Source organism: Leopardus geoffroyi, chromosome C1 (genome assembly GCF_018350155.1).
Source record: "Leopardus geoffroyi isolate Oge1 chromosome C1, O.geoffroyi_Oge1_pat1.0, whole genome shotgun sequence".
Lineage (NCBI taxonomy): Eukaryota > Metazoa > Chordata > Mammalia > Carnivora > Felidae > Leopardus > Leopardus geoffroyi.
Genome location: NC_059328.1, coordinates 101806612 through 101950000, shown reverse-complemented (window position 1 = coordinate 101950000; position 143389 = coordinate 101806612). Strand labels below are relative to the sequence as shown.

Sequence of the window (143389 nt, the reverse complement as noted above, 5' to 3'; positions counted from 1 at the left end):
TTTCAGAAACCTTGATGCTGATCCTAAAACACTAAATAACACTCCCGAGTTCTCACATGTATCAGGCACGGTGCCAAGTGTCTTACCACAGTGCTTTCCCAGGTGTGGTTCCCTGACCCGCAGCCTGGGCACCACCTGGGAACTTGTCAAGAATGCAGATTCTCTGCGGGCGCCTGGGTGGCTCAGTTGGTTTGGCGTCTTGACTTCAGCTCAGGTCATGATCTCACAGTTCGTGGGTTTGAGCCCCGCATCGGGCTCTGTGCTGACAGCTCGGAGCCTGGAGCCTGCTTCGGATTCTGTGTCTCCCTCTCCCTCTGCCCCTCCCCTACTCAGGCTATATGTCTCTTCCTCTCAAAAATGAATAAATATTAGAAATTAAAATTAAAAAAAAGAATACAGATTCTCTAGCTCTACCCAGACCTACTGAGTCAGAAATGTGGGGAATGAACCCAGCAATCTGTGTTTTAACAACCTTCCAGGTGATCCTGATGAATAATAAACTTGGAGAACCACTGCTTGATACGTATTCTCTCATTTAATTCTCTATCCCAATACAGTGATACTATTGTCAATTTCATATTACCAAGGATGAAACTGAGGCATGAGAGTGCTCTGTAGGTGCTCACCAGCCTCAGTGGCTATCGGCTAGTGGACTGGACAGTGCAGATAGAGAATATTCCATCATCACCAGAATATCTACTGGACAAGGCTGTGTGAAGCATTCAGCTTACTGAATTTGCTTGTAGCAGGTCAAACACATATAGGTCAGGACTCTCCCCGGAGAGTTCTTCAACTAGAGAATTCATGAAGATGTTAAAAGGATGAGGGGCGCCTGGGTGGCGCAGTCGGTTAAGCATCCGACTTCAGCCAGGTCACGATCTCGCAGTCCGTGAGTTCGAGCCCCGCGTCGGGCTCTGGGCTGATGGCTCAGAGCCTGGAGCCTGTTTCCGATTCTGTGTCTCCCTCTCTCTCTGCCCCTCCCCCGTTCATGCTCTGTCTCTCTCTGTCCCAAAAATAAATAAACGTTGAAAAAAAAAATTAAAAAAAAAAAAAAAAAAAAGGATGAGTTAAGAATGACAGACCACTGAGTTCCCCAAACAATACTTCAGTAATAAGAGCTAACATGTATTACATGCACTTGCTCTATGCTGGGCACTTTGTGTGTTTAGACGCAATATCTCATTTAATATTTCTATCAGGCTATATGATAGGAATTATTAGTGCTGCTTTTTCAAGTAAGTAAACAGAGTCAGCAACTTGCATAAAGTCCCACACGTATTAGTCTCTAGTATCTCCTAGTTAGGAGCTCGCTGATACCCCTTAACTAGTATGCCCAAGGGAGGGGTCCACCCCTCCCTGACTAGTCTAGAGTCTTCTCTCAAGCACTTGTGATCCTCTCCTGTGTGTCCCTTGACCTTAGCCCTCATTTCTCCCTCCTTGCCTCCTTCCTTCCTATGCTTCTTGCTTCAGTGCTCCTACAATTCTTCCCCAAAAGTTCTTCGTGTGTGCACCCAGCAGGGTCTAGTTTGCTTTTTCCTGCAGCTTTATTTTCCTCCAGTTCTCACCGTCACGTGCTGTGTGCCCGTGTTCCTAGCTTAATGGCGGTGACTGTGCCACGTGGCGGCTCTTGGTCTCTTTCACATGACAACTCTGTTCTCATTGCCTCTGTGTTCTCCCTGTGTGATCAACATGCTCTTTTCACTCTGTCAACCAGAGGGGTCTTTTGGAATGTCTTCGGCTGGCAAGAGTCCATTCTTCCTGGAAGTTGAGCTGAAAACAGATTGCCTATCACTACCATGTCACTTTTCCAAGTACCCCCATAGGCAGAACAACCTGGAGGCTCTACTGTTAATCATTTAAAGTTCTCATCTGTCAACTTCCAATAATTCTGCTCTACTGGCGAGGCAGGGGTTGCCTTCTTTGTCCAGGAAGGAAACTGGTTTAGAGCTTCGGTGACTTATCCTCAGATATGTAATTCAGCATTGTGACAAACGTTTACGTAGGGCCTCCTTTGTGAAAGGCACAGGGGAAATACAATATGCCAGTAGGTTAGAGGAGGACCCACAGAGATGCTAGCTGGAAAATAGTGAGCATAGGAATGAAAGATTGACCAAGATGTTTGGGGAAGGAATAAAATAGATAGATGATAGGAGAAAGGGCTTTCCACTCAGAAACTAGGACACGGAAACATGAAAGCATTTAGGGAAAAGCAAATCCATACAGTAAGTGGCAAAATGAGAATGGAAATACGAGGTTAAACTATACAAGAATGTCAACATTGGATTGTTATTTTTTACCAAAACACCAGTAGTTCATTGTGGACCAACCTCATCTATCCAATGAACAAGCATTTTGTCAAGCACCTGTTTCACAGGTACCATCAAAGCACCAAGAATTAGAAATGACACACAGTCTCAAGAGATGTCTCTCAGAGATGAACATGGAAAGCCAGTGAGAGGTAGAACCAAAGGCTTCTGGGTCTTGTACCTCTCCTGGACACACGCCATTAACTATGACATTTAATTATTTGAAAAATGGCTCATTCAGTGGCTCTGAAATAAACAGAATATTTAGTATTTGATATAACCATGTTGGTTCTGTAGGATGCAGACTCTTTTTTTTTTTAATTACCCCCCCACCCCATCCCTACCCACATACACACATGGTAAACCAGGCTGACGGTCATCATTTTCTGAAAGTGTTTCTGAAAAGCCCATGGTGTGGCTTTAAATGACTCTATTTAGAATAACTTGATCTGGGGTGCCTGGGTGGCTTGGTCAGTTAAGCGTCCAACTTCGGCTCGGGTCATGATCTCACGATCCATGAGTTCGAGCCCCGCGTCGGGCTCTGTGCTGACAGCTCAGAGCCTGGAGCCTGTTTCAGATTCTGTGTCTCCCTCTCTCTCTGCCCCTCCTCTGTTCATGCCCTATCTCTCTCTGTCTCAAAAATAAATAAAAACGTTAAAAAAAATAAAAATAAAAAAAAATTTTAAATAACTTGATCTGATTTTACATAGTCACTGTCTTATCATATCCACCTTAACCCCGTTTTCAAATAAAATTTTTAGACATGGGCTTCCTGGGAAGACAGCTGTGACTCTCCTTTTATCTGTGAATTCAGGGTGAAGAAATATGTGTGCCTGGCATTTACCACCAGATCACCCCCCACTAGCCTGTCCACAGAGAAGCCTATCAAGAGCAACTGTCAGTTCAAATAGATTATCTAGAGAGTTCCCTTAGCTTGCAGCAGCCTCCCCACCACCACCACCAAAAAAAAAAGAGGAAATCCTATAATAATTAAAACACACACACACACACACACACACACACACATACACACACACACAAGTATTATGTGGGTAGTCCAGACATGACCACAGGACCAGACCTGGGGAGAGGTGTTCCCACTAAGAACCAGACAGCCAGTGAGCAAGATGGGTGTTATTCTTCAGCCATATTCTAGAAGAAAGTTCTTATACTAAAAGGAGAGGTGAGTCCTTGTGGGAATGCAAAGCCACAAAATTGGGTTTTATGATGGATTCCCCTCCTGGGAATTAACAAATTGCGGTATTTCTGAAGTTGCTGATTCCTGCATTGTCCTCCCTGGATCAGCCACTATTACTACTTCCAAGCCATCCTCACACCTTCTACAGCTTTGTATTCTTCTTTTGAGGAAAGCACATCCTGATGCCCCTTTGACATGCTGGCACTTTACTATGTCAAGGTAGACAGAAGAGTTTTTGCCTTTTGATCCATCTAAGTTCCAAAGTAACAACCTCTCTATTCAGCTTATGCTTCCCCACCCCCAGAAAACAATAGGTCCAGATACACAAAGAGTGCTTACTGTACTTATGGTTCAGATTTTCATCATTTTACGTGTGGATTTGCCATAAAATTGTTGTGTGGCAACTCCTCACTATGCCCGCGTATCTAGTCTCTCCTTCCTTTTTAGTAATGGAATCCTCTCCCTTAGTTTTAGGAGAGAACATACTGCCAAGTAGGAACTACATTTCCCAGCCTACCCTTCAGCGAGGTATGGATCTGTGCGTTTGTTCTAGCCAATGGGATACGAGCAAAAGTGATATGTGCAATTTCTAAGACACAGATTTTTTAAAGGAAGTTGCTTCCCCTTACCACCACCCCCCACTTCTGGAAGAGCCTGTTGGACCAATGGCTGGAAGACACAAGAGAAAGATAGGGGGAATGAACCCCTGAGCCTGGGTCCCTGGACTCAATAAGCAGTGCTGCCTTTCTGCCCTGGATTGCACCACCTATCGCTGGACTGTTACGTGAGAAATAAACATTCATCATATTTAAGCCACTTTATCTTGAGATCTCTTTGTACCTTAGCTATTATCCCAACTAATTACACTCATCTCACTAGACTCTTTGTCTAATGTCTTCCTTCCAGTTGGGTTACTTCAATTCAACCAACATTTTGTGGGAGCCTTACCATGTGGCGAGACAGTGTTTTTCAAAGTAGGGTTCCCAGACCAGCGGCATCATCCTCACCTGGGAATTGTTACATATGCTAATCCACAAACCTCTACCTCAGCCTTCCTGAATGAGAAGCTCTGGGGGTGGAGCTCAGCAGTGGGTTTTTTTTTTTTTTTAAGTTTATTTTGAGAGAGAGAGAGCACGTGCTCATGTGGGAGAGGGACAGAGAAAGAGGGAGACAGAATCCCAAGCATGTGGGCCTCAAACTCAGGAAGAGTGAGATCATGACCTGAGCTGAGATCAAGAGTCGGAGGTTTAACCAAATGAGCCACCCAGGCGCCCCTCAGCAATCAGTTTTAACAAGCCCTTCAGGCGCTCTGGATACATGTTCATGTTTAAGAGCCACTGTGCTGGGGGATAAAAAAGGGATAAAAACCGGCCTCTGTCAAGGAATTTACATTAGAGAGTAGAAGGTGCAAATGGATAATCAGTCAGAAAAAACATTATCGCCTTGACTGTTGGCTTATTTTCCTGTCTCCTCCTCCTTTTCATCAGATTAACTCAAAATATTTAGCTTAGGTTGTTTTTGTTTACATATGCAATTGTTTATAAACAGCCTAAAAATTTAGGTCATATGAGTGTATGCAAATCCTAAAGGGGGAGATAACTGCAGTTACATTTATCATAGGGTAAACAGAGATTTGATCATCAATATTAGAATTGGTGAGGCTCTCCTGAAGCCAAGAAAGACAAGAGGAGGGAGTTCTTTTACACTGTGGGTAGTGAAATTACAGTACTTGGTTCCCTCTGAAGGATTATATGGCCTAGAAATAAAAACAGGCAAGCATGGGTTAAATTCATGGGTGAGAAAGTCCGAAAATGGCATTGAGCACAAGTTAGGAAGGTTCAAATTATTCTCAAAGTCTCTGACGTCGGTATCCTAAAAGGAAAGTACCATCTTTGCTCTACTTTTCATCATAATCTTCAGTGTTCAGAATTCTAGGCTAGACCGGACTAGGCCCAGGTGGCATTGGTGATGGGCTGGAAAGGAGAATACCCAGGAATAAAGACTCCTGTGTTTAGTGTGTTTGTATAAAACCTGTACACACTTCAGATTTAACGGGTGATAAAGGTAGAGGAAATAAAGGAGACAATGGATGCAATTCATAAAAGAATTTGTTATCATTCCAGAGTAAGGTCAGTTTGCCATTACTCGTATTAACAAGAGAAGAGACAATCCAGATCATCGAAATCTGTAGATAATCCAAAAACGACATGAAATATTATTATTACTAGACACAGCAAACTGATCTTATGTCTTTGGCATAGGAGCTACACACTTTAGATAGTGCTAACATGTAAAATAAGTGTTGTACGTCCCCAAACTGCCAAACTTAGTCATGCTAGACTCTTTGAGATAAGGAAGAGGCAGCAGTTAGCATTGCCGGAAGCTCTGTGAGTCTTTAGAAGAAAGGGTTTGATTTCCCCACCAACTGTTAGGAACAAACAGAAGTTATTCTAGCCCTGGCTTACACGTTTTCAAAATCTTCCAGTGTCTTTAAACTACCATCCAGTTTGGTAAGAGACAATCACTCTACTTCCTTCTTTCCCTCCTTTTCCCCTTAAGGATATTTCTTCTTCTTCCCCCAAAATACTGTCAGTCAGACGTTCTGTTCCAAATAACATGGAGGCAAAAGCATTCAACAGTCTGTAGGTGAGCGAGCTCTTAATTGCATTTTTATTGAGAGCAAACTGAACTGTGTGGGCAGACCAGAAAGGGACCCCTCTGTGAGGCTCCAGCAGCCCCACCATTGCACCCTCGCGAGGATTCACGTTACAAGAATTACATCGTTGTGATCTGCTTCTGTTGGCTGACCAGGCCAAACAGACTCCTGGGTGTTGCAGGCAGGTTCACTCCTGTCAATCCTCAGGAACCTTCCAGAAGAGAGCTCATGTGGCCTCCAGAAGTCACTGTCTTTCTTCTTGTAGCTTTTGAATCTTTTACTAATTTAACATGTGGAGATATATTTGGCAAACTATAACAATATTTCATCTTCATAAGCTTGTATAAAGCATAAGAAATCTTATCCCCATTGTACAGTGAAGTTTTCCCTGTGTACTTTGGCACTGACTAACCTTATCGCACTGGACATTTGCACCATAAATTTCTATTCATTTATCGTATGTGTCCTTGTTTGTAAGTGCCTCTGAGGGCACTGCAAAGTCATATGGCTTCACAAGACAGAGAACTATGTAAATTCATTAAATAACTTAACAAATGTTTATTCAGCACTTATTATGTGCCAGGCGCTGCTCTAGGCACCAGGGATACAGTGGTGAACAAATAGAAATCAATGTCTTCGAATTGACGTTGTCATGGGGAGAGACAGACAACAAACCAACAAGGAAAGCGAATTAAGTCATAAGGTGATGAATGATGTGGAAATATACAGAAAATGGGGGTGGAGTGTGTTATGGACTGACATGTGGCTCCCCCTGCCACTCCCTAAAATTCCTATGTTGAAGCCCTAACCTCCAGCACCTGGGAATGTGACTTACTGGGAGATAGGGCCTTTAAAAGGGTAATTAAGTTTAAAATGAGGCTGCTAGAGTACAATCTGGCTGGCGTCTTTATAAGAAGAGATTAGGACACACAGAAGGACATCAGAGGTGCTCTTGCACAGAGAAAGGACCGTGTGAGGACACAGAGAGAAGGTGGCCACCTGCAGGCCAAGGAGAGAGGCCTCAGAAGAAACCAAACAGGCTGACACCTCGATCTAGAACTTGCAGCCTTTGCACGTTTTCTGTTGTTCAACAGTTGGTGGTATCTTGTTATGGCAGCCCTACTAAACTCATACAGTGTGCTTGTTTTACTTTATTTTTTTTTTATGGGAGCGAGAGACACCGAGCATGAGCGGGGAAGGGGCAGAGAGAGGGACACACAGAATCCGAAGCAGGCTCCAGGCTCTGAGCTGTCAGCACAGAGCCCGACGTGGGGCTCGAACTCATGGACCGCAAGATCATGACCTGAGCTGAAGTCGGACACTTAACCGACTGAGCCACCCAGGCGTCCCCAGTGTACTTGTTTTAAATAGGGTTATCAAGGATGGTTTCACTGAGGTTGATTTTTAAGCAGAAAACCGACTGAGAGGAGGAAGGCAGTGATGTCACCTCTGGGGTAAGACCCACCAGGACAGAGAATGTCAAACACAAAAGCAGGAGCGTGCTCGACGTGTTTAGAGTAGGAAGAACATTGCGGGTAGAGTCGGGTGAATGAGAAGGACAGCGGTAGTTGAGGATGGAACTGGAGTTCAGCCAGGGCCTTACGGGCCATTGTAAGATTTGGGCTTTTCCTTTAGGGCACTGGAATTGGAAAGCCATCGTAGGCTTAAGTTATAAAAGTTTCACGCTGGCTATTGTGTTGGGAAATAGACTACAGGGGTCAGAGACGGACAAGGATGAGACGGATGAGTTAGGGGGGCATTTTAATCATCCATATCAGAGGGGAGACTTGGAATAGGAGAATAGTGATGGAGGTGGTAGGACGCCATCCAATTTGGGATACATGTGTGAAAGCAGGGCTAACGGGGTTTGCCGACAGATTGGTTGTGATATTTGAGAAGAAAAAGGAAGTCAAGGATGCCTTCATGCTTTTGACCTGAGAAGTTAGCAGCATGGCGTAGCTGTTTACTGAAAGGGGAAAGGCTGCAGGAAAAGCAAATTTGGAAAGATCAGGAGTTTGGTTTTGACATGTGGACATATTTAGCAGGCAGTTGGATATTTAAAATTAGAGGTCAGGCAGAGGGCCGGGCTAGAGATATTAATTTGGGAGTCATCAAGATGGGGACAGCATTTCAAGCCAGGAGTATCGAAGGAATTTCTGCATGTGTGAGTGGGGACAGAGAAAAGAGGAGGTCCAAGGACAGATCCTGTTTCGATGTGGAGGGAAATGAGAAAATATGAACCAAGGAGACCGAGAAAGAAAAGCCAACATGACAGAAGAAAAACCAGACGAGAGTGTTGCCATGAGAGTGGAAGACAAGCAGAAAGGCTGTTCTCCAAAAAACGGACTGATCTACGTCGAGTCAAATGAGGGCTGGAAAGGACCACTGGATTTGGCATTGGGGTGGGGGGGACTGGTGACCTTGATCAGACCAGTGTGGGGGGAGGGAGGGGTCAAAAGTTGAATATTTTAAGGGGAAATGGGAAGAGGGAGATGGGAGGGAGTGACCTGGACAGCACTCACAGAAGTAATGCTGTAAAGGGAAGCGGAGAAATGGAACAGGAGGAGGGCGATATGGAATCAGGGAGGATTTTGTTATTTTTTAAGTGGGGAAAAACAATTGCACGTTTGTACGCCGATGAGAATGATCCAGCGGAGAATGGAAATTTGGTGACGCAGGACTCAGAGGACAATTGCTGAAGGAACATCCTTGAGGGAGCGAGTGAGAAGGGATGGGATCCAGAGCACATGTGCACAGGCTGGAGCTACACGGTGGGGGGGAGGGGGGGCACGGAAGAGGAGGAAGAATAGATGGAAACGGGTACGGATGGATTTTTGCAAGTGCTAGTAAAGCAAGTAGAAAGTCTCTTTGTTGCCTCAGTTTTCTTAGTGAGATAGGGATCAAGGTCCACAGCAGAGAATTAGGACAAGGAAGGCCATGTTGGAGGTTTGAGGAGTAGGGGCAGTCATAGGGAAAAGGAAAGAGAATGTGCCAGGCAGGTGTAATGGAACTGGCAGGCAGCATTTATGGGCTCACTCGAGGCTCGTGAATTTATGAGAGCAGTCAATGCAGTTGATTATTTTGCTCCAGCCATATTGCACTGTGTGGGGGTAGGCAGAGTGTAGGGAAAGTTGCATTTCACCTTGAGCTGGGCTCTGCTCAGCAAGGTAACCGCAACAAAGGTCGAAGTGGCAAAGGATCTAAGTGTGTATAACAATGGCCATAGCATCCAAACCGGGCAAGGGGGAAAGTGAGGATGTGAGGGGTGTGGAAACAGTGAAAAGATAGCAAGATCAGTTGATGAAAGGTCCCAGTGGTGTCCCAAGAATGGAAGGAGTGAGCTGAAAAGACAGGAGGTGATGGTCTAAGCTTGATTTCAAGCTTTTGGGCCTGTAATTCTTGGTATTGGTAAAACGTGAGGGATGGCCTAAGGAATGGTTGTATATATGGGGTGGAAAAGATGACCTCTGGAGAAGAGAAAGTCAAAGAAGCTAGGGTATTATAAAGAGTATTTACTTCAATGTGCAACCACTGAGACTGTGCCCAGAGAGGTACTGGAGAGGGGGCCAGGAATGAAATCTCCAAGAAATGGAAGGGAGTGGCCTTGGGAGTCTGTAGCCTGATGGCCCCAGTTCCCATCGAGGGGTTTTAGGGAGGAATGAGGGATAATGATCTAGAAGTGGCAATGAGGAACAAAAGGGACACTTCCTCCACCTATAGCTGCCAGTGTTGCATCTCAGCTGGAGCATGAGACCCACCCCCACCCCCCCACATTTCCAGCACCTTCTGGCAGCAGGCCTGGGCTGGGTAGAGACCACGGGTAGTGAGCAAGGTAGTTTGTCCTTGGTCTGCACTTCGGAAGATGACAAGGTCGGGAGGGCATTGAGAGACAGGTGGTTGGCCATTGGGTTGTTATTTCTTAACCTATAGATGATCCATCATCGTTTGAGCCCTCAACAGACTTGTAATTTCGGTGTGGCCCTGCTGGTCTGATTCTTAATCTAAAGCGTTTGGTTTTTGTTGTTGTTGTTTTGTCTTGTTTATTTTGTTTAGAGGGGTTGGGAAAGTGAGGGGCCTGACAGCTAAATTAAGTCTGAGTCCTCTGAGACCATTTCAGAATATCTCAGACACTTCCGAATAGGGAGCCTTCCTTGGAACAAATTCTCTCTCAAATAAAGGGACCCAGAATATCTGGGATTCTCCAGGCAGGCACCCTTTCTAGGAATCTGCTCTGATTTCCCGGGGCTGCCTCGTGCTGGAGCTCTGAAGCCCCTGGATGGGGGTAGGACTGATGACGGATGCTGCAGGCCTCTGCTTGCTGTGTGTTACATCCCAGGGACACCCTTAAAGTGACATCTTTTCTCTAGGCAAAGATGTTGCTTTGCACCTGACAGTCCTAATTTTTAGAATTGGTTCCTTAGTTTGGGCAGCTTTGATTTCCAGAAGGGTACCCATATTAGCCAGCTAAGAGGAAAAGGGTACTGGAATACGTGGTGATGCGGTCTTTTATTGGCTCATAAGCTATTCCTAAAGACATTTCCAAAAAAGGCATTCCAAAAATGTTTTGAGCAATCATTTGTATAAGAGAGAATCCCAGAATTTCTTCTTTGAAGGACAATCTAATTTGAATACATTCTGGTATTTAAATATATATATCCGCCCCATTGCTCTCCAGTCAGCTTTCTACCCTTTAATCCTTTAAAGAAAATTTAACTGATCAAAGGGAAGTCCTGCCTTAGTGACAGTTGCCATTCACCATTGTAACAGGCAGGATGTGTGGCTGAGGTAGAAAATACTTCTGATTTGGTGGAGTTGGGACCAAACTCCACACTGTTCACTTTTTTTTTTTAAGTTTATTTATTTTGAGAGAGAGAGAGCACAAGCAGAGGAGGGGCAGAAAGAGAGGGAGACAGAGAATCCCTCTGTGTGTTCCCTCCCAGGGACACCATTAAAGTGACATATTTTCTCTAGGCAAAAATGTTGCTTTGCACCTGACAGTCCTAATCCACACTCAGCGCAGAACCTGATGTGGGGCTCGATCCCCCAAACCGTGAGATCACAACCTGAGCCGAAATCAAGAGTGGAACGCTCAACTGACTGAGCCGCCCAGGCGCCCCCAACACTGTTGCTCGCTTTCTAATTTAGCCAACATCCAATTCAAATACTTGAGACTTCTGAACACGTTAACGGAGAAACACAGTGAGGAATCAAAGGAGGAGGTACTCATTATTGAGAAGGCCAGCATTTTAAATGTCTGTGTATTGTGCTTTACATCTAGGTACAGGGCGTTAATGAGAGGGCTCCTTAAGAAAGCAGAAAGTCTTTCTATTTGGAAAGTCACAAGGAATGACAAACAACTTGACCTTGAGTGCCTATGTTTGCCATGGGGAAATTTTAAATGACAAAATACAAAAAGAGGTGGAAAACAGAAAGCTCCTTGAAAGTGGGTTTTATGTCTCTTTTCATTACATAGTCTGACACAGGCACAGAAGCCTATGTGATACTTTGACTTCCTTGGGAAAATCCAATTGATTGGCACAGCTTTTCCAAAAATATAGTTTCCCTTGAGGACATATTAAGGGTGGCTCTTTCCCAGTTCTCTTTTGCCAAACAGCACACATTTATAGTAGAGGCTATCAAGGATGTACTTGGAATAAGGCCAAATCAACTAATGCCCAAGTGGATGGAACTTTTGGGATGATCTCATTAGGACCCACACAACCCCACTGAGTTAACGCGTCTTCACAGTTTACAATGACACAGCTAAGGAAAGCTGTGGGTGGGGGGAGTGGGGGAGCTCATATGGAAGAGTCATCTTCAGCTTAACTCATCCCCTTCTCTGTGTTTCATAGCCTCCTGGGGGAAGATAAGGGGGGAGAGGATATTGGTTCTGGACAGAATCTGGGCGGGAGGAGATCTGACCCAATTGAAGGAGAAATCTGAACAGAAACTTCCCTACCCCTGGACCACTATATATGGTCCCTCAGGATACCTGGCACTGCCCAAAGGAATGTCTAAATGTTAAATTTCTCTTAACATTTCCTAACTTAAATTCAGTCTTCTCCTTCCCCTTACTCTAAGATAATAGATCAATATACCCAGCAGGATGTACTGAAAGTGTGAGTGTGTGTGTGTGTGTGTGTGTGTGTGTGTGTGTGTGTGTGTGTACATAAAGAAAGTATTAACTTTGAGCCTCATCTCAGTATGCTACCATCTGTCAGGAACCCCCTCCCCAAAAAGTAAACCCATTAACCAAGGTCAGTCCCTCACAATCCAGCAAAACTTGTTTTGCTTTGGATCACACACTCAGTCAAGAAATGTATCTTGGAGGAGTGTTCAACTGAATGGAGTTAAATATCTGATCCCCTTTGTGCAGCTTTGTTTTATATTTTTCAATTTGTCCATTCACGCAACAAATATTTCTTGAATGTTCTGAGCAAGGCACTATGCTGGGCACAGAGAAAGCCATGGTACACATGGTAACGTATCAAGGATATTAATACTGATCAATAAAGCCCCCTAAAAATGATTCCTTGTGAAGCATTCCAAACAAATGGTTTTTAAACTTTGGTTATTATCTTCCCTTTCCCCTCCCGATGTGCCTTTTTAATCCTACTATGAAAGTACTGAAAGTATTTTGGTGGAGTGAAATATGAAAAAAAAAAAAAAAAAAACAAGTTTGTGGTGTAAAAGGATAAATGAAATTGGCACTCTCTTCTCCTCTTAGAAACATGAGGACTCTGCCTGCTCCGGGGGTTCCTGTTCTTTTGGGAGCCCTCAGCTGGTCTTTAGCGGCAATGATGACATAAAGGAAAATTACATTCTGATGCAGAATTCAGCCCCTTCATCTTTCTCCTTTCTCTACAGCATGAAGCTAGGGGCCCATAGAGGATCTAATATCAAAAGGAAGAGGGTAATACCACTACATGGAGAAAAAAAAATAATTACCAAATTTCCTGAATAGTAAACAGCTTTAAAAAAAGAAGAAGTTGAACCCTTTGATAGCTTGGCCCTTGGTCGGCCTGTGAATGCCTTAAGGATTATATCATCAGACTGACTCCAGCAGCCCGTGCTATTGTTTCAGAAGGAGGAAACAAGGAAGAAGGGGAGGGAGAAAAGGGGATGGGTGGGAGCAGGTCCGTCCTTAGGGAGGGGAGAGTTTGATTTTGAAGGTGCAGTTATCAATGTTAGTGGTTGTGAGGCCAGAAAGACAAATTGAACAATTTCCCAGCGTCTGTGGAAAGGAAGTTTCTCAGGGCCCTTTCTCCTTTTCTTGGGGGATTAACGTAAACGTTTGGATTCAATAACTTTTCTACCGCAGATGACATTAGCTCAAAAGAGAGATAAAGCGACCTCAAGTTGCCCAAGAAAAAAAAAAAAAAAAAAAAAAGTCATTGCTGTAAACTATCACCTGGGGGCAGTCTTGTGACTGTTAAGTTTCCTTGGCCCCATTCTAGTAGGGATTTCACTACTTTTTTCCTCCAAGTGCTCAGTTTCTTTATCTGAGATTGAAGAGTGAGAAAAAAGGGGAAAGGGGAAGGAGGCTCGGTAACTAAGCCTCACACCCTCCCGAGTCAGGCGGGAGGCGACACTCCGAGAACGTGCAGGAGGTTGAGAACAGTCACAAAGATCTTCCTTTGGGTCTTTGAAATGGAAAGCCTCAGAAGCCGAGGAGGCGGCGGGGTGGGGGCCGCAGACGGCGGGTCCTGGGATACTAACGACCCCCGCGCGGATCGCAAGGGCGAGTGGCCCGGGATTCCCGAGATTCCGGGAATTTACGGAGACTCCCCCCAACCCCGACCCCTGCACACACGCGTCCCCGCCTCCCTGCCCCACCGCGCCAGGCCTTCCCCGCGGGGCTCGAGACGCCCTGGCTCCGGCCCATGACCGCACGGGGACTATTTAGCCAAGGGGTGGGGGGCGTGGACCGTGCGGGGCGCTCACTGACCAACGTGGTCACTCCAGCTGCGGCAGCCAGGCCTGCCCCTCTCTGGCTGCGGCCACGGCGTACAGGCAGGCCCTAGCTTACCAGCCAGCGCGCTCCTTGGCCCGCGCCGGGGGAGCCTCCCGGCCCGAACCTGGGCATCCACAGCCGACCCCCAGGGGGCAGAGCTGGCCCAAGGCCGCCCGCCTCCGCCCACGGCCGGCCGGGGACGCGCGTCGCAGCGAGGCGGGCCCCGGGCTCACAGGCCGCGCCCTTGACAGGACGCGAGGCTGTCTGAACCCCGCGTGCCGTTTCCGACGGGCTTCGTGTCGTAGCATTAAGAGCACCGAAGACCTGGGCTAGGGGCTCCAGTCGGTGTAAGGGAAGCCGAGCGCAGCCTCCCCCCGGGCCGCGGGCCCCAGCGCGGAGCCTAGGGGGTTCCGTCCCCTCCGCGTGCGTGTGCTGGGGCGGCCCGGGAAGCGGCTGAGCGCCAGGGGAGGCGGGCGTGCGAGCCGTGAGAGTGTAAAGCAAAACCTGAGAGCCCCGAGCCCGAAACAAAGCCAGATCCTCGCTCCACAAACCAGCGGCGGGGAGCCCGGGTTTACGAGGGAGGACTTCCTCAAGACTTTACCTCCCTCCACAGGCCCACCGTGCACGCAGAACAAGGGGGCACCCGCAAAAGTTGGGAAGAGGGGAAGCCTGATGGAGGACTTGGCCTCGGCTGCACCGGGAGCCTGCTCCGGAGGCCTCCTCGGGCCCAGGACCACACGCCGTTCGGCGCGGCGCGAGGTGGGCGATCCGAGCGCCGGGGCAGCGCCCGCAGGCTCCACGGAACTTGCGGCGCGGACCCATTTCTCCGGAGTTGTGCCCCGAGGGACAGGCCCTTAGTGGAAAGGAGGGAGAGCCCGTCGCTTTTCAAAATCTTTAAAAAAAACAGTTAAAACTCAAGACGTCTTCCCTCCCTCCCCCTGCTCCCGAAGACAGGGAAGAGGAGTATCTGGATTAGGGTGGACGAGGGGCCTCAGTCCTGCATCTCGAGCCCCACAAATAAGGCGAGGGCGCCTTTTTGCCCCCTCGCGGGCTGCCGTAGCCGCCCTCGCGGCCCGCCCACGTGGGGAATCTGCGCGGCGCGTGGCGCCGGGACGAGCTCCCGCGCTGAAACTTCTCGAGGGGGGCACGGGGCGCCGGAGGGCTCCTGCCGAAGCCTCCTCGGGGTCCCGGAGAGCGTGCAATCCGCAGAAGCCTCAGTCCGAGAGGCGCGCTGCGACGTGGGGCTGGCTTCCTAGAGGGCCCCGGCCAGGGGCTCGGCCCCGCCGCTCCCCGCCCCACCAACCTTTCCTTTCTTCCCCTCTTGCGGCCCCACCCGAGTTCCGCGCGGCCCTTCCCGCCTGGGACAAAGGCAGGCGTAGCAGCCTGGGCTCCCGTCGGAACACCACGGACGTGTCCGAATCGCACAAGGAGCTCCTGCGCTTCGCTGGGTGGGGACCGAGCCTCACCTAGAAGCCTCTACTCTCCTCCGCGACGAGTGGCAAGCGAGGGGCTGCGAAGGGTGCGTTGAGCACCGCCCGCTTCCTGCGCTAGAGCGGCGGCCGGCCGGACTCCCTTTGCCCGCCTAACTGCAGCGCCGGCGGGCGGCCCGGGTAGTCAGGCAGCCTCGCTGCCTCTCCCACCGGCCCGCACCACTTTGGGCCCTGCTGCTGAACCCGGGCCGGGAGGGAAGCTCGCGGCCACGCCGGCTGGTAGCCGCCTGGCTTTGCAATTTAGCGATCCAGCCCGGAAGGGGTGTGAGCGTGTCTCACCTGTACAGGTGCAGTGAAAATCATTGCGCGCGTTTAAGTCCGAGGCTACATTTCCAAAAACTAGTGACAGAAACAAGAGCGATGTTCAGGAAAGGAAAAGCCGTTTGCTTCATTTGTTTAAGGTGAAAGTGAAAATGTTTGCAGCTTGACAGAGCTGGAGGATTTTCTCTGCCGTGTGGTTCACTAGATAGAGCTAAGGCGGATGGGCAGTTAAGGAGGTCGCGTGCAGTTTACCCTTCCTCGGAATCCGTACGAGGAAGGGCTCTCGTTCGCAGTGCCCTCTCATCACTGCCTTCGCGTTGAAAGAATTGTACCCGCCTCGGCCGTTGGAGTCGGGTGTGCTGGAGCGCAGCCACATCTGGACGAGTTTGGGTGACGTTCAACCCCCACCCCTGCCTTTGCCCCCCAATCCCTCCAGCGGCATTATTTTCCGTGGCATCTAGTGGCCGGCTTTTCTGTCTTTTGGGGCATTTTACCTTCCTCCCTACTCCTTTGTCACACTCGACCCTAGTTGACCAAACACAAAGGAGGGGTCGCTTCCAGACGGAATCCCCATATTTGTACCTCTTTGCTTGGATGGTAGGATTCGAAGTCACTACCCAGGAATATGCTTGTACGTGGGAATGCCTACGCCAAGCCTGCTAAGCCTTGTTCCCCGCATGCCTCAGAGAGTCGGAGCATTCAATATCGGGTAGTATAGACCGGATTTTAACCGACTATGCCATGAAACCACAGGCCACTGGCTCACTTGCTGCTTCCCGTCCAGGATAGGTCACACACTGATAAAGCAGATAAGTTAGCAAGGACACATGAAAATGACTGCTAAAAAAACTAAGTGATATTTTGAGCCTACTTGCAGAATTTCTGAATTTGGGAAGTAGGGAAAACTAAATACACTCTCCTCCCATTCTGCTTTTGTTGTAGGTGTGATTGCACTATGTGCAAATGACTTGGTATAGTAATGTAATAATGTGTGTTTTTGTGTGTACATATGTCTGTGTGTGTGAGGGTGATATTGAAGTGTGTACCTATGGAGATTGCCCTAAATCAGTCTCTCCTCTCTAGCGTATGAACTGAAAAGAAATTCTTTGGTTGCAGGGTTTATGATTCACAGCCTCCTTAGACTGCTCCTGGAAGGGGAATAGGCTTTAGGAATGGCAAGCGTTATTTAAAAGGGATTTAGCACATTCTGCTTCTCAGCATTTCCCCCAAAGTTAGTAGGACTGGAAGTTGGAGCTCAAGGCTGCCCCTCCCCCACTTCCACAAGGGCACAGGAGGAAAAGTGTGAACTCCTAGGGCGCCAGCAGACTCGTTACCACCTCTGGCAATGACCCAAAGTGTGTGTGTATCTTGAAGTCTGAGCCCCCATCACTCTGATTGTTCAGAGCTGAAAGTTCACAAACCTGCCATGAAGCCAAATCACAGTTTGCTGGATGAATTTGTACACACACACACACACACACACACACATTTTTACCAAGGAGAACTTAGTAAAATGTCCTGCACGTGGTAGACATGCAGTGATTATTTGTTGAGTGAATGAAGGAACTCATTTGTATATTTATTGTTTCCAAGGCAATTTTTAACTAAATAGGCTTGTATATGCATATGTAATATATATGTAACAAAGAATCGTGTGCCCCGAACATAGGGGGATTTTTGTATCTGTCCCTTCTTGCTTTCCAGTTTTCGCAAGCAAACCCCTCCCCCAAGTCCCTGCCTGAGGCACAGGTCTCTGCAACTAGTTGGTAAACTTATCCGTCTCCCACCAAAGCCTGTCAGTCAGCCAGTAAAAGCAAATGCGTTGCTTTGGTCACGTCCTTACTTCCCTCACAGATCACACTCATGTTTCTATAAAGGTTTTTCGGCTAATTTCATGCTGCACACCCCCACATTCCTTTATACTCTCTATAGGTGGTATAGTGCTTGGGTTTCACAGGCCTGCAAACAGGCAGGTCGCCTCTGTTAACAGACCCAGCCTCAGTCAGCATTTTCAGAGAGTGGCCCAAGTTCCCAGGAAAGCTTGGATCTTAATATGGGAAAGGATTGCCAGTTCCCCGGAAGGAGAGAAGCCACTGTTCCCCGTCTGGCTGAGACTCGCCTCACGCTCTAGGTTTGTACTACAAAAACATGTATTTAATCGCAATTCTGTGTGACTTCAGAAATTACAAGCCTGGTGCCTCAGAGAAAAGAGTCCAGTGCCAGGACCTTTTGAGCCCAGTGGGTCTCACTCTCGCTCTCCAGTGGACCCCAATTCATCATCCCTCTGAGGGAGCTGGAGGACCCTCTTCTGTGCCCCGGCCAGCCTGCTGCCACCTGGAGGATGAGGGTACCCTCTTCCTCCTGTTTCCCCCACACCCTTTTTGAGAGGTAGCAAGCTGGAAGAAGTAGCCCACCAGTGACCTGATCACCGTAGGACGCGAACCCAGCTAATTTCTGCCCTCTCTGAACAGACTCTGCCTGAGCCTAAAAGACCCAGGACAACAAGGACAAAGACTCTCTCCTTTCCCCTCTGCTCTCCCCTTCCTCATCCCCTACCCCTTCCCTCACTGTCCCCCCTTCCTCCAGCCTGTGGAGGTCCTGGAGGGGAGCTGTCTCTAAAGGCTTTGCCTCCAGGGCTGCTGCCTGCTTCATCAGGAAGGAGAGTGAGGTCGGGGACAAGAAAGGAGTATTTTTTAAAAAATTTGTTAACATTTATTTATTTTTGAGAGACAGAAAGAGACAGAGCATGAGCAGGGGAGGGAGAAGGGAGAGGGGGAATACGGAATCGGAAGCAGGCTCCAGGCTCTGAGCTGTTTGCTAGCACAGAGCCCGATGTGGGCCTCAAACTCACGAACTGTGAGACAATGACCAGAGCTGAAGTTGGACGCCCAACCAACTGAGCCACCCAGACGCCCCCAAAAAGGAGTATTTTTTTTTTTTTTTGAGAGAGAGAGAGAGAGAGAGAGAGAGAGATTGGAATGGGCAGAGAGAGAAGGAGAGACAGAACCCCAAGTAGGTTCTGCACTGATAGTGCAGGGCTCAAACCCACAAACTAGGAGATAGGACTTAAGCTGAACTCAGGGGTCAGAAGCTTAACCGACAGCCACCCAGGCACCCCAAGAAAGGAGTATTTAAAACTCCACTAAAGCCAAACTGAAATGGCAGCTCATTGGGGACAACCTGGAATGTTTCAGCCCCCACCTCTGCCCCACAGGAAGGATAATACCTCCTCTTTTAATGAGATGAACAGTGATCAGGACTCAGTGGGGTCGGGAGAAAGGGACCCGCAAACTCATGGTGGAGGGGAGTCTAACTTGTTTCTCGCCTGCACTGCTAGAAAAATGTCTAACTGTGCTTGCCTCTGAAGTTGCTCCATGGTGAGCAGTCTCCAGGAACAGGCCTGACCCAGAGCATGGCTCTCCCAAGTGAGGCCCTGAATTTGGGTCAGGACACTTGTGATCCTCTGTTTCCTCACCTGTCTGCCCCGCCCACATCAGAGGCTAAGGCCCAGAGGGGCCTTGCGATCGATCTGCTAGCGCTTTACCGTTTGTAAAGAATGAAAGTGGTGACAACCCAAAGGCCAGTCTAGCTCAAGGATCTGGGCAGCCTGCCGCCTGCTGCCTTCTTGAAGTTCTCCCAGGGCTGCTTTCTGAACCGCCTTTAAAATAAAAAAATAAAAAATAAATAAATGAAACGAAATCAAACCCAAGGCAACAGTGTTGAATCAGCTGTTCATTCTACCTGACCCGCCCCCGATGTGATCTACAGCCACGATCGCTAATGGTCACCTAGGGACAAATTAAAGAATTGAAAATGCTGAGCTTGAGAAGCCGAATTCCTTACACTATCTGGAGTCGTTAATCACCCAGCAGAAACCAGCCCAGCAAGCAGGAAAAGTGGCTAGAGGGACAGAGAGACAGTGCAGGTCTGTGCGCTGGTGTTCGAGGGGCTCAGGTGGAGAGATTTCAATGCAGTTGTGCTCAGGTGTCCGATGTGCTCCGAATGAGCGCCACGGGTGACGGTCCCCAGAAACCGTTAAGCTCTTTTGGGCTTCTCTAATAGCCTTAATTTTGCAAATAAATGTGGACTTGATAATCAAGAGATTTGTGCAAGGTTAGTTCGCGACTTGATGGCCCAGTGAGTCGGGTCCACTCCCGCACGTATCTATTTCCCAAGAAAAGGCAGCTGTTTGTTTGTTTGTTTTACCAATGTGGTGAGAAGAACAGGAGATTCGCGTTCAGTGTCCCTGGGCCTCTCCGGAATCCACCTCTGAGGGCAAGGCGGGGTTAAGGGTAGTGCAAGTAGCAAGAAGGCGCGTGCCTGGGAAAGTGGCACCCTGGAGCCTTGCAGGGACAGGAAAGCAAGTATCTGCGGGGTGGAGGAGTCTCACTTCTGTGCGGACAAGGAAGGGGAAGCTTCCCCACCCACCACTATCCAGGGTGGGCATCGCTACAAAATTCAATATCCAGGAAGCCTGGCGCTTCGGGTCGGTAGTCTGGCACCAGGTCTTCCAAGCAACTAGCGCTCTCCCAGGAGGCGGCCGCTGCCTGACCAGCCCCTCGCCCGTCCGGGAACCAAGAGTCCAGGCCTGGACACCCCCTTCTCCCGGGGCCTCGACGCGGGTCGCGCAGCTCCCAGAGCGCGGCGCGGGCGAGCGCGGGCGCTGCGCTCTTCCCTCCTCCCGGCGCCCTGGAGGTGCAGGGCTTCCGGTCACCGTCTCCGGCAGGCAGGCTCTGGGGTCTGGGCGCCTCCGCGGCCTGCCCAGGCCCGCTCTTCCACTCGGGTCCCCCAGTTAGCCGCGCTTCTCAGTAGCTCCAAAGCTATACAGACAATTTGTTTAGTGAAGCTCCTCAGACAATGGAAAGTTACGAGGTTTCCTGGATGTTGTGTTCGGGAGGCGGGGCCGGGGCCCGCTGAAGGCGGTTTCCCCAGCCCCGTTCCCCCCCTCTCTGCCCCCCTCAGCCACCGGGCAGCAGAAAGAGGCGGCCAGCCTTCTCCTGCCCTTCAGCTGGAGGACCTACGGCTGTCGCGCCCGCCACCTCTGCACCTGCCAGGCTGAGGTGAGATGCCCGGCGCGCGCGGTGAGGGCGGTGCGCACAGGCCCGCGCTCAGCTGCCGGAGCTACCGGGGCGACAACCTCTAGTGATGGGAGGGAGAAGGGAGTGCGAGGCGGTGGGGGGGGGGGGGGGTAGGGAGGGAATCACCCCTCAGGGAGTGGGAAGAATAAGAATTTTTAGGTGACCTGGGTAAAAGGTCCCATGTCATTTTGCTTCTCGAAAACTCAGGACCAGTGAACGAAGTTTTAGGGACCGTGGTTTTCTTATCTAGGATTGAGAATAACATCACGCTGTCCCCACGCCCCAGGGGAGTGACAGCTCTCTGATCGGAGGTGCAGTCCCGAGGGCGGCTGGGGAGAGGCGGAACCCAGGGCCGGAGAAAGCAGACGCTCTCCCATCCTGCTGTGGCAGGAAAAGCTGACATTTAAAACCTCAGAAATGGCCACGCAGGGGCAACGGCGGTCAAGTACAGTCGAGGTGCTATTGCGCGCTTGGTCTTTCCAGGAAAGGAGAGACCGCCGCGGCGTGGGGGCAGCCGAGTCTTCCGGCTTCCCGCGGGCCGGCCCCGAAGGGCGCAGGGAGCCCAGTGGGGACGTGGCGGTCCTGCTACGCGCCTTTGCTCGGGAGGTGGGTTCAGCAGACGCGCGAGAAAAAGCCCTCACCTCTGCCTCCCGGCTCCACGAGAACCTGGCGGCGAACGCCCAGAGGCGGCCGGCCCCTCCCTGGGATTCAACCCAACCTGGATTCAGCCTCTTCGGCCGCAAAAACTCCCAAGCCCCGCAGCCTCGCCGTGCACCTCTCGCGGCTTCCAGCGCTGGGGCCCCGCACACTTCCGAGCTTCTGGCGTGGCAGCCCCTGGCTTCCTTTAAGGAAGGCGCCAGGGGGCCCAAGGGACCTCCGGCCTAATCCACCAGGACCGCATAGTCTCCCAGTGGACCTTAGAAACAAGCCCACAATCAAGATCCTCGCTACCTTCTGCCTGGAAAGCCCGGGACTGACCCGAGTCCCCGAATAATCCGAATCCTAACCTAGTTGTCCCCAGTTTTTCCCGCAGAGCAGAAGAGACCTGCCAGCCTGAGCGCAGAGGGGGCTGACAAGGAGCCTCTCTCTGGCGGCTACTTGGTAGGAACTTGGCGTTTTGCTGGCGTCTCCGCGTTTTATCCGCGTATTTGGTTGACCCTACGGTCGGTGATTAGCCACCCAGGCCCTCCCGCTCACCACGCCCCGTGCGGCCCAGGAGTCAATGTTTTGGCAGGAGCCTCGGGGGGGCTCTGAACGTCTTGCGAGCGAGCGGAGTTGGCGAAGGCAAGGTTTCTCCACGCGCCCAGAACGAGCGCCGTTACGCGCTTCCCCGCTGCGCACCCCGCGAAGTTGGAGGAGGAAGAAAATTTTAAATACATTGGCCAAAATTCATTCTTGAGAACACTTTGAAGTTGGGTAACTCGGACTGCGCTACTCTGCCCAGCTCCCTCCCCCAACTCCCTGCGCAGCCAGATGCACCAGAAAGCGGCACTTTGATCTTGCAAAGCAGTAATTCACATTTCTTTTAAAAAAAAATTTTTTTTTTTTTTTCTGTAAAAAAGATGATGGGACCGGGGTGAACATAATACAATTCCACGGGCGCGCGGTTGAGGAGCGGTTTTCTGGGCCGGGCCAGGGCTGGGCCCGGGATGCCGGCACATCTGTTCGCCCGGGTTTGCCGCATTCCAGGCTTTTTTCTTCCTCTCCCTCGGTGGACCGGTCCGCGTGATTCACCCCAGGCAGGAAGCTGGGCTTTATTTGTCTTTGACCTGGAGATGCTAGGAGAGGTGTGGAGAGGTTGGCCGGGGCGGGGGTGGGGAATTGCCGTCGGAAAAGCTCTGAGGCTTTCCTTGATTTGAATTGGAAGAGAGGGGAGGAGCTCAGAGAGTAAAAGCGCCTCCTGCCTTCCAGCGAAGAACTCGGTACCCTCTACCCTCTTCCTTGCCAGGAAAGAGGTGAGGGCAGCTGCAGACTCTGTGGGTGCAGGGCCAACATCAACCCGTACCGTCGGTCTTTCCCGCCACAGGGATTTACTGAAATAAAACCGACGTGCAACTTTGTCTGGCACTTTGCCTAATAACCTCAAATTGGATTAAATTCTCGAGAATACTAAAGTCGGTACAGCGCCAAACACGGCGGGCTTCCCACCGGCTCCTCCCACCCGCACACCCGGCAGACAGGTCCTCCCTTTTCTGCCCAGGTCGACCAGGCAAACTCCCACCGCTCCTGGGCCCGCTTGGAGACTCTGGTTCCCTGGGGTCCTCAGCCTGCCAGACCTTTCTCCCCATAACTGGATTCTCTTTCTGTTCTCCAAGTGGAATCTCTTCTCTTGCCTCCCTCTGAGACCTGGGGACTGCCTATCGCACACGTCAGAGCTTGAGGAAGCAGTGCAGGAGGCCACCCATCTTCAGTCTGCAGGCTGGTCCCACTAGGCCCAGGGGTCTCTGTGGGAGTCTGGTTTGTGCTAAGGACCCTAAGTTAGGCAGTTGTCCTGGGCGGGGGGGTGGGGCTCTGTTCTGCAAGAGTTACTTACTTGGAAAACCCATTCCAGGCCCCCTGGCTAATCCTGTCCTGCGTCACCCTAAATCCCACTTTGGGAAGGTGGATCAGAGTGGGGGGACCCTGATTTCATGCCCATGCCAGGGTTAGGGTTTCAGGAGATGAGGTAGTCCTGTCCTCTTTCCTTTGATTTTTCTTTTTCTTTTTCTTGTTTTCCTCTTCTTTCCTTTTGTTATTTTCCATTTCTTTTCTTTCTCTCTTTCTCTCTTCCTTCAGTTTAGTTTCCTCCTTCTAGCCTTCCTTCCCCTCTCATGTTTCTCTGGCTCTTGTTTTCTGTAGACTCCCAGTCCTAAAAGTTCTAGTCAAGTTTCTCAGGCTGTAAGGAGGCCACTGTCAACCTGCCCACCCGCACTGGTAGACCCCGACAGAGCCTGTGGGCCGCATGGGGAGCTGGGAATAAAACAGAAGCCGGCCATCTGAGAGTGGTCAAGGGCCTCCCAAGGTCCTGAGGCAAAGGCCCAGGAGAGGGACTGGCTCCCACCGCACATTCCTTTCCTCTCCTTGCTCTAACACCCCCACCCCCACCCCCACTCACTCACCTCTCTCTCCAGCCCACAGGACACGTGTGAGCTCTGCTTCCAGTTACAATGTAAAAATTCAACATAGATGGAAAGGAGACAAGTGGGAGTCCCCAGTAGGTAGAAGAGTGGGCTCAGTCAGCTGGTTGAGTGGAAAAGTACATCTGTGGTGCTGAGGGAAACTCCCCGGCAAGAGGGACAGGGGCGGACGTAACCAGTGAGGGTGCAAGGCAGGCTGGAGAGCAGCACGGAGCCTGTAATCTGGGGGAACATCCACACCAAGGACCCGGGCACACAACACCACGTTGCCTTGACAGGAGTTTTCATTTGGTGTTTGCTCAAAGCAAGTCTGCTAGGGAGACTGGATTTGCCATCAGTGGGAGAGAAAAAAATAGCCCAAGAAAAGAGGCTGCCAACATTCCACCAAGAAACCAACGTTGGGAAAAGGGGAAAAGGAGAGGGATGTTCAGCCAGAGTTTCACCCTCTTCCTTCTTTCTGGATCCCACAGGAAGTGGCTGGCTGGGGCCAGTGCCCCAGGGCCATCCTTGGGACTGTTCTCCAAAACGCTGCTTCCTTCGCACCCTCCGCCCCAACTCCCCAGGACTGGGTGTGGGAGGAAGGAGTCAGACCTGCAACCTGGGTGAAGGGAGGAGGCTGCAGTCCCTGGGCACAGAAACACGATCAGACTCAGTGACTCTGAGTCCCACAGAGTCTGAAGGTTTCCGGGGACTTTGACACATCACTGCCAAGGTGCATCCTTTGAGAGGTGCGGACTTCGATGATGAATCTGTCTCCTGCCCAAGCCCGCTGGTCGGTGGCTTCGCAGGGAGCCCTTCTTGGGCACCAGGGCCCTCTATTTTATTTCCCTCTCCCACCAGATTAAACCAAAAAGCTGTTTCTCCCAAGCCGAGCTTTTGCTTCCAAACTCCAAAGTTCTCTCTTATGCTGGGCTCCAAGGCCCTAGGAGTTTTCCCTCTCTGAACCCTTTTATGCAACAAATCTGATATCTGGGACTTCAGCTCTTTTGAGGAATAAACTGCTGATACCAGCCAATGCTGGGGCCACAAGACCTGTTCCTTATTTGCATTTCAAACAGACCTGAGCTGTAGAAATGGGGACTAAAATATACTATGGACCTCAGAGTTGAACCCTGTGAATAAGTGTTTTGATGGGGGGGGGGGGTGGGAGGTGGGAGGAAAACTCACTTTGAATACCTTTGAGGGTCCACCATAGGAAACAGCCTGTCCCTGGTGGCCTTCCAGTTGCAGAAATGGCTTCCCTGCCAGATCAACACACACTGTTCTCGGGAAACTTCCAGTCTGAGGGCAGAGGTGGTCGGCAAGGCACTGGCTGCCATCCACCACTGGGTGGACAAAGTCCACTGGGGAAGGACAGGTGTTGGAACTGAGCCAGGGTGGGGGGTGGGGGGCTCTGCTGCCTCCTAATTGCGCAGTTACCATCCCCCGCCCCCAAAGTGTTTTATGGGAGATGTGCGCCTGGGGGAGGGGCAGGCGGTGTGCAGGCAGGAAGCCTTCAAGGAATAGGTGGTTTGAGGGGGTTGGACCAATAAAGGATCCGAGCTTTAAAAGCCTATGGTGCTAAAGCGAAGCCGCCCTGGCCGACTGGGCCGCGCCAGGAGGGAAGGTCGGGGGCTGGCAAGTCGGAGGGAGACATCCGCTTGAGGCCGGTCCTGCGGCAAAGCCATGGGCGCCCACCGGAGCTTGGCAGCTTGATCTTAGTTGACTGAGCCCCGCCAGAGACGGCAGCCCCCGATTCCCATCCCGCGTGGCTGGTGGTGTTTTATCTTCTCTGTTCAGCACCCGTTGCGTTTCACCCCCGGGAAAGACCAGATGGAGCTCCTTTTATCTCCTTGCTCACAGGGTTGCTGCGTTCAGGCTGGGAAGGCCTTCTGTGTGCATTTCAGATGGGGTGGGCTTTTTTCTACCTCTGTAAGCCAACTCTATCGGTGCCGTCTTCCCCACCCCTGCCCCCTTAGCCCGGGTCACTTCACAGCAGAGACAAACTGGGTGTGTGAATTGCACCCAGAGAGGCTGTGGGTATAGGGATTAAGCATTCTGGCTCTAGAGCTATAATACCTGCACTGAAAGCTGTGAGACCCAGGCCAAGTTATTTAACCCCTTTGTGCCTCAGTTTTTTCCCCTGTAAAATGGCCTGGTAACACTGGTTCTTGGTTCACAGAACTTGAAGTGGGTGGAATGGGTTAGTTTATGTAACACACTTAGCACAGGGCCTGCCACAAAGTAAAAACGGCTCAGTTAATATTAGTCCTTCGTAAGTGGTGCAGAATAGAAAGAGAGGAGATACAAAATGAGACCTGATGGCGTGAGAGGAAGACTGTGGAAATACATGCTTCTTATCTTTTCTCTCTGATTTTCCTGGAAGCAGGGGCCTCTGGATGGCAATGCCTCTGCTGTTTTTCGAGTTGGGTCAGAGGTTCTCATTTCCTGCGAAAGCAATCTGGAGAACAGCAACACTGGGGGCAGGTGTCAGTGGTGCCATGGCCCACCCTGGTGCCACTGCTCTCTGCTGCTGCCCCGCCAAATCCCCAAACCTCTTGGGCCTTTGGTGCTGCAGACACAACTGAGCTCTAGGAGACTATGGACGCACCCGTTTGTTCTGCCCCGGCAGCGCCTTCATTTGCCTGGATCTGTGGGCTGTCCTGTGAGGTGTTTGGAAAGTATGTAAAGTTAAGCAAATATTTTTCCTGATTAGGGGTAGATAGCTTTCCTTGCCCCTGGCTTTTTGGGGTACTTGGCTGTGAGCCCTAGTGCAATGCCTCCTGCTGCTGTTTGAATGCCTCCAGCTTGGGACCGCCTCCCCCATCCCCAGCGGTAGGCCCTGTAACGGGCAGTGTTGGCCTCTCCACAGACACCCATCGTGTGTCTTTGCTCTGAAAGACCACTGGAATAGACAACTATATATATAGTAGAACATATAGTAGAGCATATAGTATATATATATATATAGAGAGAGAGAGAGAGAGAGAGAGAGAGAGAGAGAGAACTATATATATGCATGTATTTGTAATTAGTCTTATATGCTATGGTATATGTTTTATATATAATCATAACATATAATATAATAATACATATGTGTGTATATATGTGTATACATATATACACATACATACACATATCTTTTCAAGGCTCCTTTGCTGGGACAATGGGGCTCCCCGTGTTGGTAATCTCTCTATGCCAGCTCGTTTCCAAGTCACCAGGGATGTGATGCACATCACTCATGAGTTCTGGATATTTTTCCACCCCTTTTGATTTGGTTTCACTCAAGAAGGGTGGAAGGAGGCGGCTTATGAATTAGGGACCAACACGAATAAAAAGCCTCCCGTGACCTAGCCCACACGCCTCTCCCCAGCTCCTGCTTCCCCAGCCGGAGGGCAGAAGCAAGCGTAGGTCTGGCCCTACCTCTGCAGGATTTAATTCCCCAACCACTCCTTGGAGCTGTGCGGTCAGAGAGCTGTTTTTCCACTCTTTGTGTAATGGACAATTCGTTCCTCACTCCTGAAGAGGGAGAGATTGATCCGTAAGGAGGCTGTAAAAATCTACTTGTCAGCTTAGCCGGTGCCGGCTCAGGCCCAGCCGGCTTGCTTAGTTCTACCAAGGACGTTTTGCTCCTGGGTGGCCAATTTTTATTAGTGACAAGTGAAATCCAAACACACTTCTGGCAAAAAAAAAAAAAAAAAAAAAAAAAAAAAAGCCTTTAGCTGGTGGTTGTCGTGGGCGGGCCCCATTTCGGTGCCCTCCTCGCTCAGTCCCCAACCCCGAGCCCAGGAACCCCTGGTATCCTCTTTAGGTTTCAGGGCTCTGGCCCACTGTGTTCCACTGTAGGGCCTGGGGCTTCTCCCCCCTTCACCCCATAAGCTTTAGATAATCCTTCCTCTCAGTGGAAAAACCAAAGTGAAGTCTTAACCTTGCTCAGCCATGCACCTGCAAAAACCAGCAGGAAGAGAGAGATGGGGTCACATTTAGGGGCAAACCTGGAAGAGCAGGGAGACCATGGATCAGAAAGAACTCAAAAGAATCTTCTGCCTGGGAAGTGTCTGGCTCCTGGGGTTTGGCGTTCTGGTCGAGGCAAGCTGGCTGAAGGGTCAAAGGGGCTGCATGCAATTAAAAACAAAACTTGACAAAACACTGCTTTCCCTGCTAGGTGCCATTTCTTACTGACCCATCTTTCAGTCCCTGTTGGGTCTCCAGGGCTTTGGGGACCCCCTGGTCTCTCCCGGGCACTGGGTAGCTTTCCCAAGGGTTGAGGCCTCGAGGCTGGGTGCTCATCATTTTCCCCTTCTTTTGTCCCCTAAGTGATCTTCACCACAGATGAAGCTCCACGCAGATGAAGGAGGAGGTTGTGGGGACAGCCACGTGGGTTAAGCTTCTGGAGGCCGGGGAGAGCTCAAGGGAGCTGTGGAGTTGGGAAGGAGAGGCAGAATCCCGGTAGATTTCTGCAGACTTCGGAGCTAGCTGAGTGTGTGGCCCAAATGCTTCCCCATATGGCTGTGCGTGATGCTGCGTTTCTACGTGCGTGTTGGATTCTAGAAAGGCATGTGCGTACATGCATGCAGCGGCACTCCGTGACAGATATAACCATGGCTCAGTACAGTCATGATGGTGCAAACTAGATGCACGAACCTTGTGCTTACAAACTTCCTATACAAGTACATAGCAGTTACTGATGTACCCCCGGTTTATTTGGGGGTGCGCGCCGGTGTCCTCAAAATCTGCTAACCTTGGGTTGGTTGCCTCAGGTAGCCAAGCCGCCCTGAGCTCAGGAAGGTGCTGGGATGTTGCCTTGCAGCCCAGGCCGAGCAGGGCGAAGGCAAGGGGCAGGAGGGCCTTCCGGGAAGCCCCCTAGCCTCACGCCCCGAGCTTGCCTTTCTTAGCGCCTAGGTACCCGGAGGCTGGCTCCTCCCTCACCCTCCGTGGGCTCAGCGCAGGCTCGAGGTTTCGCTTCCTGCGAAGGCTGGCAGGGCAGGAGCCGGCTGCCCCCACGGCGGGGGCAAGCTCAAGGCGAAGGTCCGGCGGCCGGGTTGCGCGACTCGCCCGGGGAAAAGAGGCGCTGGGCCTGGGGGAACAGGATTTCCTCGCCTCCTGGGCGCGGCCGCTCCGGGCAAGGCCACACAAGGCCCCCTTTGTGGAGGGGCCCAGCTCCTGCGCAGACCGAAGGCGGCGAACAATAGCGCAATGTTGCCGCTCGCCGGGCCAGGCTCTCCCGGTTACACCACGGCCGCCGAAGGCGAGGAAACCGGGTGGCGCTTTTTTATAGTCACGAGTATAAAATCGGGGCTTTCTCCCCTTTCGCTCGCCCCCTACCCCAACGCCGATAGAAAGCAGATAAATTTATGAAGGGCGAGCTAAGAGAATAATTACAGGGTGAAGGCCGTTAAATTTTATTTCCAGTCCCAAAGGCAAAACCTGCGATTTTATTGCAAACATCTGGAAGGACCAAGAGGTGGGCACGCTGCTGGTTTAAAATAAAAACAAAAGATTTTATTTCGCGAAAACAAAAAAACATCATTAAAGACCCTTTCGCCCCCACGGACATTTATTTTAAAAAGTGTGAGTGGGTTGTTGAACAGTCAACGACGCACGCCGGTCCCGAAGCTCCTGGCAACCTGAACCAACTCAGAGACTCGAGATGCGGTCTACCGGAGCGGGCCTGCCAGCGGGCAGGCGTTTCCAGAAATCGACCCCCTCCCACGCCCTCCCCGAGGGCTCCAGGCCAGTTTTGCCACCCTGTAACTGGGCGCCAATTTGGAAGAAGAAGTGAAAAGTGGGTACGTTGGCCTCATATTCCCCGAAGAGGCGGTCACAGCAACCATAAGACCTCAGGTCTGTTCCGCCTCCCATCGATTATCTTGCCTGCTTTGCCTAATTGTAAAGTATTTAGGACTCCTTCACTCTGCCCACAGGGAAACTGAGGCACAGGTCATTCATCAGCTTGCCTGAGGTCACAGTTTAGAGCTGAAGGGGACTTTCAGCTAGGCTTCACCTGCCTTGGAGTCCAGAGGGTCACCTCCCACCCCATAGTCGCCTCATAATGTTTTATATCTAGTGCCTAGACAGGCTCAATTCATTGTAATTGCCTCCCCCCAACAGAGTGTCCTGCCCACGTGTTTAAGGGCACACTAACATGTCCTGCTGGCAACCATTTTTAACATTGTTTTCAATTACTCAAGACTGCAACATCACACAGATCACCTTGTATTGAGGCATTAGCAGGGGTGGGACTTAGGGTGGTATTTAGTGGGGAGAAACTGGAGGAAGACTGATTCGTGGGGGGGGGGGGGGAGGGTGCAGGAGCTGTGTTTCCAGGACTCCTGTCTTTACACTGCAGAACTCTGGTGTTCCTTTGAAAAATCAAAATATCCGGACATGGTCGATTATAGGTGAGCAGTCATCACGCTGCCTTTTCCTTCTTGGCTTTCCTCCTGTCAAGGCTAGGACCAGGTACCCATTACCCATCTGTCCCTACCGGTAGTCAGTGAGCTTCTCTTCCCCATTCCCCCTCGATCCCCTCTGACTCCTCCAGTGCGGAATAACCTTCTCTGCCTCTTGGGGACCCTGCAGGGGAGGGGGGGGGGCGAGCTCCAGCTTGTTCCTTTGCCATCAGCTTCAGGCCTGAAATCTACCCGTAGACTCCACCCAAGACCCAAGGTTGTTGGCTGGGAAATCTGGGGACTGCCTCAGGAGTTAGCCTCAGACGCTGGGTGCCCCACTTCTATTCCTAAAGGTTGAAGAAGAGAGAAACTGGGTAATGAGATTTTGAAAACACTGATATAATGAGTGGAGGAAAATGCACACTCCCAGATTTTTGCATTCAATCTCCCCAAACCTCTTTTTCTTCTTCTCCCCAATCACATAAATTTATACACTTCAGTCACAGACATTAAACCATTCTGCTTAAGATTGTCCCAGGCCTTCTTCCCCATCAGTACGGGGTCGTGAACCAAGGACTGCATGCCCCTGGGGGTGGGGTGGGGGGCGTGGAGGAAACCACAAAGCACCTTAGATTGACCCCTACTGTCACAAAAAGGAAATATTCCTGCCCCTCCCTTTTACCTAGAGGAAAATTCCTGTTTTCCTGACAGATCCAAAACAACCTGGCTTCATTACCATCTGATTTATTTTAATGGCCTAACCCACAATTCTAGGATATATGAATATATAATAGAGGTGTGGCCACCTACATGTGGGGGGTCCTCTAAGAACTCTATGCGGAGCGAAGGCTTTGGGGTGAGGTGCAGATGCATGCCATTGAAGCCATTGCTCTCTTCTCCATGCATGTCTCTCCCATGTGTGTGTATGGGCACCTACGTTGTGCAGGCTTTCTGGGCCTGCACGTCAGTACGTGAGTAAACCAAAAGTTCTTTTTTTGAGAAACTTTCACAGCCTCGGGGAGAGTGTATGGCCTAGGGTGCAGCTACTTCTCAATCCAAACTAGGTCTGTGAGAGAAGGTCAAGGCAAGAGGCTGCCAGAGGGATGGAGAAGAGGAAAACGCTGGGAAGGAATAGAGTTTGGCCCCGTCGACCCCACAGGGCCTGGTCCCATCAGACCCCAGCCAGGGGCAGTCACACCAGAATCGGGAGCCTTAAGAGAGGTCTGAGCTGCCAGGAGAAGGTAACTGCGTGCTTGGGGCCTGCCCTTGTCTCCAGCTCTGTTGCTGAGGCCCGGTAGTGGTGATTGTGTTGTCACCGGAGGCCAAGCGTGGCTGAATCGCACACATCCCATGGCTTTTCCATTTTTCTTCCTGGATTTGCTGCGCCACTAGCTTCCTCTAGTCTGGCTGGAGCCCAGTTTGAGGGGGCTCCAAAAGTGTTCTTTTCTGTTTTCCTCTGAAGAGGCCCAAGGTACATTAATGACACTGCCGATGCCTCCAGCACCGGAGCGCTTCTAAGTGTAATATCAAGGACTAGATTCACCCTTCGGTCAGGAGGGGGAATGTGGCATTTCAGAGGCCCACAGGCCCTCCCTTCTCGCCCCAAGGTGGAAAGACAGATGGGCGCTTGTTCTTGGGGGGCCAGTGGCACGCAATGGGCCCCCCTGCCCTAGGCTTGCTGACTGTACTCAGGGCCTGGCTGTCCTCGAGACCTATCTGCTGAGCCTCTCTCTTCCGTCTGTCGCTCGAACCCGAGAGCTGGCTCTTTCCTGCCTCTTCGCCCTGGGACAGAAGCGTCTCCACCAGGGCATTGGGACGGGAAGATCGGGCTGTGGCTAGGCCATCGCCCGCGAAATCCGAGACCTTTTTTTTCTGCTTGGCAGGATCAACTTCTCGGCCCTCTGAAACGGCTGTGCGTTGGGATCCGCTTGGGGTCTCCGGCGGCCCGCGACCAGCAGCGTAACCCAGGAGGGCGGGTGTGGGAAATGAGAATGGCCTCAGTGCTGGATTGTAAGTTCCGTAGAAATCCCTGACGACCGCACTATCCTGAAAGATTTTTTTTTTTTTTTAAAGGGTGGAGGGAGGATCAGCTGGCGGGGAGAGCCTGGTTCCCGAGATGATCAGATTTGAAGGGTATTCTGAAAAAGCTCCTCCGCTGTCAAAGTTACTGGCTGCCCTCGCCCAGCCCCTCTCCGTGGGTTCTCCAGAACAAGCGCCCCGAGCCGGCGAAGCTCAGATCAGCATCCACGCCGAAGCGAAGGCGAGCATTTGCTGCGTGCGGGCCCAGTCGGGATAAGTCTTCGCAGCGCGCGGTAAGCCGGGCGCCCCATGGCTGGCCTTTTGCTTTGAGCGAGCATACGTCTTCTTCTCCGCCAGGTAGCACTGGAAGGAGGAAGCGATCTCTAGATTTCCAATTTCAAGACCCTGGATAGTAACGGGGCGTCTTTGTTTGTTTCTTTCGTTTTGCCTTAGCCAGAGTTGATTGGAAATCGTACGACAGGAAAATAACCTGTGTGGCGAAATCCGGGCAGAACCAGGAAAGCTAATAGCATCTGGGAGCAGGAGCGAGATTATCAGAGGCGTTTTCTGGTGTTTTTGGACAGGTTGAGAGCCCCCGAAATCCAGATTGGTAATTTAAATGACTCTGAGTTTGCAGCATCTATGAGACCTATCAGATTTGGAAGGAAAAAATAGGGATTTGGGACTTGTAGGAGTTTGGACCGGCACAGATCAGACCTCGACTTCCAGCTCTCCTCCCTCCCCCACGAAGAACCCGTGGGGGACCGGGAAGCCAGGGGTTAAAGTGGGCCCTGGAGCATCCCCGGGACTACCGGCGCGGAGCCTTGGCCCGAGCCTCAGTCTCTCCCCTCCTCTCATTGGCCCGCGCTCTCAGGGTTTCTCCTGTTCCCTCCTCGCCATTGGTCGGGGGCTGGCTTTTTTTCCCCTCAGTCTTTCTCTTCCTCCCCCTCCCTCTCCCTCGCCCCTCGGACAGGAGCGCACCGCCTGCCCCCAGCTCCTCGGGAAGGGAGGAATTTAGAAAAAAAGTTTCCCAGAAGTTTGGATCAGAGGGAGGACGGGAAGACCAAGAGAGGAAGAGGGAGAGGGAGGAGAGAGAGGGAGAGGGAGGAGAGAGAGAGAGAGAGAGAGAGAATAAAAAAAAGATGAAGTCCAGTCTGCACAGCCTGTGAGCGCCTGCCCGGGTAGGGTGGGAAGCAGGACTCGGGCGCTCATGCTGCGAGCGGGCGGCGCTCCGGGCGCTCGTTCCTAGCGGCTGGGGCAGCTAGGGGCGCCGGTCCGACCCGCGGCGGCGGAGGGCGGGGGAGGACGCAGGGGGAGGGTGCCGGGGACCCGCAGGGCCGCCGCCTCAGTCTCGGCCGCCGCGCCGCCGCCTCTCCCGGGCCCGGCCCGGCGGGCGCTCGGAGCGTGAGGGCGCGGGCTGCTCCCTCAGTAGCGGGGGCGAGCGGAGGCCGGGGTGCGGGCGGCTAAGATGAGTGAAAGGAGAAGATCTGCAGTCGCCCTGAGCTCGCGAGCACATGCCTTCTCCGTTGAAGCCTTGATCGGCTCAAATAAAAAGCGGAAACTGCGAGACTGGGAGGAGAAGGGGTTGGACCTGTCCATGGAGGCGCTGAGCCCCGCGGGCCCACTCGGAGACGCGGAGGACGCGGCCGCGCACGGCCTGGAGCCTCACCCGGGTGAGTGCGCAGGACCGGACCGAGGGAGGCGGGCGGAGAGCGGACGCCGGGCGGCCGGCGAGCGGGCGGGAGGAGCGGTGTGGAGAGAGGCCCTGCTCGCTGACGCCCTGCCTTGCTCCAACGCGGGTTTCCTTTTCTTCGCGCAAACGCCTTGAGCCTTCCCCAAATTCGCCGCAAGCAATTTGAGGCAACTGAGCCTTGCATTTTCGTCGCCAACCTCAAGCAAGGAGGCCTAACTCGCATCCCTTTCTCTTCTGGGAGCGGAGCGCAGTGTTCTGGTGTGCGCGGCTGAGCGGCCGCAGGCCCTTGGGGTTAAGGAGGGGCTCAGGTCGAAGGCGACGGCGGGAGCGGAGAGGGGCTGGGACTGTCTTTTGAGAGCCCCAGAGGACTGGCGCGGAGCTGTCGGGCTCCATACCCAGTCTCGGGAAATGCCCGGTTTGCCCCATTTAGCTTTCGACCTCGGTCCTCGCCCTTCCCCCACCAACTTTCCTGGGACTCAAGTTGTTGTGTTTCCCCTACCCCGGCGACAACGGAGCATAATTATATTTCTACTTCGTTGGCGTTTATGGAAAGAGAATGTATGTTAGACCTCTCACCCTGCGCCCTGGGCCACTCTTCAGGGCCCACACCTCTGTGTATTGCGGGGGGAGCGGTGCGATTAATTTCTGTGCCCATTATATGTACACAACACGTAAAACTCAGAGCGGATGTCGGTGTCTGTATTTTAGCAGAAACCTGGGCGGGTGGTTGAGGGGGGAGACAACTTAAAGTTCTGTATTAAGTGCCAAGATTTCAACTGTGCAAAACAGCCCCGGGGAACAGCTGTTGTCGGAGGAATCTTGCGCGCGCGCGAGCGCGCGCACACACACGCACACACACACACACACACACACACACACACACACACACCCGCTCGCAGCTTGGGTTTAGCGGTTTCAGAAACTTTCCAGCCAGGACTTATGTAGCCATTCTGGAGGTGCTCCTGCTGACCAGCTAGGGCTGGGGAGTAAACCTGGGTCAGCGCGCCGGAAAGCGGAAAGCCAGGGTGGGGGCGGCGGCCCGCAAAGGGGTGGGGGTGGTCACGGGTCGAAGAGCTCTGGGACGGAGCTTGGGGCCCAGGGGCTTGGGGGCTGGAAAGCTGGCCGACCCAAGGAGGGACAGCTGTCGCTTACATTTTCTCTTTCGGCAGTGACAGTTCAATTTCCATGCTCCTGAGGCTAATAATAACGCGATTAGCGTGTGACTTGCAGAGACAGGGTTTTATGAATTCTCCGTGTTCTTGTGGCCCGTTACGGTATTTGAGTTTAGTGCTGGGGAATTATTTTTATTAGTCGATGAAAAGAAAATTAAAAGGGAGATTTATTTCGTCCGCTCAAGTCTTTCCCTGTATTTGGATGCGGGAGCTTGCCCACGCGGACCCCTGTGTGGGCAATCCAGAAAAGAACGCGTGGCTAATGTGTGTTTCCCATCTCTGGCCAGACCCTACTTCCTCACCGCATTTATATGTTGTCAAAATCTCACTCGGGCCTTCGCACAGTTTAGTGGAAGTTCTTTCAGGCTTCATGACAATTCACGATTTGGGAGGTTAGTTTGTTTTACTTTCCCGACGGTGGGAAGGCAGAAGTTACTTAACTGCGTGTGGCAGACGCCTTGTTCACGGGACTTTTCTTTAAGGAGGGGGGCCAGGTCGGCCGGAGCTGATCTTGGGTCGCACGTTCAAAAGGACCAACACGTGGGGTCATAATCAGAGGCTCAACTCGCAGTTTTCTCTTATCGCCGTTCTTTTCAGCCATAGTGAGGAGAGAAAAGTTTGGAGCAAGGTGAGACCAGTCCGGAGACATAAACGCGAGGGCCTGTTGTCCAGAATGCGGTTCCCTCGCTCCCACAGTATGGGGGCCAGAGGGTGAGGACCTAATCTAGAACTTTGTGGCACACAGAGCTCAGTTGACCGTTTTCCTTTCCTGTATCATTCTTTTTTAAAAGAAAAAAAAATGTGCTTTTGTATTAGAGAAAACGAAATATGTTTGTGGGGCTACGGTCTGGGAGGAAGGAAGAAGCTGAAAGCGGAGAGCACTCCCGGGCCTTATGCGGGGCCGGCTACCAACCGGGCCTCGCTGCGAGGTGCGCCGAGGGGATCTCCAAGTTGGAGCCCCTTTAGTGGCCAAAGCTTTCTGACGAACGGGACGTACGAAGAGAAAAAAGATCTTTCAGAAAAACTGCGCGGTATCGTGGAGCCTAGGCAGCCCCCGGAGTGGAGGAGGCGGAGCTGCAGGCTCTGGGCCCGGATGGTGGTGGAAGGCAAGGCCAGGGCTTGGGGTCCCCTGTAGGCCTTTCTTTCTTTTTCCTCTAATAGAGCGCCCTAACGAACACATACAGACTGGGCCACCGTTAAGGTGTGTGTATGGTGGTGGAGGTGGGAGGGGGCACAGGCGACTCCGTTTGTGCCCAGGGCCGTGTCTATGCCGATCTTAGCCTCCAATTGTTTAAACTCTCTTCCCGGATTAGGACAGAGAGCAGGCTGGACCGCTGCGTGGCTCAACTGCGCTAGGCCGGTGATAAGTCAGGAACCGGGATAAAAACGACAACAACAAAACCAAAATTGCCACGGAGCTTGGGGAAGGATTAAACAAACAGGCAAACATACACAGGACACCCGCCTAGAGCAACTCTATTTATCATTTTCCCCCTCCCCCTCCCCCCGCCCCCCTGACTGGGACCTCCGTTTCCAGCCTTCTCTGTCCGTGCCTTTAAATGCGAGGATCCTCAGACAACCCAAGGGTCAGATTTTAATGTTTAACTTTTATTCAAAGACGTGGCCTTTTGCTTTTTCACAGCCCGTTTTTCTTTTCGCGTCCGGACAGAGCTGGCTTTAGTTGGCGCCGAGCGCCCCGCAGCCTGGGGCGCCAACCTGCAGCAGCGGGGGACCAGCCCGGCCTGCGCGCCGTGGGCGCTCACACATCAGAGGACACACAGTATGTATTTCAAACGTTTCCACCGAGTCTGCTGGTCCTGAAAGACCCTGAGGCCCTAAGGGCCTTGGAGAAGGGCCTGTGAGATGCCCTCATTATTGCCAGAACTCCGCGTCTTTGGAGAAGCCGCCAGGACGCAGCCGCCGCGGGCTCGGGAGGGTCTCCCAGGAGCCTGACTCTCCGGCCTGCTTGCCTCCGCCTCTCACCGAGCAGCAACAGGGAAAACTTTTGAGCCAGGATCGCCCGGAACAGCTGCTCCGGCTGCGGCCTTAGAAGTATATTTCAGGCACGCGGCGGCGCCATCTGCGCTCGGACCCCAGCCCCGGCTCCACCCGGCTTCCCCAGCTCGAGTTTGGGCCTTTTCCCGCCCAAATCCACAGCCGAGTGCTGCCGAGGTCCGGTCTCCCGCGGAGCGAAATAATTCAAACCTTCTGCGAAAGGATTTCCCCCTTCAGGGCCTGCGGCCCTATGCCTTGCAGCCGTGGCGCTCCAGAGGCCTAAGAAGGTGGCGGCGTACGCGGGTGGGCACACAGAGCAGGCACACTCAAGAACGTGCGTGCAGAGCCGCACTCCGCGCGCACGTGCACATGCATCAGGCTCGCGGGGTCCCTGCACCCATCTACGCAATCCCTAGAGGACTGAGACGGGAACAGCCCGGGCGGTACCCCAGGGCCCTTTCTTCTTCCGAATTACCGAGATCAGCTGTTCACGCGAATTAAGCTGCCAGTTTATGGCTTGTTTGCTCAGAGTAAAACTCCCAAGATTTTAATCCTGACATCACCCCTCCACCCACCCCCAATCCCCAATAGGGAAACACAGGGTCAAAACGGAGGAAGTGACTCTTCACTGACGTTTAAGTAATGGAGAAAACGCGATGCGTTTGAAGCCAGTGGGGAGAGTATGCTTGTGCTGGGCAAGAACCAGACAGGGCGCACGCCGGGGCTTGGACCGCAGGGCAAGGGTGTGGGGTGCGCCAGGCCGGACGCCAAAGCGTATGCCTGAGGTAGAGTCCGGGGCGAGGAACACTGGTTCCTCAGCGGTGCGTTCGCCCCATCGCCGGTGCAGGCCTCAAAGATGCCAGGCCTGGGCCCGGAGGATGAGCCAAGCGTGGTGCCTGCTGGACATGCGCAACGCTCTCTCCTGCCAAGTCAAAACGGCCTTCCGCGGTGGCCGCGCCTTTGGTGAGTGACCTTGCGTGAACGGGAGTGAGGGGGTAGGCGAGATCTGAATTCGTCCCAGGCTGGTGAGGACGGGTGTGTTCGAGGAGGGCCGCCGACGCCCTTTGGTCGAGCTGGTTAGGTCGCGGGGCTGGGAGAGCGCGCTGCACGGGCTCGCGGGAGGTGGGCAGGGTTCTGGAGCGTTCTGTGTAAAACACCAGCCCTGGTGCAGTGGCACAACAGAAGCCCCCCCCCCTCACCCCCACCCCCAGGAAGAAGGAAACAGTTCTAACCCCCAGCATTCCGTGGATGGAACAAACTGCTGGAGGGCAGTGGGGAGGACGAGGAGTGGGGGGAAACACCCTAATGCCCAGCGTTTGGAATGTGATGGAAGGGGGGCAGACGGAGTGTGCTGTGCTTTGCACCCCCCCGCCAGGTCGACCGGTGTCCCCCGAGCGCTTCACCGGTCCTTGTGATGAGGGTAACAGGCAAGTGCGGGGGGAACGGTCTCTCGAGGACGGGCGGTGCGGGACCCCTAGCCCGGCCCCGCCGCCCACCTCTGCCCCTCGGAGACTGGTACGCCGCAAGCAGCGTAACGCCGGGAGCAGGCTTTTCTGGACGTGACAGATCAGCTCACAGCCTAGGGGCGCAGCGCTTCTGAATTCGAGTCTTCCTTCCACGCCCCACCCAACGCTGTTTCTTATCGAACATTTTTCTTTGGTTTCAGAGCTGGACACTTTTAGGTTTCCTGATTTTATAGGTTAAACTCCCGGAAAGGAAAGTTCGCGGGGTGACGTTCATGCAGGGGGAAGGGGGAATTAAATTTCTAATAATGGAATTCGTATTGCAATTATATTGACACATAGCCGCTATGGTTTTTCTGGCCCCCCACTATCACTTCAAATGGTCTCACGACCATCTTTTAAATATTAAAGAAAAATTAGTTTAAAATCTAATTAATACGCCCAGCACGTGAGGAGCGATTGAAGAATGGTGTGAAATGCCTAACCTAGGGGCCCAAACTAAAGTGATCGGTTTGTGTTCCCCCATTTATTTGTATAATTTCCTTTGTGTGTGCAGACGTGAGTTTAATGGGAACAAGTCCCTCATCGTTAATCCTTCACGTTGGACCACAAGGAGAGAGAGACAAATATGTTTTGGTTCAGAAGACCTGAGACGTTTTGTTCATCCAAGCCTCTCCAAGGGCAACGCTAGTATTAAAGAGTGAAATATTCTAGGTCTGTCACAATCGTTCTCTCTATTGCCAAAAAAATGTAATATTAATAAGACGAGAGAACTTTTTTGAGATCCCGATTATGGACTCTGTTAGAAGTTTATTTCCCACACCCAGGAGTAAAATCATTGCTTCTTAAATCTGTAAGTTCCTTCTCTAGGTGACTGTAGAGTTAAAAACAAAAACAAGACTGAACTGAGCAGATTCCACAGGGATAAAGAGCAGAGAGCAGATTGGCATTCCACTTTCCTTTCTGGAAATGCAGAAATCCATCTAATGATTGTTCCGGGGGTGGGTAGCTGGTTATTGCTTTTTTACTCCCCAAAGACAAAGACAAAGTAGTTCAGCAGGAGAGAATATTTAAGTGGTTTTCTAGTTTTGACCTTATGGGATATTTTTCCACAGGGGGGGGAAAAAAAAAACTAGGGAACTGGTGGAATGTGAAATCTTCCCCCCTTCTTTCTCTCATCCATGTGGTTTATTTTTGCCTTGCCTTTTCTGGTTTCTAGTGAGCTTTGAATTTTATACGTGTATGACTGAGATACTCAGGGGTCTGCGCTGGGAACGGCAATTAGCAAATTTATAAATTAGGGTCTGTTTACACGTCTTTGGGCAAGGATAATCATTACTTAATTTAAGTGAGGCCCTTGCTCTAAGTGTCAGGATGGAAAATGAGACTCAGTAGGGAGGACAGGAGGTGAAATGGGAAGAGGTGGGGAATTAAGCAACTGGTGACGACAAATCAACATTTATGCAGTGCCATTAATGGCCTCACTTTGAGGCAGGACATTTTGCTGACTACAAACTGATGATGAGCTTTTGATACCAGAAATGAAAATAGACCTTGCAATTGATACTCTATTCTATACTCTTTTTACCAGCCAATGTTTAGCTATGCCCTTCATACAGAAGTGTATAAAATGTATTAAAGAGTATATAAACAACTGTATGTGATTATACACAAGTTTATGTGTGAACTTGACAGCTCGGAATGGCACATAGATAACATCTCAGGAAATATTAGAAAAACATTAGAGAAAATAAACTGCTCTTGTTTTTTTGTGGAGCCAGTTAAAAAATCGGGAATACCTAAAATTTAGGGAGGCCAGAAATTTTGTCATCTGTACGTATCACTCACTTGCCAGTTCAAGAGAATCCCAGACTGGAAGCTCCTGGGCACTGGCATTTTCACTTAACTGCCAGATTAAGTGAACATTTTGACCAAAGTCTAAGAGAAAACAGCAGAAAATGAGGCTGTACAGATGCAATTTTTGAAAGATCGGGAAGAGTGGAAGTTTTTTTCTAACTCACTTTGGCATTTAATTTTGTGAAGAATGCTACCTTCATTTCAGACGGGCAGAATGCTGACTTCTGTTGAATAATTTCATGTTCTTCCATGCAGAGAGCTAACGGAATCACCAAGGGAAATCTGGTTAATAGAAATAACGAGAGAAACTGATTTGGGGGAAATCACTTAAGAACATAGGAGATACGTGCAAAAATCTCTCTATGTGTCTGTCCTCTTGTATTTTCTTCAGAATAGTTGCCGAGGCTAAATGAGCCGGTTCCAAATTGCCACACAGCCCCTAAGTCTGAACTGCACCCGTAATATCCTAATATAGCCTTCTTTTAAAAACCGGAATATTGCAGATGAGAGCAGAGTTCCCTTGAAAGGTATCATTAGGGGTCATTACCTAGCCGGTGCCTTGGTGTTGCAGCGCGTGGTTCTCAACAGGGTGACCCGAAATTCTTGCTTCCAACACCCACCCGCTGCCTTCTCGGCTGTCCCACAGCCCCGAAGATATGGTCGAAGCCCCGGTAAACCCCCGTAGTCCCCCCCGCACCCCTCCCCCCACATCCTGTTCCCCTCCCCCCACTTCCTATACGTATGCTGAAACGCCCATATTTTCCCTCTCTCTCTCTCTCTCTCTCTCTCTCTCTCTCTCGAAAAAAAAAAAAAAAAAATTCAGATGAAGTTCCAGCGAGGACTGACTGGGGATGGCCAGCTCTTCCCGCGAAACCATCCCGGGGAAATTGGGGCGACTCGGGGGACCTTCCCGACTCAGAGAGCGGGGCCGCGGCGGCGCCCTGGGGCGGGAGCGGCGGCCGGGTCAAGAGCGTCCGGGCCGGGCCTCGGTGCGCGCGCCCCGGCTCGGGCCCCGGCGCTCGGGGCTCCGTCCCCGCGGGCGGGTGCGCGCTGCCGCTGGCAGTCCCGAGGGGTGTCCCTACCCTTCTTAGCTCCCGCTACATCCTGGAGAAATGCGGGTCTCTGGGGCAATCGGGAAGGCCCCCTTCTCCCCGCAAAAAATCAAGGGGGAAAAACTCTAAACAAAAACCCCAAACGGAACCCAAGAATCTTCCACCTCGCGCCCCGAGGGGAGTTTGAGCCTTGGCTTTCATCAGGCTCAGCAAATTTCCAAGGAATCAAACTGACTTCAAACATCAGCAATTAGAAACCAAGAATCCTTCGGCCCGAAGAACTTTTAATCCCTAACCATTTCCAAATGGGTAATAATAGGGTCAGTAAATATCATAGCTAGTCTGTTAAAAAGGAAAGGCATTCTGTCGGTTCGAGGAGCGCAGGGTCCCCGGGTGCCTCAGAGGGTCATGAGGGTAGAGATGCCCCCTGCTCTCTGGAGAGCGGGCGTTGCCCAGCCGAGACAAAATGACAGCAAACAATTGTCCTTTACGCTATTCTTGGAGATTAAAAACAGTGAGGTAATTATTTTTCTAAAACAAAACAAAACAAAACAAAACAAAACAAGAAACAACAAAAAACAACAATAACGACAAACCCCCGCCCATCTCTCCAAAGTGGATTGAGAAATGCCTATTAGTCACTGGGGGACTATGTTCGCAGGGAATAGCTTCCCTGCTACAGCTCCGTGTGAGCTGAGAGGGAAGTCTTCCCTTGAGGGGCCAAAGTGTCAATCACACCAGGTCCCAAGGCCCAGAATTGTAACCTAGGGGCTAGGGGACTTGGGTGGTTCCGGCATTGTGTTCTTACTCCTGAAAAGTACAGAATTGGTTTTTACCATAGGGTGGGGCAAGCATTTGTGCCAATAAGTGATTGTGAGCATAGCAATACTTTCTTTCTCTGGATTTGACAAAGCTTCCTCCATTTAGAAGCCTTACACACACACACACACACACACACACACACACACACACACACACATTTATTTATTTATTTATTTATTTATTTGCAGGAAAGCTGAGGGAGGGTTTATATACCTATGCACTATTTAGAATTAAAAGGATTTATGAGAAAATTAATCGTATGAGCAAGTTTGCAGAAAAATACTGACTTGCAAAACTTTTCAGAAACCTTAATTGCTTATGTGGCTATCCATGAGTCTTCACTATACTACAAAGCTTTCAACACAGGCTCTCATAATCTAGATTATATCCATGCATTATGGTAGGAAGAGGGCTCGACTAGCTTACGTTAGACCTAGAGTCTAGTGCTAGCTTTATCATTATTTTTTTGGAACCAGGAATATTTGTTCTAAAGGCAGACATACAGATGTGGCAAAAAGCGTTTCAAAGTTGTTTGATAGCCACTGATGAGGACTCAGTTCCTGGTTTGTGAAATGAGGCTCAAAGGCCCCTAAGGCCCCTTTAGCTAGAAGATTCTGTGATCCTGTTAACTTTTTAAAAAAAAAAATACTAACATTTTCTCCGAATGTACGTTGGCTATCACTGGACTCATCCCTTTGTTGGAACATGGGGAGTATTACTGCAATTGTAGAAAGTAATAGTAATAGCAACACAAGGACCCCCGTCCCAACCAGAAAAGGATTTTTACAGCTAGAATTGAGAGCTTCCATAAGGCTCTTGAAAAGTTTTTAGATTAATATCACATGTTCAGAAGTTCTGGATCTAGTCCTTTCTGTTTGATGTAACCTATTGTTGCTTGTGTGACTGCACAGGACCCTCCTGCTGGGAGAGTTCTATGGCATTAGTGTATTTAAAGGAAATATAAGTTATTTATGCTTTGGACATTTTTTTTGTGCCATTCCCAGAAATAGCTGGAAAAACTCTGGATTTGAAAAATGCAGACTGAGAAGAGCAACTTCACTAGTAAATTGAGTTAGCGGGACCTCCACTCCCCCCAAGGAAATCAGTTGCCCCTCATTACTCTCTGAGCCTGATGGAAAGCACTAGTAACTATTTTCCATGTCTAGCCTGCTAAGCCGAGGTCTTGATCTGGCAGAGATGTGAGAATGCTAAAAGGATGACTTAGTAACGGGCAAAACGCTTGTCAACAAGATGGATCAGAAGACAGCTTAGCGTTGGAGACCTCTATTCATAGCTGCTGAACTTGAGGGCAGGGTCAGACAAAAAACTGGGCCCAGCACACACCTAGGAGGGTTTCTTGTATTTCTCTCTGTGGGACTGTCTCTCCCCCTAGACTTATATGGCTGGGCTAGTGACAGCTCCCCACTTAAAAAAATTTTTTTAATGTTTATTTATTTTTGAGACACAGAGCGTGAGCAGGGGAGAGGCAGAGAGAGGGAGACACAGAATCTGAAACAGCCTCCAGGCTCTGAGCTATCAGCACAGAGCCAGACGTGGGGCTCGAACCCTCGAACTATGAGATCATGACCTGAGCCAAAGTTGGACGCCCAACCAACGGAGCCACCCAGGCGCCCCAACAGCTCCCCACTTTTATTTGCTGTCCCCATTCTCTGCAGCCCCAGCCCTTAGGTAGACTGGAGTCATCAAGGAGCTTATGGATTTACTGGTCATCCTGTCTCACTGCCACCCTGTAATATACTGCCGAAGGGCAGGAACCTTGTTTTCTTTGCTTTTGTATGTCTAGAGCCTAGCACAAGTGGCTGGCACAGAGCAACACTTAATATATATATATAATGATAATGAATAGCATTATTTGTTGAACACTATGTACCGTCTGGCTTCCTATGTTATTTGTTATATATTATATATGAAGTAATAAAATATAATGTATACCTATATATAATACATATAATAATCCATACAGTATGGCTGTATGTTATTATATGATATATGTATTCCAAATCGCAGTATGTAACAGTCATATATTCCAGATAAATACAACTATATATATGGAATGTGTGTGTGTGTGTGTGTGTGTGTGTGTGTGTGTGTGTGTGTGTGTTATTCCATACAGATTTTGAGCTCTCGTTTCTGAGCCCTGATTCCGACACTTGCTAGTTGTATGACCTTGGACAAGTTTCTTAATCTCTCCCAACCCCAGTTTCTGCACCTATGAAGTTGTAATGATAAACATATTCATCAAAAGGTGGTTGTGAGGATTAAATTAGTGCACATAGAGGAACAAAGGGTTTAGCAGTGTCTATATTCCTGTCAAGTGAATTGATAGTAATTACCTCAGTGACCAGCTTGGATAATAAATTGTTGCAAATTGTGAATCTAGCAGGCACCACCTCTCTCCCCCAGTCTTTGGCTTTAAATGGGATGTTTGGGACTTGGAGGGGATCAGCACTTGGTGCATAGCGTATGGTTAGAAACAGTGGAGAATCTGAGTACGAATGGCTGGCTAATGAAGTCAAATAGAACTTTGAGGGCTGTTGCTGTTTAGGGTTCCGCTGGGGCAGAAAGCCAGCATCCGAGTGAATATTTGAGGGAGGGAGAAAGGGCCTCAAGGGTGAGGACCAGCTGTCTGGCATGCGGTAGGAAGAGAGGGTAGGTGGAAGGGGGGGGGGCTGGGGAACCTCAGCTTTACCAGCTCCCCAGGAATTGGGCTCTGGCAGAGGACAGAGGGGCCTTTCTGGATGTGGGGAAGTGAAAAAACACAAGCATGTTTCTCTGGTTAGTTTCTGATATTTCTACCTGGAGCCCAGAAATCCCCAAATGGTCAGGTTTTATCAGATGGGAAATAAGGAAGATTCATTTTCATAAGGCTTTTGTTTGTAAAGCCTGTGTTCCTCAAGGTTTTTTTGGGTTAAATGAGCTAGTTATATCAATTAATTGAGACTGCAGTAAAGGATTTGTAGGTGTTGCTTGGTTGAGTTACAAACCAAAAGAGTAAAGGGACTAAACTTAAGGAAAATCTGTAATAACTAAGCTGACTGTCAGGAAGAGGAGACTGAGGAGTCTTTTTTTAGAAAAACAGCAGAAGCCCCAGCCGTTGTGTTAGAACTTACATCTGGCGGCACGGTTTCGCAGTTTTCTTCCTTCCAGAAAACAGAAGCCTGGGTTTGATCGTTTACTTTTTTTTTTTTTTTAAACTAGTTACACCCCAGACTTTGTTTATATTGATTCCTGGTAGCAGAGGGGGAAAGTGCATTCCCAGGGGAAGAGGAACAGAGGGAAGATCCCTCCCAAGGCCTCCTTCAAGGAGCCCAGTCCCCTTCGGGCACTGCCTGGCCATACATAGGAGGAGGGAGTTGCTCTGTCCCGCCTGGAATTCAGGTCTCAGTCTTCCAAACGGATCTGCGCACCACATTTCATCTCCAAGACAGCTGTTTCTGTACTTCCCCAATCTTACAAACATCCTCTTATCTCAGAGTGCCCCCAGTGCTAACCAAGAAGCACTTTTATGGATCAAGGGCACACTTTGTACCAGGCACTGTGCTTATGGTTTTATTCGCATTTTCTCATTGCATTCACCCAATGGTCCTCAGAGGGCGGTACATATTTCCCCATTTTATAGATGCAGAAATTGAGGCCCAACGAGATTAAATAACTTGCAGTGCCCTTAGCCACCAGACAACATTGACTTCTCCTGTAGATGACTCTTCAGTGCTCTGGGGAGATGGAAATTTATGCTTGCTGCCTGTGCTCCCCCTCCCCCCAAACAGAAATTATTAAATCATAAATGAGAAAGAGCTCATTTACAGTTTCTGGGTCTCTGTCTAAAGCTGCCTTCTCCATACAGGCTGGAGGAAGCTTCTGTGTCACAGTGATACGGGGCAGAGTTTCTGAACCATGGTCTTTGGAATACGGCATGTGCTGCTACCCCAACCTGACTTGCTTTTCTTTGACTTTCATGCCCAGAAATCTCAGGGTCTGAAATGTGGCTACATATTGAACTTGATCTAGACCCTCCTCAACCTAAATCCCCTCATGCAGTGAAATTCGGGGGAAACTTTAACTGCCCTGTTTTACCCATATCCTTCTCCATTCACAATGGGTTGGATGGAATCTTATTGGTAATTGATTCAAAATGGAACAGCTTAGACACATATCAGTTGCAGTGACGAGCAATTTGTGCATTTCTAAGTACTGTTGATTTTTTCAAACTCAGCAATCACAGCTGAAATCCCTTTGCCATGGATTGAATTTACAAAGGAAGAGATTCTGATTTCCACAGTGGCTTCTTTTTAATGCCCAAGGATTTGGTAACTGCCTTGAGGACCCACAGCAAGTACGCCTGCTCTCAGAGCCACAGCTTTAACTTTAACCTCTGAGTGACTGCTCTGATTCATTTATTTTGTAACAGCTCTATTTAGAGCAGCCTCGTTTGGCATGGGATCGGTTATTTGTAGAGATCTCTCAGCCCTGGACACACTTCTACCCCGTGCTCCTTCACTCTTCTAGCATGCTCTACGTGGACGCACCCCCAGCAGTGAGCTTAACAATGGGCCTCAGGATTTCTGGTCCACCTGTTCCCTGTCTTTCCATCACTTTCCCTCCCACTCCAAGTAACCTTCCTCTCTTGGAAGTCTGATGTCTCTAACAGGGATTTGGAGAAAAAAACCACTCCCCCTCATTTCAGGGTGCAGACTGTAGCATTCATGTGGTTCTTGGCTGTGTAACTATAAGGTCTATCAGATTCCTGCTTGTTGTGCCCAGTGACAGAAAAGTGGCTCTTAGACAGTAAAATGAGAGGGATGTAAAGTCTGTCTCTGTTTTAAAGCTTTGCTTTTTCCTACTGCCAGCCCCACTCTGTGCAGGCAGAAATTGATGGGTTTCAATATGCTCTCGCATCAACAGAAGCATATGAATCTCCGGGCCCATTTCCTTTACCAAGGAACCCATGTGGAGCCAGACTCTTGAAATACAGAGTGTGGCAGAAGGTGAGGTGAGGGCTGCAGTCTTGGATGGTTTGCTGGGCCTCACTCAAGAGGCCTGTCCAATTAGAAAGGTAGATTCTGCAAGGCAGGAAACCAGCCAGCCTTGGCCACCTCCTTTTTCCTCTAGCATTCAGAGCACTGGTTGCATGGCCAGCACTCATCCTGGGAATGTTAGATTCCATCTGGTGCAACTGTGCATTACCCAGATTAGACTGTGACATCACAGAGATTTAAGGCATCTTTGTGATATTCTGACTGGGTGGTAGGTACTGCAGGAGACGCTTCCTGTGGACACAGGATGATGTGAGTGCTGTAGGAATGAGCAAATACTGAACAAATCCCTGGCGAGTGTGTGCGTGCGTGTGTGTGTGTGTGTGTGTGTGCGTGCATGTGTGTGTACGTGTGTGTGTGTGTGTGTGTGTGTGTCGGGGAGGGCTGACAGGGGTGCTGAGGGGGTGTTATGGAGAGCTGGGAGTAACGGTTCCCCCAGCCTGCGTGGGTGAATTGGTTCCGGATGTTAACATTTTTTCCTTGGGGCTTGACTACATTCTTCTTTTTCTTTGCCTGTCTGTTTTCCTGCCCAAACTGTTGGGCCTCCACAGCTGTGTGGCTCATTGCTGGTGAGTGTTGGGAATGACAGATCTGGCTTTATTGCAAGGGCAATTTGGGGGCATGCATATAGGTAAACTTTTGAGAGGTTTTCATCCAGCATCTTTCATAAATTTTGAGGGTTTGCTTTTTTGGCCATCATCTTGTCGGCTGAGTACCAACCTGTAGTGCATTGGGGAATGAGTATGAAATGCTTTGGAAAGCAGAGGGTCCTTCATATCCTAGAAGCAGAAGAAACTCCATCCAAATAGATGGAAGCCAAGGAATCAGCAGAACATAGTGAAGAGCATGGGGTGTGGGTCAGGGCACATAGTTCTGGTTTTGGGCAAGTGCCTTAACTCTGCCTCAGTTGAATACATGTAAGCAGAGGGTAATATCGCCTGCTGCAGGGCTGGTGTGAGAATTCAGTGGGATAGCAAATGCAAAGCACTTGGCACAGTGCCAGGCTCATGGACCGTGCTCAGCATTAGCCTCTGCCTCCCTTGCTCATAATTAGACTTCTAGTCAATTGCAAAAGCTCAGAAGCTCTTCGGGGTTCTTATGAGGAACGTTTTGGTGAGGGTCAGACACAGGACCACCCCAAACTACCCTTCTTAGCTTGTTTCCACTGCTGCCCCATTCATAGCACCTCCCTTCCCATAAGATGTTGTTTTTATTTATTTATTTTTGAGACAGGGAGAGACAGAGCATGAATGGGGGAGGGTCAGAGACAGAGGGAGACACAGAATCTGAAACAGGCTCCAGGCTCTGAGCGGTCAGCACAGAGCCCGACGCGGGGCTCGAACTCACGGACCGCGAGATCATGACCTGAGCCGAAGTCGGACGCCTAACCGACTGAGCCACCCAGGCGCCCCAAGCTGTTGTTTTTAAATGGATGCATATTTGACACATACATCGTGTAAGTTTAAAGTGTATAGTGTGTTGGTTCGATATGTTTATATATTTGCAATACGATTGCCACCTTTTGTGGTGAGAAAATTTCAGATCTAGTCTCTTAGCAACTTTAAAGTATGTAATACAGTGCTGTCACCTCTAATCACAGTGCTTTGCCTTCGATCTCTAGAGTGTGTTTATCTTCTCGCTGCGAGTCTTGTACTCTTTGACTAACATTACTCTGATTCCCCCACCCGTAGCCCCTGGTAACCACCGTTCTAGTCAGCTTTTTAAGATTCCACGTAGAAGTGAGATCATACAGGATTTGTCTTCCTCTGACTTACTTCACTCAGTATAATGCCCTCAAAGTCCATTCATACTGTGGCAAATGTCTGCCTCTCTCTCTCCTCTCTCTCTCTCTCTCTCTCTCTCTCTCTCTCTCTCTATCATGTATCTATGTGTCGTGTTTATCCATTGATGGACACTTAGGTTGTTTCCATATCTTAGCTATTGTGAAGAATGCTTCAGTGGACATGTGAGTGCTGACATCTTTTTTGAGCTCCTGTTTTCATTTCCTTTGCTCACAGGCTTCTTATCATCCTTCATGCACTTTCTCCTCCTGCTTCTGTTTGGAACACTTTTTTCCTTCTCTTCTCCTAAAATTCCTCCTGAAGAAAGTTTATCCTGCTTTCGAGACCCATTGTAAGCACCTAATAGGACAGAAACATTTTAAGATGTACAAGGGCGATTTGGTACAAATGTGAATTGGCATGATTACAGATTCAAACATGTGATGAGCTCCATAGGAAACTACATGTGTCCGTGCGGAGCTCACATACATTTTGGGCATTATGGTAATGGAAGAAAGTTCTTGAATGCCACCAGCTTTACCTTCACTTGGAGTCTGTTTTAGAGCTCCTCTTTCAGGGGACTCATTGTGGTTTCTTCTCAAAATGGTGCTATGCACTTCTGTCATTTTATAGTCACAAAGGAGTCTCAGTTAGGTGATCTTCAGCTGAGCAGCCAAGGTGGTAAAAATACAGGGGACCCCCATTGGCTCCATTGGCTGCCATCATCAGCGAGCTCCCCTGGAGAGGAAGTCTTCACCGAGGATCTGATTAGACCATTTCTGAGCAAGGCTTCTGTCCTACTTTTGACTTCGTATTACCAACAGGCCAGTAATTTGACTTTAGTCTTTCTTTCCTTGGCAGGATATATGCCTGCTACCTTCTTATTGTCCTATTAGATTGGCCTGTACCTTTAGACTCTTGAGTAACCAATGACCACAGTCAAGGAGACCGTGCCTGAATGTCTCTTTGTTCTGTGGTTATCTTTGCTCATATGTACACACATACACACACACACACTGACGCACTGCTTGTGATTGCTCTTCTCTGCATTTTAAAACTGGGCACCGAAGAAGGGGTAAAGTAGAAGTCTCTAAAAATTAATGCTTGGTGCCTTTCTTATGACACTGAACACATTCTGCCTTGACTGATAACGTTTTGGAGGACCTATTTGTTTGATAAGTGCACTGCAGTGGAAACCCCAGGGGAAGCACTGTGGCTTACTCATCTCTGAATCCCTGTTAGCTCTCCATGAACGCTTGTAAAATGGAACTGGTACTTGTCAAACTTTAGTGATGGGTTTTGTAACCACTGTAGCCACTTTGCAGATGATTTGGCTTCAAGATGGTCCTGGACACCCAGCATGACGTGTCTGCCAGTTGCCCGTAGGTGTGATCCTGGACGTGTCAACTGATGTCTCTATACTCTGGAGTCTCTCTATCTCTAAGGGACTTTAGTAAGGAGACTGTGTCTAACTGTACTATTAACAAGGCATTTTTGTAGCTAATTGCTGAATGCTTTCTGCACGGAGCCTATTTTGGAAGCTCTCTCCTGATGAAGCATTAGCATTCAGAAGCACGGTTAGTCTGTGGGAGTAACTTTGCCCCATCTCACCCGATTTGTTTCAGGCCTTATGTCCATGGCAGCCTCTGTTTTCTGCCCAGCATGGGAGAAAAAGAAATAGAATAAAAGGCAGTCTGAAAATCCCCCGTGCTACACAGAAGTGCAAAAATATATCCAAATGAAAGACAGATTGCATGAGTTTGCCCGAGAAAGCAGCATAGAGTTAGACCGAACTAGAGCAGAATGATAGTCTTCTGGCGGTTGTTTTCCATGAGCAGTAGGGATATGTGAGTGTACCGACAGGAGGTCCCAGCTCAGGGCTCGGCCCCATGATGCGGGAGAAGGCAGAGTGTCAGGAGGAGAAAGGAGACCATCCTCTGAAACATAAGGTAAGTTTTGAGCGGGGTGGGGGCCCGAGGAATGTAAGGCAGGTCTGTGAAAATGTATTTCACATTTCAGAACCAGCACGTTCATAAAGATGAGTCAGGAACGGAGACGTACAAAGTGCCAAGTACTTTTTGGTGCCTGTCAAATTACATATAAAATCCTTAGTATTGTCTTGGGTCTGACTCAGATCATCAAGGGGAAAAACAGCCTCACTTTGCTATCTCCCCTCATCCTACATGCCTTCACCATTACATGCCTTACAGCTGGGAGTAGCTGGAACTTGCTTTAGAGGAAAAGGCTTCCCAAACTTGTCTTTGTTTGGGCTCTCAGCCACCATGCCCATAGTGGCGACCGATCGTTGGGACCAATCCACTGTCGTTACGGATTTTTCAGGGCTTGTGGCTTCTGAGCCATTGTTACATTGTGAACGCAGCCAAGTGGAGACGAGCTTACATGGCGGTCAATAGACCTGGAGCTCCAAGTTATGGGAAAGAAAGCTTTTCTGCACTTTATATGTAAACAAGTAGGATGATTCTGAGTCTCTTTCTCTGGTTGAATATCCTTGATCCTGAATCCTGAGGATGCTTCTTCAAGATGAGTCTAGTGGCCTCTGAATGTTCACTGCCAGCGGATTTTAGCAATTGTCCAGTGTCCCAGTGTCTTTTGGGAGTCCACCATTCCAACATAGGTGCTTATTCTAGATCCTCTTAGAAAGAGAATGTGCTTCAGAAACTCAGACTTGGGTATGGGGCACATGGCAACTAACCACGATCTAGTTACAGGTCACGAAGGGCCCTATTTGCACACCTCTGAAGGACAACAGGGCTCTTCCAATGCTGTAGTGCAGCCTACGGAGTATATATTGTCCACAGGAGGTTTAAAAGTTCATTGTTTGTTCACTGACATCCTAATTCTTAATCATATGACAGGCTTCCCTTAAGGTCTCTCATGGTCTTGAAGGTCAGGAGCAAATAACCGCAGATAGTAACCCCAGGAGGCCACTGCCCTCTGGCCCTTGTACTAATCACATAGATGGGGCTCCTTCTTTTCTGTTTCACAAAGATGTGATATGAAGGACCGTGAGCTATCGATGAGGGGAGGGGCCTTTCCTTTGTGCTGCACTAGGTACAGGGAGTAAGTATATTCGTCCAGGGTGCTAAGGAACTTGGCATAGATACTCTGGGGAAAGACATGCTGTGACCATTGTGTCAGTTTCCTTTCATGGCTTGCAAACCTCTTTAACCCAGTTCTTGTTAATAGTCCCTGGTAGGTGGTGCAGTGATTATGATGCCTGGGCTATTCTGTCTTAGGAAAACCCCCAGATTGACTTTCTAATGTCACCCATGTTTACACTTAAAAAAAAAACAAAAACCACAAAACCTTGAGGCACCTGGTACTCAAGATTGAGTTTGAGGTCTTGTATCTTTACCTGGAAGGTGCTCTGGACAGAGAAGCTCCCCAAGTGTGGTCCAGGGGCTGGGTTCATTGCAAACTGGAATTCAACAGCCACGTCACATGCTTCTCTTTAGATGGGAGTGGTGGCACCAGCATCCTCTTTCAGAAGCCCAAGCCAGAGCCACCAGCCCCTCAAACTATGTGTGTTAAGAGCTTCTGGGTCCTTCCTTCCTCATGAGGTGGCATCAACAAAGCAGCCCGATTACCTACAGGTGCGAGATATTATCAGCGCCAACTCTTCTGCTGTCTGAGTAAACCCTGTAAATAAACTTGCACTTAACTTTAACCAGTGGGACTTAACAGTTAGGGGCTGCTGTATCTTACCCTTTGAAGTATGTGAATTTTCACCACATGGGCACATAGAAGTTTGGGATGATAGACCTACTTTTCAACATACAAAGTTGTTTGCTGTTTTTAAGTATTCTAGAGTGAAATAATATGCGGGACGAAAAAAGAACTCATTTATAAAATGAGTACAGATTTCTATCACTTCAGTAATGCCAGATCTTCACATATCAAATATGTCAAAAAGTAAGTCCTATCTTCCTGGAACAGACTCTGTGTTTTCTTGCTGGGGCTTGAAAATGGACCCATTCTGTACATTTGATGACTTGGATTTCACCTCCTGCATTTACCAGACTCACAGATTCTGTGTATTACTGCTTGCAAATGAAAGTGTCTTGTTTCAGGGAATTTCAAAATACTTTACAAGGGTTAAGGGCAAAAACATGGCTCAGGTTACGGTTAGGGAGAGGGCGCTCATCCTATTTTTGGGGTAGAATATTGCCTGGAAAGTCCTCTTCCAAGGGAAAAATGCCGAACACCCCCTAGTAGCGGGCTCCTGGCTGTCCAGGCAGATCACGTGCCCTCTCCGCATGCATATGTGTCCGTGTCAGTGGGGGATAATGCCACGTGCTGTCTTTCGGAGCCTTGTGTGGCAGAAACAGGCTCTGGTTATTATGATTGTTCTCTTCCAGACAACTAAACGTTTTATTATGAAAATTTCTCATCATGGAAGTACCAGAAGCCCCCATGAGCCCCTTCCTTCACCTTCAAAGTCATCATGATGTTTGCTGCACTTGTCCTCCATCTTCTTTTTGCCGGAGCATTTTGAAGCAAACCTCCGGCTTTATGGCATTTTACTGCTAATACTTTAGTACTTGAGTAGACCTCCAAAGAGGATCGTCTGCTGACCTAGATACAATGACAACATTACACATAACATGGTCAATACGGATTCCTACATATCATCTTAGTCAAGCCCTCAGGGCCAACTTTTCTCCTCTGATTTGCCTACCTGTTTTTTTTTGTTTGTTTGTTTGTTTTTGTTTTTGTTTTTGTTTTTGTTTTTGTTTTTGTTTTTAAAGGATGTCATACACCAAACAAAGGCCTGTAGTAGGCTGACTGCCCATTGTACCTGAAGGGTGCCTTTCCGGGATAGATTCTGGGGTCCCCAACGTGGCTGACTTCTTTCAGGAGATCTGAACAGGTGGTGAAGCCTGTGTTTTGGAAAAGTCCTCAGATGATTTTGATGGGCAACCAGGTCTGGAAAGCACTGTTCTCTACCACTGTGTTCTCCTTAGGAATGCCCGGGAGACAAAGGACTGGTCAGTGCGTGTTTGGCATGTGACAAGAATGCTCTGGAACCTGTAGTTTTAAAACTATTATTCTACCAGCACCCAAATAAATATCATATCTGAGAACATTTGTTATTGTAACAACATCAGAAATTTACTTTTTGTTTTAATAGGAATGACTAGTGGACATTGAAATAATGTGGGCCAGTAAGTAATATCTGATTACAGAGTCCCCAGGCAAATAAAACTCAGGATGTTTTTCTGGTTGTGGCAAATACAACTTGTCTTATAGAGGTCATGGAAAACGAAACTCCTTCAGGGTTTTCGTATTGGCAACAGAATACTATTCTGGAAGTGAATTAAATTAGAATTAAATTTAATTTTATGCAGGTTAATTCAAGGAGCTCAGCCCAACATTTGCAACTCTTCGACTGATATTTAGACCTGAATGAAATACAAAGTTGAATAAAACACAGGTTTAAAAGTGAAACATTTGGTTAACCTTTCCTTTTGTCCACATGGCTCTAGACAGCTGCTTGGGGGACTTTATCTTTTATGTATTTGTCTCCTCCTCTTTTTAAAATTTTTTTTTGCATTTATTTATTTTTGATAGACAGAGAGAGACAGAGCATAAGTGGCAGAGGGGCAGAGAGAGAAGGAGACACAGAATCCGATGCAGGCTCCATGCTCTGAGCTGTCAGCACAGAGCCCGATTCGGGGCTCAAGCTCACAAACCGTGAGATCATGACCTGAGCCAAAGTCGGATGCTTAACCGGTGGAGCCACCCAGGCACCCCTATTAGTCTCCTCCTCTTGCCTGATGCATGGGATCCACTGAGTTGGAGGAAGGAATACAGCTATATTTTTCAGGCACGTGGAGAACATCAAACCTGAGCTTGGTGGTGAACATATTATTTGAAGTTATCTTGATTGAAATATTGCCTAATGATGCGGCTGTTTGCAGGCCATTTCTTTAATTTTTACCCAGGGTTCCTGTGATTGTGAAATCTGCAATGACCCCTCGTGGGAGGGTCATGTTTAGTCATTTAGTTTTGAGGTTGTTCAATGAGAACATTGATTAAATCAAAACAATACTGAAGAAATATGTTGATTAGTATTGTTACAAAAATTATTACTGATCACTTACAGATTGCTTACCAAATACATGTGCATTTTACTGAACAACTGTTATTAGTCTGTGTACCATGCATGGTATTTGGTGAGTCTGTGAGGATCACAGGGTCAGTCCTTCTGTTTTTCTCCTGTGGCCCTCTGCTTGTACCTCTAATAAAATATACTAGTAGCGAAGATACTGGATTACAATTATTTGCTCATGTGTTTCCTTGACTAGACATGGCATTTTCTAGAAGTTAGGAGTCTGGCTTCTCTCTCTGTATCTCCAGTCCTGGCTTGCCACGAGTGCTTAATTTGCACGTGTGGCAGTTAGTGAGTGAATCGTAACCTTGATTTTTGTGTGTGTGATTGACTGTTTTGACTGAACCAGCTGACCGCACAATGGGGTCCAGTTGCTGTCTTTTCACCGAAAACATCGCTTGTGTAATGCTGCTAATATTTTACGTTGGTGTATTCTACGTTGCTTTATTTTCTCCAAAAGTAGTGTCTGGCCTAGGATGGAAAATCATGAGGATATCATTTCATTTTCTCAAAAACCACCCAAAACAGAGCCACTGGACATCTTAGGTTAGAGGTGGGAGAACAAAGGAAGACAAGTTGCCTCAAATCATAGCCAAGTATGAGTAGAGCGCTGAGATTTCTGTGGCTTTCCCATGAGCATTGTCCTCGCCCTATCCACCCCCCCCCCACCCCGCCCCACCTCAGTACACTATACTTTCCTTTACGCTGGCAGTCCAGTGAGGGGTTAGAGGATGTGCTGGAGGCAGGTGGAACACTGTGTGAGGGTGTCTGTGCAGTGGGTTTTCCTCTAGTTCTACAGGGGTTTGGCTGAGCTGAGCCTCAGGCAGGTGGTAGTGATGTGGAAGTTTTCCTTCACTCTTTTTGAAGAGCCAGTGTTTTGGGCCCCAAATACTTTTTTTCTTAATGTTCATTTATTTTTGAGAGAGAGAGAGAGAGACAGATTGCGACCAGGGGAGGCCCAGAGAGAGAGAGAGGAAGACAGAATCTGAAGCAGGCTCCAGGCTCTGAGCTGTCAGCACAGAGCCCGACACGGGGCTCGAACCCATGAGCCGCGAGATCATGACCTGAACCCAAGTCAGATACTTAACGGACTGAGCCACCCAAGAGTCCCCCAGATACTTACCTGTGTGTTTCCTCAGCTGCTGCCCAGTGGGCCCAGGAGCACCTGCTCTATTTGTTATATCCCTACTGAATGACAGACATCGCCATGTACCTCCTTCCGAGGATGGGCCTCTGGTTACCTCTCTGCCTGTTGAATCTCTGTCTGCTCAGCAAGTGTGTTTGTAGGTTTTCCCTGAGAGACTGAATCAAAGCCTCAACATCACAAGATCGGCTCTAGTCTCCATTTCCCCTTAAAGTACCAGTATCTGTATCTGCTCATGCTGGCCTCTAAGATTCCATTCTCTTAATAGGCTGTGACGGTTGTTACTTACTCTCCTCTTTTACTTATAAGTTAAAGAGAAAAAAAACCTCAGGGGTGCCTGGGTGGCTCAGTCCGTTAAGAGTCCAACTCTGGATTTGGGCTCAGGTCATGATCTCATGGCTTGTGAGACTGAGCCTCGTGTCGGGCTCTGTGCTGACAACTCAGAGCCTGCTTGGGATTCTCTCTCTCTCCCTCTCTCTCTGCCTGTCCCGTGCTTTCTCTCTTTCTCTCTAAATAAGTAAAGTTTAAAAAACCTCAGATAATTTGTACACATATTAAACAGTTCCAACAGCACAAAAAGTAATTACTGAAAAGCATGAAGTGAAAAGTAGTCTCCCATCCCTGGTCTCCTAGTTTATCATCCCAGGACCAGTCACATTACCAGTTTCTTTAGCATGATTTCAGACATATGTAGGATGTATATGAGTCGTTATATGAATGATATGTGTGAATTATTATATGTAAGTACATAACATGCAAATACGCAAACCTTTAAAAGTAAAACACTAATTGTGGCATAATGCACACAACTTTGGACGTTATGACTTTAGTTTTGAACTGTTATACTAGAGAGCATTAAATAGACATACTTAGGAGTTCCCTTTCCTGCTGTTTTAAAGGACACATAGCATTCCATTTTGTGGGTCTATCACAATTTTTATCGAACCTATGTTAATGGACTTTTAGGTTGTTTTCAGTTGTTTGCTTCTATAAATATAGCTCCCTTGTTACTTTGGGTCCCCCTTGTGATAGCATTTATAGAATAAATTCTAGAAGTGGAGCTGTAGTTATGGCATTTAAAATTTTGATAGGTGTTCCAAAATTGCCCTCCCCAAAAGGTGCAATTTACACTTCCACCCACAAGGTATATGACAGCCTATTTTCCCACCCACCTGCCAACAATACATTAGAAAATGTTTCCATCTTTGCTAACTAATATCCTTGTCTTTGAAAAATGTTTGCAAATTGATCTTGTCATAAATTCTCTTCAGCTCTCCCCACCGACTTTCCAATTTTTTCCAGGTACAGAGCTTAAGTTTATAGGTCTATAGGGCAATTCCTTCTTCCCTTTAAACAGGCATAGGGTTTTGTTTAATCCCTTGGGCTTCCCTGCTCCTCCATTTACTACCAATCATTACTTTAACTTATTCTTTTAGGATCCTGGGGTGCAAGTTGTCAGTGCCGGAGGCTTTCAAGGTGTTGAGTAAATAAGAAATGGCAGCAAACATTTCTTGTTAGTGAGGGAGAGAATAAAAGGCATATCACTCAGGGTTTCTGGGGGCAACTTTGGTTCAATTATCTTCAGATGTTTAAAATCAAGGCTGTTTCCAGACCATTTCAAAGAACAGCAGGGCAACCTGCTGGGAACTGTGTGAAATGAACACCCTGTTACAACTAATTAGTGTTACTGTTTTCCTTGCAGTTGGGAGTGAGAGGAAATATATGAAGGGTGTTTATCCCTTCCTGTAGTAGGAAAGAGTTGGGACCACTGGAAAAGCCTGGAGGGGCACCCAGGGTGAGATTCCTACAGGACTATCCCCTTTTCCCAAAGAGTGGCCATGAGCAGTCGTGATCCATAGTGCGTATTCCATCCCTGTGCTATGCTTTCTTTGAGCCATGCGTTAGCTCTTCAGGTTGTTTTTACAAGAGCCCTAAGACAAGTAGTCCATTCAACTAAATTCAACAAGTATTTGTTGAACACCTACAGTATGTAGATGAGTAGGAAATGGTCCCAGCTCTAAGGACTTTAAAATGTGGGCACAAAGAATAAATGGCAGGGTTATTTGGAGCCCCTGCAAGATTTTGAGGAGAATAGTGATGAGCTTAGACAGGATTTCAATTGTGACTTTGTCCTTTACTGGCTCTGAAAACTTGGGGAGGTCGCTTAACTCTCCTTATGTCAATTTCCTTACCTATAAAGGTTTCAGAGTTACATCAAGTTGTCCATGGTTAGTGATCAATTAATGTTAGGCCATCAGGCCTGTGCCTTAGGAAGATTCATGAGACAGTAGCAAATAAGATGATAAAGCGTGGGATGGGGAAAGCTAAGAATGGGGAGATCAGAGTTTCGTCAGGACAGGTCAGTCTGCAGGGCAGGGACCAGCAAACCCCGAGTCATGCTCCTTTGTCCTAGCAAAGATGGCTGCCGTATCCCCCTGCTGCTGTGCCAACAGACTGCTGTGCGGCACAGCAGCGCCCCCTCCGTGTCAGCAGAGGGAACGAATCACACTCGTAGTTCAGTCGCTCATTCAACAAGCAGGAACCTAGGCAGACAGGCTCTCGAGGTGCTGGGAGACAGAAAGGCAGATAAACACAGTGGCTGTTTTCAAGAAGACAGATGGGTCACCAGATAAATGTGACGCAGGTGACGAGTACTCCCAGGGTGTGTGTGCAGAGTCTGTGGGTGGACAGAGCAGGACACCTGACCCAGGCCTGGGCTGGGAGGGAGCCGGGCGCTCATTTATAGTCTCTTGATTCCCACCAGGTTTCCCAGAAGCAGGGCCTGGATGAAGGAAGACCTTGCGTGAATTCCCTGTCCTTGTGGGGCCACCCCTCTCCTGCTGTCGCCACAGTCCAAACCGCTGCCAGCCCCCTTCTGCTCCCAGCCTCTGCTGGCACGGCTGCCGCAGGTCACTGGCTGAGGCTGCCCAGTGCCCATGACAGCAGCGGTAACAAATTGTTCCTCCCTCACACTGAGAGGACGGGTTGGACCAAGCCCAGGATGATTAAATTGCACTTCGAGCCACTGCTATGTTGACCAGACCTCCGTTCCAGCCACACCCCTCCCCCCTTCAAAGCAACAAGTAGCAAACATTTGATAGAGTCAGAGTGGCCACCCGTCCCCGTCCCTGTTTCCTCACACCCGCTCAGCTTTGGAACACGAGGGCCAGGTCGTGAGGGCAACCGCCGGCTCACACACCAGCCTGCTTGGGACGCTGTGTCATGTTCTGTCAATTACAACCGCGTGCTTCCTGCCCTGGCCTGCATTCCCGTGGTCCTAAGGTTCATTCTCCGGTTTGGGCTTCTGGTCACCCTGCGCTGTTGTGCAAACTTCAGTGCTTTTGGGGACTGGCTCCCTCTTTGGGGGGGAGTGGGGCGCTGGCAGCGGTGGACACGGGAGCCTGGAGAAGCTCAGTCATGGGATCTGCTCACCCAAGTCAGTCACCTCGAAGGTTAGATGGGGGAGCTGGCCACCGGCGAGTGCAGTGAGGAGCTGCAGATTCACATAGTTGTTTCCATGGGGCGGAGTGGGGGGGGGGAACACAAGTACACTGGGCTCCCTAAACCAGAGCTTCCTGGTGTGAATCAGATGAAACCTGAACCGTGGGGAAGGTGGCAAGTTCTCCAGTGCGAGCCCAGGGAGTGTACTTGGGTGGAAAGTCACGTCGGGCCCATAAACAGCGAGATGGAGAGGCCGCCAAAAGCAGAGACAGAAATAGCCGAGGGGTCCCCCATCCTGCCTCAGTCAAACCCACCAGCTCCCGCCAGACATTCTTCTCCCTCGCTCTGCCTTCCCTCTTTCTCTTGTTTTTCTTTCTCTCTCCAAGTTTTGTTTTGCTCCAGGGACTCCTCAGCTGGCCTGCAGGGCTGCAGTTGGCTTGATAATCCTGGAGTTGCTGGGTCTTTTTTTGCAAGTGCAGGAGAGATGCAGAGAAGCTGGCCTTCTCCAAGGGTTTCTCCTCTCTGGGAAGCCATAGGAAACATGCCTCTCTGTTCCACCCCAAGGCAATATCTTCCAGGTGTTTCTCCTACAAGGAGGAGGAATTGGCTCCTAACTCACGTTTTCATCAGAGTGCTTTTGGATATGTTGAATTCATTGCCGATATTTGTGCTTTTTCTGGTTTTGAAGTCAGACTTCATCTCTTTCTCATTTGGTCTGTAGGTAGCTCTTGTAGCACGCTGAACTGAACTCATCCTCTATTTGAAAATGATGAATTAGGAGCCTGGAGGAGGACTGAAGCTGTTCCACGGAGCAAAGCTCTGTATTGGGCTAGTGCTCTGAGTTGGTAGGGAGATTTTAGGAGATGGGTAAAACACAACAGCAATGAAACAGGTGCTGCCGTAGCAGTCACTCCAGGGAGGGCTCAGCCCAGCTTGGCAGCGGTGGTGTGCTTTTTTCCAGCTACAGAGACTGGAGCCCCCGCAGTGCTGACAGAGGTCAGGTACTGGAAATATCAAGGACCATCATCTCTCAGGCACCAGCCCGAGACACCTCGTACATTTCATGTTAGGATGCAGAAGCACACCTGGCAGACCGCAGCTTTCTGCCTTCCAGCAGGGAGAGCTGATGGTCTCTCTCTCTCTCTCTCTCTCTCTCACGCGCGCAGATGTCTATAAATACACGCTCTCATTCGCCTGAAAGCTTTTGGCAGGAGGGCAGAGTGTATCCTTCCCGGCCCAGCTTTCCGAGGCGGGAGGACTCTGAGCTCATATGGGAAGCGCCTAGCACAGCTCCTGGTGCAGAGCAGGAACTCGATCACCAGCCTTCTTTCCTCCATTCTGCCTCCCCTTTCTTCTTTATTCCTACCTTCTCCCTTGAGGGAAGCTACCAGAACATGGGTTTAATTTCCCCTTGTGTGTATATGTGTAATAGAAGATGTTGTGCTCTTTGATGAGTGGGAAGACACCTCTTCTCTGGGCGAGACTCCTCCTTAAGGAGTGCAAGTCACACTGGGCCACTGATCACGGTCTTCTCCCCCCCCCCCCCCAATCAATCTGCCATCTCACTTACTATTCCAGCATCTATCTTTGCCCCTCCTAGGGTGAGACATCTGTTTAATATTTTCCTTCTTTGGAACCACGCCATTGGAAAGCAGACGAGGCAGGTCCAGCCAGGTGGAATTGGCAGGGAGTTGGTGAGCACCTCAACATTGCCTAACGAGGCAAGACGTTGGTAATACACAGGCCGGGAACCATGGGGATTTGGCTACTAGACTGCGGGAGGGAGGGCTCCTGGCAGTACGTGAGGATATTTTAGTGGGAGCAGAGTTCAGCCCTAGACTGCGTTTCTCAGGGCAGGGCCAGCACACGGGTGAGGCAACACTTCTCTCGCTATCAAGGTGAGTAATGTTTTAGTGCAATATTAAAAATAATAGTTAACTAGCTTGAATTTAAGTAAAAAAATAATCAAATGTAATGTGAAAAGAACCCACGATAAACCAAGTATCAAAATATTGGGGTGATAGTAATACAGATCTTGTCTGTCTTAGTCATCTCGGGCTGCAACCACAAAGTGCGGACTGGGTGGCCTAAAACAACACTTATTTCCCTTGGTTCTGGAGGCTGGAAGTCCACGATCAGGGTCCAGCAGAGTCTTTCCAGTGAGAGCTCTTTTCCTGCCTTGCAGACAGCTGCCTTCTCTCTGTGTCTGCACTTGGTTGTGGAGAGAGATGGAGTGGGAAAGAGACAGAGAGAGGGAGAGGGAAAGAGACATAGAGACACAGACAGAGAGAAGGAGAGAGACAAAGATCGAGAGAGGGAGAGATAACAGAGAGACAGAGGTAGGGAGGTAGAGAGAGGGACAGAGACAGAGACATAGGGAAAGAGAGACAGAGAGACAGAGGCACAGAGGGAAAGAGACAGAGACAGAAAAAGAGCATTGGGTGTAAGTAAGAGAGCACACTTTCTGATATCTCTTCCTTAAATGGCACTAATCCCATTATGAGGGCCCCATCCTCATGACCTCCTCTAGTCCTAATTATTTCTCCTAGTCCCCATTTCCAAATACCATCACACTGGGAGTTAAAGCTTTAGCATACAGATTTTAGGGGGACACAAACATTCAGTTCACAATGCTGGCTTTAATATTTTGATATTTTGTTCATCACTGATTTTTGTATTAATTTTTATTTTAAAAAATATTGCATTAAAACATTGTTTATTTGGACTGTTGAAGTTTTCGTTGCCACCTTCAATTTTGCCTTGCTCCCCTTGTCCTTGTCGTGGCTCTGCTGTAGAGAAACCCCAACTCCTGGATCTGGGGAAGGGACTTTGGGCCCAGGCATCATCCTGAGCTAAAGGATCAAGGTCGACCACTCCTTGGACCAATCCAGTGCTGACCAATTCTTCATTTCCTTTTTCTTCCTTAATCATTGTCAAGGGTATGGTTGCATTTTCAACACTTAATTATTTCTGTTGTGCCACAGGACTTGGCATTTCATCCAACACTGCAATAGTTAGTTAAATGTAATGTTCCATAATCAAATCTGATTTTTAAAAGTTCTCATATGAATGGAGGTAGTGAGGAACCAGAGAACCCATTCTGAATCTTCAGCTTTATTAGGTGAACTTTTGCCGTAATTTCTGTAATTTTGGTGTGTCTGAAGATTTAATCTAATTTTAAAGACTATGAAAGTCTTTTCAGCTCTCCAGTAATGCGGTGACCTTTTTCAAAATCCTTTTGATGGTTTCCCTAAGTTAAACATTTTTTAACTTTTGATTTTGATATAATATTGAATTTACAGAAAAGTTATTGGAGCTGTACAAAGAATTTCTGTCTGTATATCCTTTACTCAGTTTCACTGTTTATATTTTGCTTCATTTGCTCTCTTTCTCACTGCATGTATACGTGCACACACCCACATATAGGTATGACCACACACGTATATGTATGAGCACACACACATTTATATGTGAACACATATACACATGTACGCATGAATACATGAATATACATATCAGCACACACCTATATACACACACATATATATACACACACATAAATATGTAATTGTTTTGAGCCATTTGTTAGTAGAGACCCCATTAATTGACATAATCTGTTATATAATCCACAGTCCATGTTCAGTTTTCACCATTTGTCCTAATGTTCATTATAGATATTCTTTTTTCCTGGATCCAATATCTAATACAAGATCATGCATCACATTTGGTTGTCAAATTCTTTTAATCTCTTTTAATTGGGAACAGTTCCTCAGCCTTTTCTTGTCTGTCTTTTCTTTTTTAATAATTCAACTTTATTTTTTCTGATTTATAAGAAATGTTTATTTATTTATTTTTATTTTTGAGAGAGACAGCACAAGCAGGGATGGGGCAGAGAGAGGGAGAGAGAATCCCAAGCAGGCTCCATACTGTCAGCGCAGAGCCTGATGTAGGGCTTGAACTCATGAACCATGAAATCATGCCCTGAGCCGAAATCAAGAGTCAGACACTTAACCAACTGAGCCACCCAGGCACCCCGTCTTTCTTCACCTTTTTAGTTTTGAAGTGCTCATTTTGTAGACTGTTCCTAAATTTGGATGTCTGATGTTTTCTCATGTTTAGATTGAGGTTTTGCATCTTTGGCAGAAATACCACAGGAGTGATGTGTTTTCTATTTACCATATCAAAAGTCTATTGGTTTATCTCCATTTTGATGATATTAACTTCTTTTTTGCTGTGTGTGTGTGTGTGTGTGTGTGTGTGTGTGTGTGTGTGTGTTTTGTGAATACATCACCCAGCTGCTTTTTTTCCCCCTAGTTTTTTTCTTCCCATTGTGTTGAGATTTTATTGACGTATAACATTGTGTAAGTTTAGGGTGTATGATGTGACAGGTTGATACCTGACTATGTTGAGAAATAATTACCATAATAGCCTAGTTGCTTCCATCTTGGTGATGTTCGCTTTGGGCACTTTGTTAAGGTAGGGCCGGACAGTTTTCTCCACCATAAAGTTAGTTCTACTTTGAAATTAATAAATAATGTATAGAGAGCTATTTTGAGACTGTGTATCTTTGTTCCTAATCAAACTTTCACTCACTTGTTTTAGCATCCATTGATAATTGTTTTCCGTTTTCATTTCAAAGTATTAGAAAAATTTATCTTGAGGTTTCTTCTTTGATTTATGTGTTGTTTAGAAGTGTATTGTTTAATCTCCAAGGATTTGGGGATTTTCCAGCTCTCTTTCTGCTACTGAATTTTAGTTCGGTTCCATTGTAGTCTGTGAGCAGACACTGTGGGGCCGGGAGGGGAGTGTTCTATAGTGTTCTGTGATTGGGGCACAGGTGAGACTGTGCTCCTAGACCATGAACTTCACCAGTACTTCTAGGGTTCCTCCTCCCGCCCCTGGGGGTGGGACAGGATGGCTAGAGGGGGACAAGAGTTGGCTATTTCCCTTCCCCAGGTAAGGTTAGGCTCTGGTAAATCATTTCTTCTGAGGGTGGGCCTTGTTGAGAAGAGAAGGCTGTGGGATATTTCAGAATGGTTCCTTGTTTTCTCCCGAGGCTGGCAATATGAGGGGACTTTTCTCTGATTTGTTATGAAGAGCTCACAAAAATGTGGGAGCCTCCTATGACTGGGACCCCCCAACTCTCACACTTGTCCAGATTGAGCCTCCAGCAATTTGTCAATTATAGTCAGGTTTTCTGCCCCTGGCACTGTTCCTGCAGGGTTTGTGCTCGTGGGTTTCTGCTCCAGTAAGTTGATTCTCAATATCTGCCTGTCTCTTCAATTCGGGGTGGGGGGCGGTGGGGAGCGGTTGCCCTGTGACCTCATTTCTGTGACACATCTAAGGAGAGTTGTTGACTTTTCAGTTTGTGAGGTTTTTAGTTGTTGTTCAGGTGGAGTGATGACTTCTAAGCTCCTTACATGCTGGGCCAGAAACCAGAAGCCCATTGATAAATGATATTTTTATCTCTATCATTCCTTCTATATTTATTAGCTGTCTAGTGCAAGCAGGAGCTTTTCTTTTTTATTAATTAAAGAAAATATTTATGTATTTATTTATTTATTTATTTATTTATTTTAATTTTTTTTTTCAACGTTTATTTATTTTTGGGACAGAGAGAGACAGAGCATGAACGGGGGAGGGGCAGAGAGAGAGGGAGACACAGAATCGGAAACAGGCTCCAGGCTCTGAGCCATCTGCCCAGAGCCTGATGCGGGGCTTGAACTCACGGACCGCGAGATCGTGACCTGGCTGAAGTCGGACGCCTAACCGACTGCGCCACCCAGGCGCCCCAATGTATTTATTTATTTAAACAGACTCATAGACTGATAGGTTCCTGTATTATTTAATGGATTATAACCTGTTCTTATTTATTTTGATACTCAGATCACTCCTGACTTGGCCAGTGGAAGTCTTTTCCAATTAACTCTTGAATGCTTTGACATGTTCCCATTTTTCTTTGAGTACTTTCTTACTTTCTGATGCAACAAGATGTTCCAGGCTTGTCTTGTACTTTTCCTGCTCCAGGCCTGGCACAATGTGATTCAATTGGAGTTCATGAGCTATTTTCTTTTTTTGGAGAGGTTATTCTAGCTGAAGATAGAGCTTGGATTCCATGTTATTTGTTATGTCCATTGTGCCATGCAGCATATTCTGTGTGTGATGTCATCAGCATTTCCTATGAAAAGGTATCATCCGTTAGTCTTCTTTGAATTCATTGTTCCGCTTTAATTTAGCATTTCAGGCCGGGGTGTGATTCGCACGGTTGCATTCATGTATTGTTTTGATTTAGGTAATTGCTTTATTTGGATCTGTTTGCTAAGCACTACAATTGAAAGCCCTCAGTTAACTCAATATGTCTGGTGATGGTTGGTTCTGTGCTTAGGCCTTGTTGATTCTCTAGGCAATAAAATACAGTACCTACTCCCAAGAAGTGTATAGTCCAGTAGGGAAGGCGAGAAGACTCTACGTTAACCTGTGGCACACGCCTCATGCAAGTGTATAAACCGTCACTGCATTTTTTTTGGAGCCAACAGTTAGTCTGTGCCAGATCTTATGGATGAGGATGGAGAAGGCAAGCAAGACCCCACAGCTCATAACCATCAGGACAGGAAGTCTTTCCGGACCTAGGAGGAACTCCGCATATTTGCTTTGCCTAGAAAGATGAACTGTTTCATAGATGACCTTTTAACACCTGGGCTATAAACCTCCATGGGACACACATAGGAAAGAGTGGGCCGGGTGTCACTAACTTTCCATATGTAAGCATTCCCTGGAGCCTAGAACAGCGTCATGAAGTTGAGGTAGGAGAGCATGACCTTCTGAGATTCTTTGCCTGTATTGACTCCCGATTGTCCTAGAGCAGGAGGCTCTGGGGCTTTGTAAAATTGCTCTTGGGAGCAATGTTGTCAGACTCTTGCAGAAAGAATGTTACCTAGGAGAGAAGCATGACGAGGTTTTTTTCTGGCCCAATAATTTTATATCTCCATCCTGTCTACACTCTAGGTTGTAAATGCCTTGGGGAAAGGGCCCTGCATTCTACTTATTGGCATCTCCCATTGTATGTGCATAGGAGTTAGTCATTGATTGATTGTTCTTCTGAAATAACTCTAACTGCTTTGGGATGTGTGACACGGGAGATACAATGATGAGATTTGTTGAACTGTGTATATATAAAACTTTCGCTGTGTTAGCTTAAACTTGTGGCCCTAGAGTGGCTCTAGACTCCCCCCCACCTTTTTTTAAATGTTTATTTATTTTTGAAAGAGAAGGTGGGGGAGAGAGACGGAGACAGAGGATCCAAAGTAGGCTCCACACTGAGAGCGTAGAGCCCAGTGCTGGGCTCGAACCCATGACCTGTGAGATCATGATCCAAGCTGAAGTTGGACACGCAACCAACTGAGCCACCCAGATGCACCTAGACTTTCCCTTGTAGAAGCAAAATCACTATAGTAGTTCCAGACCTCACGTTTCCTAAACATTTTTTTTTTTACCACATTGTTCCTTATTTAAAAAACAGATGGCCTTTTAAAAGGTACTCTATATATTGAAAAGTCTCTTTTGGGTAAAGGTAAAGTTATGGCCTAGACGATCTTCAGTGTTAAGCTATAGGCAAACTTAAAAAGCAAGAGAGGCCCTCCTGGCAACTCTAAAATGAAAGCATGTAGGCGACTTCTCTGCTGCCCGGAAGATGGCTCCTGGATGGTTTACATTCTTCATGCTCCTTTCTTGGGCCCAGCGAAGCCTGAAGCTTGGTAATTCTTCCAGCCAAGGAGGCACTTGGGATTCTGCCCTATTTATTTATTTTTATTATTTTTTTTAACGTTTATTTACTTTTAAGACAGAGAGAGCACAAGAGAGAGAGAGGGAGACACAGAATCCGGAGCAGGCTCCAGGCTCTGAGCTGTCAGACTCACGAGCCATGAGATGGTGGCCTGAGCCGAAGTTGGACGCTTAACCAATGGAGCCACCCAGGCACCCTAGGGTTCTGCCCGCTTAATGGTAGAGGTAGCTCTGGTAGAACTTGAAGGCTGTATTGAATAAGGAACTATCAGATCATGCAGCGCTCACAGCTGGGATGCCCATGTGCATCAACTTTGGAAATCAGCAGTTGGATTAAGGAAATTCTCCAAACTGAAATGAATATCGGCTTGAGTTATTAAGCCCAGAAATATTTCCTGTCTTTGAGATTTGCTGGTAGGCCATGCTTGCCTTAAGTTAAAGGGTCAGATTTTCCCGTAAGCACTTGAGCTCTCTTGCTATTTTGGGTAATCACCTCTCCACACACATATGCTTAATCAGGAGCCGGAGCATAGGGAGTGTTGTCGACTTTGTCCTGTGCTGCATTAGGATCCCTTCCTTGGCCAAGCGAGTGCTCTTGATGAGTCCACTCCCATCTGCGATCATGTTGTACGGCTTCTGATTAGACATTGTTGTATGCAATCCAGCCCCGTGTTAACAGGCATTCCTCCAAGTGACGACAAGATCTGGCCTGTGGTGGATGATGGCTCTCCCCTGGGATCTCCTGGGGACAGGCTGGTGCTTTTAGAACTGCCGTGTGCCTTGATCTTAATTTATCTGTTGTATTCAATATCATTGGAAGCCGGGAAAAGGCCACATACCTGACCTCTGTTCCAGGGCTGTGATATTGCACCCACTCCAAGGTTTCTTTGATCCTGACTTTGGCAAGCCAAGTAGGGGAACTCCTTGGTCCCCAAAGGTTCATCTGACTTTGTACATTTGTGACATTTAGTCTTCAAATTACAGTTTGATTTGATTGCAGGTTGGAGAAAAAGAAGGCTTTGAGGGTCTGCCGGAAAGTAGGCTTTTCCAAGTGTCCACATGAAGATTAGTATTCCTCCCAGTTGTCACCTGGCTGTCATGTGACAATTCTTGAGGGAGAGGACATGGGGCTATTGGGCTTTGTTTGGGCTTCCTGGTTATGAGACTTGGAAAGGTGAGCAAAGCCACTATAGACAGCTTACAGTATTCACGTTAGGGCCACTCCCACTCCAAATACAGACCACTCCCTGGCCTTTCTAATTTTAGAATGCTTATTTAGAATGAATTCAGATTTGCTGAAATCATGTCTGCCTTTGTAGAGGGTAAGAGAATAATCACCAATTTTTACTGAAAAAATTTCGTGAAGAGAATTGTTGACTTTGTTGAGTGTGAAGGCCAATAAACTGGAAAGGAAGGAAGGAAGGAAGGAAGGGGGAGGGAGGGAGGAAATTGAAACAGCTTTGTGTAAAATATTAGTGCTGAGTTAGGAGGACACAAGTTTCAGACAGTTGTGTGTAACATCATAGGTTACATCTCTCATTCCCATCTGAAATCTTATTATGTGAACTGTAAAATAATGAAACTGCATTTTAAAATGTAGTTTATAATTAGAAGCAGTGGCCTTGATGAATTTTGTCACAAAATTAAGTCTTCAAGAGAACACTCTTAGCTGGCCACAGGCTGGAAACCAGTCCCTAGCAATGTGGAAAAAGGTCAGGATTGGATTGGGTCTATATATTAAAAAAAAAAAAAAAAAGAAACGTCTCCTCTCTTCTAGTATCCTTTTGGAGCTTCTTTCTCTGTTTCTTTTTTTCTTTTTTTTTTTTTAATGTTTCTTTTTTTACTTTTTTTTTTAATTTTTTTTTTTCAACGTTTATTTATTTTTGGGACAGAGAGAGACAGAGCATGAACGGGGGAGGGGCAGAGAGAGAGGGAGACACAGAATCGGAAACAGGCTCCAGGCTCTGAGCCATCAGCCCAGAGCCCGACGCGGGGCTCGAACTCACGGACCGCGAGATCGTGACCTGGCTGAAGTCGGACGCTTAACCGACTGCGCCACCCAGGCACCCCAACTTTTTTTACTTTTGAGAGAGACAGTGGGGGAGGTGAGAGTGGGGGCATGAGTGGGGGAAGTACAGAGAGAGAGGGAGACACAGAATCCAAAGGAGGCTCCAGGCTCTGAGCTGCCAGAACAGAGCCGGACATGGGGCTCAAACTCGTGAGCTGTGAGATCATGACCTGAGCGGAAGTCTGAGGCTTAAGCGACTGGGCCACCCAGGCGCCCCTCTTTCTCTTGTTTCTACGGCTTTAAAATGGCTGAGCTGAGGGTAAATCTAAATAAGAAAAGGATGTACCATTCCTTAATGTGCGAAGGGCTCCCCGCCCCTCCCAGTGCCCTGTGTTTGGTTTTCTGAGACAGCAGAATTTCAGGTAAAAGGTTTTTTTGTTTTGTTTTGTATGTGTGGGGGGCTCTAGAGCGGGTTCTTGGATAAGAAAAAAGTCTTTGTCAGCCTTCCCAGAGCCAAAGAGTAACTGTGATTCTATCTATGGAGCCTCCTATTGCTAGCCCACCTGGGAAGTTCAGCCATACTTCATGGGGGCACCAAGTCTGGGCATTTGTGGGTGTTCAAGCCTGTGTTAGGGCAGGCTGCCAAGGAGACAGAGGGGTTAAACAGGTAGCACTCACTGCTGGTTGGCTCCAGGATTTAACCAGGCTTATAAAAAGAGAGGGCCTAACAGGGTTGCCCCTCGGTGAGGGCCCATTTGAGAACTGAGAGTCTTGGGTTCAGTCTGAAGACCTGGTTGGTTTCAAGCACAGAAAAACTGTACATCATCTGTCGCCACAGCCCTACATTCCTATGAGCTGAAGGCACTGCTCGAGAGTCCAATGCGGATTTCTAACACTGCTGGGGACAGGGCCCTGTCTCATGTGCAGCAAGGATGGCACTGAAGAGAGAGCCTTGTAGGGGCCGTACGTCTGGAGAAGCAGCGAGGCCCATATAGGGGTAAGAAGCCCTGACATCAAGCTGGTGACCTTTTGGAGTGTGTGGTGCAAATTGGCAGGGATGGGAGCAGGAAGCAGTTTTGGCCCAGGCCAATGGTGACCTTCAGGTGTACCCGCCTCTGGGATCAGGAACAATGGGGTGTTGCAACCAAGGCCATGAGCGGAGCAGAAAATGGCACCTGTGGTTGCAGCAGGTGAACTTTAATGACTGCCAAGGAGAGCTCAAGCGCCATTTGGAGACCCTACCAGCCAAAGGGGGAGGACCAGGGCCTGGGATTCCGCAGATCTCCTGCCCCAGGCTGCAAGCCAATGGCTGTTATTATTGTTACTCAAAACCCCTCGGTGGCTTTTCTCCAGCTGGGAGAAGGGGGAAAGGCACAGGCTACTCCTGTTCCTTAGCGGAGAGATGTCCCCAAGTCATATTCTGGGGGATTGCATGTCAGCAGCTGACGGCGTGTGGAACTCTACCGACGTCCATGTAGGGCTCTACTAAGAACTTAGAATACCAAGCCAGTTAGGGGCAGCATCTCTTACGGTGGAGATATAGATGTTTTATGATATTCCCAATGTGTTTTTTTCCCCCTAGTCATTTGTATTCTGGAATATTCTATACTCTATTGTATATAGCTAGATGACACCTGAACAGTGTCATGATCCTGCCTGTTCTTAAGTTTACATGTGTCGTGGTATGAAAATTGCTCATGGGTGCTGTTTTTTGGTGGCATAAATACTAGCACTCATTCCGAGTGCCACAGTGACACGCTGGGCTTTCCTGTTTTGACTGCCTCATTTGGCAAAGGCCTAAGGTCACACATGCTGATGTTGAGAATGACCCCCCCCCACCCCACCCCCCCCAGCCTACCCTGTTCTCCAGTGGGAAATATGGAGCACAAGGTGCCTTCACACCAGCGGGCTTTGGGAAACAGAAGCTGTCCTTTCTTACTCTTCTTGGCAATAGTGTTTGAACTCTGTCTGGTATTCTGATTAAAGTTTACCTTTTACTTTAAAAGTGAAGGAAGGGCAGGCTCATAGTTCTCAAGATATGAGCATCGGATATTCATTAAAAAAAAAAAAAACAAAAAACCCGTAACGGCAAAACCACATCACAAGTCACGCAGCTCAGGCCGGTGCCACTTAAACAGGCTTCTCTGGGAAGGCCTCAGGCTGGGCGCTGTACTTTTTCCTTTACCCTCCCCATCCACTCCTGCCAGTTGTGCCATTTGGCCAGAATATACCAAATGGAACGTGAAGTGTTTTATTGTGTACTTACGCTGAGGGATGGCTTTTCAAGCCAGGTATTAGGATGTTACCTCCTATCTATCTGCTTCCAATGCAAATGTATTGCAGTGGTCGCAGAATGGAGTATTTAAAATTAGGACTCTCTTAGAGAATCCGGGCTAGGTGATTGGTACAACCATAGGGCATAGAAAAGAAGTTGAAGACCATTCTTGCCTGGAGGTTGTTTGGAGATTTTGTGAACCTCCCTGAGAAAGATGGAGACGCGTGAATTGTGGATCACAGTGTGAACGCAGCTGTGTTTTCCTTCGATCTGCTCCTATTTCTCAGGATTCTGGAAATCTGGACCACCTCACACCACTGTACCAGTGCTTCCTGAGAGGCAGAAAAAGTCTGTTACCTTAAGACTCCAAGGCCACAGCTAAGGGCCTTACCACTAGCTCCCTGCCAAGGCCGTTGGCTTTCTTAAATGGCTTGATCACACCCTGATGTTTCAAGGCTGGGTGCTCCCCAGCTGGAGCCCTGAAAATGCTTGCATGGCATCCTTAGAGAAGGAAACCAACTTGAAAGAAACTCCCACAAAGTAAATCACCAGGACCGGATGGTTTTCATCCAAGAGTTGGGGAAGGAAATGAAGTGTGAAATAGCACAGATACTGATGAAGACATTAGTTCTCCATTAAAGCCACAACTGTGTCAGAGCAGAGGAAGTTTGCTAACACGATGATCTTGTTGCTGGAGAAGAGAGATTACTGGCCTATCTGCTGCCTCTAGAAAACCTGGTCCACTTGGAAAGAATGGCACAAAGTACGAACAATAACACAATAGCCTTTATTCCTTGAAAGCAGGTGAGAGGGACAGTATGCTGATTCATGCATGACAGCACTGTAGTAGAAACCTTGGAAAGAATATAATAGTGACTATGTAACATGTAGGCTGCTATCCTCTATTCTGTGCCCGTGGCAGACATTGCTAATCGATCTGGTACTCTTCTCTTTGAGCTTGGATTGGGCCTCCTTAGTTCTGTGCTCTTGACTGTCACCATCAAATGACCAGAGTTGACATATGTGTTAAAACTCATTTTCTCTCTTTGCCTGAGAGGATATATTTTATCATGGACCACAAGGGCTCATAATTAAATTATAAATAATGACAAGAAGGAAGTCTTTCACAGATAGTTTAGTTTAAGATCCTGACAAAAACATGTCACATTCTTTCTTCTAAAGACTGAGTTAGAAGAACATCCATCCCCAGTGATAACCAATTTTGCGAGAGCTGAATCCAGATGTGTAATCCCAACTCAGACCACAGAAGGGTCTTTTTGGAAGGAAGAGAAGTCACTTCCTCTGTGGCAACAAGCAGCATGCTCCAGAAAGTTCTTCTGAGGGATGAGAAGCAACAGCAGCCTCCTTCATTAGGCATTTCCCTGCAGAGTTGTCAACATTGTTGAGTCCGGCCACAACAGTGACTCAGTGGGGCACAGAAGTGAGGTATGCTTTTGAGAGCAGAGCTACACTGGAGCCCAGGGAAAAGAGAGACAGGAATTTTGGACCCTGGAGAAACTGAGTAGCTTTATGGAAAACCTGAAGTCTCCATGGGACTGGCCTTCATTTCACACTAAGGAGCAGAAGACCAGTTCTGTGGCAGGTCTGGGAATCCCATGGAATCCACAAAATGTTTTGCCACTGGAGTGAACAAAGCCTCCTGTCACTGATAATGGTTAGAGCAGTTTGGCTGTAAGGGGCATCTGGGTGGCTCAGTCAGTTAAATGTCTGGCTCTTGGTTTCGGCTCAGGTCATGATCTCATGGTTCATGGGTTCAGGCCCTGCATCGGGCTCTGTGCTGGGAGCCTGGAGCCTGCTTAGGATTCTCTCTCTCCCTCTCTCTCTCTGCCCCTCCCCTGCTCATGTGTTCTATCAAAATAAATAAACTTGAAAAAATTAAAAAAATAAAATAAAACAATTTGGCTATCCTATAGCCCAGTGATCTCCATGTAAAGGGGTGTGTGATGGAACAGATCTCCTGGAATATACTATAATCTGATCACTTACAGATATTTACCTGCCTGCCGCCATTAGGGAATGGGCTATTTTTCTTGATCAGTGAAAAGAGGCAACATACTTGGATTAACAGAGAGTCGGAATATGGTAAAATGCACGTAGCATGGGAGAGACCCTGACTGTACTGTGATTTCTCATTGATTATTCTGGATCTTGTCATGCCGCAGAGTGCTCACTGGGGCATTGGCCAGGTGTTGTAGCTCGGGGGCCGTGGCAGCCATGGTACGATGGGATCCATTGGTCAGCAGACCTGGGTGCTTAGACCTCACCCCACCAGCAGATGCCCCGAGACCTTGCTCAGATCTAGCAGAATCACAGGGCATGGAATGAGACGCTGGGGAGAGCATTTTGTCTAGACGTTTGCCTCAAGGATTATCATCTCCGTTTTAAAGCGAGGCAGTAGTTGTTCAGCAAGAGTAAGTTAAGTGCACAACGTGCAGGGGTTGGGGGAGGGGAGGGTGGGGAAGTGAGAGGAGAGAGTGCAGGCTCCCAGCCAGCAGACCTTCTCACGTCACCTCTTTGCTTCTGAGCCTCAGTTTCCTATCTTTAATGGGCGTGGAAAAGTAGGTGCGGGTTTAACATGGTGTTTAGAACATAGGGAGAAATCTCTGCGGGTTAAATGATCACGTGTCATGCTGATGACTCCTATTTCGAAGGCACTTTATAGTTGATAAAGTGCTTTCGTCTACATTATTTGACCCTGCCGAGGACTTCGCGCGTGCGGTGAGAGGTAGGGTTCCTTATCCACTCTCCCCAGCCCAGATGCCTCAGCTGAGACTCAGCGGGATGAAATGGCTTCCACAAGGTCAGACCAAGGTCAGACCCAGGGCTCACACTCCTGCCTTCTGGTTCTGGACCCAGGGCTCCTTTCACCACATAATGATAGATAATGGAGAGTTTATTTATCATTCACTTCTGTGGCAGCGGAGACTTCAGCGTCACGGCATGGTAAAAATAGACCGTGAGGGCGAGGAGGTTCTCAGGAGCAAACAAACTGAGCTCACCAGAATGTTCTCGTGGGCAGGCGCGGTTGCCGTGGCCTTTAGGGAGCCTTGGCAGTCCTGCGGCGGGCAGGCAGCGTCACCTACTCGCCTTCCCGGAGGAGCTGCCTCTGGGCTCCAGGGCCAGACGCAGGCCCTGCCCTAGGGGACACAGGGCGAGGGGGTGGGGGAGGGCTGGGAGGAGGGTTTCTTCTGAGGTGCGGGAACCACCGACCTGGAGCCCATCCCTGGGCAGGGGGCCAGATTGTGTGTCCCACAGTAGCAACCTTCCTGTGGTTTAGCACGCGCGAGGAGAAACAGCCCAGTGAGCCCGGGCTTCTGTGTCACTGAGGGTTTTCTGAGGGGCAGGGGGAAGGGGAGCAAGGGAGTATGGATGAGTAGAGGTGGCAAGGCTGAAGAAAAAGCCCCATTAACATTCACTTAAAGATATACATACATTTTTTCATTTGAGAGAGAGTGGAGGAGAGGGGCAGAGGGAGGGAGTGGGAGAATCCTAAGGAGCACGGAGCCCGACTGGGGCTCAGTCCCACAGCCCTGAGATCATGACCTGAGCCCAAATCAAGACTTGGATGCTCAACTGACTGAGCCGCCCAGGCGCCCCTTCTTAAAGATAATTTTTAATCCCCCTAATGCCGGCAAATGATTTGATTGTGCTATAATTGAAAAAAGTTATACATACCTGTATATGTGGTTAAAATACAGTTATTCGAGAAAAAAGGAATCGGACAGAGAAAGTGTAACACTCACAGACAAGCACGGCCACTTTGTCTTTATAAGGGGGACAAAGAATGTGTTTTTGTGAAGATGCATCGCTACTGTTCTGGGTTGTATTCTTTTGAATATTTTTCCTGTTGGAAATATCTGGTTAAGAGGACGTGCTTTACATTGTAGCAGAAGAGCTTAGAAAATGGATGTTTTCCCCACTTGAAGAAAGCCTATCAAACCAGTGGTCTTTGTCCTGTTAAAGTCATAGATTGCTTTGAGAATCCCATAAATACCCTACATTCCCTTCCTAGACAAACTCAAGCATTTACAAATTTGACACAACTTTAGGTCAGATAAACCACGAAAGCCCATCTGCTGACATTAGGTTAATATCTTCTTCATTGGAAAGATTAGAAATTAATATTTTACGAAATAGTTTTTTCTTTACAGAAGGATTCACTACATGCAGCTGAGACGGTTATAATTAAAACGTAGGTATACATCCAGTGACACACAAAATATTCTGATTTCTATGAAGTTCCCTAGCTGATAACATTTGTATTTTACATCTGTAGTCATTGCACGTTCATATATGTATGTATACACACACACACACACACACACACACACATATATATATATATATATTCAAGGAAGCTCTATGCCCAACATTGGCCTTGAACTCACAACCCCAAGATCAAGAGTTTCATGCTCTACCAACTGAGCTAGCCCGGCACGACCACATTCACTTATAATTTTATCTTAGTTTTTTATTGGTTCTTTTAAAGATGCTGTGTAGTGTTACTCCATTGTAATTTGTATCTGATAACACATGTAATATTTGGTATAACAAGGAAAATCTGCCTTCACTGTTAAATCAATTTTGATTACATGTAGAATATAGTATATAAAGTAATATTTTAATATATACAACGGCCCACACGCCATCAGTAAGATCTCATCCTCCAGACTTGTGAATTCTGGGAAAAAAATTACTTCCACATGTTTCTAAAACTACTTAGGATTTTTGACTGGTTGGTGGTCTATTGATTCTAAGTATCTGACCTGTCAAAACGCCATCTTTAAACTCCAGTGATGCATAGAGGCTTGGAATTAGCTGGGGCTGAATTTATTACAGAACAAAGGGAGGTGATGATTAACACACCCATCTGAGCAGTAGGGGGGAAAATAATCCTTGAATGGATTAGATGCCATGATCCTAAAACCACATTCTCTGAGTGTTGGGTACTTGCCCAGAAATGGGAGAGGCCAAACACTGATGCCTTTTAAATGACAGGGTATCTCCATGGGACTCTGGTCAGGGACACTGGTGCAGAGAGTTGAGGGTCAATAGGGAAGAAGCCTTTCTTTCTCCTGTGCTCTAGCAGAGTTGAGGACTAGACCCTCTCCGTGTGCAGTAACCCTCAGGACGGACAGCCCACTCTGTTAGTGTTACACAATTATCAGTCTGCCTGTGTGGGTGGGGAGTACACTGAAGTGTAAATAAAAGAGTTGTTTTTTGTTTGTTTGTTTCTTTTAACCACTGAACGGGAATAACTTACAGTTTTTTTTGGACTCCAGTAAGCTACTTTCAAGACAGACATAGAGGCTGCCAAGAAGCTGAAATGAATTATTATGTACTGTCCCCCAAGAAGTCAAGGGTGCTAGTCAGGCTTTCCCTGTTCCCTGACAATATCTGGTAGATTCTGTGCACTCCCAAGATGTAATTCCAGGGAAATTTATCTTTGTAAGAATAGTCCACGGACAGAGCACTAAACCCCTTTTCTGAAAGATTTTTTCGTTCTCTCTTTTCTCTAACATGGCTTACAAACTTTGTAAAAAGTCTGGATTTTTAAAATAGCATGATTTAATAGCATTGATGGAGGTTGGGTCTCTGAGACAGACCTCCATCAGAAGGGTACCCTCCTGAGGAGGAAACAGGCCATTAGGAAAGTCATTTTGACCCCCCATTCCCTGGAGGGAATCACAGACCCAGGTGCTCAGGAAATCTCCTGTCACTCTGAGATGGGCCGGGACACGGTGCCATGTCCGAAGCTTCTAAATACAGTTCAGGCTGGGTCATCATGACAGATGCTGAACTGGCACCCCCACGGGCTTTGCAGTGGGAGCTCTGACGGCTTAAATGCCACGGCCCCTGGGCTCCAGGCCCTCCTGGGCTGGGACAGGGAGAGGCCCTGCAGAGCCTTATGGGGAGGAGGGCAGGAGCAACTTTGGCAAGGAAATCCTGCTGCCTCGACGACACCACCACTCTTTCAGAAAGCAACAGGCACCCCGGCGACACACCAGCTATTTTAGAAGCTGTCAGATTCTGAATTGCTGACATACTTGGAGGACGCTGTCTCTTCAAGAGTCATTCTGACCGAGGTAGGTAGGCCTGGGGGAAAGCAGAGGCATGCTGTATGTAGCCAAGGTGTTGGCTGAGGAACGAGTGGAGTTCAGTGATCTGGGCAAGGTGACTAAAGGAGTCAGTAATGGAGTTAGGAATAACATGTTGACTTTGGGATTCCCAAATCAGCCGTTACGCAGAGGACAGTGTTAGGCAATCTCTTACCTTGCCCCACCCTCTTCTCGGCCCTCACCAGAAATCTGCCTGGGGTGAGCATCCTTTGACAACTCATTCTCTTCTGGAGAGGGCTTTGGAGGGAGAAAAGAAGACCAGAGAAGACAAGAGGAGGGGGGCTTTTCCTGGAGGGCTCCGGGGACTTGGGATGGGAGGATGGGATTCCAAGTGTTGTAAGCATCTCCAGCTGGGGTTGCTGAGTTGTAAATATAAAGACGCTGCTGTGAACATGATTAATCCAGGGTGCTCCTTTCCCCCTCAGCACTTGCCCTGCAGCCCAAAAGTGGATTCTTTTCTCTTGTCAAGGCATTTGGCTTTAGGATTTCTGAAGATCGTGTGGCCCGGTGGATGAGTTCAAGCTTTGGAGTAAGACACCGGTCCTTTTCTTTTCTCTGGTATTTCTGTGCAGGTTACCTTGGCTGAGTCTCAGTGATAGGGTTATAGGGCACAGCTCTCAGACCTCATCCTTATGCTCCTTGGGAGACTCCCTCAGGCTCTAGATCTTTTCTGCCTCCTCCGTGTGTATTTTCCTTATCCTGAGACAGAGGGAGAGTGCTCTTGACAAGGGTGTAACTTTGGAGTCAAGGTACGCTGCAGCTTCCCTGCTCTTTCTTGTGTTTTCCCCTTCTCGTGGAACAGTGCCCTTGGACTGCTTCTCTAGCCAAGGTTGACCTTTCTGCTTCTCTGCTCAAGGCTAGAGTTTGCTTCTCCAGCTTCATTTCCTTACTGAGGGTCCAGCATACATCTTGCCCCGTGGTATTCCCTGTTGTCTCTTCTTTCAGATTCTGGTCATTTCCCTTTTCTATAGCGTGGCAGCCATTGTGGACCAGGAGGGCATCACGCAAGCAGACCCACACAAAAGCATGCTTTCTTCGCGGATATTTTCACTGTTTCTTTGCCTTCCTTCCTTCTGCCTTTCCCTCATGTCTTCTAACACTATTCAGTTTTGGTAGTTTCTGCTCCAGGCCCTGAATTACTTTCTTCACCATGTGATCTTTTCCTGTTTCACATTTTACATTTTCTTTATTAGGATTTGCTTTTCTCCATTTGAGAGAGTACAAATCTTCTTTCTCTCTCTCAGATATGGACAGGGAATGATTGGGGAAAGATCTAACCCTTGTGGTCACTCCCCTTCCCAAACGATGGAAGGAACTAACATTTAATATACTCCTGCTGTGTGCCAGAAGCTTTACTGAGAGTTATTGGCACCTCTATTTTAGATGAGGAAATTGGCCTAGAAAGGTTAAGTCACTTGCTCAAAGTCATACATCTGGGTCTATGTGATTCTGGGGTTTTTTTTTGAAAAATTTTAGTGTTTATTTATTTGAGAGAGCAAGAGACAGAGCATGAGCAGGGGAGGAGCAGAGAGAAGGAGACACAGAATCTGAAGCAAGCTCCAGGCTCTGAGCTGTCAGCACAGGCTCTCACGGGCTTCAGGTCAGACCTTGTCAATCAGTTCAACACAACTCAGTCATGGAAGGAAAAGTGGGTGGGGTTCCAATAGTTTAGGTTCTATGTAGAGGTGACCCTGTTGGGATTTCACTGGGAGCATGGCATTTAATGAGGACACCTCATTATCAGAGATATATTGGTCTCCGGAAGAAGATGAGGAAATGAATAGCATTCGAGATTCTTCGTCTCACCTTCAGTCTACTGTCTCAGAGAACAGTCTTACCATCACTTGCCTTGCTAAACATACAAAATTTCATCTATTCCTTTATTCAATAAAAACCAACATTTTTTGAGTGCCTAGTAGGTGCCAGGCACTGTCCCAGGTGCTGAGGATACAAGTTCTAAAGCAGATGTGGTCTGAATCACTTGCCGTTTTCTAAGCTGTCTGGGAGACGTTACTGCCATGCTTCCCTTTTCCTGGAAGATCCTTCTCCTCCTTTCTTCTTATCTTGCAGACATCTTTTCATTAGGCCAGGAAAAAAAAGACCACTGGGCTAGAAGGGGTTCTTCTCACCTCTAAACTTCCAGAGCATTTTGTTGAAACTACTCTTCGATGTAGTGCATGAAAGTTAGCATTTATCTATCCCCTTTACTATTGATAAGGTATTTACATAAACATACATACATACTTGGTTAGTGATTCATAAAAATTTCACATAGTAGGCATTACTACTGTGATACAGTACCTACTGTATCACAAATGATAAAACTAAGGCTTCAAGAGGTTAAGTGACTAGTTCAAGATTAGACCGTTAGAAAGGAAGAGGTGAACTTTAGAACTCAGTCTTTTGAATTCCACATTCCAATCCCCAATGTGCTCTGTGCCCTATTGGATTTTGACTGTTCTACTTTTATCGGATTGTTTATTGCACTGTCCTGTCTCCTAAGTGATTTTGTAAGTTCCTGAAAACATAGATCATATCTTAGTCAGTTTTGTGCCCCTCTTAATACCTAGCACATTGCTAGGTCCAAGCTAGTTAATAAGTAATTATTTACTGAATAAATAAATGATTTATTGAATGGATGGATTTAGAAGATTATTGGGGAGATTGTTACATACTTGCTGGCCGTGTAGCTCTCTTATATTCATTAAACAGGATGGTTCTGTATGTTTGGCATGATACATTGGGTTTTCAACTTAGTGTAGCTGGTGGTCTCTTGTGTATAATTTGAAGGGAATTTCATCTTCCTGGCTGTCCACAAATGTCTAACCTACTTACGCGTTTGAAATTGCCATCTCCAAGGGCACTGTTTATGGAAGTCAGAGCTAAATTATACTTACTGCTTGGAAATTGGCTGCTTACTCCTTCCCTGTTAGTGTATTAGCATGAATTTGTTTACTTACTGGTGCTCAGGGGGAATATCCTAACAAGGTAGAAGGCAAGTTCTTCTAGGGCCTTTGGGGGAAGGCCTCCTTCTCACTTCATGGAAATGTAAAGACCACTATGACAGATGTCTGATGGTGCTATGGCAGTGGCCAGGGTGGTGGTGGGAGGTTCAAAGTAGTTGTGGTTGCAAACAGCAAACAAGCATTGGCTTGGGGATGAGCTGATGTGTTACTTCACTCAGAAAAAAAAATGCCAAAAGCCTCAAGGCGGGGCCTGTGTTGACAGCTGCTGGCCCCAAATTGACTGGTAAATCTTGAAGACCACCCAGTCAATTAGGATCAACTTTTGGAGGACCTCTGATAGAAGAGGTATTTAGACTGAATATTGCCATGTGGCTTGTAACCAGTTTTTTATTATTTCTCTCATGCGTTTTCTGGGCTTTCCATTGGGAATATTTTGTGAACCAAAAGTCAATCTGAAAAATTTTAATTCTGTAGGAAGAATTAAATAAAATATTTGGAATTAGGACTTTTCTGGAAAATCCAAGACCCATATTTGTCTTTATTTTTTCTTGGTCTTCCTGATTAACTTGCTCATTGGCATCTAATCTTATATGTTAATTTGATACTTTCTTGTTTATAAATGCTTTCACATACATTGTTACCTACCAGATGAATTCTCCTCAAATACAGATATCCATTTAGGATTATCAAAACTTTTGAGCTGGGAACTATGACCTGAGTTAAGCCTAAATTAACCAAATTCTGCACGAGTAGGAACTCCCTCAGCTGCTTTTTTCTTGTCTTTCAATACTGTCATTACGTATTTCTCAAAGTCCAAACATTTTCCAAGTACCTCCTAATGTTGTTTTGCTTATGGTCTAGGCCAGAATGAAAGTGACTTGACATTGACAGTGATCTTCAGTGAACTTTCACCTTTGGATGTTTTCCCCAGGGTGGGTACTGGGGACAGGAAGTGAAATACAACAAAAGGGGGCCTTGTGTGCTTGTACTTAAACTTATTAAATAATGTTAAGTTGGGGCAGACACCTCAAATATTCCTGAATACAACTGTCCCACTACTGAGAAAGGAAAATTCCTGTCTGACTTTGGCTTGAATTTTCTCCTCTCCCGAAAGAACTGACAATGTCTTAGTTTCCATAGAGTTGTCTTCTGACTGAGCAACCTGAACATTAATTAGCCCCGCATTTCCAAGTTCAGCGCGAGAAGCACCTAGCTCTGTAGGTCTCATTCTGAAAATGGGAAAATCTTATACGGTGGAGAGAATGTCAACTCTAGTGTCAGTCTAACTCAAATCCCACGATGACACCTATTATATAATGTGTGTCTCTCAATCTTGCCAAGCCTCAGTTTCCTCATTTGTAAAGTGGCAACAGTATTGCTTACTTCATGGAGTTTTCTACGAAGATTTCATGGGATGATGTATACAAAGTGTCTAGTGTAGTGCTTATAACCTCTTCCCTTTTTGCGTCCACCTTCAAAGTATGCTGGAGCATTAGAGGCTGAACCTTTAATGACGTTGAGCCTTCGTCTGATCAAAGAAATAAACGTAAAAGTTACTGCTGCCACTTCTTTGCAAAGCCTCTTTAAAAGACTGAGTACTCAGGGATGACTTTGGGTCCTTGCCTCTGGTTCTGTGTATCACTGGGTGAGATGCTGGTTGTCAGGTGGAGAGTGCTTTAGGCAGCTGAGAGATAATGTGCTTTTGGTCTCCTTAATTGGCTTATTGGCATGGGAATCGCAGGCTTCAGGTTACCTCCTCCTTTTCCCAAATAGAACTTGGAGGGCATGGAGAGCTCAGAGACTTCATTCCATCACTAAAGTCATCTAACAGGCTTGTTTGAGTGTTTGCTATCATCATAATTTTAGTTTAATCCAACCTGGGTTATAGTTCATTCCCTTGAAGCTCTGGACTGGGTATCAAATTTGGGGTCAGTCCGTACTCGGGTCAGTGCCAAATGCTCTGCTTCTGCCATATTTAGAATTACTCTGTGAAAAATTTCGTCACCAGATTTTGCTAAGCTACCTGATAAAATCTGACATCGCAGAACCAACTTCAACGGCACAGGTCCTCTAGAAATAAGAATTTACTTGAGCATGGTACAGTGAGTGCTGCCTGTCCTGGTATGAATGAATGAGAGCCCTTGGACGGCTGTGGGAGTCTTGGTTTTGGAGACTTCAGGATTTAGGAAATAGACCAAGGAGTGGCTGCCCCACCAATATCAGATAGGATGTGCCACTCAATGTAGTCGTGTCCCACTTACTGGCAGAAAAAAAATGATTGTTTGATTATCATCTGGGTTGTGTCTTTCTCCTTTGTTTCAAACTATTTTCTTCTTTGGAGTAAAATATGATAGCTGAAGTCCAGGCTTATGGAAGTGACACTGTACATCTAATCTCAGAACATTCTGGATCTCTTATCCGACTTATAGCAGTCTTCTGTGACCCATCTTCCACCATGAAAACAGGCTATTCTACCTCATTCATATAGAAGATGTAGCAAAGCATTAAACTCAGCTTGTAGAATTCATAATCTGGAAGGGGAGACAAGTATCATCACTTTCATTTGAAAGAAGACTTTGGGGGGTGCCTGGGTGGCGCAGTCGGTTAAGCGTCCGACTTCAGCCAGGTCACGATCTCGCGGTCCGTGAGTTCGAGCCCCGCGTCGGGCTCTGGGCTGATGGCTCAGAGCCTGGAGCCTGTTTCCGATTCTGTGTCTCCCTCTCTCTCTGCCCCTCCCCCGTTCATGCTCTGTCTCTCTCTGTCCCAAAAATAAATAAAGGTTGAAAAAAAAAATTAAAAAAAAAAAAAAATGAAAGAAGACTTTGGAATAAAGAAAACCGTCTAAGCTCCATATTATGACACCCAAGTTCCTTCTGGAATATAAACTCCATGTGGCCAGAGATTTTTTTCCCCTGATGTGCCAAGAATCTAGAAGAGTGACTGGCACATAGTAAATGTTAAATAAATAGTCATTTATTTGAGTTTGAGTTGAGCCTGACTTTCCACCTTTATCTCTTATCTCACCTCCCCTCTTCTCTTATGTATTTTAAGCTCTGGCCATATCAGTGTGCTTGTAATTCTCCAAAAATGACAAGTCCTTACTCGTGCTATTCCACCTGCCTTAAATTCCATCTCCATGGTTTCTTTGTGTGCTTATATTGAACTTATATTTCAAGTCTATTCTCAAATATCACCTCGTGAAGTCTTTTTGATCCTAAATTATTGACTTGCTTGCTTTTCTTTTTTTTTTTTAGAGATACAAGTATGTTTTCTTTTTTCTTTTTTCTTTTTTTTTTAATATGTGAAATTTATTGTCAAATTGGTTTCCATACAACACCCAGTGCTCATCCCAAAAGATGCCCTCTTCAATATCCATCACCTACCCTCCCTTCCCTCCCACCCCCCATCAACCCTCAGTTTGTCCTCAGTTTTTAAGAGTCTTAAGCTTTGGCTCTCTCCCACTCTAACCTCTTTTTTTTTTTTTTTTCCTTCCCCTCCCCCATGGGTTTCTGTTAAGTTTCTCAGGATCCACATAAAAGTGAAAACATACGGTATCTGTCTTTCTCTGTATGGCTTATTTCATTTAGCATAACTCTCTCCAGTTCCATCCACGTTGCTACAAAAGGCCATATTTCATTCTTTCTCATTGCCACGTAGTACTCCATTGTGTATATAAACCACTTGCTTGCTTTTCAAAGCTCCTGGATTCCTTACTCCCATATTTGTTGGGCTGCCTATCAGTCAGTCTTTAACAGTTTGTGTGTCCTTCGCATCAGATTGTGAACTCCTTCGGAGCTTATCTGTCTTGGTCCATTAATATATAACCTGATCTATGCAAAGCAGAAATGTTTGGTGAAATAAAAACAGAATTAAATATAGACTCATATGCCTGAAATCCTTAGAAAATAGAGCTGATGTGATCTGGATTTTGGTGTCAATAATATATAAGATGGAGATAATAATAATAGCTTTTAGATTTGTTTCATTAAATTTGTTATATAAAGTCTTAGCAGAGCACCAGATGCATAGTAATGTGCAATAGATGTTGACCATTAACTCTTTGGTGGGATAGTTCTTGTGGGCTTATATTCATCTCACTCTCCAAAGTCACTGGCATTGTTATCAATAGAATCATTAGTTTCTGTTTTATAATAAGGATATAAATATAATTTTATAAGTAGGAGGGTATCTCCCACCAGCTCCTAATAGTAAAGATAAGGAAATAGTAACAGATAAAGGTAAGTGAATAGTAAAGATAAGGAAACGGAGCCTCCCTGAAATGAAGTGACTTTCCAAGACCCCACTCATGGTAAGTAGTGGAGCCCCAGGAATAAATGTGCTCTGGTCATTGTACTAATGAATTGTTCCCCCAAATTATTAGTTAAGTGGAGATGAAAATCACCTGGAAGATTGTGAAATATGTTTTAATAATGTCTGGTTTTGATATTAAGTCAAAATGCACATGAGTGAGGCATTTTCTACATATGTCAATCAACTCAACTTATCATGGTTGAGTTGCTGTTGTTTGACCTGGTGGTCTTTAAGCTGCACTACTAATCCATCCATGATTCATTAGACTTAAAAGGGACTTTGTAGCACCTCTAATTAAATGTGCATGTGTTGTGCTAAAACGATTAAGGAATATGAGGGTCAGAATAGTCATGTGACTTGCTAGGATCAAACATATTAAGCCATTTCATTTGTAAGGATGGTTACAATAGTTGAGGGTTGTTACAGAATCGCTGGCTGTTTTGGCCAGGGTTGAACCTAATATCTTGGGAGAGACCTGGTCATTGGATCAGAAGGCAGAAGACCTCCTTTCTAGGCTATGTTCATTTTAATTTTTCTTAGTCTCAATTCCCCCATCTATATAATGGGCATAAGAATAAGCCATTTCTACCTCATCAAATGGAAGGATGTATTAAATAATGTGTAAAATGTAAATTAAGAAACTTTTATTATTGCGATTATTTTGCATGAATTGAGAATTGAACTTGCTGTAAGTTAAACTCAATTTTCTTTCTTTCTTTCTTTCTTTCTTTCTTTCTTTCTTTCTTTCTTTTTTTTCTGAAAACTTTTATTTTTATTTATTTATTTTTTTAATTTAAATTTTAGTTAGTTAACATACAGTGCAGTATTGGTTTCAGGAGTTGAATTCTGTGATTTAACAAGTGCTCTCCTTAGTACCTATCACCCATCTAGCCCATCTCCCACCCACCTTCTTCTTTCAACCCACAGTTCGTTCTCTATCAAGAGCCTCTTGCAATTTGTTTCCCTAAACTCAACTTGCTATGAGAACTTAGTGTTACAATGTCCATTTTATCAACATGAAACAGGTCAGAGAGAGAAAGCAAGTGACACTATGAGCTGATGGTTAGAATCTCTTTTTCAGGGAATTTTTTTGGATGATAATAGATAATGTTAGTTTGACTATATGAATCAGATGGTGTTCTCCAGTGACTTGTAACTGGCTCCAATGAAATTTCCCAAAGACTGTTTTAACTTCCTTAGTCAGGTATAACATTATCATTTATGTTCCTGATTGGCTGAAACTTCCCTTGTTAAAATACTATCCACAGCAAACATCTGACGGCCAAGAAGTCTTTCCAGGTCATGCAAACGCATTCCTAATGGTTATTTTTTGAAGGCAGGAAGTCACAAATTGCCAAGTATTAAAAAAAAAAAAAAAAAAAAAAAAAAAAAAGCTTGAAAACACAGAGGTGTTTTCTGATTGTATTTTTGAATACATGACCCTATTTGATTGAAATAACCTGTTCTGCATTTCTTACTATCATGATTTAGTTAACTTGAGTATACATTCTGATTAATAGCTAAAATAACTGATCTGGTTAGCCTAAAGATTTTATATAGCTATGATTTAGCAATGTATTTTCCAAAGGATTACATTTTATTTTTACGTAGGTGTTGATCTTGACTCTGAGTTTCCTATTTTAAGAGTATTATAGGGTAGCTTAATTTATGTTATTGAAAATGTGAGCTGGTGCCTCCATTCTGTATATAAAAGTCACTTTGTGAGGGAGTGAGAATTCAGGAACACAGAGTATTTCCAGGCAACAAAATAAATGTATCTGAAAATGCTCCTCATGGGCATATACTGCCTATGCCTCCCCATCTTGTCCATTTCTTTTCTAGTAAGCATGAGTTTCCCAGGGCTGTTCTAGCCCTAGCAAATCCCTCTCTTTTCTGGATTCCTAGGAGACATCAAGGCAGTACGTAACGGTGTGGAAAACTGCGTGGTAGTAAATACTACCTTGGTCTCTTGGTCTCTTGGTCTCTTGGTCTCTGTTTGTGAATGCGCTCAGTTTCCACTTGTACTGTAAATACCTTTAGGAGGAGCCCCACTCCGTACTTTGGTATTTTCCAGAATCTAGCACAGTGCCAGGCACATAGTAAGCACCCAATAAACACATAATTAATCAACACTAACTGGGAAACTTCTCAAGGTCTGGGATTCTGTTTCAAATTATCTACATGGTACCTCATATAGGGCCACATGCTGATAGGTGCTTATTGATTGATTTGATTGAAACTATAAACAGAGTACCCACTGAATTTTTTAACTTCTGTGATAATCTGAGCCCCTAGCCTTTTTCCTCATTCCGCTTGTCTTGCCCAAGCAGTTTTCATTTTATGCTTCTAATTGAGGTTGCCTGAGTTATCACTGAAAGTTACATTAGAAGAGATTCTGACATTCTTTAAGTCATTAGAGGTTGAAGAGATTATGAAATTTTCAGCTCAGTCCTTCTAAATACATGATAAGGAAATAGGTCCATTGTAGTTAAGTGACTTGTTCAAGGTGACTCATTAGTTTAATGTTACACTTTGAGCTCCCATTTTATTCCAGATGACATAGGGAGATAAGAGCAGAATCTCTGGTTTCCTAATTCTCCAGCCATAGTCCCCATTCCAATCCCAGACCCCATTGTCGTCATTAAAAAGTTACTGTTTAATGCAGTGATCTTTTTCCCTCCCTTCCCTCTTCCTAAACACTCATTAGAGAAATCACACATCCAAAACCTCCCACCTTTTCATAATTTTTGCACATTGTGGTAAGGGGGATTTCATACCACTTTGTTCCCAAAGGTAGGACAAGACTTTTTGTTTGTTTGTTTTTTTAATTCTTGCTTTGAGAAGCTTTTTTAAAGTTCACAAGACTTGTGATAAGTGAGGAGCTCTTGGCTTATCACAGAAACAGTGGGATGTGGGAATCCGTGACTCAGGGGATCTGAATTACTGTGTGTGGCCACGTGTGTGAGACCATGCCACGGCTCTGCAGCGGAAAGGCATATAGAAGCAGGCTGGGACAGAGATTTGTCACTCAGCAGCGGCTCTCATCTTAGACAAGAAGCTCCACTTTTCTGTGCTTGAAGGGGACCAAAATTAGCCCCTGTGTGGCTCCAAGTATAACATTATGTGCTTAGGCACACAAAACCTAGATATAAAACTTTTTTTTTTCCTTCTCTTCTCGTGAAGATGGTGACTTTACTAGTGAGTGATGAGAGGTAAACTAGTTTTGGGGCAGACTTTCCTGTGGCCAGAGCTTGGTTCAGTTCTGCAGTTCCCTGAATGTCTTCAGAAGTGAAGGGTGATGAACTGAGGAGGATGGAGAGAAATGGCACTTTGCTCCCTGTGGGTGCCAGCAGTGCTGTGGGAGACTCTTGCCAGGAGTGGTGCCTGGGTGTGAGAGAGGAACACACCAGGGGTAGAAGGAAAGAAAAGGGAAGGTCTCGTGGGAGGGGTTTTCACAGGCCTAGAGACCTGCTACGGGTAAGTGAGGATGGCCACAAGATGGTCTGACTTTCTGTCCCATCTTTCTTCATCCTGCTCACGTTGAGGACTGATGCCCAGGAGGCCTTGACCTTTGACATCAATGAACAGTCAGTTGTCAGCCTAAGACACTGCTGTTTCCGGCCTCTACTCATGTATGTATTTATTTACAGGGGAAGCAGTCAGAATCCTAGATGGTAAGGGTGGGTTGGAGAAAGAGGTTCCCAGGCTTAGCTTGCAGTATTTGACCTAAGGAGATTGCACCATCTGAGTTTGGAAAGTCTTAGGAGACAAGCTTCTTGGCATTGGGCCTTTAAAGCTTTAAAAATTGTAGGAAATTCCCTGGTAAATCTGACTTCAGCCTTCTCCATCAGTCTTCATGCCCCCCCACCCCCTCCCACCCGCCCCCAGCCCCTTCGTTGAGTACAGAAGACACAGGAAGAAAGGACCATCTGGCACAGCATGCCAGCTTTTTATTTGGTTGCTCTCAATCCAACCTTCCTGTTTGGATCACCCCTCCCCTCTGCTCATACTTCAGAAACCAATCAAGGTGTCTCCTGAACTCATTTATTCCCTTTGTTTCCACCGCCTTCTTGGGTAACTTTTTCCATATGCTTGTATCCTTGCCTTACAACAGACTTTTTTTTTTTTTTTTTCATTTTTCATCCAAAATGGCCTGATTGGACTCTTAGGAAAAACCATTTAGTCAAATATATGACCAAGTGCTTCTAAAAGCCCCAAAAAACTTTTGCTTTTGATGACCAAGATATATAAATAAGAGGGAAAAATGCTGTGTTTAAAAATAACTGACTGGTGGGCAATGATGCCAAGTGGTAAGAAATTAAAGAACATGTTACTGTTGACATTGAACACCCCCCTCCAAGTGAAATTGTCTAGATTTGGAGCTGTGTGGTCTCTAATTATTATTATTATTATTATTATTATTATTATTATTATTTTAATTTGGCATTTATGTATTACGTTGTCCCAGTTTGGCTTCAATGCCTTCACCATGCTGTCATTGGTACTCCTTACATCGCCTGTTGTGGACTAGTTTTCTTCAGCTGTTGCTAAAACTTACTAAAATGCCAGATGTCATGTTGGAAACACGAAACCTAAAAGATGGTCGTAAATCACAAAAACAAACCATAAAAAAAAATAATAAAATACACCGAGTGCTGTGCTCTGGAGCTTCCCAGCTTTAAGTCTCCTTTTGTTCAGCGCCCCCCCCCCCCCGACTCCATGCCCCCCATCCAACCTCCCATCTTTTAGGGTGATGGGTGGGGAGTAGCTCTGAAGTTTCTCACCTAAGACTTGCTTGTTTATTTTGCAGATTCCGAGCAGAGCACCGGTTCAGACTCTGAGGTGCTCACTGAGCGGACTTCCTGCTCCTTTGACACTCACACTGACCTGGGCCCTGGTGCTGCAGGCCCTGTGCCTGCCGCCATGTCTTCCATGGAAGAGATTCAGGTGGAGCTGCAATGTGCTGACCTATGGAAGCGGTTCCATGACATTGGAACTGAGATGATCATCACCAAAGCAGGCAGGTAAGGACAGGTTCCTTTGCACGACCAGCTTCCAGGAATGGAGAAAAAAACTAGGAGCCATTACATTTTTCTTTCCCGTTATTTGTGGTAGGTAGCATTGGTGAAGCCAAAGCAACTTGTACTCACTTTTCTGCATGTGGACATCTTGGTAAAGTGATCTTGTGTTTACTGTGATTTTGCTCTTTTCCTCCGAGGGCCATTCCAACCTCTGAATCACCCCTATGCTCACAAACATTTTCTGCCTACAAATGTATTTCAGCTCGCACCAGAGATCCGTGGTACGTAAGGGCCAAACGGTAGATTTCCAAAGCAAGTATTATGTCACCATCCAATGTTTTCAAGAGAAAAAGTTTGCTCCCCAAACAACAGCTTGCATTTTCTAAGGCATTTAAAACAGCCAGATGTTTTTGTAAGATTTTTTTGGTAAGAACTGGACTTGGTACACATCTGAGCCCTGCTTATTGATCCATGTGTTTTATTGTTGGCTTGAAATTATTATAGAATTTTAATGGTGACCCCGTGAAAACTTTTGCAAAACTATTTGTGTACAATGATAGATGTTTTTATACAATTCTTTATTATTTTTTTAATGTTTATTTTTTGAGAGAGAGAGAGAGACATGGCATGAGCTGAGGAGGGGCAGAGAGAGAGGGACACAGAATCCAGAACATGCCCCAGGCTCCGAGCTCTGAACAGAGAGCCCGATGCAGGGCTTGAACTCACGAACCATGAGATTGTGACCTGAGCCGAAGTCAGATGCTCAACCAACTGAGCCACCCAGGTGCCCCGAATGATATAAGTTTTTAAAATACAGTTTCTCTTAAAATAAACACTTTTTATTAAGCTTATTCCTTCATTGGCATCTTTCAGTTTTCCATAGTTAGATATCTGTTTTGTGCTGGATACTCAACATATATTATGTTATTTAGACACAGTATAATCCCATACATGGATGGGGATTAAAAGGCTTAAAGAAGTTAATTAACTTGACTGAGGTCACATGGTTAGTAAAGGGCAGCTCCAGAATTCCACATAAATCTGTTTGGTTCTAAAAACAATGTTCTTAACTATTTATAATTCTGCACTGTTAAGAAATGGTTGTAATTTTTGTCCCGTGGATTAAAACAAAATTATTTAAATAAAAATAAATTTAGACTAAGTTTTTGAGTATATAGGAATAGTTAATTAAAGTTAAAACAATTATGCTGCTTTCATATTTTCAAAGCCAGTCTACATAGTCTCACATCCTGGGGACCAAAAAGAGCCACCCAGTTGATCACAAACTGTCATGCGAACATTGACATTTAAAGTAAAAGAATATTTGAATGCATGTAGAGAAACCTTCCAATGCAACAAGACACCACAAAAACATGAGGTCAAACTGAACCTTAAGTCTTGTTCATTTTGTTTCTCTTTTAGAAGCTTCTTCCTTCTTGGGGCACCTGGGTGGCTCAGTCGGTTGAGTGTCCGACTTCAGCTCAGGTCATGATCTCACGGTCTGTGAGTTCGAGCCCCGCATCGGGCTCTGTGCTGACAGCTCAGAGCCTGGAGCCTGTTTCAGATTCTGTGTCTCCCCCTTTCTGCCCCGTCCCCGCCATGCTCTGTCTCTCTCTGTCTCTCAAAAATGAATAAACATTAAAAAAAATTTAAAAGATGGGGCGCCTGGGTGGCGCAGTTGGTTAAGCGTCCGACTTCAGCCAGGTCACGATCTCGCGGTCCGTGAGTTTGAGCCCCGCGTCAGGCTCTGGGGTGATGGCTCAGAGCCTGGAGCCTGTTTCCGATTCTGTGTCTCCCTCTCTCTCTGCCCCTCCCCTGTTCATGCTCTGTCTCTCTCTGTCCCAAAAATAAATAAACGTTGGAAAAAAAAATTAAAAAAAAAATTTAAAAGAGAAGCTTCTTCCTTCTCTAAGTTTTAGTAGTGAACAAAACCATTAAAAAGCACTTTAGGAGAAACACCTTTGAAGGGAAATTATTTTCAATACCATCTCTTGTCACTTGGCTTTCTACCTCTGTTCTACATTTTGAGATGTTATGGCTTAGAAGGAAACAGAGCAATTCGAGGAAAAAGGTTTTATTCTTCTTTTTTTTTAAAAAAAGTTTATTTATTTTGAAAGGGAGAGAGAGATAGAGAGATACACAGAGAGAAAATGTGCAAGTGGGGGAGGGGCAGGGGGAGAGAGAGAGAGAGAGAGAGAGAGAGAGAGAGAGAGAGAATCCCAAGCAGGCTCTGCACTGATGAGGGGCTCAGACTCACAAATTGTGAGATCATGACCTGAGCCGAAATCAAGACTCAGACCCTTAACCAACTGAACCACCCAGGTGTCCCTTTATTCTTCTTAGTTTTTGGCAAGGGGGTTGGTTTGGATAGAAGGGAAAATATTACATTTTTTTGTTTGTTTATAAGATTTTCCAGTTTTATTTGAGGTTTTCACTTACTACTGTTGAGTATGTGTCTTCCAGTCATTTTTGTCTCTGATATCATTCCCTTGTTTTTTGCACTTCAGTGAATTCAGTTTACCCCGACACCTTTTTCACAGCTCTCCTGTGACCTCATTTCATGATTTGTACTGCAGTGTTTTCTTTCCCACATCTCTGCCTTCACAAATTCACTTGATACCTGGATGCACCCAGATATTCCCAGTACATACACAGTTTGTTCTTTAGTCATATCCCTTTGTTTAGGTTTAGAAATGTTATTCATTGCTTCTGTAGTGGGTTGCCTCAGCCTTTGCTATTGCTACATGTAACTCTGCTCAAGTAATTCTGGAACAACTCAGAAACAGACAAATAAAGCTTTCTCTCTAGCTTTCTCTCTGTGAATTTTCTTCACTTTCTCCCCTTTCCTCAAGTCAGTTTCTTCCTTTTCACTCCATTTTCCTTCCTTTGTAGTGTCCCTTTCAATGTTAATCTCAGTTTCCATTTTCTTAGTTACATTCGTTTTGTATGACTCTCTGTTCTTTTTCATGCTCAGAAGATCTTAGTCACCATCTACTTCTTCTGACACCTTAAACTGTAGTCCTGTTGATTCAGAGCTACTGCAGTCTACAGAGCCCTCAATCTTTGAATGTACCAATGGAATCTGTATAATCAGCACCATGGACAGAGGTTCTTGTAGGGATTAATGGGTTTGGAAGACACAAGAATTGGCCTAAACGTACCCATAAAATTAAAACCAAACACATCTCATTTTCTGAACATGAAAGATTAATTTTTCCCTAGGGTGTTATGACTTCACTTGATATTCTGTGCTAAAATACCGGCAAAAGAAAAAGCAACTTTTGGTAAGTTTTTAGGAAGAGAATTCACATGTTGTCATAGAATTTTAAACCAAGAGGATACCTTAGAGACTAGATAGTCCCTTTTCTTTGTTTTATAGGTAATAAGGTTAAATAACTTCTCCAAATTCATTCATTTTAGAACTTGAGTATTTATTGGTAAAGGATGGGTAGCTTCTCCACTCAAGGTCATATAAATATTCCAGACAAAACAGGTATTGAATTTAAGACCATCTAACCCTTTTTCTTGAAGTCATGAAGAAAAACATTCATCTTTTGCAACGTAAGCCTCGCTAGATGACTTAGAGGAACCACATTTTCTTACCTCAGATAACAAATGAGAGGACTTTTCTTTCCATCCCTGGCAAGGTACTCTCCAACCATTTATAAATACAAGGCAGCCATAAGTCATTGTTATTAAGAAGGGAATTAATGGTTTAGGTTGAAATGTATCAGGGCACCCAGGAGGCTCAGTCGGTTGGGTGTCCGGCTTCGGTTCAGGTCATGATCTTGTAGTCCCTGGGTTCGAGCCCCACGTCGGACTCTCTGTTGACAGGTCAGAACCTGAAGCCTGCTTCAGGTTCTGTGTCTCCCCCCTTCTCTGCCCCTCCCATGCTCATGCTCTGTCTCTCTCTGCCTCTCAATAATAAATGTTAAAAAAAAAAATTTAAATGTATAGATCAAGGTTCCCAAATTTTGGAAAAGAATTAATGTGTATCAAAGTGCCTAACCTATAGTGAATCCTGGATTTAGTTATTATGAGAAGTTCACCATTGAATTTCATTAGCTGACTGTAAGACTAAAATATAAGGCTTTCTAATTAAACTTGTGAGCTAGAGGGAGAAAATCTAGGATGATATACCAATAGAAGCTTCTGAAAAGTTATAAAGTAGGAAAGAAGGAATGGTTATACATTATTCTTTGCAATTATTTACAAATTAGCCATCATCCCTATTGAAGGTCTATGGTCCCCCTTGTCTTCAAATATGATTATGATGTCACTGACCTATTACCAGAGAACATTTGCTTTTTGAGTTACTTCTGGTGGGCAGTGCAGTGTGTGACTAGCACAGAAGGCCCCTCATGTAAACAACTAGGGCACATATGCAAGATGGCTGTCTGGGGTCAGGGTATGGTCTATGGCCGTGAAATGGAGCAAAGCCAATTAGGCTGTATGTGGATCAAGCCTGTGACCTTGACCTCATTAGCACCGTGCTCTGCCCAGCTAAACTAACTGGCCCCAGATGGTTAAGCTTAGTGCAGCATTTTGTGTACAAGTATCCTAGAGCACATTCAGGCAATGCAAAGTTTTGAACTGAGCACTTTTTATGTCTGACTCCTAAATGAATGACATACAAAAGAGCTTGATGTTTTTCTTCTTTCTTATGGTTAAAGAAGAATGGAGAATTTTATTCCAGACCCCTTGAAACTCAATACTCTTCTGTGTTGCTCCCTCTCCTCCTCTTCAATTATGAGAGTAGTTGTAAAGTGCCATATCCTGACCTTGCTTGCTTTGGCAAGTTTAACAAGCCATTGTGGTAGAAACAAGGTATTGCCCAGAGGCCACTAGAATTCATTTGGTATTTGCTCCCTATTCCACAGGGTCCTCCCTCTGACACACATGTTGACAGCCTGAGAACTTGCAGAAATTTTTCTACAGTTTTATGCCTTAAAAAAAACCCCAACTTTGTTGGCCCTTTGTTTGGGGATTGGTGGCCTCTTCTATTTTCCTTATTTTCTCAAAAGATTACTTTTTTAAATAGACTCAGTCAATCAAAAACTATTTCATGATCACCTACAATCAACTGTGATAAGCTACTTGACTTGTAAGAGCGTAAGTTATTCAAGTACATTAAGTGTAAGAGTGTATTTTCAAGGATGTTATAGTCTAATAAGAAATACATGTGTGGATGCACACACATTGTCTGTCTATCTATCTATCTATCTATCTATCTATCTATCTATCTATCTATGTATCTTTCTGTCTAATCACTTTAAAGATGAACTAATAATATAAATCAAGGTAGGTATGAGCATTTGGAGTGTATGAATCATCAAATAGTTCAATTTAAGTTAAGAAGACGTACTATTTCAGCAGTGAATCCTCAGCATATTTTATAGCAATGATTTCCAAAGTGTAAAAAAGCAGCCAACTTTGAGGATTAGAAGAATTGGACTTTGGTGTGCTTAGAGTTCGAAATAAGAAGAGACTGTCTAAGCTTTTATTCCTGCTACTTCTCCCGCTCTGATTGTTGAGCTTACTGTCTATTCCCCTTCATAGGAGGATGTTTCCTGCCATGAGAGTAAAAATCACTGGCCTGGACCCACACCAGCAATACTACATAGCAATGGACATTGTGCCTGTGGACAATAAAAGATACAGGTAATGATGACTCTGGGGTGTGGAACTGTGGACATCACCAGCATTCCAAGACAGTTCTTTAAACTCATTAGATGAAGCATTTTAACAGTGCACTGTACTATGCACTAAACAGGGAACAAAGATGGCAGATATGCCGATAACCCATAGCAGAGCACCAGGCGGGAAGTAGTCACTAGTGCTTAGAAATCAGGACTTAGTAATGGGTTAGAGTGGAATCCTCCCTTGTCTCTGGAAAGAGTGAGCTTGTATAGTGTCTGCAAGGGTTGCAGAAATCAAATGGATGTTAAGTCTAGAATGAAGTCAGTTAAACATTGAAAGTGATTAACATATTGAATGATTCGGTTTATGGAATGCTAAATGAGTTGAGATGATTTATTTTGGAGAGGTGGAGGAGAAGTGGACCAGTGTAGTATATTCAATCATATAGCTGATGGCTTGCCCTGTGGATGAGGGAGGGCAACAAGAGGAGGACTGGGTAAGATTTCAAGAATAACTTTTAGTTAGGTGAATTATTGTTTATCAAACTGTGTTGTGAGTGAGTTTGTTAAATAGCTTTCCTTCAGAGTCATTAAAGGCCAATACAATGTCTATGTCTCTTGGATGGCTTACACGTATTTATTTATTTATTCATTTATTTATTATGTAGTTCTTATTTAAAACAAGTTGTGGTAGGGGCGCCTGGGTGGCGCAGTCGGTTAAGCGTCCGACTTCAGCCAGGTCACTATCTCGCGGTCCGTGAGTTCGAGCCCCGCGTCGGGCTCTGGGCTGATGGCTCAGAGCCTGGAGCCTGTTTCCGATTCTTTGTCTCCCTCTCTCTCTGCCCCTCCCCCGTTCATGCTCTATTTCTCTCTGTCCCAAAAATAAATAAACGTTGAAAAAAAAAATTTTTAAAAAAAATTAAAAAAAAAATAAAACAAGTTGTGGCATAATCAATCTCTTGAGATTTCAATCAAATCAGTGAATCATGACTCATTTTCAAAATATTTGAGTACTTGGCTTTAAACCCAAGAATTAGGAGGCAAGAGATGAATGAAGGGGGAAGACCAGGACTAGTATGGTAGAGGGAGAGAGCTGGCTAAGAGAGAAGTGATCTAGATACAGGACTCAGGACAGGAGATGCTTCTGATCTGTTTCAGAGGATCATGGGAGTTGTGATTTGGACTGAGTGTCTCTGTTTGCTAGGGTCCAGGTCCCGCATGGTCCTTTATAAGTGAAAAGCAGGGAAGTGTCACATCCACGGAGAACTCTCTTCAGAACTATATATAGGGCAATTGGCAAATTCTGGAAAACTGACCTCCTTTGCTACCAACAACATCTCTTACTTTCAGTGGCTTTGTGGGAAAGTAACATGGAGGATGATGACATTCCAAACTGGGTTCATCAAAGAAACCCTAAAACACTAACTGGGAAGACTTGGTGGTGTTTCTGGGAATGGTTGCACTAAGACAGAGACCCTATATTTTCATAGAAATGCCTCAAAATTCTGATTCTCAGCAAAGAAATGGTTAACAAGTGAGAGGCCTGGAAGGTCTCTGCACATGGCTGTGTTTTATAGGACAATATGGAAGATGTTTTTAATAAGGAACCAAATCCTGAACAAGTGGCCAACGGATTATATGGTTTGCATTTGAAAGGTGAAAGGTTGCAGTAAAATACCTTTTCCATAGCTAGACACGTGGGTTCAGGATGCCTGTGTGCACACAGGGGTGCAAGGCAAGGAGAGGGAGAAGAAAGAAAAAGGACTGTGAGAATGTTTTCCTTGTGAGGGCTGCAGCTTTGATCATTAACCACAACACTTTGCTGCCCTCCCCCACCCCACCTCATTCTCCATTTTCATCTCTGTCTGATTGTCCCTGCTTATCTGCCCTTCTCTTTTTCTCCTTGTATTCTCTCTTTAATCCCTACTGTTTCCATCTTGTCATCTCTCTGTCTCTCCCCTCTCCTGTCTCTACTGGCGTCCTGGGCTTCTCTTCCCTCTGTATCTGTCTCTGATTTCTCCTTTCTCCCTCTCTGCCTCAGATATGTGTACCACAGCTCCAAGTGGATGGTGGCTGGCAATGCGGACTCCCCTGTGCCCCCAAGAGTTTATATACACCCTGATTCTCTAGCTTCTGGAGACACTTGGATGAGACAGGTGGTCAGTTTCGACAAACTCAAGCTGACCAACAATGAATTGGATGATCAAGGACATGTGAGTCAAAGAATCCCATCCATCTCCCTCTTCCTCCCTTTTGGCTCTAAAGCTGACTAGCCCCAGGCTTTTCCAAATGTGTAAAATAAGAATCTCTATGCCACTTTGAGTCATTTTAAGTGAGTAATCCTAAAAGTTCTTTTTTCCTCCTGCGAAATTTCATTTATTACAAATCTAACATTTAGCAAATGTCTGCTGTGCATCAGGTTGTGTTTACCAGACCCCGTTCTCATGCTCCAGGGACCCACAGTCTAATCAAGGGAGAGGTTAAAGACAGAAGCACAGGACATGTTTTAAAATGGTGAAAGAAATCACACCATTCAGTGGAATAACTCACAGGGCAATAAACTCAGAGAAACAGTTAAGGTGACAGTTTGGGTGGATTTGCCAAGTAATTTATGCATTTTTAAGAGAAGAATAAGTCTTAAGACTTCCAGGTATAATTAGAGCCCTTGATGTTATTAATTTATCTTTATAACTTTCACTGGATGCCAAGATCCATACTGAGTGCTGCAGGAAGATCAAAGAAGGAAAACTATGGCTCCCATCTTTACGGAAATGACGATATTCTGAGGAATACCATTCACTCTCACAGGACATAAGGAATGTCCATAAATTTAGTAACAAGGTACAAATAATAGCTGATAGAATTTAAAGACAGCACGAGCCCATGATGAACATTTGAAGCAGGAAGGAGCAGCTGTCACATAGCAGAGGGTCTGAGATCTTTTAGCAGAGTGTTGTCTTCTGGGATTGGGACAGTTGTTCAGTATGTCGGGTTAAAGCAAGCGTACTACATCACCACCTGTGACTGGGGTACTCTGCTGTATGGTTCCGTGCAGTGCTATCCAATCACTTAGTCCTTCCTGCCGCGGGCAAGAACACTGACTTCCGGTTTCCTGTACATCCCGGTCCCAGTCTCTTTTCTTCCTGTGATGCTTCTGTCCTGTGATTGTATTTGCCTGCGAGTTCGAAACGCTCTTTGAGTCTAGCATAATGCTGCCCCTTCTCATTTCAGATCATTCTGCACTCTATGCACAAATACCAGCCTCGAGTTCACGTGATCCGCAAGGATTTCAGCAGTGACCTGTCGCCCACCAAACCTGTCCCTGTTGGGGATGGAGTGAAAACATTCAACTTTCCTGAGACCGTGTTCACCACAGTCACAGCCTACCAGAACCAGCAGGTAAGAGGCTGCCTTTGAGAGTCTCTTGCTGCATCAGCTTTTAAAGGAGCTTATTCATGCTCTTGGTAAGAAATAGTCCTTCTACGTGATACTGAAGAGCTGGAATGAGCGATGCCAGGCTTGCTCTGCAAACACCATGTTGGTGATGACAAGCCGTGATGCCTGGTAGCAGCTGGTATAGTCTAGATTTAGATCAAAGACAAAATCTTTGACCAGATTCGGAATCTCCTCAGTCATTTTCAACCTGTACTTGGACCTGTGTTCATGATCTCCCCTGCATTCTGGCAAATGTTCTTCATCATTTGCAAGTACCAAGGTTTGATTCATTCCTTCCCTCTTCTCTGCAACTTTCTGTGTATCCCTGCATCGGCTACATCAAAGTCATCAAGCCTCTCCAGCTCCACTGAAGACCCAACTGCTTTCATTTACACTATCAGACTAAATTTACCTCTGTGTGATCACCAGCCACACCCTAACATCTGTGTTTTGATGTCAGCAATATGTTCCTTCATTCCATAAATATTCTAGAACTTACAATATTGCACGTTTAGTAGGGAGATCGAGCAGGTGAAGACTTATGTCTCCACGAGGAAAGAAGAGTTTGAGTTGAGTGAAAGACACGTAAATACACAAGGATAAAACAGTGGACTAATTGAATGACAGAGACGTGGAGAGGGTGCTTTTGGGTTTGGGGAATGAGGGATGTTTTCCCGGAGGAGTCGATGCTTTCTCTGATGTTGAGACGTGCATAAAAATTGGCCAGACTAATGGGGGAAGTATGTGGGGACGGGGCATAGGGAGAGGGGGAGAGACGGTGAGTCTGCAATCGTTGTGGGCATTCTAGACAATGTTCTTGTTTTGAGGAGGGTGGCTAGATGGATCTACAAGTGATCTCACTTTATGCAATTCCCGACAGTTGCATGTGAATTTTGTTTTTGTAAATTAGAGTGTATTTCATCTTTTGACAATTTGTCTCATCAATAGGATCCTGCAGCGACTCCCTTTCTGAAAATAAGAGTTTTCACTTGTTTATTTTAATATGCCTGCATATTTTTATTTTGGACCTGCTTGGAGCAAAATGAACTTTCTACCACAACACTCAATACCTTTCGTACTTGGATACAATGCTTAGTGCTCTAAGAAAGAAATAGAGGAAAAATAATCATTTACTAAATATTATTGAGTGCTTACTGTGTGCCAGGCAAGTGAAAGTGATATAATCTTTGGTTCATAGAGAAAGAATATTTTAATCTTTCATAGCACATTTGGATAAGACTTTTTAGATGTTCTTTGCCTCCAGAGGCATTTGATATACAACAACCCCTTAGTCTGGTAGAGAAGTACTGTATGCTTGCTGGGCTTTCTCAGCAGCTGTAAAGCATTCCCAACTTCAGATTTTCCTGGTGGATGCCACATTTGATCTAAAGTAGAGGAAGAGTTTTAGTTTGCTTTGGGTGCTACTTAAAAACTATTGAACCCTCTCAAACGCCTTAGATAGTAAAAGAGCAGAGGCCATCGAGGGTCCTTACAGGAAACTTTCATAATCAGAAATTTTTTTGCAAACTCTGAAACAAGATAGAGCATCAATATAGACATGCCTGTTGCAGCAACTGGGACCTTGGGATTAACTGTGGTTCAGGAGAGGGGGAGCACGAGTCTAAGTTCTTTGAGTCACTGATTGGACTTTTTTCCAAAACACTCACCCACCATCTTAATCATTAGTTTCTCATGAAGGCAGAGATTGTGGCAACAAATACTGCAACTTCAGAATTTAGTGTGTACAGCAAACTAGGACACTGGCAAATGAACATTCTACTGCCTCGCCGAGATCGGTTGTAGAGGCTAATAGGGTCAGTACTGTGACCCAAGCTGAAATTAGAAAGCCACAACTCACTGTGACAATAAAAGAAGAGCTAACAGGGAAGCCTGAAATCCCTTGCACTTTTCTACCTTCTCTCATAGACAGCGTTCCCGTGTCTGAGTACATTCTACTCGTATAAATATTTTGTCTTTTTCTGGACCGGGTCGGTGGGGGGGAGGGGGGCAGTGGTGGTTTGCTGGGGGCAGGACGCCATGATTAACTTCATGGCATTCAGTGGCAGACATACCTGGCTTGATTTCTGACCTTTCCACTGACAAACTGTATGACCTTGAACAAGGTTCTTAACCCCTTTCAGTCGTGTTTCCTGGTCTGAAAATGTCCTGGCCTCATCGAGTTAGTGATGAGGACTCGATGAGGGAACACGCATCAAGTCGCTGACGCAAACCTGGCATCTGATTCATAGCAGTCAGCCTGAATTGGTAAACAGCTGGGTCTGCACAGGCATGAAGGGGAGTGGCGAGTAGAGGCAATTTTACAGAATAGATTGCTCGTTAAGGAGAAAGTGGATCGTTGGGAGTTGGAGGACGTGCATTGGCTCTTGAAGGGATTATAACCAATAGGCAACTACTTTGATCTTTCTGTTCTCAAGTCACGTTGGTGAATTCATGATGTGCTGACATTCAAAATAGATGAGTCACACACACTCAATTCTGTGCAGTTTGAAATCAAGATAACAGCTTTTGCCTGTTTAACAAGTCTCACATCAACAGGCACGATTATTTAACATTCTCTTTGGCTGTGTAGATATGATTTCATATAACACAGTGTCTCCTAATAAAGCAAACTAACCTCAGGTCTCTCCCCCAGGCATCTTGGGGTCTGCATCCTGTTACCTAGCCATAATTTTCAGACTTGTCATGAAGATGCCGGGTAGTATAAACTATTCTCTTTTGTGAGCTATATCACCTACTACTGTTTTTATCTCCCTCAACTTTCTTGAATGGAAACGATTAATATTTTATGGCAAAAGTATTTACCTCATGTATTTCTTTTTAAGGGAATGGTTAGGAGGCCGGTGAGAGAGGAAAGAGGAAAAGTCAGTGGGCAGGGGGTGGGTGGGGGGTCCTCACTGTTCTCAGGAACTCAATGAAGGAAGGACAATGGAAGGAATGGAATTGAAGTGAAATGTTATTCAGTCAGTCAGATTCAGGCAGTGTCCTTTCCTGGATAGGGAAGGACAGCAGTGGGCTAGGCATTTAGAGACTTGGGTTTTTGTCCTAAGTGTCCCACTAGCTACTTGTGTCACTCTGAGCAAGGTATTCTCTTTCTGGGCTTCGATTTCTTCTTCAGGAAAACGAGCAATTGGCCTGTGTTTTCTAAGTTCTCTGTTAGCTCTGAAATCGTAATTTCTTCCTTTTTTCTGCATGATTTGTAATGAGGGTTGGAAACAATTTCTTGTTTTCAAGCAGAGGCAGTCAACACACACAAGTATTAAAAATTATTAGAATGTTCATGTCTGTCAACTATTTAGTAACCTCCACAACTGTCTAGACCAACAAAGTTGTAGCAAGTCCACACTTGAAAGGCAGGAACTTGGTGTTTTGTTGCTGGTCAGCAAAATATTCCAAGCGATACTGTTCATTGTCACTCCTCCTAGCCCTCTCCTTTGCTAAGGTCTATCTCCTCTTGGCTTCTATCTCGTCAGCCAGACCAGCTGGACACCTGACTCTCCACACGTCCGATCTGCCATTACACTGTGTTGCTTCTACTTGTGGAATATCTTCTACTTTCTACTGTCATTGCTTGTGCCCTCGTTCTGGACCTGCCCTCCCTCCAGCTTAGTCTGTGGTGACAGCTTCCAGCTGAGTCACCTGGACTGCATGCTTAATGTCTCATGAGCCATCACGTATATTCGCTGAGGGATGGATCTTCCTAGAGCACAGCTCTGGTTGCATCCTTTCTCTGTCACAAATTGTCTATGACTCCCCAGCGCCTAAGGGAGTAAAGCCCGAGATCCCAAGTCTTCCTATTAAGGTCCTCTGCAGCTAGTCACCAGCTACATTTCTAGGCTCACTTTCCGCTCGTCTTCGTCATGCATCCACAAGAGTTCAGCGGTCTGGTTTGAGTTTTACCATGGTTTGCGCTTTGTAGCCGCCCTGCTTTTGCTTGTGCTGTTATCTTTCCAGGAATGACCTCTCCGTTCCTCTTTATCTGTCTAGATTCCTTCCACTCTTCAAGTTCGGTACAGATACAAACCCTCCTAACATTCCCTCCTACAACATCTCTTACATTTTTCAGCTGCAGGTGAGCTCTCCTTCATCGAACTGTTAGTGTGCTATCCCTCTCTCATGACCCCATCACCAGGTCAGGGGTGAAAAGATTCAGGTTCTAGACCCAGCTCTGTAGCTGAAGGATTGTACTGCCTGTGACAAATCACTCCACCTCAGAATTCCCATTTGGGAGTTGATGGTTTGCTCTGAATCGGTGCTTCTCAGCCACCAGTCTATGGAGAAATTTTTTATAATCCATTGCAAGATGTAACAATAAAGACAGTATAGGGCCTTTTTATACCTGTATGCATTCATTTAAATAGACCATATGTTAATTTGTCCTTTTCACTTTTTTTGATACTAAAATGTCATTTATTTTATAAAATAATGATGGCAGGAGGTAGTAGATAGATGTAACTCTTTTCGTTTGGTAGAATAAAGAACTGGAATATCAATGTTGATCCCTCAGATGTTTGGGGGGCTATTAAAATTGGCCTGAAGCCCAGAAACCACTAATTAAGAAGAAGGACCCTTCCATCTCCATAATGCTAAGGTATTTGTGTCTATCTCATAGTGCACAGCACTGAATATGTGCCTGGAAAAGGACTGCATGAATAATTAGCCAACACACCTTCACTACCAGTTTCCTTACAAATCTGTGGTTCGCTTCTTTGGATATAAGTAGTAGTGAAATGTGAAGAAAGAGTTTCTATTTTCGTAAAATATTTTATGCTTTTCTTTCCCCCTTCCCATTCCTTCCTCCCACCCTTGCTGACTGACCCGTAGACTCCCAGGGCTGCTAGCATACTGAAGTTATTATTACTATTATTTGCTCTTGGAGTGCCAACTTGGCAGGCCTAAGGCAGAGAGGAGGGTACACCATGCCCAGAATCTCATCGTGGAGAATAAAGTGGTAGAGGTGGGAATAAAGGCGACTCTACGCTTTATGCTTTTTCTTGGAAGAAGCTGACGCCAGCATGTCCTCATGGAATTAGCAGGAAATTTCCATTGCAGAGTCTTTGTCTTCTCTAAGGGGAAAAGACTGCTGAACCTTGATTTTTTTTTCCCCCCAAACAGGAAACTAGATTTCAAAAAGACACAGCCCTGTTCTCCTCAGGTAACACAGTCTTATTTCTTGATGAGAATTGGCTACACGAACCAGATCGGAAGTCTGAAACCACAGCCAGGTCTATGTAAGCAAATCCAATAGGAGTTCTGAGCCGCTCATTATGTACTGAACTATCGAGCCAGTTGTGTTCTCACGTTCCAATCGAGTCAGTGCAGAGGATTTTTTATTTTTTATTTTTATATGGGCTAAGTTTTTTTTTCTTCCCTGATGAACACCCTTCAAGCAATATAGTAAAAAAAAAAAAAAAAAAAAGAATAACTAAGAGAGTGTTCATAAGGGAAGGCCTTTTCAGCCTTGGTATTGTAAAATCATACTCAGAATATCGAAGTTTCCTTTTCTTTGTGGGTTGTGCTGTTTATGTCTACGCTGTGTACCGTGAGGCGTCCCTCATTTAGTAATTGCCTTGGCGAAAGGTCAGTGAAAATTATTCAAACCAATGGTGGCAGGCCAGCAGCCACCTCTTCGTGTGCTACAGCCCCCAGTGACACAGACTCTACTAATCGGTAGAAGGTCGTGGAAATCAAATCAGTGAGGAAAAACGCTTTCCCAACCTCTGGACTTTCCATGCCTCCTCATTATCATTGGACCAAGTTTGAACATGACCGCTGTAGAATAGCTTTGGATATACGGAGAGTTACTAATCGACCTCTCTTTCTGCCTGGTGGGACATTGAAGACTCTCGTCTGCAGTGCTGCAGTGAAAGCAGATAGGATCGAGGGAGTTGTTTGGTCTGTGTTCTCTAGGGCCAGTTACTGCTCTGGCGCTGGTGATTCCTGTTTTCCACATTATTCATTCATGCTCTCACGCACTCATTCATTCGTTGAACACAAATAGCGTGTCATGTTCGGTTCTTGATAAAATGGTGTATGAAATGGATGCAGTTCCTACCTTGAAAGCACCCTGTTTGGAGGGATGATCAAGGAACATCTCTCTCAGGAGATAACATTTGGACTGAGACTCATGACTAGGCAGCAGCTGTGTAAAGAGTAAAGAACATTTTCGTCTGGGGGTTGAGTGAGCGTGAGGGGTCTGAGCAGGGAAGGGCCTTGGCACTTTCCAGCACTCAGAGCAGCTTGAGCTTGGCGGGAGCCTGTGGCCCAGGCGTAGAGGAGTGTGGGTGGGGATGGAGAGCTAATCAGGGGCCATGCCGGGCCCGCAAGTCCAGCCAAGGGGTTTGGATTCGGTTCTGAGTGGGGTGGTAACCACTGAAGAGAATGACACGATCTATGTACATGTTCACAAAGACCACTTTGGTGGCTGTGTAGAGAAGAGAGATCAGTTTAAAGGTTATGTAGAGTAGTTTAGTGAAAAGATGGCGATGTATTGGTGGAAGGTGGGGAGGTGGAGACTGACAGCCATATTTGGGTCTAATTGATAAACAGAACTATGGAGTAGAGTTGAAAATTATTCCAGTGACCCTTCTGCACTATCCCAGATGGCCACATGTGTGGCGAGTGCGCAGAGGCGGCAGGGGTCGTGAGTCCTCAAGTGGTTACTTGTGGGTCCCTGTGCTGCGGTCCTCACTGGCCTCTGCTGGTGGCTGTCATTATCTGCTCTCGACCTTGGGTCCTTTGTGTGGACATGCTTTACTGATAGAAGAACTACTCAGCTTGTGCTTTTGTGTTTTTGCCTCAGTTGGACCTCCTGGGCCTCCCTGGCTGGCCCCGCCTCCCCGCAGGGCTCGTCTAGGTCCTCTGTTTGGCTCCTGCCTAGGCTGTAGCACCTTGGGGTTAGGGCCACCCTGCCTTCCCTGGAATGGCAGGTGAGGACCTCTGAGTCCCTGACCCCCCATGGAAGGGCAATAGGAGGCCTGCAGATGCTAGCTTGGGCCTCTCTTCCTGACTCATCAGACCAGGTGGCATTTTCACTTCGATGCGGCCAGCCCTATGTATGTATGGAGGTGGCCCTGCCAGGCTTCCTCTTTTTCCCTACTCCACTGGGGTGTGAGGGGAAGACCTTTTACTTCTCTTTCCACTTGATACGAATTCGTCTTGTGTCACATCCTTGTCTTCCGCAGGACAGCAGGCTTTATGGCCCAGCTGTCATTTGCATCCCTTCCTATGCTATATGAGATATTCACAAGATCTGAGGCTACCAGGCTGGCTCTCCATAGGGGAACTGTGGGCCTATGGATTTATTGAGGTTGAGAATACATTGGTTTGTTCCTCCAAATTATTGTCCTTGTTACACTTGGTATTGGTAGGCACAGCCAAAGTTGTCAGCACCAGCATTAACTGGGGTCATAGTTTGGCTTATATTGTTAAATTGCTCTCTTCTGCCTGTAGGGTGTGTAAATGCCTAAGCAGGGCAATGAGGGCTTTCTGTGATAGGGCCTGAGGGCAGCCTCTAGCTGTCTCTCGCTGCCCCTCTTCTCCTACCCCATGCCCTGGCCAAATTGGACTTCTCAGTGTTTTTCCAGTATGCTTCATTCATTCATGCTTCTATACCTCGGTGCACTGGCTTATGTAGGACATTTCTTAGTAAATGCTTCCCTTGTTCCTTTCTCCCCTTTTTGCATGTTTCATGAAAATCCTACACATCCTTCAAGGCCTGGCTCATGTGCTATATCTGAGAGATAGCCTCAGAGACCTTCAACTTGGACCCATTGCTACTTCCTCTTATGTTCTTACGGCACTTTGCCTTTGTTGTGAACCTTATCAATTTCTGTTTTGTGTTGGTGTGTATATCTGCTTTTTACTTCTAGATTAGAAGCTTCTGTCTGGGGGGGAAGGCCAGACAATACATAGCCAAATACGGACTATATATCACTATCACCTATGCATCCTGTCACCTTGCTTTGCACACAAAGGCACTTGATAATCAACAAATAATGAGTATACACTACATAAAGCTCTGTAAATCTCACATTAAAAGCTTTGAAACAAGTATAGAGGTGCTGTTTTTCCTAACATTTGGTGGCATTTTTCTATTAAATCGCCATGCAGACCTCTTGGCCTGAGATAGAATGAGCTGTGGCAAACAGGTTTTCAACCTTTTCTCCCAGGCCTATGAAATAGAATGTCATTTTATTTACAGGGGCCTGTGGAGGCCCCCCAAACATGGCAGCACAATCATATATCAGGAACCCCTATCATAAATGAGCCGGACAGGATAAGCCAACTTGAAAGAGAAAATAAAATATTATAACCCCAACTTGAAAAGAAAATATGGTGTGTGGTTTATTGCTGCGGATTATGGAGGAAGAAAGAACGGATTTTAAGTCAAAAACAGAAAAGCAGTGACAGTCTTTAAACGGAATACAATATTCACAGGGCAGACACTAGACTTTAGAAAGCCAAAGGCTTCAGGCTCCTGCTCTGGTCTATAAAATAGATGTAAAATTGCTTTTGCTACATTATTAGTGCTACATTATTAGTGTGCCATTCTAGAGGCAAGGACTGTTTTAGGGGAAAAAAATTAACTTTGATACTTTCAAGTCAGAGTCTGTTGGTTGGAATCTCACGTTGCATTTTAAAGACCTTTAAAGACTGCGGCTTTGGGAAATTCCACTCTGACAAAGTGAGCCAAAGAGGGACTTGGAAAGACTTGCTCCATAAGAAATAACTGTAGCCATCCTAGTTGATAAGGTCTGCAATGAGCAGAAATGGGAAGGTGGTCTTAAATAATGAGATTCCCTCTGTGTAGAATTACCTTCCGTTGAGAGTGCCTTTCATCCTTTCCTGAGCTCCCTCGCCCCCACCCCTAAGTCTCTGTTGCTTGAAGGTAGTGAGTCATTCACAGCTGGTTTAGACACAAAGATCTCGAAAGGGCCTCCCATGACCAAGGCTGAGAGCGGAAACGAAAGAGCACATGTGGAATTTGTTGGTCAGGCTTGGTCTAGTCTGGAGGCATGAGGGTGATGTGTCCAAACCTCGCCGAGTTTGAGGGGACTGAGGTCAGATGCAGTAGGCAGGGACTTCTGCACTGAAGTAGAGTTTGAGCCAGATGCTCCAGAGGACCTGCCCAACCTGGGCCACACAGTGGTTTGTGTCTTCTGATTTGCTTGTGAGCCTTGGAGACCGGAAGAAATGCACTGTAGCCAGCTCCCTTGAGTCCCCCGTTTGCAGATTTTGCCTTGGGTGCAACCTTGATGAAGGTCTAGCTGCTTTTTGTGTCTTTTACAAGACCACTTTAGGTCATTAAATGAATGATCTCTAGGGACAGGGAAGGGGCAACTTAAGTGAGATGGGATGTGCAATTATTTGGGTCTTTCAGGCTGAGGCAGTTGTCTGGTGCCCTCATTTCATTGGATTGGATTGAATCCATTCATTCATTATTTACTCGCTCAGCAAACACTTTTCAGGTGCTCCCTGTGTGTCATGTTCCATGGACTTGACCATCGCCCAGTTTTCCATTTCCATGCCTTTGTTTGTCTAGGCAAATGATTTAGCCTCTTTTTGGGGGGGGGCAGGAAAGGTGAGCAGAGGAGTTTACAGTCACATACTGGGAAAACCTGGGTTTTTTAGGGAGCAGTGTGTCAGCTGGGTCAGACATCTGTGTGCCAGGCCCGAGTCCTATCTCCATTTCAATTTAAATCTCAAACTTAATGGAAACTAAATAAAAACAAGAGCCATTACTAACAGAGTGATTTTTGTCATTTTTCTAGGAGCAACCGAAAAAGAAATCCGTTAATACAAACACAACTTATGTTTTTTGCTTGTTTCCAGATCACCAGATTAAAAATCGATCGAAACCCTTTTGCTAAAGGATTCAGAGATTCTGGAAGAAACAGGTAAGAATAATTGAGAAAGAGACTCACCGACATTTCTCTTCTATGTGACATTTTCCCCCCGGCTCCCCATGCGTGGCTTTTGGCTCCTACTTGTCGGAGACTGCTTGCACGCTAGCCGCTCTGCTGACTCAGGCAAAGAGAAATGGACAGCTGATCCGAGGATCAAAGAGCTGTCCCCCAAAAGCTGAATTTTCCAACTTTCTGTTAACACACTGTACATCAATACTTGGTAATCCAGTCACTTAAAACAAATTTTATGGTGCTTTATTATCCTCAGTAGATTTTGCCACTTTTTCTGGTAAGTGCATGGGTGGCTACAGCACTTACACTGACATCTCATTTATTTTGCGTTATCAGGAAAACAAGGAAATGTGGACAAATAAAAATTATCAGAAAATTATTACCTTTTAAAAAATTTTTTTAAGTTTATTTTGGGAGAGAGACAGAGAAAGAGAGCATGAGCAGGGGAGGAGGGGCAGAGAGAGTGAGAGAGAGAGAGAATCCCCAAGCAAGCTCTGCACCGTCAGCGTGGAGCCCAGTGCGGGGCTCGAACTCACAAACCATGAGATCGTGACCTGAGCTGAAATCGAGCGTCAAATGTTTAACTAACTGAGCCACCCAGGGGCCCAGGAAATTATTACCTTTAAGAGCTAAAACATTGGTAAGAAATTAGCCATTTTTCTCCTAAGACATGTTCCCAAAATATATTAGATGTTGCCTACCTTGATAAAGACAGTTTCTAAAACCCAACCTTTCCTGATGGCCCAGCATCATTAGGATTAGGTTGTCATATAGGGAAATTCTGAGGAACAGCTGACGTTTGAGGGACTGTTTGCTCTTATTGTAAGTGGACTTAGCGACATGGCATTTTTCTGGTTAATTCTGCTTCTGTCTAAATCCTTTCTTTCTCACCCTTCCTCTGTAAAATTAAAATCTGTTATCCAGAGAGCTAGGTGAGAACTGAAATGGTTAGGAAACACAGATCTACCTAAAGGTATGCAGTCAGAAAAATTCACTTTATATAAACTGTACTGAAACCACAAATGTGACATGCATGTTTTATAAAGTGTGCAGGTTGAGGGGTGCCTGGGTGGCTCAGTCGGTTAAGCGTCCAACTTCAGCTCAGGTCAGGATCTTACGGTTTGTGAGTTTGAGCCCTGTGTTCAGCTCTGTGCTGACAGCTCGGAGCCTGGAGCTGCTTCTGATTCTGTGTCTCCCTCTCTCTCTGCCCCTTCCCTGCTCCCTCTCTGTGTCTGTCAAAAATAATAAACATTAAAAAAAATTTTAAAGTGTGCAGGCTTTGCAGTAACTATTTACATTAGTGTTCAGACATTTTCCTCATCCGGGGGGCATTTCTTTACATGGAAATGACACAGATTGTCAAGAGTTATCTGTGCTATTTTCCCTGCAAGAGTTTTCAGAGAAACTGTTTAGTATTATATTTAGAATCACTTCATGAACTTTATAGCACATTCTGTTAGAACCCAGATGTATGCTAAAAGTCATCTGTAGTGATCATTTCCTTCACAAAATGATTAATGGAAGCACTTCTTTTTTTAAAACATTATTTGCTTTTTTAAATTCTAGGATAATTAACGTACAGTGTTACCTTAGTTTCAGGTATACAGTATAGAGATTCAGCAATTCTATATATTACTCAGTGTTCATTGTGATAAGTATATTCTTCATCCCTTATGGAAGAACTTCTTTATGAAACTCTTTTTTTTGTATATTTAAAATCCATTTAGATTTCTAGAAATTTTTATTTACCTCAGAATTTCTTGAGGTTACACCTGTTGATTAAGGTAGAATTCAGTTGAACTTCTAGTTTGAAGATGACAAAAATTGAGTAATGTGTTCTAGATCAAGCACCTGGTTAGTGGTGTGGCCACACTAGAACTCAGGCATAAGGACTCCAGGCCAAATACTTTCCCTTTCAGGAAAGACCTTTGTCCTCAAAATGTGGCCAGTGAGGAATGGGTACTCTCTCTGCCAGTTAGTTTATATCCCATGTTCAGGTTACAGAACTTGCCTGTGAGCTGTTTCCCGTTGCTTCCTTTTCAGGGCTCTGCATTCTAGACTTACTGAGGACCTTGCTAGTGATGATGTTCTCAGAATAGAATTTGGCCTTTGATAAAGAAGTCTTTAGGGTATTTAAGATCTTTAGCTTAAGAGCCCGTGGCTAGATTTTGGGGGTTCTGTGAGTTCCCAGATACTATAAGGAAAATCGTGTGTGGATGAACAGGTATGCATTTTTCTTAGGAGAGGTCTCTAGCTTTCTCCAGATTTTTGGAAGGTTCTGTCACCAAAAGTCAAGAATTTCTGCCCTAGACACAGCTGGGGGTCAACCCTAATGACTTTCGTTATTCAACCACTTTCTCTTTCTTTCCTTCTGTATCTCCAGTGGCATTTAATTATTTGTTTATTTTCTTCTTGGCACTCCAAAGGTTGTTTTGATTTCTTCTTTGCCTTTTACTCCCATTGGAGTCCTTGTTTTTCTGACCTGACCTAGGACAGAAAATTGGGATAGGCTGTATTGACCAGTGTTGCAGCTATGTTCTAGGAATTGGAGCCACACTTCAATCTTGGGAATAAGTCTACGTGTCTTGAAGCATTTGCCTTGGTTAAGAAGTTGTGATGACATCTTGGTTCAGGTCCTGAGACTCTCCTATCCCCTCACTGGGCTAGAAGGGAGCTAGACACATCATTTGGTCCTGGCCTGGGTCTGCTTTAGGGCTGGTGAATGTCTTACTGTTCAGACAGACAGTTATTTGTCTTGCCTAGTGGGCTACTCTTCTTTGTAAGGACTCCAGGAGGGCAGAACTATGGATCCTTATTAGCCCATTTCAGTGGCTTATTTATATATAATTTTTCTGGTAGCGTGATTCTTCGTTCTGTCCCATTAAAACCTGCAGGCTATTTTATTTTAAGTAATGTTAATAGTTATAGAAATTATCTCAGATCGAACACTTACTGTGTCCAAGATCTTTTACTTACATGTTTTCTAATCTTTAAAATGACCTATGTTTTGTGTATATTGTGGGAAACTGAGGCTCAGGGAGCTAGTGTCACACAGGAAAGCTGGAACACTAACTCCCAGGTCCACCTGTGCACTCTGCTCTATCATGCTAAGAGTTTAAACTTGACTTATGTTACCTTCGACAGATTTAGAGACTAGAACTCTTCCTCTAATGGCCAATAATGTGTGTTCTCTGTCTGTCTTTGTAGACTTCCCCGTGGCTTTGTCATTCGCTTGCTGTGCCCCCCTGTAAATAAGGAATTCCCTAGTAGAGGACAGGAAGTCAGGTTGATCTTCCCTAGCAAGTGAAACCATGACATGATGACCCTGAAGTCCCCTGTCTCACAATAGGGAAAAGATGAATCATTAGATATAGAAGCCATTTTTACCCTCCGGTGCTCTGGGAAGCTAGATTAAAATAGACCTCTGGGGGCTAGTACAGTGGCCCTTGTATTTTCTCTTTTAAAAAGGTCAAAATTACCTGATAATCAGGCTTGAAATCTCACTATCTGCCTGCAGGATCTGATAAGGACAAGAATTATTAATGTCAAGTTGCAGATGAGAAAGACTGATGAGGATAGAGGGGATTATTTGTAAATCCTCTGGGATCTGGGGGCTCTGTGCCAACACCAGAATCCAGTTCATCACCTTCCAGCCAGTGCCTCACCTACTGCCCTGCTTGTGCTAACAGAGTTCTTATAAATCTATGATCTTCCTCATGCCTTTTAGACATCAAATGACTCATACAGAGGAGCATGGTTTGATGAGTTGCATATAAACGTACCCAAAACATACGGATTACATTTCCTTTAAAAACACATGGGCTTAAAAATTAAGGGGGGAAAGTGCTTGGCCAATGTTTTTTGGTTTTGCAGAACACAAAACATTTGTGGAATACTTTGCAGTTACAGAATTTGCCAAACCTCAAACCAAAACACGTTTAGGTTTGTCGATCTCAATCTATCCCAGCACGATCCAAAGGCTCAGGAAGGGAGGGGTGTAGAGGGCAGATGGGGAAGACACAGCCACCCGCTGCCCTCTCTTCAAATGCCTCTCCAGACTCTCTCCCACCCTGCCAGCCTTTCTCTGCAGCACCCTCTGAGTGCGGCCAGGCGACCGCAGTGTCCTGAGCACAGAGAAGAACTGAGGAGGCTCGGGTGAGGACACTTATTTCCATTACTGATATATAGTTTTTAAATGTTTATTTATTTTGAGAGAGAGAAAGAGAGAGAGAACCTGAGCTGGGTAGGGGCAGAGAGAGAGAGAGAGAGAGAGAGAGAGAGAGAGAGAGAGAATCCCAAGCAGGCTCCGTGCTGTCAGTGCAGAGCCTGACATGGGGCTTGAATCCACAAACCGTGAGATCATGACCTGGGCTGAGATCAAGGGTCAGATGCTTAACGGACTGAGCCATCCAGGTGCCCCACCTCATATTTTAATATAAAGAGAAATCCATGGAGAGTACTCCTGACTCCCAGCCCTATCACTCTCTCCTTCCCCTCACTGGGCACCGCAGTGCCGCATCTGATTGCTGAGCCTGGGAGAGGGGACTCTTTAGGACCTGCTTCCCTAGAGCGAGTGTACATTCTGGGCTCTTGCCATTGATGGTAAGTCCAGAAGAGGCAGCCTGCCATTCTGGGGAGTGGTCCCTCTTCAGGGCAGTTCTAGCCCGCTCGTTCAGCCTCCACACCTACGCCTTAGTATCCAGACACCTTTGTCAATAATAAAGCTGGTATTTCAGTCTCCATTGCTTCAGGCTCCCAGGACTTTCTTGGACTTTATTCTGAGTTCAAATGAGGACAAGAGGTGACATTAATTGGGCCTTTCAGAACCCCACCAGAAGCCCCAGTGAGCCAGGGTGTCATCCCTGTGGTGTCATCATCACCAGAGCCTGTCACAGTCCTCTCTGCTTCCTTAGGAAGTGCCATTCACATGCTTCTGTGTGACAAGGTCACCACTCCTCAAGCTGTACTTATGGCGCTGCTACTTTGCATTGCCATGTGATTGTGCCTCTGATTAGAAGTCTCCACCAGAAGTGTGTGTGTGTGTGTGTGTGTGTGTGTGTGTGTGTGTGTTCATGTTGAGAAGAGTGGTAGACAGGTGGTCCTTTGGATGGAGACACTCACAGATTTTGCTTCCAGGCGTTGTCTCTGCAATGGGAGGGCAATTGTGTTTACTTCTAAATTGTTCCTCCTAGATTTCTCAGAAATTATGTGGCCCAAATCCGGCTTTAGGGAGGTTGGAGGAGATCCATGTATATTTGCTTTTAATCAGGCCTAGTCCCAGGCACGATATCCAGAGTTAGCTCTGGGAGATTTCTCCTTCCAGGAGGAGATAGTAACACCTTCCTGTTCCTAGGGAAAACAGATTCCCTCAGCTTGATTAGTTTATGTCTTGTGGTCTGTGTTCCTGGGCTCTGCCCAGTGTTAGAATGTGAGTTCCATGGGGCACCTGGATGGCTCAGTAGGTTAAGTGTCCAACTTTGGCCCATGTTATGATCTCACAGTTTGTGGGTTCGAGCCCCGTGTCAGGCTTTGTGCTGACAGCTCAGAGCCTGGAGCCTGCTTCAGATTCTGTGTCTCTCCCTCTCTCTCTGCCCCTCCACTGGTTGTGGTCTCTCTCTCTCTCTCTCTCTCTCTCTCAGAAATAAACTTTTAAAAAAATTAAAAGAAAAAGAGTGTGAGTTCCTTGAAGACTGTACCTATGTCAGGTAGTCTTAAGCTATTTCCTACAGCATCAGGTACACAGAGTAAATGATAATTGTTCATTTACTTACAAAACAGCAAAAAGATTTGATGAGTGGCAGAGAAATTAAAAACCAGGAACTCTGGAGTGAGAAAACCTTACCCCAATCAAGGGTGAATCAAATGCAACAATAGTAGAGAACTAGTTTTGGACACGAACTAAGGAGGGAAGGAAGAGTGAATCTATAAATAGGCTTAGTCTCAAGACTGGGGGCAATGTTGTTTCAAATCTGAGATCAGGTCCATCTGAGATGGACTGATGCTGTGGACACTGATTTAGCCTCATCCTAGATTAGACACACACACCCTTCAGGCCGTCAGAGCTGGCTCTGAACAGTGGGAACATGCTTTTTGCTAGTTTCAGAGTCTGTGAGTGCAGGAAAGAAGGAGTCCCAGAGACTGAGTCCAGGCAGAGTGAAGTTTAGTTGAGACAGGTTGCTCAGTAGCGAACGGAGAGGTAACATTACATCTTTATGGTTGGGCACTCCAGTGGACAGTGTATTCCAAAGAGAAGACAAAGGTCACAGAGCTGAAGAGAACCAAGTGTTTGCAGTGTGTCCCATGGTCAAGAAGCAGCCTGGGGAGATAACATCTGTCCACAAGCCTGACGAGCCCACTGTGCTCAGCTAGGGGGAGCATTACACCTGCAAAGACCTTGCACTTGAAAGGGATAGCAGAGGAACAGAAGGAACAAAGAGTCTCTGGGTCTCTCAGTCCACATCTAATGTGAAGGCCTTGTCTCTGCTAGGAGTGGCTGCCAAGATTTTACAGAAAGCCCAAGTCAGCTTGGGAAATTTTATACAATTCCCAGGGACTTCCTCCAAAGCAAACACATACATAAAAAGGAGAGGATTAAAATTATGATCTGTCTGGAGAGTGAAAGGTTCTATGAACTTGTCTTAATAGTAGCATGGAGTGCATGACTCTGGGTTCTCTCAGTAGCCTTCATCCTGTCTTTGACCTTGGGTTTTACCTTACTCCCAGCCTCCAATGCATCTAAGACAACTGCAAGGGTGACTGTCCCACGTGATGTGGTTTCATCCGGATACTCCCAGCTCGTGTGGTGCCTCAGAAGCCACTGCTGTTGGTTCCACTGCTGTAGGTCCCCAGTGGAGTGGCCCTTCTGCGGTCCAGGGAACTGGTGAAACTTTTTAGAAGGGTATCTTTTTCTCTGGAGGCCACCTGTGGAGGCTTCTACCGCGACACTCAAATCCCACTTAGGAACTATCAGAAAGGAGCTGGAGGCAGGCCTCATATCATGGGGCACTTGGTTCATACAAGTAACTGTAGGTTGTCCCTCGCTGAAAAAACAAGAGGCACTTCAGGATGAGGTGTCTGAGGCAATGTGTGTCTAGGCTGATTCTCAGCCAGCACTGCTGTTTGCTGGGAACGTGGCTGGTGGCTGTCCTTCTTGGTGCCTAGTGTCCCTTTACATAATATTTCGGGGGAGAGTGATCTAAAAATGGAGCCATTAACTGCATTACGGGAATAGATATATTTGCTTGCAGGAGGAGGATACTTAATGAGGCTAATACTTAGCACAAAGGAAGGAATCTCCATTGATGGGGTGGGGATGGATATTTGGGAGTAAAAGATTTTCCTGTGACCCCCCTCTTCAGCAGCTGCTGTCCCAAGACCATGTTCATAGAGTGAAGAATCACCTTCTTGAGCACAGACAGGAAACCTTGTGAAGGCCCAGCCCTTTCTCACAAAACCCAGAGTGGAATCAGAATGCCTCCAGTGAATGGAAATGAAAAGGAAGGAAAAGGAAGAGTCAGCCAGACACTAGCCCCAGGGCCAGGTCATTGGTGCTTAGGTCTGAAAGAAACCATTTTTCTTTGTGAGTTGGGGAAGAAGTGTGCAGGGTGGGTCTCCGTCAAAGTCTGTTAGAAGAATTCTGTTACAACCAAGTGTTTCCAGTCTTGTCCACACCCTGGCCTACCTCTTAAGCTGAACATATGAAATTACTATATTTGTGGGTCAAAGAGGTAAAATATCGGCAGTTTCATACCGTTCAACCTTGTATATTCATTTCCAGGAATTTGAATCATAAGTATACGATAACATTAGTAATAATCATCTCATGTAGTATCGGTGGTCCAGGTTTTCCCTTTTTATCTCCAAGTTGATTGGTATTGTTAGAGTGTTTCCCATTTGACGGATGGTAAAGCTGAGTAGAGTGAGGTACTAGCTTTCAGAATTTGCAAATCCAGCCAATGGCAGCATCCAGAGGGTGATGTCACTGTCCTCTATTAGGCGCAGCTTGCCAGTCAGCAGACAGCTTTGCTCTTGTCCCTCTCCGGGTTCCTGTCGCTCATGAAGGCTCACATAGCAAGCTTAGAGCCAATGCACTGACCACTTGCCTTCTTTCAACCAGCATGACTTCCAAGTGTCTCCCTCACTTTCAATTTCTATATTTTTATTTGTTCTCCCCAAAGCCATTGACTGTGTTTTTCCAGCCAGTCTCATCCTGCTCATTCCTGGCACTCTTACTAGCCCCTGTAGATTTTTCAGACTCTTTTGTTATCCCTGGCACGGGTGCCATTTAGCAGATCTAAAGTAAGTAATCGGCACTAGACTCCCTCTTGGGAACTGCTGCATCTACAGGTCAAGGTAGCTGGCCCTGTACTAGACTCTGGTGGCAACGTCCTGCCAGACTCCCCCTCTTCTTCCAGGCCATGGCTGTTTATCACGTCCCCTGGCTTTTGGTCTTCCAGCCAGTATTTAACATTTTTCTCTGCCTTGTTATTTGTTCTCTCTCCTCTGTCATGAACCTTTTCCACCATTGTCCTCTTGGCTCCGCTGGTTTGCCAGGGAAAGTTGGCAGTTGTTTTATTATCTATGGCTCTCGCCCAGGGATGGTGTCATCTAACAGAGTGACGTCTTCTTAATGGCTAACATATTGGAGTCTGAAATATCTGCAAGATAATGAGGCCTACAGAGGCTTGAGGGACACGTTTTCAGTTCCTTGAGGAGAGAATGAGAGATGGAATTAGGTAACATGCAGGTCCCTCCACATTCAATCCAGAACCAGAGGGCTGACACAGTTTTGAATTCCAGGGAAATAAGAGTGTTTTCTCCTGTTACAGGTCACAACCTGAGCTGACGGTGGGGTTTTGTTTCTTGAGTTAGACCGATGGTCCTCAAACTTTCATTATGTTTTTTTCTCTTGTTCGGATGTATTTTGTCTTTAATCAATCTGCATTTATTAAGTAACAATAAGGAGGGAGTAGTATCATTATTTCCGTTTTATTGAGAGCGAAGCTGAGGCATGAGAAGGTTGTATGGCCTGGTCAAGATTGTGCTGATAAGCAGCCGGGTTGCAGTTTGGGCCCAGGCAGTCTGGCTCCAAAGCTCTTGGTCTTCTTTAAAAAAAAAAATGTTTTTAACGTTTATTCATTTTTGAGAGACAGAGAGAGACACAGTGCAAGCCGGGGAGGAGCAGAGAGAGAGGGAGACACAGAATCTGAAGCAGGCCCAGGCTCTGAGCTGTCAGCACACAGCCCAACGCGGGGCTCGAACCCACAGACTGCGAGATCATGACCTGAGCCGAAGTCGGCCGCTCAACCAACTGAGTCCCCCAGGGGCCCCGCTCTTGGTCCTTCTTAACCACTGTGCTAATCTGCATCTCGTGTGATTACCAAATTAAAGTTTGACCATTCCAGTCAAATGCAAAGAAACTTACTCTTTTAGTTAGCCTGCTTTGTGTCATCAGGGATTGTTACTGTACTTCCTGAGGCAATGAAAACTCCTTCGAGAGTCCCATTGCTACCCATTCAGACTCCATGTGGGGTGGGGGCCAGGGTTCCCGAGCTGAGAATCCCTTGGGAAGGAACAGTTTTGACTCAACTCCAAGCAGGTGCCCATTGGACACCTGTTCTTCCAAACCACTGTAAGGCACATCAGTGACAGCCAATCAGCGTGTAGATATACTTGTTGTACCATCTAAAGCCAAGTTTTGAATGATGGCTTGTTGTTGGTGTTGTTTCCAATTTGCAGACCTCTGTTGGGGGGCCTTTTAAAATATTCCTGGACAACAAATACGTAGGAGCCAATTCCAGATCCAGGAAAGAAGGAGGTGTGGAAGGTTTGCCCTCACCTCAGTGGATGAAGGACAGTCTAAGAAAAAGGATTAGAAAGTTGAGATATGGTAATTAGATCTGAAAGAACAGTATATGCTGGTTCTGTGTCTTTTCAAATGCTGGAACAGGAAGACAGAGGAAAGATCAGAGGTGCAGTACCGCCCATGGGATAAAATCCAAGCACCTAACATGGCATAAATATCCACAGTATCTGCCCCATCATCTCATCTTGCACCTGGAGCTCCAGTCACCCTGAACTATTTTCAGTTCCCAGAACGTGCCTTCCCTTCCATACCTCCAAGGCTTTGTACACACTGTTAGCTCTCCTAGGAAAGGTCTTTCTGCCTCTTGTCTGTGTGGGAAACTGCTGAGTAACCTTTAATATGAAGCTGAAGTCACTGGCCTATCATGGAGTGATCCTGGAGTTTCCCAGGTGTAGAAAGTACTTCTTGTTCAGGGCTCCATGGCATCTTCTATGTATCGTCAGTGTAGCACTGATCACACAGGTCAGAATTAGTCATTTACATGTTGTTCTCTCTTTCTTCTAAGTTTATTTATTTATTTTGAGATGGCATGTGTAAGCAGGGAAGGGGCAGACAGAGAGAGGGAGAGAGAGAATCCCAAACAGGCTCCATGCTGCCAGTGTCGGGCTGGAACCGTGAACTGTGAGCTCATGACCTGAGCCAAAATCAAGAGTCGGACGCTTAACCAACTGAGCCACCCAGGCACCCCTACACGTTTTTCTCTTTTTGTTAAACAGGACACTCCCAAATTATAGTAAAGACCCTCTGCTCTTTTTTGTTTTTAAATCTCCTGAACATGGCACATTTACTGGTTGGAAAACTTCTTTGTGACTTCAAAACCCCATCTCTGTATTTCTTGACTGTCTGTTATTGACAGATGGCCGATGGCCTTATCAATCTCTAGTATAGGTTCCCTTTGTTGCCAGAATCACCAGCAAATAACTTGGGGAAGAGTTAAAAGTCAGAACTACAGAGAAAATAAATAGAAGAATCATAAAAAGCAACCCTGTCTCTCAACACAAATAAAAAAACAAAGTATACATCAACGTGCTACCTAATAGATTCATGAATGTAGTTATAATTGTTGTTATAATTATCAAATATTTGCTGAACTCCAAAACGGGGCAATCCCACATTTTATTTTTAATGAGAATTTGGAAGAATAATTCTTTGCAGTCTGGCTTTTTTTTTTTTTTTTCAAATCAGTTGATCTTGAGGCATCATCAATCTGTAAAAGAGATCTTTGGCTTGCTTCCTTTCCTTCCTTTTCTCCCTCCTCTTGAGCACATTCTGTTGGTTTGGCCAGTGAGCAGACTGAAAAGTCTAAAGAGAAGAGGCCTGGAAATCAGAGAGATGATTCCAGCCAAAGCACTGAACAAAAAGGGTTAGATATGGCCTCTCTTGTCACTGGAGCAAACAAGGAAAGTAAGCAAGAAGGAGGCACTTGCCAACATGATCATCTCTGATTGGAAACCTCAGACGTGACATCAGGTCTCTGGTGTGCAATGGACCCAGAGAGGCCCACCATGTGGAACATGTTAATGACGTGAGGTTACCTAAGACTGCCTTTTTTTTTTTTTTAAATCTGTTAGACAATGAATTCACTTTTAAGAACCTTAAGATAAAATTTTACAAACCCAGCGTTCAATGGTGATGAATAAGTAAACAATGTGCTGCTCACGATAAACTTTGAATAGATGTCCAAGTGGCCGAAGATGTTAATAGGTAGTTGGCAAAGACTCTTGTAAGAGAAGATGAGGGTAGAAATGACGGGCCTCTGATAGGGGACTCAGACTTGCAGGTCAGAAATTCTGTGACTGGAACAGAAGAAACCAAAGGAAAAGTGAAACTCCTCTGAGACCTGAGTCAAGAAAGGCACAAACAGCTATGGAAACAAGTCCCACTTCTCCAATACCAAAGGAGTCCTTTTGTCTTCAGAGTCCTGATTTTCCATCAAGTTGTTTTTTTAAGTTTTACGCTGGCTACAGTTCATGAAACAATGGCTCAGTAATAAAACACAGGGTGAAAATTTACTCCTTTTTAATGAATTCAGTGCACGTAAATTGAGTCTTACCAGGCAATAGGCATCACCTTAAGCACTGGGACACAGAGAAACATGGGATCCAAAGCAGACATGCTAGTGATGGAGAGGGAATTTATTACCTGGATTACCTGGAACTTATCTTGCCGTGGCCCATCACCCGAGCCTGATACATAGAACTAGTACTTTCTAACAATTAGATCTATCCAGTGAAGCTTAATGAAGTTTGAGGACAAATAAGATGTGGCATATAGTAAACAAATAGGATTAATTTTTCTAAAAAGAGACATGCTTTGCATATATAAATAGATTCAGGGACTATCCAGGATAATTCTGTGAAGGATGGAGCCACGGCCAAGTGTGGTGAGGAATGTGTGGTCTTGTGGTCTTAGTCATTATTTTTTGGTAGTCAAGACCCCTCCCTCACCACCCCACCACCAACATCAATCTTGTGATCGACCCCTGGACTGGATACACCATGGCTGTGTCCATATGTGGAATCTCGTGCATTACATTCTTAACAGCTAAGAAAAGTCTTCCTGAAGGGGATGTGGAAACCGTCTGGCACTGTCACCATTTACTCATTGGTAAAGGAACCAGAGGGTAAAAGTTACATCAGAGATTTCAGCCTAAGGTCAGAAAGAACTTTCTAACGTCTGTTAGAAAACTGAGTATTTTCCTTGGGAAATACTCCAACAAAGGCTGAATAACCATCCAAGCTGGCATCACAGGAAGTAGAAGTAGGTGATACCCAGGAATTTCCCTTTTGTTTTTTTATTAAAAAAAATTTTTTTTAATGTTTATTCATTTCTGAGAGAGAAAGAGAGACAGAGCACGAGCAGGGAAGGGGCAGAGAGAGAGTGAGACGTAGAATCCAAAGAAGGCTCCAGGCTCTGAGCTGTCAGCACAGAGCCCGACATGGGGCTCGAAGTCACAAACTGCGAGGTCATGAGCTGAGCTGAAGTCAGATGCTTAACCGACTGAGTCACCCAGGCACCCCAACTTTCCCAATTTTTAAACCTATTGATTCCATGACTCAGTCTTTCAGTTGGATTTTAGACTTGGACAGATGGGCAAATGGCCACTATCCTATAGAGAGTTGACTGCTTAAATAAAATCATGAATACCTTTGCCACATTCTTTTTGCCTGTTGTGAAAATGAAATCAAAACTTTTTATATTTCTTTAATAAATACAATATTGGCAAGTATAACAGTGTATTGTTACTTCAGTCTTCTGTCACTTTACTAGGAAATGAGAAGGGACTGTTCTTTGTCCTTGAGCTAATATTTTGCCCCTCGTTAGTACATGTTCCTGGGAAGAATGGAATCGGAGGTGGAGCAACAAAGGCCTTGCCATTTGCAGGGAGCCTGCCGTGCCATTAAAGGGAATCCTAAGATGTTCTGGTGGGTGGCCAGCATTCCAAAGCAAGGCAGCGAGATCTAGGCCCGGCCTATCTCTTTCTTACAATCATCAAAGCTCGGCATGCCTTTATCTGCCTATCCCCTTATTATTGTGAACTCCCTAATTGCCTGGACTCTTTCTCTCCACAAATAGTTTCATGTACTGTATTCAGCATTGATGTAGGTGAGTATGTGGACACGTCTTCTATTCCTACTTTTAACAGATTAACAGCTAATAAACACCATGCAACACCCTCTCTTCTCAACCTCTTCTAAAAATACAGAGTTCGATTTGCCAACATTGGTGTATTTAAAGCCTCCAAGATTCCAGGGAAGACTTTAGAAAGTTAACTGTGCAAGTAAGGGCTGTTCAGAGAGGAGATTTTCCAACATTAAGAGCCAATCAGTGTATCAGCAGCTCATCTGAGAAGAACCTCAGGGGATCTTATAGTCATTTATAAGGAAAGGATATTTGTTCTCACTTAAAACTTCTCACTTTGTTCTTGGTCTGCAGGACTGAAGACAACTCTGGGAATGTATTGCCTAGGGAGCAGGACAGGCAGCGTGTTTTCATCTCAGGAGGGAAAGCTTGTCTTTTCTGGGAAGGGACGCCATGTTACCTTCCAGTAACTTTGCAATGAAAGGACTATGTCACCTCGTTTTCTCTACCCTCCTTGTCCTGCCTTCCCGTAGTCCCTGAACTTCCCTTCCCTCCACTTAGATAGAAGTGAAGCAGTTAATTTTAAAGAAAAGTCAATAATCAGAAGCTATGTTCAAAGCTTTAAACGAAGCCCCAGCCAGGACTCTGTTCCGAGGACTTGGAATATCAGCAAGAATATGTCTGAGATAACTTGGACAGTTATGTTGAAATTGTGCCCATCAGCACCTCATATATATGACAGAGAGAGAATTTATTGATGGGTAAAGTAGGCACTGTGTGCATATTTCAATTAATGGAACCTCCAGTATCAATGAAACAGAGAAGCCTTAATGTATTCGTAAAATCCTGGATGTTTCCTGTGGTCTGACTGTCTCAAGTAAGTGACCCTCAACGACCAGCTTGATTATTAGATGATAAAATACAGGTAAATATTTACAGAAAGGTCTTGGCCTTTTTGCTTGAGGTATAGTTTCTGGGACCAAACCCTTCCTTTGCCTTCAGGTGGGTGTTTTTTAAGGCAACGGAAGCTCAAGTGTATCTGCCCTGCTTGCCTCTGTTGATTTAAGAAGCCTGTAAAGCCATAGCGATTTGACAATTTCATTGACTCCACATATTCACTGATAGAGCTGGGGCAGTCTGTGTCTGTGTCACTGTGGTCATGATGACGACATCGTCCTGTGCTAGAGAAACTGGCAGTGCTACTCTCTGTTCAACTCCATTCGTGATATTAGTGACCTTGACCTTTAACAATTAAGGTGTTTTTTTTTTTTTTTCCATGCAGACCAGACATCCTTTGAAGAAAGCTCAGAGGAAAAGTCCATCATAGTTACGACTTACTCGCAAATAATCTGAATTGGGCTAATTTCTTCTTCCTTTTGCATTTCAGTGTCATCTATACCTTGCGCTCTTCCAGACGAATTGCCCCCGGTGGTGATATCTCTCAGTGCCTATGTCTATACCACTTCTCAGACAAATCACCACAGATCTTTAAAACGTCAGTGCATTTCTTGGCGTTATTTACAACTCCCTTTGCTGACTTTTCTCCTTGGCAGGACCGGACTGGAAGCCATCATGGAGACTTACGCGTTCTGGAGACCCCCTGTGCGCACACTCACCTTTGAGGATTTCACCACCATGCAAAAGCAGCAAGGTAAAGTCGTGGGGCATGGCCTCTGCCTGGTGATAGTGCCGAGGAGAGTGGGAGCAGAACTGAATATAGCACATCTGGCCCCAGGCCAAGCCATGAGTTACACCCGTTCTTCTAGAACGAAGAGTACTTGGTAGAGCCCTAAATAACCAAAGCATAACCACTTGCGCAAACAAGCCAGTTCCAGAGGCAGCACGCTTTCACTCTACCTAAAAGCAGGGTTAGGTTCACGATTATGATGGTGGTGAAATTATTACTTCTATCCCTGAACGTTCACATAGCCCTTGGTACTCGAAGAGATCTTCATAATAACATCATTTATTCCTCATGGCAGCCTTATCAGTTTTCTTAATCTAGTTTTGTAGATGAGAACAAACTCGGCCCGCACAACGGCAGTGAATTGCTCAGGTCTGACAGCGAGCCACAAGCCCGTCGGAGTCTCGCGACTTGTGTTCCCTCCTGTTCTTGTTTACGTGGAACACCTGCCTCAGATTGATGGGCTGGGTGGACTTTTTCCTTGCACTGCTTTGTCCTTTCTTCCAGTATCTGCCCTCTCTGGCAGCTCAGGTCGGGAAGCCTGTGGCCCGCGCACAGGTGACTCGTGGGCTGACCTCGACTCCTTTCTTCAGTCCCATTGGTGGCTCTTCCCAGCACAGCCCCCGTTCACCTGGGGAAGCTTCCAGAGTGTCAGATGCTTTATAAGCCTCCCTCTCCAACTTCCTCCCGTCCCAGAGTGGCACGGGCCAAAATTACAGACAAAGCTTATTCTGTTCTGTCAAATGGCTGCCATTAATAGAGCCCCAAGTTTTGAAATTGTGGCTCTGCCATATGGGAGACCCTTCTAGGACTTGATGATACATTATATTACATTCCCCTCCCGGGGGAGCTTCTGGTGGTTTGCACGCTAAATTAGGTTTTGTAACCTAAATTATTGCGCTCTCTCAGATTGTAAGATAAAGCGATTGAAAACATAGGGTCTGGAGTCAGACCGCTTGGGTTAGGCTCTTCCTAGCTTTGGGACCTTGACCAAGTCCTAATCCTTTCTGATACTTAGTTTTCTCATGTGCAAAATGGAGAATTTTTGTGAGGATTAAATGAGACAATGGAAACAGGGGAAGCGCTCACGACATGCTAGCTCTCGTGGTGGTGGTGGCGGTGGTCGTCATCGCCACCATCTCTGTCCCTCTCTGTCCCTGTACATGGATACCTGAGAGGCAGATGCATCAGGGACAAGAGATACTGCCTTTCTGATGATTAGTTATTTAAAACATGATTAGACCATTCACCTTCACAGGGATCTGGTGAGGCAAGTGATCCAGAATTTCTGTCTCTCTCTCTCTCTCTTTTTTTTTTTTTTTTTTTTTTTTAATAAATGGAGGAGAAATGGAAGCCCTCTGCATGAAGCAGCCTTCTCCTCATAATCCTGTGAGAAAAGAAGGGTCAATGCATCTTCAGGGTGTTGCTATTGCTTCTAGGCTCTCGTGGCCCTTACGAGGCAGAGGTATTCTGATAGTTGGGAAATCTGGGTCTCCATCTTGGATGGCCACTACCTCTCTATAACCTTGGGCAAGGTACTTCTAGTGAATCTGTTTTCCTCACCCACCAAAGAGGGGTAATTTTTTACAAGATCATTTATGTAAACACGCTTCATAAAGGAACATGTGTCATTCTCATGCAAAGATACTTACTTGATCCTGTTTATTTCTGAGGTGGCTCCTTGCTTCTTTGCCCTTGTTTTATGTTGGTTTTGCAAGCTCTAGCTAAGCAAGAGTTTGTATCATGGAGGCTGGTGTGAGAATGTTGGCAGGGGTATTGCCAGTTCTTGAGAAGCAGGCATGGGTGGGGACATTGTGTTCACTGCTGTGTTCTCAAGAACTGTCACAGGGCCTGGCACCCCGGAAGTACCTAATGAACGATGCTAAGTGAAGTCACTTGGTGGCACTGTGGCTCAGGTAGGCAGGGTCACTGTCTGATACATGTGCTTGGAGCACAACTACCTAATATGTGTGTAGATGTGGATGTGGAGTGATGACTGGGGTTGGCAACCTGTATTTCAGCAGCACGTGGGGCTGTTAGGCAGGCACAGGGAGAGGGAACTGGCGTGAGTTGCTTAGGTGTGTAACATGGCCAGTTTCACGGTGTTTCTATCAAAAATTTATCCATATGATAAATTTATTGTTGACACTTGGGAAACAATGGTTTAAGAGAAACTGGACTTTTGAAGCAAAATGTCACACTTAATTAGGGAGTCCATTTTTTATTGGTGGGGGATGAACTTGGAATTACTAGATACATATGGTAGTGGGATGGGGCTGGAGAGCCAAAATTCTATTCAATTGTTTAATTGGAATCCATTTTTGAACTATACATTGAACTTGATCCAGATTCTCATTATTAAAAAATATGTGGCTTGGTTTCTTCACATTAACAAAGGACATAAAAGAAACAACATTCACTCCCTCCTCCCTTAAGAACTAAGAATTCCAGTAGCTCTGGACAGTATCACGCATGAAACGAAGAAAAGAGACATAGCCACCTGTGTTGAACTGTCTCGTGTCTTAGAAGGAGTAGAAAGTGATGACCTTCTAGAGGAAACTTCGGTGGCAGACTGATCTTGTAGTAATTCCCTTTTGGTGAAGAGAGTATTGGCAGTGTTGACACGAAACCTAAGCTCCACATAATGACTGACTTACCCAGTGTCCATATAACCTCACTGCTTCAGACACATGAATATCTGGCATATCAAATACATGGCCTTAAGACTGTTTTCTACTGCTGCTTCTGCTGCTGTTGCTGGAAGCTAGACTCTTCTGTCTGAATGAGGTTACAGATGCTTTTTTCATCCCGTCCTTGCTGTCATTTTTATTTCTCTTTCATGAAGACCCATTTGTTGATAACATTGCAAGGAAAGCCCTTAGTTGAATTAGCCACAGTTTTGCAAAAACCCAAATCCTTCTGTTTAAAAAAATATATTGAATGGGTATTCTATATAGTTGTTTTCTCCTATGGAGAAGCATGCATGGGATTCATTATCCTCTGCCTTTTACACAAAGAGAAACCGAGGCACAGAGCAAAGTCTGCTCACATATCTGCAGGTAAATGGTGGCAGAAGTGAGCTGAGGATTCCAAAGTGCGTCTCCATCTTGACAGGGCAGTTCCCTTTCCATTAGACCACATTTGATTTCTTCATTCTTACTAGAGCTTTGATTGTCCACAACATTGTTTTTTAGTTTACGCTTCCAATTGATGTTTTCTGGCCAACACCTTGAGCATTAATTCTAAATAGGTCGATATTCTATTTTTATGAAGTCAAGTGTATGGTCTTGCCTTCAGATGTCTTCATTTAGAATCAGCAAGGGAGTTCACATGTTTGGAGAGTCTGGAGATAGGATTCTATTTCAGGAGGGGCTTCTGCCTGAACACTGCTAGTGGCAGGGACAAAATGAACTAACCAAGTAGGTGATGCTTGGGGACGTTGACTGAGGCAACACAGGTAGAGAAGAAAAAAGGAAGAGCCCAGGTCAGTTATGGCCAAGTGCAGTCCTGTTGTTCTGATGATATATACAGTGGAGCTGTTTGTATGGCCCAAACCGAAAGAGCTTGTGTGAGCACCATCCGTGTCCAAGGGGCTGACAACTCTTGTACCAGGAAGGAACCATCTTGGCCCAGTGACACCAGAGCTGGCAGTCCATCTCCACCTGTGGAAATAAGGAGACCTGCCATTTATGGAACGCTCCCTCTTCCTCAAATGGTAGCAGACATCACCAGAAAAGACCTCAACACCATTGGGTCTTTTAATGTTTGTCAGGCCGTTAAAAGGATATGAGCATCTCGTTGGTGCTGGGATCTTCATCAGCTTGATTTATAACAATTAGAGGTTGGTCCTGGAAAGGGATCAGAAACTGAGAAATTCAAACCATTAAAACACAGGGAAAGGGGACAGTTCAAGGGACAGCTTGTCTTTGAATTACTGTGGATTACTCTGTAATGATTCCTAGATAGCTACTTACACAGATCTCATGTATCACTGAGGTGAGGAAAGATGGCTGTGAGGAGCTCGTGACAGGGATTGACAGGGTGTCTGAACTCAGTCCACTAAAACAGTGGCGACATACATTTTGTTTTGTCCCAAAGTCCCTGATGCTCAATGTGTCCAAAAATCTAGCACACTATTTACCTTACAGACTTGGCGCCCTCTCCTGGTGGAAGAACACCACTATATATATGCATCATCCTGGGTGTTTCCCTGCCTTCTTCCCCACCGTAGGTAGCCCCCATCTCCAAGTTCTGGAATCCGTCCACACCTCTAATCTCCCTTGCCACCACCTGCTCCAGGCTCCCACCTGACTTCATCCTCAGACCCCCATGATGGTAACATAGCTGTGAGCAGCAGTAGACCTACATCTTAAGTTTCAATTTGAGGGAAAGGGTCATGTGCCCCTCTTAAGGTTTCTAGCAAAATCTCTGAGTCTCATTGACTCAAATTGCGTCACCCCCGAACCAATTACTGTGGTCAGGGGTGGGGAATATGATGCGTGGACCATCCAGCTCTTAGTCACATGCCTTCCCTGGAGGCAGGGGTGGAGAGCTGAGAGTGGGGGATGGGGGTTTTCTCAGTGGGAAGCTGGGTACTGTGGCCAGGAGACACGCAGATCAGCCCTCAATGGCAATCACAATTGGTGTGTACATGGCCACAGGGAAGGCAGTAAAACAAGGAGCAGAGAAAACAGACCAGTTCATGGAATGTGAAAAAACAGGGCCAGCCCAGCTAGGCAAGGTGGTAGGTGTGAAACAGGACCATCCAAGAAACAGAGAGACTCAGAACCCAAAAGGCCAATGTGAAAAATGAGAATTGGGTGAATATATTACAAGCTAGATTAGGGGCACCAGGTAAGCATCTGACTTTGGCTCAGGTCATGATCTCACGGTTTGTGGGTTAGAGCCTTACATGGGGCTCTCTGCTGTCAGCGCAGACCCTGCTTCTGATCCTCTGTCTCACTCTCTCTCTCTCTCTCTCTCTCTCTCTCAAAAATAAACATTTAAAAAAAAGGAAGAGGTCTGGATCTATGTATATCTTTAAGCTTTATGGAGAAGGATGCATTAAGAGTCTAAGATTGAAACCACACAATTCTCATTAGCACTATAATGTTTCACATTTGCATTCTAAGAAGGGCCCTCATTTCAACTAAGGGTAATTCCATAGTAGGGAGGAACGGAGTTGTGATCCTTAACTTTATGGCTTTTGGATTTATTCCGTGGGATCAGTCCACAGGGTGCTGACATCTTACCTTTTCCCTGTTTGAACGCCTCAAAGGCGGCTACTCAGGGACACAGTGATCCCACATTCTCCAAGGGACACATGCCACCAAGTTATATGAGAGAAGAGTCTGGCTTACGCAACCAAGTAATTACATGGAAATTTATTCTTTACTAGCCCAGATGGGGTCTTGTTTTTACTGTTTTTCAATTTTTTTGGGGGGGGAAAGCACAACAAAATAAACCCAAAAGGAAACTGTATGTGAACGCCTCCATATTACAATCTGGAAGTGATCAATTTAAAGATGCAAAAGTCAGCAGGTTTGGTATTCAGGATTTTCATGGTCACATTGTACTTGTCTTCATGGTACACAAGTATATTCTAGGTTATTGTCCTCGTATGGAATCACTGCTAAACATGTATCCTTTTTGGTTATTTTGGCTGTGAGCCTTGAATATTGGAACAAGTTAATGTTGAATATGAATTTCAATGAGTATCTCCTCACTTGGGTCCATGGGTAAAACAAGATGCAGGGAGGTGGGGCGGGTGGGGGATTGGTCCTGGAATACCAGAGAGTTTTCAGCTACTTAGGGCATTACATTTTAATCACCTCTCAGACATGGATTAAGGCCTCTGGGGACAGTGGGAAAGACACCAACCTACCTATTTGTGTTCAATTCCGCTTGCTTGATCTGAGAATAGAGACACAGAGCATGGAATTTCCATTCTAGGCAGGGGTGAGGCGAGAGGGAAAGATCGTTCAGAGAGGAAACAGAGCTGGTTTAGCCTTTGGGTGTACAGGCTTAGTGGGCCCATAGTGGTCACGGGCCCAGTGCTCTGTCATTCGCAACCACGGAGGCTCCTCCAGCCTGTTACATCCGGGCATCTAGCTGTGACATATGCTCACCAGAGTGCGGGGAGGCCAGACATGCTCAGCTCCGTGGACAGAAGCCAACACCTGAGAGTCTCCCCATCAGAACTCAAATGCCCTGTGATTCCTTTCTCCTTCTTTCACTCCTTCTTCACTGACAGAAGGGAAGAGAAAAGGAAATAAATATTTAATGCCTTTGTGCACTTTGTATTATATGTTATTTCTTCTGTTTCTCAGAACATCCCTACAAAGGTAGATACCCGAAATTCCATTTGTATAGAGAGAGGCTAACTTGCAAGGTCCCGTGATCAGTAAGACAGCTGGGCAATCCAAACGCTACAGCCCACACGCATCTATTAAATAAACCTTCAGTCAAGACCCTGAGAGCATTCAGGACCTGGCTGTGGCAGAGGGGTGAGGCGAGAATGTTATACAAGAAAGGGAGGTGTGCTTTTCTCTGAGACGCAGCTCTGCCCCCTTTGTATCAGTGTCGCCTGGCTTTCCACTCTGCCCTAGCTCTTCTGTGATGAGAGGCCTCAGGCAGCCTGTGTTGAGATGCACAGGGAGGGCAGCCTGCCTCCTTATGCTTATTTAGCGCTTGGCTGGCACTTCCGATCTTGTTTAACAGCCGACAAGCTGTTAGATCATGCGAGAGTAAAGACTTCTCGGTATCTCGTTTGCTTCTCTGCAAAATGAGTGCCGCAGTCTTCTCTATGTGGACTTTGAAAACTAGCTGTCGTTTGTATTGAGTACTTTAAGTGCACAAGAGCACTTCTTCAAAGTGAATGGAAGCAACGTGACCTTCTCTTGGACAGGCTTGCTCCCCGGCTTCAAACACTCGTTCATGTGGGGGCTCCCGACCCCTGAAACTCAGCAGGCCACCAAGTCTCATTTCCAGGGAGTGTCATCTAAAAGCCAAAGCAAGCTGACTACAAACTTTTTAACATGTACCTCTCATCTGCTCAGCAGAAATCCCTGTGACTTGTTAATAGCTCCCTTCTTATTTTTTTGTAGTGAAACCAATTGAGGCCTTAAATCAGTACCATTCGTTCCATCTCGGGCCATCTGAGAAAACCATTTAGAGTTGTAAAAAGTCATCTGTTGCGTCTTGCGCTTCCTGCTGCAGGGCGAGGGCCGGTGCCTGACAGAGCGAACCCACAACAGGGCGGTACAGTGTGCCGAACAGGGGGTCTCTTCGGGGACCCCATAAACACCAGATCTGGGAGAGCAAGAACGGACCTTCAAAGAGAGGAGACCAGATACGTATCCCATAAAACACAAACCTCTTTACAGCTGGAGTCGAGTTTCTCCACTTGCGCCACAGCGCTGCTTTCACCGAAGCTCATAGTGTTTAGGGTGGAAGAGGAGGAAGCTGTGTGCGGAATGCCGCTTGCTGAAAACGAATCTCTGACCTTCCCCGGCCGGCCCTATCGCCGAGGCCACGCAGTGATCCAAAAACAAGAAGTGGGAGATGTTCTTCCTCCTCCTTCTCAGCTGTCCCCTTCCCAAACTCCTTTATATTAAAAGGATTCCTTGAAAAGTCCTTGTTGGCCATGCACACTTTTGTGTAAGTTTCATCCTCAGACGCAAATATAATTCTGCAAGGATAGAAAGTGAAGCCTTGTCAGTTTGAGACCGTCTTTCAGAGATGAGGAGAACGAAGAGGCAGGACACGTTGCCTGTGGTCATGAGCCGGGTGGAGGCCGGCAGACCTAGAATTTGTCTGGGTGCCGTTCCTATGACCGTCAGCTGCTGGCTTCCTTCTCCCAGGGGTGTTGACAATGTTGGCCTTCTCTCAGTTTGTGGAATAAAAATCTTTTCGCGAACCCTCTTAAAGGAATTTAAGGCATGAAGAAGAAACAAAGAAGGAGAATTTCCTGAAATGACTCTAACTAAAATCAGCTCCTGTTTGTAGTTCTACCTTGGAAGTTTCATGGGGGAAATTTTTGTGACCAAGGAAGAAGTGATACTAGTTGGGTTTTGTAAAAATTTAACTCTGACAAAGCTGTTGGCAGGAGCTAAGTTTGTACTTCCATACAACTACCATATCTGTGCACGTAGGCTGAGGCTAAAAATTAACTTTGGGTTTCTCTTTGAGGTATCTGCGTCTCGGTGTGCACATCTGGATCCTCCTCCCTGGCACACTGTGGATGGTTCCTCTGTATCTCAATATCTCTGGAATCCTGCTGGTTTTCTTCACATTTCTCTCACGGATAAAAACCTTATTCCCGTTCCTTTCCACTTAAAATGTCCTTTACCCTTTTATAGCAGCTCAGGTTCCTCACATGAGTTGTGGATGACCTGAAGATAACCAGGCTCGTGGGGTGGGGGTGGGGGGAAGCTGTGCTTTTAAAGAACTCTGGGAAATTCCCAACCTTGCCCTGAAGGAGGGAGTCCACCATCGGAGGGTCTCTGTGGAGGACAAAGCAGCCTCCCGTTCTGGAATTCAGATGACAGGTCCAGCGGCCCCAGCAGTCCCCACTGTCTTTGCCAGTGGGCGAGGCAAAAAGCGGTTGCTACCCTGCTGCTTCCTAGCCCTGGGAAAGGAGAAGCTTGGAAAGGCCATTTTTTTTTTTTTTTTTTTTTTTTTTTGGCTTCTGAGAACACATTTGAAGTAGGTTGGGTTGAACTGGCCCTTCATCTGTTGGTGCATCAGCCGCCAATCCAGTTCTAATATCCACACGTCAGAGAAGCAACTCTTTCAAACACAGATATGGGGACTTTAGGAGATGAAAGGGAGATGGAGTTCCTCTACCCCAAAGTGTGGTCTCTATGCCAATAAGCAGCATCAATCTCAGAAATGCACATTCTCAGGCCCCGTCCCAGACCTGTAGAATCAGAAACTCGGGGTGGTGGGTGGGGACAGTCAGCAATCTATTTTAACAAGCCTTCCAGGTGATTCTCATGGCCCTTAAAGTTTAAGGATTGCTATTCTGGGTACTTTGAAATAAGGAATTTGGCTTTTATCATTGCTTTTCACCCCCGGCTGCACATTAGAATCATTTGATTGCTGTTTAGTTGGTCTGAGGTGGGATCCTGTCACTTAAAGCTTGTAGCTTCTCCTAACTTATCCAATTCAATTTCTGAGCTTCTGGATAAAGAAACTAACCCAGAGAAGATAAGTGATGTGCTCAGGGTCAGCTGGGGGGGGGGGGGGGAGGGGTTCGTGTGGCAGAGCTGTGAGGGCGCAGGTCTCCTGACTTTGTGACTGTCTGAACCCCTGCCCTCACAAATATCCCAAATCCACAGACTACATTTACAGTCCTTGTTCCAGTCTCTGAGACTGGACAGGGTCTTACAGAGGGAGATTGGCAGACCCTCTGGATTAGGATGATTTAGTTACAGGTTAGCTCTGCTTTATGCTAACCTAGCTCTTCCGGTTGTACTCATAATACCTCTCATATGACAGAACTTCAGGCCAGTGCCTCCCTTCCCACTACCTGGGCCCCTCTCAGTCCTCAACCTTGACCCAGTGCCCCATTTCCTCTGTGGGTACGGTCCTGAGATTTGTTATGCTGTGTTTTTACCTGGAAGACTAAATATGGCAAAGTCTGCAACAGTCCCTGGTGAAAACATATATTTCATGCCTTTCCACTGAGAACGGAAGAAGTTTTGTGGGGGGATTTTAATGCTGAGTACCAGAGGTCTTACTGGAAAGTGAATTTGTTTCTTCTTCGTGCCTCAAGTGAGAAATGGCAAAGTGAATATTGGAAGGGTTTTTTTTTTTTAAAAGAAGACTTTGAAGGCATTTACACACAAACAAAAGTTTAGTGTTCTTTTGTGTCATCTCTGTCTTTTTGGAGAGTGTGTGTGTGTGCACACACGTGTGCCTATGTATGTGTGCACAGATAGAATCATTTAGGTCTGCTGAGTTAAGAGAAAGCTGTGGTTCTGTAAAAATCAGCCCGTCTGGGACATTTGAGGGTACCTCCTGCATGGCTTGCCTCTGGCCTGGACGGGCCTCTGTCTCAATGGTATTTACCTTTTATTTTTCAGGGGGCAGCACAGGCACTTCCCCGACCACCTCCAGCACTGGGACACCATCGCCTTCAGCTTCTTCTCACCTTTTGTCTCCATCCTGTTCTCCTCCAACATTTCACCTGGCCCCCAACACTTTCAACGTGGGCTGTCGAGAGAGCCAGCTGTGCAATCTAAACCTCTCTGATTATCCACCATGTGCCCGAAGCAACATGGCTGCCCTGCAGAGCTACCCGGGGCTGAGTGACAGTGGCTACAACAGGCTCCAGAGTGGCACTGCTTCAGCCACTCAGCCCTCCGAAACCTTCATGCCTCAGAGGACTCCATCCCTGATCTCAGGAATACCGACTCCTCCCTCGTTGCCTAGCAACAGCAAGATGGAAGCCTACGGTGGCCAGCTGGGGTCCTTCCCCACTTCCCAGTTCCAGTATGTCATGCAGGCCGGCAATGCAGCCTCGAGCTCCTCCTCACCACACATGTTCGGGGGCAGCCACATGCAGCAGAGCTCCTATAACGCCTTCTCTCTCCACAACCCTTACAATCTGTACGGATACAATTTCCCCACTTCTCCGAGGCTAGCCGCAAGCCCGGAAAAACTGAGCGCCTCTCAAAGCACTTTACTCTGTTCTTCTCCTTCCAACGGGGCCTTTGGAGAGAGGCAGTACCTGCCCACGGGGATGGAGCACAGCATGCACATGATTAGCCCTTCGCCCAACAACCAGCAGGCGACTAACACCTGTGACGGCCGGCAGTACGGGGCGGTCCCAGGCTCCTCCTCCCAGATGTCCGTGCACATGGTTTAATGGCCACGCCGAACAGCACGGAGCCGGGGCCCCAGAGTCTCCACGGGCAGATCCTCCTCTTTGGGAGCCCAACGCCTTTGAAAAACAGGAACTGTGTATTTTTCTTTCTTTCTTTCTTTCTTTTTTTTTCTGGAGGAGGAAAGCACATCCCGAAGAAGAACAAAAGACCTTTAAGCCACTGAAGGATACTTAACCGTGTGGAATCATCTCCGACTCAGTGGCCATTCTCCTGCCTTCCCAAACCTTAGTTTTATAAAGCATTGTCTACTCTAGAGTGGCCTTTGAAGAAACTGAATTATCATTTTATAATAATGTTAAGGGAGATGCTAGCATGTAGCAGCCATAAAAAGTTACCCCCACACAAATACAGACCTACCTATACGTACACACATACATACATACATGCGTGCATGCATGCACACACACACATACATATTCGCACACAAACTTACCTACAGCGATACACACACACACACACACACACACAGACTTGGAACTGGGCGAACTCTGTGGAGGGGGGCCCAGGTGGGTGCTTTCACCAAGAATCGGTCTATGTACAACGCTAGATGGACTGGGCCAGCAGTAGCTGCCAACCTTTCTCCCCTGCAGCGTACCCTGTTTCTGAAATGAACCGTGTATCCTGGAACCCCCTCCTATCCACAAGGGTGGACAGACACCACCACTACAACTGGACCTGGCTTCCTGAAAAAGATGGCTTTTGAACTTTGGCTCTCCTCACTCTGTGTTCGATCGCTGACGTTCCCAGTGGTACCTGTGAAAAGGGAGGAAGAGTAGCCGAATGAGAAAAGAGGAGAAGGAGTAGTGGGCAAGAGAGAGGCGGAGAGCGAGACTGAGAGAGGAAGTGTGAGCAATGGTGAGAGTGACAACGCACCGAGGAGATTGGTTTGGGGTCGTTTCTCCCCCTCCCCCCTACAGGTGATAGAATCATGGCGTTACCAAGGAGTAAGCCACTCTGGGACACTGTGCAGAGTCAGGGCACTGGAGAGAGGACCCGGGCAAGGAATGCACTTGGATCCCACAGCTCTGACCAGCATGATCCAGAAGAGGGGTGCGCTGCCTGGAAAGTGCGGATTCCAGAGCGCGAAGCCTGGCGGGGGAGGGGGAACAGGAGTGTGAAGAAGGAAGGGTGTTATAATCCCGACAGATGATACCAAGAGCAGAGGCGACAAATCGAGGCCTGGCCATCTGCATGCCAGATCCAGACACCCGACCTGGATTGCCTGCCCCGCAGCCTCCGGGGCAGGAGAAATCCAGTCACGTTCCAGGGAATTACAGATGGGCCTTTCTGCATCCTTCCACCTGCCCTTAGGTCTCCATTTTTATCAAATAGTTTATTGCATTTTGAAGTTTGGGTTTTTTTCCTTCATCTTTCCCTTTCCCCTCAAATCCTTTAATGTTAAGAAAACAAGTAAAGTTTGGTGCAAGCTAAACTTTTTAAGTGGTGTGGAAATGCAAATAATACCAAGTAATACAGATATTATTAAGATTTTTGGTTTTGAGGTGTTGTAGATAAATGTATTTATGTGCCTAGTGGGGAATCCAATATTATGAATATTAAAAAAGGGGGCAATAAAAAGGGTATGTAAAATATGTATGAAGTAAAGGTGTATAAAAAATTTGCCCTTATGCACGGAACTGTTTCTAAGTGCCAAGCACAGAAAGCCGCTAAATAAAATCTTTGCAATTGTTTCCTGTGTGTTTGTATGGAAAAAGTAAAAAGTCTATGCGTTTCCATTATGCTTTGTAATAAGCACAGCACGGTCATCTATACCACTTTACGTGATCTCTGTGTAGACCTCATGAAGTAGATATTACCATGCTCATTTTATGATTAGTAACTGCGCTCCAGAGAGGTTGAGCGGATTATCCAGGATCACAGAGTGTCAGAGAGGGAGCCAGGACTTGAAACCAGGTCTAACTCTGTGGGATGTTCGCCTCTCACATTAGCTGCAGATGCCAGTGAGTCTAACAGCGATCCTCACCCTGGCTATATGCCCGGCGTGATAACATTCTATGACTATCTCCTCTCATCCTCCCACTGTTCTGTGAGATATTAGTTGATCATCATTTCATAGATCTGGAAAGAAGCTTTAAAAAGTTTCAGTACTGGGGCGCCTGGGTGGCGCAGTCGGTTAAGCGTCCGACTTCAGCCAGGTCACGATCTCGCGGTCCGTGAGTTCGAGCCCCGCGTCAGGCTCTGGGCTGATGGCTCAGAGCCTGGAGCCTGTTTCTGATTCTGTGTCTCCCTCTCTCTCTGCCCCTCCCCCGTTCATGCTCTCTCTCTGTCCCCAAAATAAATAAACGTTGAAAAAAAAAAAAAAGTTTCAGTACTTAAGGCCCTCAGGTAGCAAGTGATTGAGCTGGCGATTTGACCTCAGGGTCCTGCAGGGCCCCAGCAGTCCCATGAAGCACTTGGGCAATCAGGAAAGAAATTCTATCCAAAGGGAGTGAGGGGAGAGTGACTCTGAGGCTGTTTAATCATAAATTTATACCCCCCCCCTTTAAACGCACCACCGCAAGACCAGAGGCATGATTTTGAGTTCTCATGCACCAAATGACTGATAAGAGACTAATAAAGTGCCTCAGGATGTTCACTTATAAACACTCCCATATTCTTTCATTTGAGCCTCACAGTGTCCAAGGACAGGGTGGGAAGTATTGTTTTTGCAAATGGGAGATGAGGATTCTTAAAGTTGTGACCCGCCAGTGATTCAACATGGATGGGAAGCAGCAGAGCCAAACAGCGGAGCCCCCTGCTCTCCCTCCATCCTGGATCATTTCCGGTTGACAGCGACGTTGGGAGTCCACTGACCCATTTCATCGGGGCTCGATTTCGGGGGTCAGGTTGTCCATGAGCACACCCATTCACTGGAAATGGGGCTTGGTTTGGGGGAGTAAAAACTTCTCCAATCATTGCGTCAGTTTTATAAATAACTTCAAAGACTGGCATGCCAAGTTAATTCCATTAGCTATCACGTGGTTGCCAAAATAGCTGAGATAATGGCTGGATCTCCATTGGGCTAGATCCCCAATCTCAATGGATTGTGGGTATGACATATCTCAAGATTTAAATAGGCATTATTTACTTGGAAATCTTGCAGTCAATCCTTGGCTTCATGATGGTAGATAGAAAACAACTACATATAAAGCTTACAGTTATTTCTTTCTGATTTAACAGCATACCAAATATTATGCACTGGCCTAATAGTGTTTGAGGTTTTAGGTAACAGATAATCATAATATGCCAAGAAGCAAACTTTACATAGAAATTTCCATACTTTCATTGAACAGAATAATAATTTCAATAATCACTTACGAGCGTTAATTACAGAAAAATTCCTGTAATTTGTATTAATTAGAACGGTCCAAATCAATTACATCTCAATTATGGCATATGTTTCTATCTATAAATGAGAAAGTAATAAAAACATTTATTTTAACAAACTGGATAAAGAATTTGTCAAGAATATGCCTTACCCCATTCTCTTTAAGTAATGGTGAGAATTCATTATAATTGGCACACTGATTACATACATAGAGGTAGTAGAAAGCTATTCTGCCCTCATTCATGTTTCTGGAGGAAAGGCTGTCTTGTTCCTCTTTGCATCCTAGGAAAGTTTGTGACCTAGTATAGAATCTCAATACATAGTCATTCTTACTGCTGAATTTGTCGACCAAACCCATTTTTCAAGGACAGTGCAAAATGGTTGCATGGCTGAATTAGCATTGACTCCAAATGAATGGGCCCAAATTAACAAAGATTTATTCTTCATATCGTATTCCATGGCAGATTAATGTAAGTTTAATTTTGATACTAGCCTGCCAGGATCCCCTGTACATAATGGAGTACTGAAAAGAAAAAAAGGCATGTCATAGTTTCTTTCTTCAAAGCATTCACTATTCAGGCAGTCATGCACCTTGTGGGGCAAATGATATAAAAGACCAAAAATTCAGAGGAGATGCTCAGTGTAAGAAGGTCACATTGGAACTGTTTTCACGGGTTGAGCTTTGAACGATGCTCAGAATTTTTATGGAAGGGATGATGGGTTAAGAATCAAATAACTTTGGGGTGCCTGGGTGGCTCAGTTGGTTGAGCGTCAGACTTCGGCTCAGGTCATGATCTCACAGTTTGTGGTTTCGAGCCCCACATCGGGCTCTGTGCTGACAGTTCAGAGCCTGGAGTCTGCTTTGGATTCTGTGTCTCCCTCTCTCTCTGCCACCCCCCCCCCCCGCTCATGCTCTGTCTCTCTGTGTCAAAAATAAATAAACATATAAGAAAAAGAATCAAATAACTTCAAAGTCAATAAAATAAGTAACTTCTGGAGGAAAAATGATAGCATCTCAATTCAAATTTAGTAATTTAATAAAACAAGACATTCAGAACCTTCTTGTAGCCTATAGACTAATACCCTCTTCTATGAAATCTTTTATCATTAGTGGGGGTATAAACATTGAGATGAAAGGGCACAGTTTCTTGGCTGATTCTAAACGTTTGATTTATTGCTTAGTACTTGGAGGATTTCGGAGAAGCTCTGCTGTACCAATGTGCATTCAGTAAACTAAAGGAGAGTTGTCCTCCTAAGGAAACCCAGCCACAAAGATAAATTTTCACAAAGCTTTTGTGTTTATGATTGTCAATTGGAGATCTGATTTCCAGAGAGGGCTATGCCTGTGACAGCTTCATTCATTCATCTGGATCAATTTCAATAAGCATGTATTTCGTGCCTATTCTGTGTCAAGCAGTGCCCTGTCAAGCACTGAGGGTGTAGAGGTGAACAATTGGACACGTTCCTGCCATTGAGGAGTTCGTGGTCTGGTGAGAGACTACTATGGGATACACTAGCAAACGAACAATGTAATTCCAGGCTCCAAGTATCATTTTGAGGTAATTACAAATAATAGGAATGTTAGAGAGTAATTGGAGAATGAGGATGGAGACTCCTTTAAATAGGGTTTTCTACGAAGGCTGCTCTAAGGAGATGACATTTGAGCAAGTACAAATGCGGAAGTTGCCTCAGAATTTGCTTCTCCAACTTACACCGAGGGCAGCCATATCCTTACTGGAAGATGTGCTCTGCTAGTCTTCCGTCAGCTGAGGCTGGGTATTTCGTTCTTCCCTGGGCTCTGTAGTATCATTCCTTATTTGCTGAAGCCTGGATGCTGGCCTTCTGGGATGGGGGCCATTTAGAGACTCCTCAAATCTAAATCTATCTTCCACATGGCCCCAGTAATGTCCTATTTTCATGACTAAACAAAGGATCAATTAATTAATAACAGTCAGGTAAATGGTGAATAACAGATAATTAAAAAGTATTAAATATGGCTTGGCATTCTATAATTTTCTCAGAACTGTTCTATGTAATATGGAGATGTAGAAAATGTCTACCTTCACAAAGATTTCAGCTTAGTTGAGGAGTCAAGATAATATGCATGTGAAACAGTGAACAGTGAAAGTATTGCATTTGTTGTAAAGACCATGTATTCTAGAGAAGTTTAGAAGGAAACACATTTTTATTGAGTTTTTATTACATGTTATGCATTGGGCAAGTTTATCCTATAATCCTTGCAACTACTCTACAGAATTTGTATTTCAATCCCTATTTTATAGATGGGGAAATAAAAACTCATCGAGGTTAGCAGCGTGCACAAAATCACAAGAGCTTGTAAGTAACAAAGACAGGGCTCCAGCCCAGGTCTTTCCACCACTATGTTTTTCTGAGAATGAGATTCAAAGGGACTGTAGTAAAGAGAGGAATGTTCATGGAGAAGGCGGAATTTGAATTGTTTGCAGAACTGGCAACCGTGTAAACTGAGGAGAGGGTGGGAAGCGGCACGTTAACGACAAGTATTTTCTATATGGGACAATGAGTTATGGCGGTTGGCAGTGGGGAGAGGATGTTCACCTTCTTAAGGCAACTCTCAAATGTCTTAAGTCAAATGTTCTCCCTCCTGCTCCTGGTACCATGAGTCTGGATTTCCTTTTTGTATGTGAGCTGTCCTGGCTCTGTAACGTGGGCAATTCAGGATTTCCTCCAGGGTCTCAGTGGGAGTCTTTATCCTGGAAAGAACCAGTGGGGGCTGGGAAGCCACAGAGGAGTCAGGCTACAACCCCCCCGAAACCCGCCAGGGCCCCTAGGCCAAGCTTACTGCCACAGTCCCGGCATCAAGCTCTGCACAGAGCCCCTTGATCCCACAGCCAGCCATGCAGCGCCACGTGGGACTGTGAAAGGGGATCTTGCTGTTTAAGGCCGAGAAAACATTCATCATGTTTTCCTTCTTAGCTCATTTTACTGCTCATAGCACTCATCTTTTATGGGCCAGCCTAACAGCATTTCCCACTTCAGATGCTTCCTACTCACACTTTCTGCTTTTATTAGACTTTACTGCAGGCCCTGCAGAGGCACAGAAAACCAAAGAGGTTTTGAGTCCTTTTTAGTATTTTCACCCAGTGAAGCTGAAGTGGACAAAGGGGACTGCCAGAGGACTGCCAGGTCAACCCTCCAGCAATTCTCATTCTAGGAGAAATTTCTGGACTCCGTGAAGAGAATTTGTGAAGTTTTTCCCTTCTTGCCACACTGCCCATCCTTCCTCCACCCATGGGCAGGGAAAGCCTCTCCTAAGTTGTCTCTGGATGATGTAACAGCCAACCTCTCAAATAGCAACACATTATTGTTTATTTCTCCTTCACCTTGCAATCCTACCTGGGCTTCCTGATTAGGTGGCTCTCTTCCAAGCAGTGATTCCAGGAACCAGGCTCCTTCCAGGCTCCACTATCTTCAACACACAAGCTTGGTTCCTCTCCATTCAAGTAGCAGATGGAGAAAGAATGGAAACTTGAACATGGAAGATGTTTATAAATCAGGCCTGGAACTGACTCCATGACTTCCTCCTGATTTTGTAGTTTGAACTCCATTGGCCACACGTACCTGCAGGAGAAGGTGGGAAATACAGTCTAGTTGAGAGTCTAGGAAGAAAAGGAAATGGATTTGGTAGGTATCAGGGAGTGCCTGTAAGCCCCTGAGTGATCTAGACTCACTTTTGAAAATCTGCTCTTCCTGTAACCCCAGACTGGTAAAGGTAAGTCTAACTTCTAGTCCCAGCTTCTTGAATGTTTGGCAAAACTATTTGGAGCGGTTGACTTTACCCCACTAGAGGTCAGTTATCCGTAAGAGGTATTTTTCATTAAGCGTTCTTTCCCATTCTCTTAAAACATCTTGAGGATTTATGCAATGCAGAATGAGCTTCTCCCATGTGGTAATAACTATAGAACAAGAAACATTTATCAAGTGCTTATTATTACCTGCCAGCATTATTATTATTATTATTATGCTAATATAATAGATGAGAGAAAAATCACAGATGCTAAAAATCTTACACAAGGTCATACTCAGGCTGTCCCATTCAGAGTTTGCACTATTAATTACTAGAAGTTAGCTAATTTACAGCAGGATTTTTGTTTTTATATTTATTTACTTGGGCAATGTTGAGAATGCTATAGGTAAGTCATATTCCCTGCCCTAAGAAAACTTAAAGTATAGAAGGAATTCGTTCTTACTGTGTTTCATCCAGAAAGATCTCAAGCATGACACTGTGGTGTTAGGTGCCCTAGAATTAGCTTTTTTTATTATTGTAATGTAAGTGCCCAGGTGGTAAGCTTTTGATTAGTGAGGCATCCATTTCAAAGACATCCATCTCCAAACGTATTGCTAGCTACACAACTAAAATAAAGGCCGTCCCGCCCATGCCCACAAAGTTCCCCGTTTTAGAAAAGCCCACTCGAGTGACCCTTTTCT

General features: G+C 46.2%; 2 protein-coding genes and 1 long non-coding RNA gene across 6 annotated transcripts in view; 2 read left to right on the top strand and 1 right to left on the bottom strand.

Annotated features, from left to right (window-relative positions):
• The window catches only part of WARS2 (tryptophanyl tRNA synthetase 2, mitochondrial), a 97766-nt gene extending 97573 nt beyond the window's left edge, over nt 1-193 (top strand). The window contains exon 6 of one of the 2 annotated variants that reach the window (XM_045478831.1): nt 1-193. This exon is cut by the window's left edge and continues 587 nt beyond it. The gene's annotated coding sequence lies outside the window, so the exon portion shown is untranslated. The other variant, XM_045478830.1, reaches the window with a different exon arrangement.
• Nucleotides 194-33297: 33104 nt separating this feature from the next.
• On the top strand, nt 33298-137285 carry TBX15 (T-box transcription factor 15). 3 transcript variants are annotated; one of them, XM_045478824.1, is made up of 8 exons: nt 33298-34122; nt 90349-90562; nt 96119-96220; nt 98240-98411; nt 99430-99597; nt 109486-109550; nt 124572-124669; nt 134791-137285. In XM_045478824.1, the coding sequence occupies exons 1-8, from the start codon at nt 33918-33920 to the stop codon at nt 135573-135575; spliced, it is 1809 nt and encodes a 602-aa protein (XP_045334780.1). In that variant the 5' UTR covers nt 33298-33917; the 3' UTR covers nt 135576-137285. The 3 variants fall into 3 exon arrangements, with proteins under 3 accessions (XP_045334780.1, XP_045334781.1, XP_045334782.1); XM_045478825.1 differs by lacking the exon at nt 33298-34122 and adding an exon at nt 36385-38272; XM_045478826.1 differs by lacking the exon at nt 33298-34122 and adding an exon at nt 77953-78228.
• On the bottom strand, nt 130072-134885 carry LOC123598553. The gene is made up of 3 exons (XR_006712684.1): nt 134777-134885; nt 132078-132392; nt 130072-130948 (listed from the first exon to the last, which is right to left on the bottom strand). It is a non-coding gene; the product is annotated as an uncharacterized LOC123598553 (long non-coding RNA).
• Nucleotides 137286-143389: the final 6104 nt, after the last annotated feature.

Coding starts and splice junctions, on each gene's coding strand:
- TBX15 (XM_045478825.1), top strand. CDS start 37,966: ATGCGTTTGAAGCCAGTGGGGAGAGTATGCTTGTGCTGGGCAAGAACC. Junction 98,412..99,429: donor AATTGGATGATCAAGGACAT/GTGAGTCAAAGA, acceptor TTCTCATTTCAG/ATCATTCTGCACTCTATGCA. Junction 109,551..124,571: donor AGAGATTCTGGAAGAAACAG/GTAAGAATAATT, acceptor TCTCCTTGGCAG/GACCGGACTGGAAGCCATCA.